Source organism: Cornus florida, unplaced genomic scaffold, assembly GCF_030987335.1.
Source record: "Cornus florida cultivar Cherokee Brave unplaced genomic scaffold, ASM3098733v1 CherokeeBrave_3.0.0_Hap2_Chr04, whole genome shotgun sequence".
NCBI classification, from domain to species: Eukaryota; Viridiplantae; Streptophyta; class Magnoliopsida; order Cornales; family Cornaceae; genus Cornus; species Cornus florida.
Window position 1 is genome coordinate 75,353,783 of NW_026775574.1, and position 144,179 is coordinate 75,497,961.

Genomic DNA, 144,179 nt, shown 5'->3' on the forward strand with positions numbered 1-144,179 from the left:
GTTTTCAGAGAACAACCCAAACCTTTTTATAACTAGTTTTCAGAAAATTTAACCAAACGAAAAATTGTTCTTAGAGTTATTAACTAAGTAGGTCTATTTCTTTCAAATTTTGTTATGATGGAATGTCTTCAAAGATCAAGGCTTTAAAAAAGAAGCAAAAATTTGAGGAGTCGGATTATACATTTTTTGTGGAGTAGAGTCTAAGTCGAATAAAATGAAGTGGATTAGTTGGCGTAAAATGTGTGATTCCAAGGCAAATGGTGGATTTGAATTGAAGGATCTTAAAGTTGGCAAATGGTGGAGGATTGGGATGGAAGGATCTTGAAGTTTTCAACTTGGCGCTCTTATCTAAATTGGTTCCCCATTTTTTGTAAATTATTTAAATTAAAATATTTCAAAAATGATTCTTTTCTAATTTCCTCACGTAACTCGAAGGCTTCTTGGGTGTGGAAAAGCATTTTATCTACAAAGGAGTGATCCTTGCATCAAGAGGGAATGTCACCAAAGTGTGTCGGCCATGAGAGAGATGACAAACTGAGGTTTTGGGTTGATCGAGCAGCAACAATATTGTGGTTATTTCCTTATCACTCATATTTTACTGCTATCTTTATCTCTACTCATTTTCTAACTTGTTTTGATTTATTTTTTCTAGGAGGGCATAATAAATGCACTTGATGAAGGAATCTTTGAAATTAGTTCACGGGACATTGTAGGAATTGTACACCATAGTAGATATAAATCAATGTTTACACATATTATACATATATAAAGAGAGTGATATTTTTGGGGTGAGATTAGTGAAAGAAACATACACTACTAATCTTGAGTTCAATATGATCGCTCGCGAATGTCCTTCTAAAGTTTTGAGTTCAATATGATCGCTCGCGAATGTCCTTCTAAAGTCCCGTTTTTTATTAGTCACAATTTTTAAAATTACACATTCATTTATTAGATATTTATTGCCTTTAAGAAATTAAAAATATAAAATTTTAAGATATAATTACCCTTTAACCTTTAACCTGTTCTTATCTCTCTCATTTTATTCTCATCTCTTCAGTTTTATCCTTTGTATCAATAACATTCTAGATTGCCAAAAAAAAAAAATACTATAATATATTATTTTCTTTCTTTTTGGATTGTCAAAACAAACAATATTATGGGAATGGATTATTTTATTTCCTTTTTAAAATTATATTTTAACTATATATAATATATATATATATATATATATATATATACATATATATATGCTATATATGGATTCAAGTTCAATTCCTATAATCACAATTCATATAGTTTTTTTTTTCTCTCCTCATTAATTGATGTACATGCATATATATAATATGTAATATGTGTGTGTGTATATATATATATATATATGGAAATAAAAAACTTATGGCGTATATGAAGGTAGTTATTTATATATACGAGTATATATATATATATATATATCACTTGCTATCAATATATAGCACGTATATATATGTATATATATATAGTTCAAATATAATTTAAAAAAGGAAATAAAATAATCCATTCTCATAATGTTAGGGCAAATCCAAAAAGAAATAAAATAATATGAATTGTGATTATAGGAATTGAACGTAAATCCATATATAGCATATATATATATATAGTTAAAATATAATAAAAAAGAGGAAATAAAATAATCCATTCCCATAATATTATTTGTTTTGGCAATCCAGAAAGAAAATAATATATTCCCGTGTATATATATATATGTATATATGTTTTTGGTAATATAAGGATAAAACTGAGGAGACGAGAATAAAATAAGAGATATAAGAAAAGATTAAGGGTTATTTTGTCATAAAAATTTATATTTTTAATTTCTATAAAAGCATGAGACATCTCATAATGAACATGTAATCTTAGAAATTGTGACCAATAAGAAGTCATGAATTAGCACTTCTCTTTGCCCAAACAATAACTATTATGAAATATAAGGATGTAGTACTCCAAAGTCCCAAACTAGCTTACACTAGCAAACACCGCTACTCTTTTTTGAGAAATAAATTTATGAGATATTCCAAGAACAACTTTAGTCGCCTCTTCTGTATATTCCTAGTTCTCTCTGAATTAATAAGCCACCATATTTAACATTAACACATACTAATAAAATAATTTATTGCAAGAGGTTATCTACTACAAAATCCACAAATTTGCAATCTAATAACAAATCAGGAATCATTTATCTAGAACTCACCATAATCCTTAATAAATGCAATAACAAATCACGGGTGTAGAACTAGAATAATTTAGACTAAAGCTTAATTTAAGCTAAAGGCCGGAGAATCCCACTCCTTGTATAGACACATCTATCCATTATAAATGGTTATGATCAAATTTAATCAACAGTTTATATCTATTATTTAGAACTCTCTCAAAATATATTGTGTATTTACATTTTTTTTTATGCCTATCCGCACTATTCTAGAATATTTTACATTGCCCTACAATTTTATCAAACTATAAAAACTTAAGAATAAATGCACTTTACACCGTTACATTTTGTTAATAATTTTAATTTTTTTTTTTTTGGAATAATGATTTTTTTCTCGGAAGTTAAAACTTAAAAATAATTTTACTTTATTACCACAATATACAGTGTATCAAATTTGAATTCGACCAAAAGACCATGATATAAAAAATCTTTATTGTCAAAAACCATATTGTGGGGGAACACAAAACACAACTGAATTGACTTTCCCCAAAAAAAATCAACTATACAAACTAAAACTTGGAAAACACGAATTGAAACAAAGTGCATACTATTATATAGGGCTAAAATCATAAAACTCTCCTTTTATTTATAAAAATAACATATAACCCCTTCAATTATTAAAAAAGTCTAACAGTTAAGTTATTGTAAAATGACAATAATACCGATATCATGTTTAAGAAATCATGACTCACAATTCGGAACGTAGTATGATTTGTTGATTTTAAATGAAAACTATGCCTCTACATTCACACACCTGTTAGCAGCCTATTGGCTAAGACTTCAACATTTTTTTTTTTTTTTTTTTTGACCTTTTTCAACTTGACTTTCTCTCTCTACCCCTTTTCAATTCCATTCTAGCAACAGACTACACAGACACATATATTGAGCGATACAGACAGAAACAGACAGAAATAGTTTTAGAGAGAGAAAGTGAGTGAATCAATAAACCACCTGTGAAAAGCCGGCTCATGTATGAAAGGATGGCAGTGGTTGAGTAAGCCGTTGTTTATCGGAAATATATACTCCTTCCGTACTAATTTAGTTATCTATCTTTTTTTTTTTTTTTTTGGTTCCAAAATACTTTCCCCTTATCAAATTTAAATAATATATTTTACATTTTTTTATAAAATTGAAGATGCAAGAAATTCGTTCCCTCTTTCTCTTTCTAGAATTCTTACACTTCAACCAAAAAGATCTTTCATATTTTCCATTCCTTCCCTTATTTATAGATATTTACAAGATATTTACAAGATATTTACAAATATTGACTTGTTGCTGGATCTGGGCCTGTTCCTCCATCAGTCCTGGTCACCTTTGATGGGCTTACTCGCGTTCGGCCCATATGGCAGTGTCTTTATATGGGCTGACCTAGCTGTACGGACCGGATGTAGTGCTTGCAAGTCAGATCCGGCCCATGTCGTCCTGGGCCTCCTCAACTGCCCCCATAATTGCCCCTTATTTAATAAGGGGTAATTATTGATGACGTCTCATCATGACGTTGACGGCTCGAGAAAACCACGTGGGGGAACGGACGGTCAGATCCAGAATCAATGTTCCGGGGCTCGAGGGATTTCTCGCATTCCCGACGCTTCGGCCCTCGGGCCCCCCTCGCCTTTATAAGGCTCTAGAATACCACTTCACGTCCTTTTACCGTCTCCATCATCAGTCAAATCTCTCTCCTTCTAGAACAGTGCTAAGCTTTTCCTGGTGAAATCCTTCAAGAGTCATTCTTCCAGCGATCTTGCAGTCCTCTGAGGTTAGTTTTGTTCCTTTTTACTTTCGGCAGGCTTCCATTTACCCCCTTTTAGATCCTTCAAACACTTCCACCATGGTTGTAGATCTGGATGTTCTTCGTATGAGACTTAGACTTCCTGACAACATCGAAGTTAGGGTTTGCCCTCAGGACGTTAACATTATGACCGGCGCCGGCCTCCTGCCCGGCGAAGTCTTATTCACGAACCTTCAATTGAATGTTGTTAGGTTCCCTCTGCACCCTTTCTTTAGTTATGTCTTCAATAGATTGGGGATATCCCCCCTGCAGGTCAACCCCAACTTCTTTAGAATCATATCCGTTATGCTCTTGTTGATGCGTGACAGAAATCTGGACCTTGACCTTATAGACCTTCTTCTGTGCTATAAGGTCAGCAAGATCCGTACTAACGAACCCTTCTACCACCTCTACCCGTTCGAGAAGATGTCCATATGTACGGACACAATAAAATCTGAAAAGGGTTGGAGGGATAACATCGTGGGCATTAGTGGGGCTTGGTCTTCGCCGGCTGCAGAGGGTTACCCAATCCCGAGCGCCTTTGGTGTCTGTTCTGTCTCCTCCTATAAGAAATTCAAATCTCATAAACATGATTGCCCCTGCGAAACATGCGTTCCCCGTTTTTGTACTTTCTTATGCCGTTCCTTAGGAATACCTTGTGATGACTTGAGCCACAGTGTTTGCAGGGATAGGAGTAACTACTTGAAGAAATACGTTCTGAACGATATTCCTTCCTGCTCAGATCTCCTCACTTCAGACAACCTCTTAGCGCTCTCATCACTCGACTACAACATGAGCAGGCTTCAGATTCCTACTTTTGGCAGGAAGAAAAATACTCCCCCAGCCACTCCTGCTGCTGGGGCGACCTCCTCTCCAGCGTCGGCCTCTTCCTCAGCCACCATCTCTGACACTGTCCCGAGCACAGTGGCTATTAACTCTGTTGCCAGCACCCCTGCTGCCAACCAGAGCGCGTCTCCCCAAACTACCACAGCTCCTGCTGCTGCGGGGGGCGTTCGGGACAAAGAACGAGGCAAAAGGCCTCATCCTGACAGTGAAGTCGATCCTGAGGAGGAGCCTCTCATAAGAAGGACCCGGGTCTCCGGGCCGGGCGCTCTCTTGCACCGTGCGATCAGAGCTCCTGCTCCCTCTGGGCCTACTGCGGCTGGTGGCTCCGCTTCTGCTTCAGGCCCCCTTTCTATCCCCACCTTACCGCCATGGGCCCCTCGGTACACCCGAACGGATGGGACGTTCGTGAAACCGAACGAGACCATGCTGAAGGATGGCCAGACCGCCATGGCGTACTATAGGAGCATGTGGACTCCGAAAGACCTTGAGGCGGCAAAGGGCCTATCCCAGAAGGATGTGTTCAGCCGCTTTCCCCAATCTGCTATGGAGGTGACTTTTATTTTCCAACTCATGAATTCTTTCATATTATTTGGTCTTGCCTTCGCCCGACCTGACTATTGGCTTAACCGTTTTTAATGTGCACCTATGCAGACATTGTTCGGAATGATGGCCATGCAGAAGCAGGTGGAGATGGGGAACGCCAGGGCTCGTAAGTTTTCTGATAGCCTGGAGGTGGCTAATAAAGAAAACGACCTCCTCGCCATGAAGAATACCGAGGTACTGGCTCGGCTTGACAAAATTGAACAAGAGAGAGATGTCCTAAAGAAGGAGAATGACTCCCTTCAGGATGAGAAGGACGCCCTCCAGCTTGAAAAGAGCGTCTGGCAGACTGAGCGTGAATCAATTAGAGAAGAAAAGGCAGAACTCCAGCGCCTTCTGGCTGATGAACAGTCTGCTAGGATGGCTTTTGAGAAAAGAGCTCTGGACGAGCGCACCGCTCTGATCGATGCGATCAGCAGAGTGAGCGGTGGGATGCTGGCTCTTCACGCTCGGTTCTCACGGGTCGGTGCTCTTAGGTATGCTCAAGGATTCCGGGAAGGTTTCGCCGACCGAGTTCCGGATGAGGAACAGACCAGTTCCACTCCAGATGAGGTCGACAAGGATCTAGGGATCGAACCTCTGGGGGTCTATGTCGACCCAGAACCTACCGAAGCGGAGCGCATATTCGATGAGTGCCAGGACATTGCTTCCTCAAGGATCATCACAGCTCCTCCTACCGCTCTGCCTCTGACCGCTCCTCAATCGTCAACCGTGGTACCTTCCATAGCCACTGCTGATGCTGAGCCCCAGCCGAACGATTCAGTCATTCATCTTGATTCCCCACCTCGTAAAGGTGAGACGGCTGATGGGGCCGAGGAGGCGGGTCGGCACGACCAGGATGCTGCTGGTACTGAGGCGTCTAGCTAGGGCTCCTTTGGACTCTTCCATTCCATATCTTTTTGTAATGATGGACATCTCACTTTTGTAAACTCAATGCTTAATATCAATGAAATGACAGAACTCTTTTTCCCTTTGTGTTGTGCTCTGTTCAACTTATTTTCAATACATATATATCTTTTCTCTCTTTTCTTTTATATTAGCTTTGCCGTGTGTTTGTTTATGGCAAGTGCCTGGCGCTCGGCTAGAATGCCACTTGCCACTTGGCTTTAAATTTTCAGCAAGTGTCTGGCGTTCGGCTTATAGTGCCAGCTGCCACTTATCTTGCTCAAGTGCCTGGCGCTCGGCTAGAATGCCACTTGCCACTTGGCTTTAAATTTTTTGCAAGTGTCTGGCGTTCGGCTTATAGTGCCAGCTGCCACTTATCTTGCTCAAGTGCCTGGCGCTCGGCTAGAATGCCACTTACCACTTGGCTTTAAATTTTTAGCAAGTGTCTGGCGTTCGGCTTATAGTGCCAGCTGCCACTTATCTTGCTCAAGTGCCTGGCGCTCGGCTAGAATGCCACTTGCCACTTGGCTTTAAATTTTTAGCAAGTGTCTGGCGTTCGGCTTATAGTGCCAGCTGCCACTTATCTTGCTTAAGTGCCTGGCGCTCGGCTAGAATGCCACTTGCCACTTGGCTTTAAATTTTTAGCAAGTGTCTGGCGTTCGGCTTATAGTGCCAGCTGCCACTTATCTTGCTTAAGTGCCTGGCGCTCGGCTAGAATGCCACTTGCCACTTGGCTTTAAATTTTTAGCAAGTGTCTGGCGTTCGGCTTATAGTGCCCGCTGCCACTTATATTGCTTAAGTGCCTGGCGCTCGGCTAGAATGCCACTTGCCACTTGGCTTTAAATTTTTAGCAAGTGTCTGGCGTTCGGCTTATAGTGTCCGCTGCCACTTATCTTGCTTAAGTGCCTGGCGCTCGGCTAGAATGCCACTTGCCACTTGGCTTTAAATTTTTAGCAAGTGTCTGGCGTTCGGCTTATAGTGCCAGCTGCCACTTATCTTGCTTAAGTGCCTGGCGCTCGGCTAGAATGCCACTTGCCACTTGGCTTTAAATTTTTAGCAAGTGTCTGGCGTTCGGCTTATAGTGCCAGCTGCCACTTATCTTGCTTAAGTGCCTGGCGCTCGGCTAGAATGCCACTTGCCACTTGGCTTTAAATTTTTAGCAAGTGTCTGGCGTTCGGCTTATAGTGCCCGCTGCCACTTATCTTGCTTAAGTGCCTGGCGCTCGGCTAGAATGCCACTTGCCACTTGGCTTTAAATTTTTAGCAAGTGTCTGGCGTTCGGCTTATAGTGCCCGCTGCCACTTATCTTGCTTAAGTGCCTGGCGCTCGGCTGGAATGCCACTTGCCACTTGGCTTTAAATTTTTTAGTAGGCCGTTGGAAAAGAAAGTTATTTTTTGTAAATTTCAGTAACTTGCTCATTCATACGTATTTGATTGACAACAAACAACATCCAATTAAAGCCGAAACCTAGCTTTTATTGGTAGTACCTCTTCAGAGACGTGGCGTTCCAGGGCTTGCTGACCAACCTCCCCGCCATGGTTTCCAACGTATATGCCCCCTTGCCTATGACTTCTGCAATTCTGTATGGGCCTTCCCAGGGTGGCATCATTTTTTTGACCATCCCCACCTTTCTTTTCAGAACCAGATCGCCAAGGGCAAAATCCCTATGTTTTACTCTCTTGTTGTGACTATTCGCCAATACTTGCTGATACGATGCTAACCTTATAGCCGCTGCGTCCCTCCTTTCGTCTATCATATCGAGGTTCAATCTTAACATCTTGTCGTTCTGATCTCGACTCCATGCTAAGCTTCTAATAGTGGGGACCAAATGTTCAACCGGTATAACTGCCTCGGTACCATACGCCATTGCAAACGGGCTCTCCCCAGTCGGCCGCCTTGGGGTGGTTCTGTAAGCCCATAGAACGTTCGGGAGTTCATCCAACCACTTCCCTTTATGATCTTCCAGCTTCTTCTTAATGCAGGCGAAAATGGTTCTGTTTGTGATTTCTGCTTGTCCGTTGGCCTGAGGATGACTTACTGCAGCCAACTTCTGGTTGATTCCATACTCCTCCAGCAGCTTTCTTACTTGCCTGCTGTCGAGGTTTGTGCCATTGTCCATGACTATTGATCTGGGAACACCGAAACGGCAGATAATATTGTTCCAAATGAATCGTCTCACATGAGTCTGAGTCACGCTAGGATATGGTTCTGCTTCCACCCATTTAGTGAAGTAATCCGTGGCCAGTAACACATACTTGTTCTGAGCTCTTGCAGTTGGCAGAGGACCGACCACATCCATCCCCCATTGCGCGAAAGGCCATGGCGAGGCCATTACGTGCAATTCCTCAGGTGGTTGGTGGATCAATGGTCCATATCGTTGGCATTTATCGCACCTTCGAGAGAATTCCTCCGCATCTCTTGACATGTTTGGCCAGAAATACCCTTGTGTCATTGCTTTATGCGCTAACGATCGCCCCCCAGAATGATTGCCACACACACCCTCATGAATAGCTCGCAATACCTGCTGCGCCTCCGCGGGGGTGACACACTTCAAGTATGGGCCAGAGTAGGACCTTCTGTACAGCTGGTTACGCACGATGGCGTACTTTGCAGCATTCTTTTTGAGTCTCCTAGCTTCATCCCTCTGCATAGGCAAAACGCCATCTCGAATATAGGTAATGATAGGGTCAATCCAGCTCGGCTCGTACGGTATGACGTTGACTTGCCAAGGGTCAGAGTCCAACGGTTCTTCGAAAATAGATGGCTGGGTCAATATTCCTACTGGAATCACCCTCGCCAATGTTTCACCGCAACTCGAAGCACTACATGCTAACCGGTCTGCATCTGCATTCTGTTCCCTCGGCAGCTGTATGAATTCAATCTTTGCAAAGTCCTTGGCTTTATGCAGAACGGCAGAACGATATGCCCCCATCGTGTCATCCTTGGTCGCGTACTCACCATTTACCTGCCGAACAATCAGCTGCGAGTCACTATACACAGTCAAACTTTTGACCTGTAGCTCTCTGGCCAACTTTAATCCATTTAGCAACGCCTCGTATTCCGCTTCATTATTGGTGGCTCGGAACTCAAGTCTGAGTACTTGGCTCAAGGAAGTACCCTCTGGGGTTTGCAGTTTGATCCCAATTCCAGCCCCCATCTGGTTAGAGGAGCCATCCACAAAAAGTTTCCAAGAGCCGCATCTAAGGTCTTCCTCCGTATCTTCGGCATCACATTCTAGCAGGAAATCGGCCACCGCTTGCCCTTTAACAGCTGTTCTCGGCTCATACGTTATGTCAAATGAACTCAACTCTATGGCCCACTTTGTCATTCTGCCCGAGAGCTCTGGCTTGTGCATAAGCGTTCTGATTGGGAAAGTTGTTAGAACAGCTATGGGGTGGGATTCGAAATAATGCCTCAACTTTCTTTTTGCATTTACAAGTGCAAGTACCACCCGTTCGGCCTTTGAGTATCTTTTTTCTGCGTCTGTCAGTGTTTTGCTTACATAAAATACCGGGTATTGCACCCCTTCCTTGCAACGAATCAGAACGGCACTCGTCGCGACACCAGATACTCCAAGATATAGAAATAACTTTTCTTCCGGATCTAGGGCTGACAGGACTGGTGGATTCTGCATATATTCCTTCAAATGAGTCAATGCTTGTCGTTGCTCATCCCCCCAGACCTGCCTTCCATGGCTCCGAATCGTGTCAAAGAACGGTTTGCAGTGATCTGACAATTTTGAAATAAATCGACTTAATGCAGCTATTCGTCCTGTGAGGGCTTGCACCTCTCTGATCGTCTTTGGCTCGGCATTCTTAATCAAAGCCTCTGCTTGAGCGGGGCTAACTTCGATGCCTCTGCGGTTGACCACGTGTCCCAGAAACTGTCCGGAACTCACACCGAACGAGCACTTGGTTGGATTGAGCCTCATCCCATATCGCTTCAGTACATCAAATACATCTTGCAGATGCTTCAGATGATCATCCTTCTTCCTACTCTTTACCACCATATCATCAATATAGGCTTCCACAATCTTACCCATTTGATTCTTAAAAATTTTGCTAACAAGTCTTTGATAAGTTGCTCCCGCATTCTTTAGTCCGAAAGGCATAACTTTGTAGCAGTATGTTCCTCGCTCGGTGACAAAAGAAGTTTTTTCTTCATCTGCGGGGTCCATAGGGATCTGATTATAACCTGAATAAGCGTCCAGAAAGGTTAAACGCTCATACCCGGTGGTGGCATCCACCATTTGATCAATCTTAGGCAGCGGGAAACTGTCCTTCGGACAGGCTTTGTTCAAATTGGTGAAATCAATGCATACTCGCCATTTCCCATTCTTCTTCTGCACGACAACGACGTTGGACAACCAATCAGGGTAGTGCACTTCTCTGATAAATCCCGCATCAAGCAGCCTATCGACCTCTTCCGCTATGATTTGATTACGTTCTGGAGCAAATCTTCGCTGCTTCTGTTTCACCGGTTTGAAATTGGGATTGACATTCAGGGAATGACAGGATACGGAGGGACTAATTCCAGGCATGTCTAGGTGACTCCATGCAAATACGTCGGCATTGTGGGACAAGAAATCCACTAGCTCTTGCTGCTCTTCTCTGGTCAGTCTTATACCTACTCTGGTAGTTCGTTCTGGCCTGGACTGATCGATCTGCACATCTAGAAGGGGCTCCTCGGTCAAGTCGACTGACTCCTCCACCCTGTTCTGCTCGGGCGGAGGTTCCTGTAATTGCTATCTGGGGCTTGCCGAACGGACGGGCGCCTTCCCTTTCCCAGCATGCTTTAGTGTGACGGAATAACACTCTTTGGCTGCAACCTGATCCCCCCGAATGTCTATCACTTTATCTCCATCGGGTCCGAGGCACCTCATGACCTGATGCAGAGTTGAGGGTATACCTTGGACTCTGTGAATCCATCCTCTTCCCATCAGGAGATTATACGAGGGGTGAATTTCTACAACCACAAAAGTTTCCATAAGAGCTCGTTCTGCAGCTTGAACTTCCACTTCCACCATCCCGACGGGCTCCACCCTCTTTCCATCGAACCCTAACAAGGGATTTCCGGTAGGCTTGAGCCTCTCTGGTTGAATCTCGAGCCTATCAAATGTGTCCCTCGGCATGACATTCGCACTGCTCCCAGGATTGATCAGAACTCTGCGCACCAAGCAGTCTGCCACTGTTAAACTGACTACCAACGGGTCTTCATGGGGCAGTTGAACACGCTGCAGGTCTGTCCAGTCGAATTTTATCTGCATCGACGGGCTCTGCTGGTGTAGAGTATTCACACTGCTGACCCTTTTCTTCATCTGCGCTTGCCGCAGGCGCGCCCGGAGTAGCTCATCTGACTCTTCACTAGGCTCGGGTCGACCATGGATAGCATTGATTATACGAACTGGTTGTGAATTGTGGGAGCTTTGTTTATGACTCCTTTTTATTTGTTCCACCGGTCGATTCTGCTCTATCGTCGAACCTTGAACATAACTCGCGAACTCCCCTCTAGCTATCAACATCTCCACTTGCCTCCTCAGGTTCCTGCATTCGTTAGTCTGATGACCGAAGTCAGAATGGAAAGCACAATGTTTAGTTTGATCCCTCTGTTCGAGGGGTTGCCTAATTGGCAGTGGTGGATGAAACTTATCTTTGTTCTCCTGATACAGCCTCGCCAGAGTGACCTTCAGCGGAGTAATCAGCTCTTCCTCCTTGGACCTTTTTTCTGCCTTCCAAGAGGTCTGACGTTGCGGCTGAGCCTGCTTCTGCCTGATCTTTGCCTTGGACTTTTCCTCGGTCGACACGAGCGACGCTGTCCGAGCATTAGCTGCCTCCTCTTCTTCTAGGCGCACAAAGCCATCGGCTCTTTCATTGAGTTCATCCATAGTAGTTGGCGTGTTCACTACCAGACTGGTGTGAAACGGAGTTCCACGTGTCATGGCTAACTTGAAGGCTTGAACTGCTGTAGAAGGGTGGCATTCGATCACCATACTCTTAGTGAGATTAAACCTGGTAAGAAAAGCCTGGAGACGTTCATCCTTGTGCTGCCTCATCGTGAATAGGCTCGAGATGTCTTTCGGCGGGCGCTTGTTCCCATGGTATTGGCTTATGAACCGATCACACAGGTTTCTGAAGCTACCAATGGAGCTCCTAGGCAAGTTTTTGAACCAGCTGAGCGCCGGTCCGGCTAGGCTTGTAGGGAAACATTTGCACATTAAAGAGTCGTTTTCCGTATTCAGGGCCATTTTCAACTGGATATGATACACATGATCGATCGGATCGGTCGTTCCGTCGAACAGAATAAAGACTGGCATAGCAAACTTCCTTGGATGCGGGGCATTCAAGATCTCGTCGGTGAATGGTGAATCAACCGTCCGAGCTGCGGATCGGAGAGCTTCATTCTCTCTCTGGAGTCCAGCGGTAGCTCTGTGAGTTACGGTTCTGCCCTCCGAACCGCGATGAGTGATAGTAACCATGGAGGGCCGGTAAGACGGATCGAACGACCGTTCCTCTATGAACTCTCTTTGCCAAGGCGACGCTACTCGACGGCGATCAACCTCTATCACTTCCTCTCGGTCGAACCTTTCCCGATGCGGATCAACGTGAGTCGATCCTTCGTGATCTTCAACTCGACGAACATTTGGCGGCAAATTGTCCATCATCCTTTCATCACAGTGGTGAGCTGACTGATTGTTCTCGTCCTGTTCGCCTTGACGCGCGATATTAGATTGAACACCTCCTTCACCGACCGGAAGTGGATGCGAAACCGCAGGTATTTGCCGATGTTGCATTCCAGCTTTCAATTCTGCATTCTCTTTTTTGAGAGCTTCAATCAAGTTCATCAACTCGTCAAGCTTTGTTTGCTGGACAGCCTCCATCGGATTGGAGCTTTCACCTATCATTATTCCTGAACGGAGTAAAGGCATTAATCTCAAGTTCGCGAGTAGATCCGAGCTTCGTGAGTGGGAATTTTTTAGATCTGGCTTCGAATTCTCCGAATTATGCTCACTGTTTACGAGATCTGAATTGTCTGAACTCTAAATCCGTCAGATCCTGCCACAATCGAACAACTCGTTGTTGCGTAGATCTGAAGCCACTCCTGCCAAAGCTTCAAGAATTGTAATTCCTCCAGAATAGGTCACAATCGCTCAGATCTGGATCCAAATCCCAAAGATCGAGTCTCGATCAACCGAATTGGTTTGAATCCACTCGATATTCCTCATTGATCAACCAAACTTCCATGCGGTTCCCACAGACGGCGCCAATTGAAGATGCAAGAAATTCGTTCCCTCTTTCTCTCTCTAGAATTCTTACACTTCAACCAAAAAGATCTTTCATATTTTCCATTCCTTCCCTTATTTATAGATATTTACAAGATATTTACAAATATTGACTGGTTGCTGGATCTGGGCCTGTTCCTCCATCAGTCCTGGTCACCTTTGATGGGCTTACTCGCGTTCGGCCCATATGGCAGTGTCTTTATATGGGCTGACCCAGCTGTACGGATCGGATGTAGTGCTTGCAAGTCAGATCCGGCCCATGTCGTCCTGGGCCTCCTCAAAAATACTCTTAAAATTAATTATATATATATTTAAACTTGAAATGATAACTTTATAATTTTTAAAAATAATAATGCAATAATTAAACGGCCCTTAAAAAGTTCTACTCCCTAAGAGCCAAAAGGGACATCCAATACAGGACAGAGACAGTACCAGAACTTTTTAGCCGGACTAAAATGAAGGTCACAGGAGTTAGGTCTCTTGAAGAAGCTTTCTGTCGGGTGTATCAAGGCTCACCGAATGCGCATACATTAAAGTGCAGCTCATTGGATGATGACTGAAATGGGTAAGCCTCGCCGAACTGGGTTTCACCAGTCTTCTTGCTAACGGAGCTTTCAGTTTTGGTCGCCGATGGAGTACGTTGAGGTGGGTCTTGCAGTAACTTGGAGCTCGCCGTTAGGGTTTAGCTCGCTGGATGCTCAGTTCATATCGCCGGGCATTCATGGAGTTTGCATGGACCGATGGACGTCTACAACTTTATGTCTACTCACCAGAGATAGTGCATGCATTTGGGAATCCATTCGTTTCAGTCGTTGTTCGGAAGCTCATCGGATATTGGTCGCTGCAGTTGGGTTGAGGTCACTTGAGACATCGCCGGACTGAACTGGGTTTCGCCAAGGAGGGCTTGAGGTGTCGCCGAACTGAAGCAATCTGTTGGGTCTTTGTTTTATCGCCAGACTGATCTTCGAAATTTGGGCTTCCTCGAAGTGGGTCTTTTATCATCGCCAGACTGATCTCTAAAATTTGGTTGAAGCTGTTTGTTTGGAGCTCACATTGGTCACCGCTAAAGCACGCTGGAAAACATGGAGTTTAAAGGCAGGGCATTTTAATCCTTAGGTGATTAAAAGGGCAGTTTGGTCAGATTCAAGTGAAATATTACTCATGATTTAATTCCGTTAGTTTTAGACGGAAAATTAACCGGTGATGTGACTTTTTAAAACATCAAGGCTACTATGATAATTTTTTTTAGTTCAGAGAGTTAGTTGATAGTTTTTATAAACAACATGATATTTTAATTTTAGCCCTAATATATATTGAATGAATCTCAATTAATATAACATGGATTAAAGTTTTTTTTGTTCTTCCATTAAAGTTCATTGCATTTATAAGTGTGTTTTTTCGCCTATGTTAAAAATAAAAATAAAAATTTTATCACATGGTATTAATATTTTTTAATAATATCTAAGTCCCTACATTCATTGATCTTCTTGCCTTATTGGTTCCTCAGCAATCATTAATGGTGCACCCTCTAAGGTCAATCACATGCAAATGCAAGTGATTGCCCATTTTGTGACGGATCAAAGCTCGTCCATATTTATCTTAGGTCTTGAAGCTCATGGTAACTAAATCACTCGGAGGAACCCATCAAATGAAATGAAAGAGAATTGTTGAAGGCCATGGATTGTCATGTGGACTCTGCAATAAGGTTTACAAAATATATATATACAAGTAGTATATATAAAATCCTGATGTTCTATTAAGTGGAGAAAAGATTGGTACCCAAAGGTACCGACTATATAGTACCCTAGCCACGCCTATGAATAATTGTTATTTCCATGTTCAACCTTATTGTACAATAAACATTTAAAATGCAAAATCTCCATTATGGTCACCTTTAATTTTTCCTTTTTGACTCCTACCATAGCAAGCGAAATGCAGAAATCTCAGAGATAGTGAGAGCAAACTATTGCCACTTCGAAGGCTAATTTTTCAATAATCTCCACATTTTAGAAGGCACAATGAGGTATTGATGAGATATTATCAATTCCAAAAATGAAGAAAAAAAATAATACAAAAAAAAAAAACTCAAAAACAAAACAAAAAATATAGGCAGTGGTTCAATTGGAAACGGATGATGAGAACACACAAAAGAATTATAAATTTTTATTGATAGGAAAAAAGAAAAAGCCATTGTAAAACAAACAGTGACACTCCACTCCGTCAAATCCCAAAAATACCGATTTACAACATAGAACACAGATGCCCATCCCGTAAATAAAAAAACAACTTCATATTGTAATCATATCATAAATTTCATAACACCACTCAGTGGTTCAATCCAGTAAACCTCGATGTATCAAAAATCAACTCAAAAACCAAAGAGATCACACTTTTCCCCCGAGCACATTCTGTGCCCTCTCTCTATTGATTAAATTGAAGAGTTTCCCAATTAAGCCACTAGTACTATGATCACAATGAGAAGCACTATGCCAAATATCACCAAGAGCAAGCAGGTCTGCATTGAAGATGAAAAGATGATAAAGATATGAGATATATCAAAGAGAATTATAAAAGATGAAGATGCAAATGATAATATCATTTCAATTGATAGATTTAGCTCCACCAATACAGACCATGTAAAAGGCACGTTTGAAGCCCACTGCATTACAAAGCTAATTCTAAGGAGTGTCTAAATGGCAGCTCAACCCAATAAACCGGTGATACTAAGACAATGAAGTCAACAACACACTTCGGTAATCTATGTATTTTTTTCAACAAATAAGTCCATCACAGGACAATTTATGGCATCAAAGCAATGCCCATAGTGAATAATACTTCATAATCCTTACCATAATTCCCATAAAAACCAAAAGTTGAATACTTGGATAAATTATTAGAAAAGATGCCAAGGGATATATGTAGTTCACTTGAGTCACTCACAAAATTAGACAATGGCAACAGTAAGCCCATGAATGTGTAAATCATAATGGTAAGGGAACTTATTACAACCCTTTGACCTTCAAATACCTGAATCTTGATAGATGATTAATTGCCTTCAAGCTCATTAAAGGACTGTAGATTAATATAATTTCAACAAGAATTTCACTTTAAGACCATTGAAGCGGGTCCTAAAAAGCAGTGCCTGCAACTACTTGTACCTTGCACCTTACAATATATATATATATATAATATATCCATCTATACAAACATATTTATTTCAAATCAAGAATTTGAACTTGTCATAAATTACCAAGGATGAGTTTGATCTTTGGGTCTTTGCTGCTTTCACAAGATGGGTTTTTCCCTGTGCTGTCGCCGCATGGGCGCCCTCAATATTGGAACCAATATCATCTGAGACATAACTTTTATTGGCTTTAGCAATCTGAACCAGAAGAAAATAAAAACAAAGTACAAAAAGTATCAAGTTCTCATAGAAAAATGCCTGGCTTACCAATAATAGTTCCTTGCTCGTGGACCAGCACAGCGAGGTCTTTGAATATCTCGTTCACCTCACCAATTTGCTGCTGGATTTCATGTATTCCCTGCTCTCTTTCATCAATAATTGCCTCATTAAAGGCGATCTCATTATCCAACAGCAAAACCTCCTGTCTACAGCACAAATCACCAGGAGACTAAGGGGACTACATTTCACAAGACATGACTAACATCTAACATCTGAGTTCCTTAAGAAAAAGCTTTTGATTGAAGTATAGAAATACTATTTGATATGATATTGTTTCTATTATTGAACTAACTGCTAATTCCTCAAGTAACAAATTTCTCCTCCAGACCCTAAAACGAGCCTCGTGCACTGGGTTTGCCCTTCTCCTCAAGAATTGGGAGGATTTGAAAGGAAAGACAAGAGAGTGTTGCTTGTTTTGTCCCGGGAAACAAGTTAGTTCCTGTTTTCCTAAATTAACGCTATTATTTCTTCCTCTCTCTTCTCTCCTATCTGATACTATCTTTTCATTTATTTTGCCCTTATGTTCGCCCAAATGTAATGCACAGCAGGGATAAATGGTAAATTAGACTACAGATAACTTCTAAAAATCATGGTTTAAACAGGGCTTAAAAAAGTAGGATTGACAAAGAATGTAATTTCAGCAAAACAAGGATATAAGTGAAATTGTTGAAAAACAAGGTTAGAAGATACTAAAAGGCAAACATTTTCATTACCAAGACTCAATTATTCACCCAGAGGGAGACTGGAGACGATGTTACTTTCACCACTAAACAAGATGGTTGAGTGGAGGTCAGTTTTAGCATATGGATGGTCGATATGTAACTCAAAAATCGAGATATATTTAATAAAATTTTATATATAATTTTTTTGATAAGTAATATTTAATAAAATTCTATCAGACCAGCAAAACTTTATGAGACAAAATGTTAGACAACTAAGAAACAACATATCCATAAGATGAGGACAGTGGAGTCGAGATGAATGTGTGCTAAGACGAGAGGATAAAATTAGAAATGCATACATACATACATGAGATGGTGAAAGAACAATACTGAAATAAAAAGAGATAAAATCCACCAAGGAAAACCCCCAACACAACCTAAACACACAAATGAGTAGAAGAGAAAAAAGAGAGAGAAATTCAACAATGAGTTACTCGCATTATTTTACTTCATAGAATGACATTGAGATAAGTTCTAAGAACACAACTGAGTAAGAAAGAGCAATAAATAATGAATTTACTAGACAAATCATAACAATATGAGTAACACTCACCTTCTAGATTCCACAAGAAGAACACGTTGTTCTGCAGTCTTATCTGAACTTATGTCAACCTCACTGGCTGTAGAGCTGCTAAAATAAAAACAAGCCCATAAGTAACACTGGAAAATGAAAGACTAACTAAGGTAAGAACAATGCACATAAGACCACTATGGCATAAACTAATCAATCCTAGGAATTTTGCAGCAGATTTCTGGAAAGAAAAAAGAAAAAAAATTCACCTTTGATGATCATAGTCAATGAACTTCTCATAGCCATTATTATGCACACAAGCCAATAGACATTTTAACCTCTCTAACTGTAAATCCTCCAACAACTATTACCTGGAAGGAAGAACAGATTGGGGAACAAAAGGTGTATATGCTGTCTCCCTTTCAGCTGCAAGTCGTTGGGCCTTCTGAAACTCTTTCAAGACTGCTTGGAAGTCTTTTGCAAGTTTAGCATCTGTAATCTTCTTGTTGGCCTGCAGTAAAAAGGAAACACTTTCAACATAGACCACACACACACACTCACAGAGAGAGAGAGAATTCTAAAATGAGACCATGACTGATGACAATACCAGTGGATGTATTAAGCAGTTGAAAGAACTGGATTCACAAAAATTTAGAAAGTAAAATTTTGGAAGTAACTCAAGTTATCTCGGAGACAAAAGACTTTCTTAATAACTGTTTAAAATAAGTAGGGGTTTCTATAAACGAAGACATGAAAACATGAGAGAGAGTAAAAGAGAGAGGGATAGAGTTTCCCCAGTACCAAATGAACAGTGACTTTAAAAAGCGAACTTACACTAACTTCAGCACGATGATCTGTTTCACTAGCTTGTTTCAGTTTAGCTGAAGTATCCTTCACCAATTGCCCAATATGTAGCCTTGTCTTATGCCTGCCAGTTAAGCAAATTCAGTAGGACAATCATAATGATGAAAGTCCAGCATGCAACAAATATCTCATGGGACATGTGAAAGCCAAAAAGGTCATTCAGTATATAAGCATATATATATATATACATATATATTTCTTATTTCAACTTATACGAAGAATCATTCTTCACTAAGGTTTATGATAATTTCAGAACCTCAGCTGAGAAGCAAATCCAGGAAACTATAAAGTGAATTAACATATGTAAAATTAGCCAGATAATTGACTTAATTAGAATTTTGCAAGGATAGAATCAGATTTGCAGAAGTTTCACACATTTGCCAAACAGCTGAAATTTCTCATTCATTCTTAGAGCGGCAATAGCAGTAAGTTTCCATTTCAGGGGGAGAAGGAAAAAAAGGAAAAAAAAAAAACACTAAAAAATCCCACATGGAACACAGGAGTTGGTTGATGATATCTGAAAAATGATATCTTTATCTATTTCTCAAATCATTTGTTCCTCTCATGAATGTTACCATCATAACACATACTAAATCTTCGTTCTTGAAAAATCTTTTGCCACAAAGAAAGAGGATTAAGCTTCGAAAAAAAATGTGAAGGAGCTGAGCTCATTCACAGAAGTGCACGAAGTGCTTCAGCTAGTCGATGCAAGTAGACATTCAGACATGATACAAAATACAAATTTCCAGATCATTAAGAGCAGCTGAATGGTTGTCAGAGGCAATAGCAGAGTCAAACATAAGCCAAAAGGGCCGTGCTCTACCCTGAACCCAACAGCAACCCCTCACCCCCTGCCCAAAGAAAACATAGCCTAATTTTTCTTCTCAACCTTAATCCAGCTTTCCCATCACTCCACCCTTGCGCAGAGGCGGTCCTTCCTCCTCCCAACTTGGGTCGTGCACATTAAAATTGTCTAACCAAGTAAATTTTTTCTGTCACAAAAATACACAAATCTTCTGGATTTTATTTCATCAAATGATAATCAAGCTAGCCACCTAGGGGTTAATTGGGTTCGTGTTTAAACATTAGGTAAACAACCAACTAAAAAATTAGCCCCTATAGTAGAAACCATTCTTCAACTTAATAGTGGAACTCTTGATTTATAAATAAAAAAAAGAAAAGAAAAAGAAAGGAAGTAAAAAGAAAAGAATGGGTGCAGCCTCATTCGTTCAAACACAGTAAGGAAGGTTTTCCTTTCTTGACTAGTGAAAACTAAGTTATGACTTCATATATATATATTTTTTTGATAAGTAAAAACTAAGTCATGCTTGCCCATGTGTGAGGCATTTGATACGGGTGGCTGTAAAATCTTGTCAGTTTACTTAAGTGAACCTAGGAACACATTTATCATGCCCATTAAAGTATATAAATCATTTTCATCATAGTGCACATCCTCTACATGTTATCATATCTTCCTTCCTTAAGAACTCTTCATAATGATTCTTGGCCAAACCTAAAATGAATTTAGTCAAGTGGATTCTTGGTCAAACCTAAAATGAATTTAGTTAAGTGGGTATAAATAAAAAAATTTATCAAAACAGATTTGAGTCCAAATAACTGAGGATGAGTTCATGATTACATAGTGCCATATAATCAACGAATTCATTACCGAGCAAGCCGATTCAATTCCCTATCGAAACTGCTCTGTTCAATTCTATCACAAAATCCAATCTTTGAACCATCCTCATAAACCTGATGTTAACATACTATTCATTAAACCCTCGTTCAAACCCATTATCTATTCAACAAGATCAAAACCCACCAAAAAAAGACAACAATTCAATCAAATTAGACCTAAATTACACAATCCAACCAGGAAAAAACACACATATCTATGTAGATATACAAATGAGATGAAGGCACTCACAGTTTCTCTCGAAGTTCAGGCGTATCCTTGGGTGTTCCAAGGGTATTGACGAGCCTCTGGAACGTCGAGACCGCTGTGTTGATCTGAAATATACCGGAAGCGACGGCTTGAGTTGGGTCTTGTTTGCCATTGACAATGCCTCGTCTTGAAGCCAAAGGACGACCCGCTTCAAGATCCTGAAAGCTCATATCTCTCAACCCTAACACTTATCGAATAATATATATATCAATGGGAGTATAATTGTAGAGAGAGAAAAATTGTAGAAACCCTCGATGGCTGGACTTGAAGTTGGAGGGTGGAAGGTGGGAATGTTCGGTTAGGCAAGACGGAGCTGAAAAGCGGGCGATGATCGAGGAGGGTTGGGGGAATTGATGGAGGAGAGAGAGGGTGTGTGTTTTTTAGAGAGAGAAAATCAAATTGAGGAGAGAGAAAAGATCGAACTCCAAAGGGGAAGTCTTCAATCATTTGACACACATGGAATTGGAAAAAGCTGCCAGCATGTTGAGTGGTTTAGATTTGCGACACGTGTACAATAAATGTGGTTGGAATTATGAAAGAAGATGCAAATGGTACGGAGTACTTTTTTTTGTGATTCGAATTTTCACTTCTTTTAATTTGAAGTAATGATGAAAATATTTGAAATAATTGTGGTAAAATTTAATTTGAAATAATGATGAAAATATTTGAAATAATTGTGGTAAAATTTAATTTGAACTAATGATGAAAATAATTTGAAGTAAAAGTTTGAAAGCAAAAGTGCAATTGGTATAAATTTGAAATAAATTGCGATCAATTTTAAATTAACACTTCAAAATGACATATTTCTAAAACATTGCAAAAAGGGTAAAAAAAAAATTGGTGTATTCTAGAGGGTTTTGAATAATCTCATAATTCCATCAATTAATTGTAATTATTATTGTTATTACAATATTCGGATATGGAGCCAAGAAATTGTGTTAGACAACACTAATGAATTTTAATAATTTTAATAGGGATTATAGTATAATTTTACAAATATATAAATCAAAATAAATAAAATAATAGAACATATTACTAATAAATCAATTGCCCCTGACTCGCAGATACATTCGTCCCTAATTATCTTACTGCAATAACACTATAAAAAATATGGAACGCTAAAATAAGGACTTACTCTATTAAATTATTGAAATAAGTCTTTTACTATTAAATATTCATCAGTAGCTTCCAAAAAATTAAATAATATCCCAGATAAGGTATGCTTATTTTTTATATTTCTTGAGTAATCAATTAAAAGTTAAAACATCGTGACACTGTACAAATTTCTTTATAAGAGAATTTTCTTAATATAACGATCATTCTAATATAAAAAATGGTAAATATTTTTCTAAAATACCTTAGTCAGGTTCTAATTATAAAAAAAAAAATTATTTTTTATTTTAAAAAACTCTCATGCGGTGAGTGTGGACTAGGGATGCACACGATTCAGTTTGGATCGGGTTGAGAGTTTTTTTTTAACCAAACCATTTATAACGGTTCCACTATTTTTGAAACCAGACCGAACCATAATGCTAATGGAACCAAATCAAACCAAACTATAAAAAACCGATTTGATTCGTTTGGCTTGTTGGTTTCAGTTGATTTTCTTTTTATTTTATTTTAATTTAGAGGGGACATAATTTAAAAAAAAAAATAAAAAATCAACTAACATTGATATAACAAGCAAAAAGAAAAATTTTAAGAAAAAAAAAGGAAAGAAAATTGAGATATATTTGAAAAGGGAAATTTGACTTTTTTTAAAAAAGAAATTTAAGGAATTTAAAGAACAAAAAAAAAAAAAAGGGAGACACGTGAGACATGAGAACTTTACTTGATTTAAGTTTAAGATATGATATACATATATATATATATATATATATATATATATATAACAAGGTAACGGTTTGGTCCGGGCTGATCTGGTCGAGTCCAATAGGACCCTAAACCAAGATCGGACCGAAAAATAACGGTTCCATAATTTTGGACCCAGAATCAGACCAAACCGTTATACAACTAATCCAAATCGTCCAATTCAGTTCGATCTGGTCCAATTTTTCGATCGGACCGAAAAATAACGGTTCCATAATTTTGGACCCAGAATCAGACCAAACCATTATACAACTAACCCAAATCGTCCAATTCAGTTCGATCTAGTCCAATTTTTCGATTTACTGAATTTTCAAAACAGTAATTTTAGAGGAGTACGTTAATTTAATCACTAAGATTTCATAAATTGGTATACCAAAGCAAAACACCAAAAATTCCTTTCGTTTAGGAAAAAAAAAAGGTCCAACACTAAACCTGACTAAGTTTTTAATACATTTTAATATATATGAATCACGTTTAAATAATAACACGAGTTCGTATAATGTGATCTTTTAGTGATTACATTGAGAGATAACATAAATTTCCAATTCAACAATCAAAGTGTTTGTACATATATATACACACGTTATGCATATGTATATATGTATACGTATTGGGGGGGGGGGGGGGGGGTTATATAGTATGTATGGTATAAAATCTATATTTGGCCCCTTTAAGAAAAAAAAATTTTATTTCTTTAATTAGCATTTAACAAAAGATAATTTATGCATAATTTAAAGGAAAGTGATTTAGTTGACGACTATAGAATCCCTATAAAAATTGACTCATATAAAAAATTAATGTAAATATCTTAAAATTTCAACTCAAAAACAATTTTTTTTTTTTTTTTTTTTTTTTTTTTTTCATAATTTGACTATTTTTAAATCCTTGCAACTATTATTTCCATAACCTTATTATCCTAAAATTTCATCTCATGATTCTTTCCGATCACTTTTATTTATTATTTTTTATTCGAATGCTTTTATAAGAATTCTATAAGAAATTAATTTTTACAAAATCTAGAACAAAAATTTCATTTGAAGTTTTGAATATAAAAAAAAAACTTAATTTTATTAATTTGTTTGTGTTTTTTTTATAATAATTTTTATGATATATTGTGTAATGATTATTAATTTGTGCAAGTATTGCATGAATTTCTTATTTTTTTTATAAATTAAAATATAATTGTTTAATTAATTTTTTTTTTTATTTTATAATTTTGTTGTAAATCTTATTTGTGTTTGGTCAGAAAGTTTGATAGAAAGTTTGTTTAACTAACTATTTTTTTTTTTAATTTAAATAAATTTGCAAAAGTTTAGATAAATATATTTTACATATAAATATATACATATACATAATTGAGCACTCGTTGAAGTTAAGATGACCAGGTCATATGCCAGGGTTGAAACAGTACTGAAAAATGGTGTTGTATGTTGTTTTAACTACTATGGCTCTTAGAGAATATTGGTTTTGGTTTATCAGTCATTTATGTTTGTAACATAAGAAAGAATAAAGATATATAATATGATTTATAAATTTATAAAATATTTAGAGATATTTTAATCTTTTAATGTAATTATTAAAGTTAAAGAGTTGTTTTGATAAAGATTAAGAATATTTAAGTTATTTTACATTGTGTCAGAACTGTGCAAGTAATAGTTGGAGGTGAGTGAAAAACAGAGTAAAAATTTGTAATATGACTAATAGTTATTTTTTAAAGATGTTTGAAAGTGATATTTGACGAAACTCAGTGGGGCTATTAGTGAATTTAACCCTTAAAACAAATATAAGTCAAGACAATTATAATAGGCTTTTGTTAATTTACAAAATCAGAAGTTGAAATCGATTGCAAGGAAAAAAAAAAAAGAAAAAAAAATTCTTAAATCTTTTCCAAATAGCACAACTTTCATTTAATAACAATTAATAATTAATGTCATAACAAACAAATAACATCTAATAATTTTCTTTAGGATAGAAGAGTCAATAAAATTATGCGAAAGAGCTAAAGTAAATAAGTTAAGCATTGAAAACAACATTTAAAGAGCTTTGAGTTTTTTTAACAGATAAAATATTTTTTTATTTTTATTTTATCCGTGTCAAGTCCAAGTCCATCAGGACATGTAAATAACTTGCCAAAAAACCATATATTGCATGCACATTATTTGAACAAGTGTATAAATGAATCCACATTCAACCATATCCAACACTAAGTTCTCAAAATTCGTCCCATGTCAAACCAAGTCAACGAGAGACTCATGTAAAATCAAATTCAGTTCAAATTCAACAACTCCTTATCCAAAATTATAATATGCACATTCTTTCAAGTTTCAATTAAGCATTTCATGCAAGGTGTAAAAATATATGATTCACAAAAGTAGCCTTGTGTTGGTCTCTCTCTGTCTCTCTATATATGTATATATTCCGTCACTCTTGAAACTCCAACTTTAAATTATGTTAATCCCTTGATAGCAAATAGGTCTGTAAGCCTTGGGCAAATTTAGTGTCTCCTGTATATAGCACAAGCAGGTCTGGCCAATGTGATAATGAATTCTAAATTAGAAATGGCCTTGAAATTCTCCTCACAAAGGATCACAGCATGTGGTGGAATCATGGAAGAAGGAAGCAAAGAAGAACCAATTGCATCCCTAATGCATAAGTTCCTGTGAATCCAAAATTCTTTGCCAGACTGATTTATCTTTATCCAGTGATTTAAAGTAAACCTCCACCATGTCACTAGGCTCAAGACCAGCTTTCTTCCGCAACTTCTGGATCCTATTAACAACCTCACGAGCAACACCGGCCTCAAACAATGAGTCGTCAGGACCAAAATCCAAGAACACCAAGACATCACCATCTCTTGCCCCATCAATTTCCTCTTTTGTCATTTTATCAGGACGTTTGAAACTTCGAATAATCTTAATATCAGATAGCTTCAGACAGTGTGTAGCAATAGTAACTTCGCCAGCTTTCTCGAAAGCTAAAATATCTTCTTGTGACATTGCCTTGACTTCCTTGGCAATAACTCCCATTGATTTTCCAATCCGTTTACCTAACACACTGAAATCAGGATCTGCACTTAAAGAGGAATACTTCAAAACATCATTGCATGGGACAATGGATTTTACATTGAGTTCCTCTAGCACATACTCTTTTAGTTTTCCAGTTATATCATCGAGAAACTCGGTATCCGGATGAACTACAACCATCTCCCCAAGTGGAGTTTTAAGAGGCTTTTTATGACACTCGCGGATATTGCGGGCAACATCAATAATTGTCATCATTCTATTAACACTTTGTTCAATACGTTCCCCGCCCTTTCCTTCTTCTTGAGGAAATCTGCAATAGTGGATGCTTTCCTCTAATCCATTGCAAACTTTTCACAAATTTTGGTACAGAACTTCAGTAAAGAATGGAGTAAATGGAGCCATTGCTTTGCAAGAAGTTAGAAGCACCTGGAATAAAGTTGAAAGTGCCGTCCTGCAATCTTCTTCTCCTGTCCGGCCTTTAAGTCTCTTACGGTTCAACCGCACATATATACTCGTAAGGTTATCAAGAAATTTCAGGAGATAAGGAACCACCGTATACAATCGATATGCATCCATTTCTTGGCAGACAAAATGAACCAGACTCTGAGTGGCCGAGTTGATCCACTGATCAAGCACATTAGATGACTTTTGAAGAGTGAACTGTTTAATAGGAACAAATGGTGCAAATCCCTCGATCTCAAGTCTTTTTGCATTCTGAACAAGGAACCTGTATGCATTGTACCACGGCAAAAAAACATCTTTGACAACACCATAAACTCCATCCTTTTTGAAACGAAAAGCCTCTGCACGAACAACTGGTGAATTAATAAGGTACAGTCGTAACGCATCAGCCCCGTATTCATTAATGACTTCCATACATGGAGGATAGTTCTTCAATCTTCTACTCATCTTTTTACCATCCTCAGCAAGGATAAGCCCATTGCAAATGAGATTCCTAAATGCTGGTTTCCCAAATAATGCAGTAGACAAGACCATGAGAGTATACAACCATCCACGAGTTTGATCCAGCCCCTCTGCCACAAAATGGCCAGGGAAATTGTTCTCAAAAAGTTCAACATTCTCAAACGGATAATGGATATAAGCGTAAGAAGTAGAAGTCTGATACCGCTAGGCCACTGACTTGTTGGTGATTCTTTTATTTTTTCACATCCTTGTTCAATGACAATGAGTTATTTCATTGTCTTTGTGATTAATTGCACTTACAAGACAAATAAATACAAGATACCATTGCTTGACACTATGTTTAGGCCATCTGCACTAGTCTCTTCAGATTTTGGCTTTCTAAAAATACCACATCAGCTTTTCCAAGAGCCACGTCAGCAGTTTTCGCTCTCTAAAAATATGCACTCCATCAAGCTCTCCGAATTTTCGCTCTCCAAACAAAATAATAAAAAAAAATTAAAATTAATTTTTACTTTTTTTAATTTTTTAATTTATTTTTTATTTTTAACTTTTCATAAACGGCTATATTCGTAATGACTATATTTTTAATGGCTATATTTGTAACGACTATAGTTTTCGTCTTATATAATGAAACTCATTTGCTCATTTAAAAATCATCACTATATCCATCTCTCTCCATTAGAGCAAAATATCATCATCCATCTTTTTTAATTTCGAAATTCGAATGGCTTTGTCATCACAAGTTTTTCCTTTGGCAGACTAAAATTCTTCATCTTAATTATTTTTTTTACAAAAGTTACAAAAAAAATAAAAAAATAAAAATAAAAATAATATATATATATTTTAAAATTATAGCTGTTAAGGCACTATTTGTGCCTGCCAAACAGTGCCTTAACAGCCAAATACATTGTTTGTGGTACACATTTAAAGAAAAAAAAAAAAAAAAAAAAATTTAAGGGAAAAAAAAAAAAAAAAGCTTTTTTAATTTATTTTTGGCCAAAATTATTATTTTTTTTTCAATAAACAGTGCCTAAACAATATATTTTTTCTTTAATGAATTTTATTTTAATATTTTTTTTTCTAAAAAGAGCTCAAAATAACCTATTTTTAGGGGTTTTTTTTTTATTTAAAAAAAGGCACTGTTTAGCCACTGTTCCAGCATAGCATAAGACAAAACAGGCAGCCCAAAACGGCGCCGTTTTGCAGGAAATAAAAAAAAAAAAAGGGCAGCGATCGCGGGCTGGCTCGTTGAATACTACGAACTGGCCCATGAGAAAAAACAGGGCCCACCATTTTAGCTAGGGCGCTGTGCACCCAACAGCCCTTGGCTCGCAGAAATTGGGCTTCCGCGAGCCCGCTGCAAATGGCCTTAGGCTTTGAAAAGGTTTGCCAAAATCTTGGGCGATGATAAACATCATTTACTGCTTGTCTCAAATAGAGAATTGACATTAATGAAAGACATCGAGGTTGTTTTTCCAATGGTAAGTTGTACATTTTTTGTTGTGTGTGATATATATATTTTAGAAAATTGTTTTTCCAATGGTAAGTTGTACATTTTTTGTTGTGTGTGATATATATATTTTAGAAAATTGTAAGCCTTGTTTCGAAGATAAAGAAGACAGAGACACATTTCTTTTAGCTTGAACAAGTTTGATAAATTCTCCAGATGAGTCAACATTTGAATAAGCTTGGCATCTTTTGGAAATCCAATATAAAAGAAAAGGCATAAATTATTATCTAAATTAGAGATATATGACTTCAGACAAGATCACTAAGATTTTGTGATCTGACAACGAACTTCAACGAACTTCTTTCATTTCAAGAGCTCGGATTGAATTGGTATATCAATATTAATTTGATCTGAACTCTCTTATTGAATTGTTCATTCAACAAACATTTTCAATATTAGGGTAGCATTGTAATTTAAAATTTTTATAACAGTCTTGCTTCTCTTCCTTCGAGTCTTCTTGTAATACCCCTAATTTTAAAAGGATATAATTAGAAGTTAATTATTTTATTTTATTATATTTTGGTTGCTTACGTGGTTATGTGTTTATATGGTTTCATGTGTATATTTAATTGAATTAATTGTTTAATTGATTTATTTGTTTAATTGTTTATTTGCATGATTTATTTGTTTAACTTAATTTATTTGTTTTAATTGAATTATATGTTTATATGGTATTTGTTTCGTTTGTTTGACATTGTATGTTAAAATTGAATTAATTGTTAAATTAAATGTATTATTTTTAAATGGAGTTGGGCTTGGATAGGATCAACGGACTATTTAGATAGTGGGAATGGGTACAGTTTTTACCCATGAATGGATATACATGTATATATGAGTATACATGCTCTCCTATCCGCATACGAATTTGTATCATAGACAAAAGAAACATAAAGATGAGTGTTGTCAGAAAGTGTTACAGAGCAGTGCAAGACCTGTCTAGCTGCCCCAACAAGATTAACCTTTAACTTTTCTGGATTCCATAAAATCCAGATCCTACCCAAGGCTGAGAAATCATAATTGTTCATGCATGACCACCTAGGAGCAATAAACCTTAGAATGCTCCCTATGTTACCCCGTGAAACCTTTGTTTCCAAAATAGAAATCATATCTGGCTTACAAGAGGAAATGAGGTCCTTCACTGCAAGCCACCTAGAGAGACTGTTCAAGCCTCTCACATTCCATGATGTGAAGCTAGTCATTGAGAGGGGCCTTTAACTTACCTCTCAAATGCCCTAACCCCTTGTAGGGGAAGACATTCAAGTGTACACCCTTCTTGATCTTTGTAACGGTTTTCTTGCCCTGTGAAGAAGCCGCGCTAGATTGACTGTGTGAAGAAGTGGATAGTGGAACTGACTGCTCAAGGCCAGCTAGATCATTTGTTGAACCTTCAATGTGGCTTGCTTCATCTGGTAAACCTTCATTTTGGACTGCCTGAGATGTAGAACATGGGTTTGACAAGTTGCCACAGCTCACTTTGGTTGGGAGTGATCTGGCCAATTGTTTAGCTTGTAATAATGAACATCTTGCTGCAGGTGGTGGGTCATGAGCTGTTGGTATGGTGTGGGCAAGGGCATGTAATTGTAATTGTAGGTCATTGGGCATAGTATTCGGAGTTGATGTTGGTGGAAGTAATGTGGTTTGAGATGTGGTTGCTGTGATGATGGGAGTTGTTTCACCACCAAGGTTAGGAACCCTGGGGATGGGGCACTGTCTTGAGTGTATCCCTTTACTTCTAGTAACCACATTCCAATGCTTGGAGGAATTAGTTGTTGTCAAGGGGGCGGGGTAAATGGTTGTAGTGTGCCTAACCTTCTTACGTGCGATACAAAATTTGGGAATCCCCTGGTATTCCACCAGTATGTCAACCAAACTACCATCCCCTTTTTTCAATGGAAATGTGTGAGTCAGAGGTGCATTCAAGTCAATCTCAACACATATTCTTGCATACTTTAATTTCTCTCTTCCATCAGTTGCCATGTCTGCCCTTAAAGGTCTGCCCACAGAATTAGCTACGTGGCTTAGCCCTTTTGCAGTCCAAAACTGCACTGGAATATTAAAAAATTTGACCCAAACTTGCACAAATTGACTTTTACCCAGGTCTTGTGCAATAAGAGGTTGCTATTTTTGCAACTGAAGTGTTTTCCCAGCCATGTGATACGGCCCCAACGCCAGAACCATGCAAGCTGCAGCCTCATTGTCAAACTTGAAGTAGTAAATGCCCCCTCCATCAGCATAAACATGCTGAAGTCCTTTTTGGCCCTCCAAAGCTTCATTGCTGTCTTTTGTACCAAACTGAATGGTGGCTTTTTAAAAGTCTTCCTGCAAGTAAGCCCACCCATGATGAGCTTCCCTCAGCCTCAACCTCAGGTGGTGGTTCAACCACAAATCCGGTGTCAGTCTTAGTGGGCTCAAAGAACTCAAAAATCATTCGTTGAGAAGAGGGTAAAGGAGGTGCTTGCTGCACAACATCAGCCCATGATCTACTGGACTGTGGTATGGGTTGATGTTCATTGGGCAATGGGATAGTTTCTTGCTGGTGGCAAGATGATTGTCCAGCAGGTAGAAGTTGCACTTCACTAGTCAAAGAAGGCCCACTTAGGACACTATGTTTAGCAGGGATAGGTACAGAGAGTGAGGGTGTTTTATCCTGACAAACAGTGACAAGAGAGGGGGCTACACGTTCTCCCAACTGACGTGACTTATGGGGTGAGGAATTTGAAATTTGAATTTGCAGCCATTGATCGGATCTCTGGCCATCCGCCCCACCTGAGCAAGCAATGACTTCCCTGAAAAAACTCATCAGCTCTGTGTGATTAGCTTCAGCTCTCTCCATGAGCTGGTGAAGCTTACTTAACGGCACCTCATGTGGCCCAGCGTCCCCTTGGGGTCCTGAAGTCTCCTTCACCAAATTCAGCTTGTCCTCTGCAGCTTTTAGCTGGTTCTTCAGTCTTGAGACCTCATTGATCAAGTCGAGTTTAGAAGCATCCATGATTGTGGCTTCAATTCCCTTCGGTAAATAGCAAACTTCCAAGATCTCCTTACATGAAGGGTTAAGAATCCTATCATTTTGTAAAGCCCTTTTGATTCTGTCCATTGTAGCAGCGGTGACTGTGGGTGATCTTGGATGGTAGTCCGGCGAGTCGTGGGTTTCATGTTGCTTGGTAAGTGCTACAGTTGTAGAGGAGCTAGGTAAGCACTGCTTGTTATGATTGAATGGCGGTTTGGTGGATGGATGTAAGGGTGGTTTAGATGGTACTTGGGTTGTTGTTGACTTCTATGAGGGGTGGGATGGAGGGCTACTGGGTAAAGGATGGAATGGTGGCTTGAGATGGTTAGGGGAGTGATTCCGGCGAGTCATGGGTTTTATGGCTGAGATATTTTTGGTTGGTGATATTAGAAGTAAATTGTAAATAAAATTGTCGGTTATAAATAAGCAGAAGAGAAATTATAATGTGACACCTTGAAATTTATTATTACTAGTATTTGAATAAAAATTACAAATTGCAACTCATCCCACAAAAAAAAAAAGAAAAAAAAAAAGAAAAAGAAAAAGAAAAAGAAAGCAGAAAAATAAATAGATAAATAAAAAGCTTCTATATACATAACGCAATTTAATATTTTTATAAGCAAGCAACACAACCATTTCGTTCACTAGCACTGCGGATTTTAAATTAAATTGATTTAGTAATATTTAAAATCAATTAATCTGAATTGTTTTAAAAAATTCAAACCTAACCGATCGGATCACACTATTTATACCATATTAATTATGGAAGAATCCAATTGGTACCTTTTATGAAACAAAGCCCAAAATAATTCGAATTGGCTGATGTGCTGACGGATATGAAATTGGGACGTTAGGGTTGAGTTATGAGATTTTTTTTATAAGGTGTAGTGTTGTATTTGAATTGATTATTATTATTATTATCATTATTTTTATTATAATTATTATAATCCATTATGATAATTAAATTCATCCACAGACATCAACAAATAGTTAGGACTTGTGGCATGCGTTGTTATAATATTGTTTTTCTGATATTGTTATTCAAATTTGAATCCAAATCATATTTGGATTGACTAATATTGGTTTGGAATAGTTTATAATTAAATTTTTTGGCCTAAACCCATATCACTAAATTGGTGCTAAAGCAAAATTTTAAATTTCTCAAAACAAAACGATTGTTTTGGTATTGACCAATCGTTTTAATATTGACCAAAAACATAACATCTAAAACACATCCATGCCAAACGGCCCTTAAATTGTGACTCACCTTGTTCAACATCAAATTATATATGATGATGCCATCCAAATTTACTTTCCATGCTCAGATTTTTCATTTCTTCAATTATTCCTCTAAATTATATCACATGGAAAAGTAGTAAAGAAAAGAATTTGGAATTACTTTATTAGATTTTGGAATATTTAAAATAAAAAAAAAAATAAAAAAAACCTTTTTTTTTTTACTTTTCTGTAACAACATGTTACATGCCACAGGTCCAATTGGGTTAAGAAGACCCAACGAGACAACTGCAAATTTCATCCCTCCAAAATTTCTTCACAAACTGCCAATTCCTTAAACAACAATGGATTTCTTTTTGCTTGTTTTGGGTCGCAATATGGAGACAACAAAAATACACATCCTTTATGAGAGACCAAAGTTGATGAACACTGAATTATGTTGAAACAGATACAGAAGGGGGAAGAATTCCTTGCAAATACAAAACAGAGTCTCACTCACTACATTAGCAATGACCTTGCATATCAAGCATCTCACTCGGACCTTTCAGTCTCTCTAATCCTTCTCTGACCAAGAAACGAATCCTCTGCTTGCCAGTGCAGTTCCGGGTAGTCTCCATCTCTTGTCTAATCTGCTGTTTCAATTCAACTGTGAAATCCATCACAATCAATGCAACACCGTTGAGCTTTCAACCATTATGCACTACGGAAGCATAAAAATTTGTTTGAAGATAATGCACACCAGACTTTCAAACTAGAGCTCAAATACGTTTAAGAAAAACTGAAATATCAATAACAATAATTACAAGTTTGGAACACGGGTACCAGGTCGAGAAGTGTAAACGAGTTATAAAATTGTCAATTCGACGAGGAAAATGTTTGAAAACAACTCATAAAATTTAATCTTAAGTAGGTGGCAAATTTGATAAAAGACTATATTAAGAAATGACTATGAAAATGTAAAAGAATGATATCAAATTATCATGAAAAACTGAGGTCCTCGTTAAAATAAAATATAGAAACATTACTTACCAAAGAAGAAAAAATTAGAAACACAGACAACCTGTTTATAAAAAGGTCAGAAACATTGTCCTTTGAAAATATAATTACAATTCATAAGCATTTCTGAATATAATCTCTCAAAAGAGTTACCAGCAAGGCAAGTTTTTACTATTCAAGGCAAGTTACTTCTCTGTTAATGCATGTGATGTGACTCTGTCAGATAATCTAGAGTTTGTAAACCAAAATTAATTTGTTTGAAAAGTCTTTGCAAATTTGTTCCTTATTTGAGCAGCAGTTTTTGAAATTTCTACCCTTGAAAACTTCATGGAAATAAGAGACAAAATAATTTTTTTTTTTTTTTTTAAAAAAAAGAAAAAGAAAAGGAAAGAAGGCATTTGAGACTTGAGAGTTGTCAGTGCAACATATGATGTTATAATTAAATTCCAACCACAAGGGATTTTCAAGTCTTTAGTTATAAATTTGCCTAGGTTTTGAACAAAGATCAAGTCATCAAACAAGTATACAAACAAACAAACAGAAAAAAACAAAGGGAATTAGTGAACATAAGATTAGAAGAAAGTACAAATTTTGGAAAAACAACCAGTAAGTTTCCCTTATGTTAAAAGCTTCCATATATTCTTCTTATTTCCAAACCACAAACTATTAGTTATGTACACGATTTTCCTAAGTTACAAAATCTTACCTCTTGCATGACCAGGGGCTCTTCGAGCAGTCCTTAAAGCTTGCCTGTACAGCTTCAATACTCGAGCACGGAGGATAAATTCCTGCAAATCCAAGGGGAGAACAATAACTGAATCCCTTCCACAGTTGCATACTTTGAAATCGGAGTCTATCTTACGAGCAAAGCTGATCCAAATAGTGACTAACTTTACTAGAAAGCAAATTGATTTTAACATTTCAAAGTTATGTTCAAAATTCAGAATAAGATCTCAATCAAACTTATTAATTTCTTAGGATTAGTTTAGTAAACGCATACACTTCTAATTAGAGTTCGCCCCACTGGTGTGAGTCAGTGACCTCAGTCAATACATTCATAAATGCACTTCTAATTAGAGTTTGCCCCACTGGTGCGACCATGTCACTGCGTGACATTCTGTTACCTATTCTTCTCAATGTACCATGCCAACAAAATACGAGATGAGTATGCGCATAGATTTTTCTTCTCAAACACACACCATGGTATGGGGTTGCCTTCTTTTGCACATCCCATTTAACTTAAATTCTAATTGGTTATATTCTAACAAAATAATAATATGTAAATGTTATTTAACGTGAAAAAATGTTTCTACATACCCATTCAAGTCAATTCCCTGTATTCCAGGATTTGAGAACGCGTTGATAATTAAAAACAGATCTGATCCCATACTCATACCTCAATGTATGTGACATAGTTTACATATCCAAAAATTATTCAACATTCCGTGACAAAGGACATTATCCAATTTTGGTCCTGCCACAACAAGGTCTTCGGGAGAGGGACTCAAGACAGACCTAAGATTTGGTATATCACAAAGTGGCTGCTCTAAGACTCGAACTTGTACTAATGACCCTGATATTCAGGGGCGTGCCTCTGAACATTTCCACCACAATTAAGTGACTAGCAATTATTAACCATATTCTTGTTAGAGGAGAAGAATGGAAAAAGAAAAAAGAAAAAAGAAAAAGAAAAAAGAAAAAGAAAAAGGAGGATTGAGGGGGCATAGACTCCTAGTGCCATAAATCATTTAACTTATTGTATTTTCAAAAGAGTCAGCTAAAAGACTACATAATAAAATTCAGCAAAAATTATTCATGATTCATAAATGCAAATTTTGAAATAGTCTAGCCTTGGAAAATATATGAGACATAAAAATTAAATAAAATGTCAGACTATGTGCGCTAAAATATCCATCAGCATATTTTGGAGATAATTTGTTTCCAGTAAAAGCTCCATGCACTACAGTTGCTTTTCATCAAACAAACATTTAAGGTTTTAAAATGCAAATTAACAGCCTATGATACATGAACATAGGTGATGGGCCACCAGTCTCACAGGCTAAACCTACTCCTATAAGTACTCTTCCCTTGTGAAGAGACACCATTATTAGCTGTAATAGCAGAACAGCCAGAAGTACTCGAACAATTCTACCTTACTTTTGACAACAAAATGACAGAAATACTCCTCCATAAAGTAACTTAATCGCTTTGATTTGGAACTACGTGAACCTCAAAGGTACTAGACGCTAACGAAGAACATGCTATACCCATAAACAAGCAAATTGCATTTTGATGTTATGCACAAAATTCCTTCGAATGGATTCATTCTCATTAATGTCATCTACTTCGTTAGAATCATTACCTCCATTCATGGACGCGAATGCAATCACAAACAATCATAAATAAGAACGGCCATTTTACGCTGTGCCTTGTAACATGTCGATGTAAAGCAATTTCCTCAAGCTACTCAGCCAATGTATGAAATGCAACTAGCAATACTCAACATGAAACCACTACTTATATGCGCACACAAACACACACACCCACACACACACACATATCAAACAATTAAACCTATTTATCAAACAACCATCTGACCGAATATTGAATTGACAAAAAAAGCTTGCATGAGGATGTAAGTTAGGGTTAACTCATAGGAACACAAGGATTTTGCAATCCAAAAATTATGATATACAAAAATAGCAGTTACAGATTCTTCCCAAAAAAATTATGTGTGTGATTTTATTTTCAGTTCAATCCTTCAATCAAATCAATCGTAGTGACATTACTCCTTAAAAACCCTAAAACTTGGATTTTTGGATTCAACAAATGTATGAAACAAATACAAATTGTTTAAAGGGAAAAAGTTTAGGTATACCTTGGGGACAATGAGAAAATCGAGTGTTCTTTCTTCCTTATTCTCTAGCGTGGACGTTTTCAACAACGAAATCGAAATCTGGTCGTTATCAGCAAGAAGCAATTCGTTGTGGGTGCAGATTTCATTATTTCAAGTTTCTACTTTCACCCGAGAATTAACCCACCCGGAATCCAGCTACCCAACTGCCTTTCACAGCCCAACCCACCCAAAATGCACTCTCTTTTTATTTTGGGTTGGGGTCAAACGGGCTAGGAGTTCGGCCCATTTACCAGACCATATGTCCCCAAGTCAAGGAGTGGGGGTTTATCAGGTCTAATAATTATTTTTCACTAATCAGTTATCATTTTCCATTGGAATATGATGTATAGAGTATTTTCATTTATACCCATTATATTTAGATCCGATTTTCCCCATCTCGATCGATCACGTTCTGATAGGGCGTTTTGCATAATATCAGATGATTCTGATACTACGTGTAATAAATCGAATGCTTTACGATCATATCCAAAAGCTTAAACTATTAGGTGAGTCTAACACTCAACCCATTTATATCCCTTACATTTTCCATACAAATCTTACCACTTAGAACTAGAATGTTTAATTCATTTTAAATTGAAAGGAGTTTCAAATTTTGTTTAATTAACATCCTTTGGAAACAATGTTCTGACAATTGAGTAAAAAAGATTGTAATTTCATAACTATCAAAGTAGTCTTCATATTTTTATCTTTTATATTTTTTCCTATTTTATATTATATTTGGAAGGATCGAATCAGTATTTTGGATTTGGAATTAAAGAAAATTAAGTTCAAAATTTAAGTTGAATTTTCTCCGATCTCACTTTCAAGATGCGATTCAGTGTTCCAAACACAACGATATTCTTGAGAGACCTTTGGCCTTCTTCAATTGTGTAGATTAAGGATTAAAAAAAATGTAAATTAAGAAATCTACTTGATATGCATGATTCATTGTTATGGGTGGCAAAATTTGACATGATTTGTCAACACGACTTGAACTTGACATGAGTTAAGCGGGTGTTCGTTTATAAATGGGTTGATACGATTAATCTATTTAGTTAATCGTGTCATGTTTAGATTGAGGGGTTCAAACTGTGTAACTCGTTTATACACGTTTAACTATACATATCATAAATAAGTATTTATTTGAGTTCCAAAATTACTATTTAAACCTGTGTCTTATAATTTACTTTTTTGTAGACTAAAGATTATTTAGTAATTTAATTAGATTGAAACTTATATTTTTTTTAGTATTTATTGTTTGATTGAGGATTATTAATAATTTAAATAATATAATGTTTTGTTTTTGTAAATTAGTCATTAAATAAAATATACGTGTAACTCATTGAATAAATAGGTCGAATTAGTATTGAGAATTTTTGATACGATTTGTGTTCCGGTCAAACCATTTAACATAATATTCTTCTTCGTTTGATACAACACGACTACGGCACATGCGCACAAATTCTCACCCCTGTCGTTGTTACATCAATTTTGTTTATTTATTATTTATTTATCCTTTGGTGCGAATGATAGAGATACAAAGAGACATGGGTCACATACTTTGGTTCATCACGATTTAGGGGGACACACTCCTTTCTGTTTCCTCTGTGCCCCTGGGAGTAGTGGTTCCCAAGCACGTCCCTGTCTTATTGTCTCCTCTTCATTCATTTCGTTTTTTAATATATAGTATAAATTAAGCACCGAGCGGATGAACACTCGCAAGTTATATGTACACCACTTGACGCTCGAACCACATAGCTGTCCAGTGTCCACACCCCAAACCTTGTTAAGTTGCTTGGTGGGGACATCAGGGATATGTATATATATATATATATATCGAAATAAAATATCCCGAGCACTTAATATGCAGTACTTTCTGTCAATAAAAATTCTATATTTTTTCTAAATCTAAATAATAATAATTTATAATTGACAGGAGACATTATATTATGAATAATGATTCAGGATTTAAAAGTCCTATAACTTTTATTTATTTATGTGAGTTTAAAGCTATTCGAAAAAGGAAGATGGGTTTAGCAGAGCACAGAATTCTCAAGGGCGTCATGCAACAAATCATGCCCAGGCCCTAGTATATTTTGCTTCACTAGATTAGTCCGGCCTAGTTCAATCCTCGTCAAAATTATTAAGGAAAGAAAGTTAAATATTGGAAATATAAAAAAAATTTCAAGACCACTGTTCATTTTTTTCTTCTTTATTTTTGGAAAGAACAATAATAACTAATTGTTTTGTGAAACTTGATTAATAGAGAAGCTTTCTCATTAAACCAAGAGTAATAATACTAAAAACGATTGACGCAATGAATAGACAAAAGGATTAATAATTAACTCTCTCTCTCTCATTTTAATCAATGGGTACAATATTCAAATAGACATTTATATCATCATTTTTCTTGAACTAACTAAAATTTTCACTTAAATTGGATTATTCAAGAGCATCCCGACAACCGTAAAAGAAAAAATATTAAAACAATGTTGGGTCCTTCCGAACCGAGCGCTTGGCGAGACACCAGAGCAAGAAACAGATCTAGTTTTGCACTATTCAACTCAAGCAGATGTGGAAGTAGCCAAGCAGGGACCATAAGCGTTTGTTAAGGATCAGTGCTATGCTCCCACATTCAAACCCCCACACATACAAGAGAGGAGAGAACATTTTAGCTTGCAATTCTTTCCAGACCAATTATATAATGAAGACACACCGCATTGCTCAATCAGAACTTCCACCAGAACCGGGAAACTCTGTAACAAAGAAATCACCTTTCCATAAACTAAGGGCCTGTTTCTTTTTTATGGAAATGAGAGGAGAAAAAAAAAAAACAAGAAAAGAAAACAGGAATGATATCAATAGAAATGTTGTGTTGTTTTGTCTTGAAAAAATAGGAAGGAATACGAATGGGTAACAAGCTCTCCTCCCTTTGGGAAGGTCGAGTGTTCAACTTCGGTGGAGACAAAAACACACTAGCGTAGTGCATGTTCCCTTGAACTTTTGTCAAGGGAAAAAATTAAAGAAAAAAATGAAGGAGAAGAAGAAGGGAGAAGTGGATGGATTTGGACGGATAAAGAGGGATTCACAACCCCCCACGTGGTAATTTTCTTATCTTTCTACAAGTGGAAGCACGATGCAAAGTTAATACTATATTTTTCTTCATTAATCAACCAAACAAATTGAGAAGTTAACACTTCCATTTCTTTTCTTTCATAACTAACGTTATTCTCGTGATTGTTTTATGAACTCCATGTCACAAAGCCCTTAAATATAGTCAGTCCTACTGGTGTTATCCCTGAGTCAACTTCATCAGCCACATATTGTCGACAATTAAAAATAGGTTGAACTATTAGTCACTCAAAGCTATTTAGCCTAGCCAATATTCTAGTTACAGAAACATTTCACAAGCTACCCAGCCTGTCCTGTTCGTGTCAGAATACTGAAAGATATATTGTTAATTTGTTATTAAGCGACTAATGCTACACTTTTGTTTACAAGAGATTCCATATGTTAGTGCATTGGCATACCCAGTGGTAAACGTGCACCTATCAATCCACTGGACTGCAGCAAAAAACTTCATCTCTTTAAATTTAAACACCCTGTTCATAACTAGATAACAACTGCGCGAACCCATTTGCAAAGAAAGGAGCATATTCTATGAATCAATATCTAACCAAGCACCTAGACATTCCAAGAAAGGGACGGCCACTGATCAAACTCTCACCAATTCGAATCAATATATTAAAATTTAAAACTTTCAGAATAAAAGTGGGTTTTGTCTTTCTTGACCAAGTGTCTGTCCAACAGTTCGTCTATTGCTGTGTAATAAACGCCGGTGGCGGAGGGCTATGTTGGAGCGGAGGTGGTTCAGAGAGATTGGGAGGTTTCGACATTAATGGACGTTGGGGATCATCTTCTCTTTGCGGGCAGTTGGGCGAGCAATGCAACAATGTAAATAAAATTTGCGGGTTATAAATATTAAATAACCAGGAGAGAAATTATACTGTGACACCTTCAAATTTATAATTACTAGTATTTCAATAAAAAATTACAAATTGCAAATTATCCCCCCCAAAAAGAGTAGAGTAGAAAATTCAATAAATAAAAAGCTTGTACATACGTGAACTCAATTTAATATTTTTAGAAGCAAACAAGACGACCATTTTGTTCACTAGCAATGAGGATTTTAAAATTGAAACCTATCCGATCCGATCACACTATTTATACCATATTAATTATGGACTAATCCAATTGGGTACCTTTTATGAAACAAAAGTCAAAATAATTCCATCATAGAATTGGATGATGTGCTAACGGATATGAAATTGGGAGTTATGAGATTTGTTTTAGAAAAATGATTTATGCACCAATTTGTTTTAGTAAATTGTCAAAACTTACTTATTTTAATTGGTCCATTTATGTAACAAATAAGGGAGTGGAACCCTCCACTTATTTATATTATGCATAACTAATCAATCAGAAAGTTTTGAATAGGTATTCACTACAACAAATTGGTGCAAATATAGCTCTCTTTTTTTTATTATTTTTAATAAGGTGTAGTGAGGTATTTGAATTTATTTTATTATTATTATTATTATTATTATTATTATTATTATTATAATCCGTTATCATATAAGGTGTAGTGAGGTATTTGAATTTATTTCATTATTATTATAATTATTATTATTATAATCCGTTATCATAATTAAATTCATCCACATACACTGACAGACATCAGCATAGCGTCTAAACAAATCAATAAAATTTAATTTCAATTGTTGAAAATGGAATTTCAATTTTACTCTTGAATTAAAGTCATTTTTTTTGTGCTGTGTGACATGAATGGTTTGTTGAGAGCTTTTGAGTAGCTTCAAGGTCCTAAAAAATCAGAGAAAAATTAACACTTAATTCTATAAAGCCTTTTGTATTTTAAATCCTTCTTTTAAATTGTCATTTGTTAAATATCAAATGATATATGATGATGCCATCCAAATTTACCTTCCATGCTAAGATTTTTAATTTCTTCAATTATTCCACTAAATTATACCACATGGAAAAAGTAGTAAAGAAAAGAATTTGGAATTACTTTATCAGATTTTAGAATAATTTTTTTTTTTTTTTTTTTTTTTTTTTTTTAAAAAACTTTTTTTTTGTTCCTTTTCGGTAACAACATGCCACAGGTTCAATTGGGTAAAAAGACCCAAAAACAACTGCAAAATGGATTTCATCCTTCCAAAATTTCTTCACAAACTGCCAATTCCTTAAACAACAATGGATTTCTTTTGCTTGTTTTGGGTCGCAATATGGAGACAACAAAAATCCATATCCTTTATGAGGGACCAAAGTTGATGAACACTGAATTATGTTGAAACAGATACAGAGGAGGGAAGAATTCATTGCAAATACAAAATAGAGTCTCACTCACTACATTAGCAATGACCTTGCATATCAAGCATCTCACTCAGACCTTTCAGTCTCTAATCCTTCACTAACCAACAAACGAATCCTCTGCTTGTCGTTGCTGTTCCGGTTAGTCTCCATCTCTTGTCTAATCTGCTGTTTCAATTCAACTGTGAAATCCATCACAATCAATGCAACACCGTTAAATATGTTTACAAAAAAATTGAAATACCAATAACAAAAATGACAAGTTCGGAACATGGACACCAAGTTGAGAAGTGTAAACTGAGATATAAAATTGTCAATTCGATGAGGAAAATGTTTGAAAACAACTTCTAAAATTTAATCATAAGTAGGTGTCAAATTTGGTAAAAGACTACATCAAGAAATGACTATGAAAATGTAAAATTAATTTGTCTGAAAAGTCTTTGCAAATTTGTTCCTTATTTGTCTATCAAAAGGAAAATGGTCCTTTTCTGAAACATCTACACACCAACATGAGCAGCACTGTTTTAAATTTTTACCTTTGAAAACTTCATGGAAATAAGAGACAAAATAATTTATTTTTTATTATTATTATTTTTTTTTTAAAAAAAGAAAAGGAAAAGAAGACAATTGAGAGTTGTCAGTGCAACAGATGATGTTAAATTTAAATTCCAATTACAATGGATTTCCAAGTCTATAGTTATAAATTTGCCTAGGTTTTGAACAAAAAGATTAAGTCATCCAAACAAGTATACAAACAAACAGAAAAGGCAAAGGGAGTTGGTGAACATAAGATTGGAAGAAAGTACAAATTTTGGCAAAACAACCTGTAAAAGCTGCCCTATATTCTGCTTGTTTCCAAACCACAAAGTATTGGTTATGTACATGATTTTCATAAGTTAGAAAACCTTACCTCTTGCATGACCAGGGGCTCTTCGAGCAGTCCTTAGAGCTTGCCTGTACAGCTTCAATACTCGAGCACGGAGGATAAATTCCTGCAAATCCAAGGGGAGAACCATAACTGATTCCCTTCCACAATTGCATACTTCGAAATCAGAGTCTATCTTAGGAGCAAAGCTGGTCCAAATAATGACTAAATTTACTAGAAAGCAAATTGAGATTAACATTTTGAAGTTATGTTCAAAATTCAGAATAAGATCTCAATCAAACTTATTAATTTCTTAGGATTAGTTCAGTCGAGGCATAAACTTCTAATTAGAGTTTGCCCCACTGGTGTGACCTCAGTCGACGCATTCTCAAATGCACTTCTAATTAGAGTTTGCCCCACTGGTGCGACCATGTCACTATGTGACATACTGCATTACCTATTCCTCTCAACGTAACATGCCAACAAAATATGAGATGATTATGGGTATAGTTTTTTCTTCTGATACACAAACCATGATATGGGGTTGCCTTCTTTAGCACATCTTATTTAACTTAAATTCTAATTGGTTATATTCTTGAAAAATATTAACATTGTACATTATGTTGTTATTTAATGTTAAAAAATGTTTCTACATACTCATTCAAGTCAAGCCCCCGTATTCCAAAATTTAGGGAAGCGTTGATGATTAAAAACAGATCTGGTCCCATACACATACATCAGTGTCTGTCACACAGCTCACATCCAAAAATTAATCAACATTCCATGAAAAAAGACATTATCCAATTTTGGTCCCGCTACAGCAAGGTCTTTGGGAGTGCTCAAGACAAACCTAACATTTGATATGTCACAAAGTGGTTGCTCTAAGACTCAAACTCGTACCAATGACATTGATATTCAAGGGTTAAACTGCCAAAATAGGAAACGGCCCTCTCAACATTTCCATCACATTCAGTGATTCGCAATAATTGCATTTGCAGAAGAGTCAGCTAAAAGACTATACTAAAAACTCAGCAGAAATTATTCATGATTCTGACATAAACATAAATGTTCAATTAGTCTAGCCCTGGAAAATATATGAAGCATAAAAATTAAATAAAATGTCTGACTATGTGCACTAAAGTATCCCATCAGCATATTTTGGTGATAATTTGTTTCCATTAAAAGCTCCATGAACTACAGTGGCTTTTCATCAGTCAAACACATAAGGTTTTAAAAATACAAATTAACAGCCTCTGATATATGAACATAGGTGATGGGCCACCAGTCCTACTCCTACTCCCACGAGTCCTCTTTCCTAGTGAAGAGACACCACCATTCAGCTGAAATAGCAGGATAGCCAGAAGTGCTCAAGCAATTCTACCTTACTTTTGACAACAAAATGACAGAAATGTTCCTCCAAAAAGTAACTTAATTGCTTGATTGTAACTACATGAACCTCGAAGGTACTAGACGCTAACGAAGAACATGCTATGCCCATAAACAAGAGAATTTCATTTTGATGCTATGCACAAAATTCCTTAGAATGGATTCATTCTGATGAATGTCATCCCCTTCATGAGAATCATTACCTTCATTCATGGACACAAAAAATATCCATTTTTGGAATGGACACGTATTTTTGGACATCCCAAAATAGAAAGATGGATAACAATTTTAGGACGGAGGGAGTAAATGTTATTTAATGTGAAAAAATGTTTCTACATACCCATTCAAGTCAAGCCCCCGTATTCTAAGATTTGGCAACGTTTTGCTAATTAAAAACAGATCTGATCCCATACTCATACTGATGAGTACTGAAAAATACATATTTAAACCCCTTAAGCTTAGGCATTCTAGTACCTTTATCTATTTTACTTTGCCGTTTTAGATTGATTTCGAATTATTTCCATTTTCAGGCACTTATCCCGAAAATAAGTTAACTCAGCCAAATAAGAGCTTAATTGAAGCAATTCTGAGATTAAACAAAGAAAGGAGCAAAGTGGAAGAAGAAAGAAGCAAAATGAAGCAAAGCAGCAAGTTCGATCGATCCAAGTCCAAGGTTCGATTGATCGAACAATGATCGATCTCAACACTTCAAGATAAATCCAAGCCTTGACCCAAAAGCACTTAAGTCCAAAAGTTCGATCGATCTAACATTATTCTTCGATCGATCGAACACCTTTGTCCTTATCCAAATGATTGATCTTATCCATAGTTGTCCACCCACTAACCACCTTTTGTCCTTTTCCCAAAAATATCTTCCAAAATATCTCGAATTTGTCTTTTCCCAAAAAGCTCAGCCAGTTGGATCGATCCAGCCTTAGTTTGATCGATCTCAGCCAATTCGATCGATCCAAGTCCAAGGTTCGATCGATCGAACTTCCTCCAAGTGCAAAAAGTTAAAATTCCAGCTCATTGAAAGTTGTCCTTTATCCAATCATTGGAGAATATTGTGTGCACGACCCTAGCTCATTTGGGGTAACCTACCTATATAAGGATAATGATTGCTTTTTAGTAAGGATATAGATAGATGGATAGATGGAGAGGGGAGCCAACATTTATATTCATATCATCTCTTGGAGAGGAAGCTTAGAGGAGGAAGAGGCTAGAGACACCATTGGAGATCTTCATCAACAAGGAGCAAACCTCTTCCATGGAATTAGCCCTTGAGGGTTCGAGCATCATCACCATGAGTGGCTAGACATCCTCTTGGGGCTAGAGTTAGCCCCAAGCATGCTTTCTATATCTTAATCTTGTGTATTATTGAGGAATTAGTGTTGTAATTGATGTTTTGACACTTTGATATATATAGATCTTGTTTATTCAATGATTTATGTAGTTTAATGCTTCCAATTGGTTATTTCATTCTATCTATATGTCTATGTATGCTAGAATAGATGTTCATGTGCTTATCTCTAGATTTTGTGTTATTAATGCATGTCTATGTGTATTGATGCTATAGATTTAGAGATTGTCAAAACATTGTGCTTAAAAGAATGCTCTTGTGATTTTCTAGATGGTCCATGCTTACTTCTTGATGGATTATGCCTCTCCCTTAGCTTAGTTAGTTTAATTTCATGCCACTAGTTTAATTGTAGTGTAGTGATAGTATAATTGTTAGATGAGAGGACAATCCATGCTAGTTGTTTGATGTTCCATACTTTTGAATGCAAGTAACATATGTCTCTAACCTTGTGGTGTATTTGGCTTGTGAACTTAATGAAATGATTAATGACTTGCTAGATATGTTGTGCTTCTCACATGCCATTTAGACAATATATACTTAATTGCTAGATGTATTGTGCTTTTTACATGTTAATTAGATAATGTATGCTTAAATTGGTCACCCCTGCTAATTGAATCAACCAAGCACATACACACAAATATTATAACACACTTTACCCTCATTAGTCACTAGTTGGAAGTGTAGAAAAGCATTGCTTGGTGGTGACTTCTAAACCCCAAGATCTCTCTCTCTCTCTTGCTTACGCTTGTTACATTCAATCACTTAGTTTAATTTAGTTGCTCTTTAGTTTACTTAACCAACCAACCATTTGTTGATCACTCGACCTACTGACCCTAGTTGCATTTTCACATTCAAGTACGACTCCAATCCCTTGGGACGATCCCTTCTCACTCATACTACATAGTATAGGTGTTAAGCGGTTTATAAATTTAACTATGATGCCCACTTGACACTAATTTCCAAACTTAAGGTGTTGCGCATTATTTTGTGCACACCAAGGGGAGAGCATCACCAGTTTTTGGCGCCGTTGCTGGGGATTAGGCAACGTTGTATTTGTGGAATCAATTAGAAATTAGTACTCTTTTGATCGTGTTTTTACTTGTTTCATTTTTCTTTTGGTTACTTATTGTGTTTGTTCATATTTGACAAGGAGCATTGAGCAAGAAGGCAAACAAATGAACATCCAAGTAAAGAAGCTAAGCAAAGAAAGGAAAAATGCTAAAAACTTAAAAATTGCTAAGCTTTAAATTTGGAGTTGAAGTGCTAAAGGACCTTTGTGAGACTTTCTTTACTCAATCCCTTAGTTAAATCGTCGGCCCGCGTGGAGGCAAGTTTTTAAATTCTTAGATAGATCGTGAGCTCGCGTGGAGGCAATTTACTTTTCTTTGCATGTTGTTCAAGCAGAAGTTTGTTGATGGTTGATTTGTTGCAAAGGGGGAGTGCTTGCTTGTTTTGTGGTGATTTGTGTGTCATTTGTAGTCTTGTGTAAACCTCGCCATACCATTCATACTAGGTATTCATATGGAAAATCTAGAGGGTAATCTTGGCTACTTAGACCCACGTTTTATGCAAAACGCACCACTTAATCAACATGGCCCCGGAGTCCAGGCTCCAATTCCTCCAATGGTCCTTCGTGATCATTATAGTCTTCATGCATACCATACACCTACTTGCATTGTGCTGCCTAATTTTGAGGCTAATCAATATGAAATCAAGCCCGAGACCATTCAAATGTGTCCACTCTTTTATGGCTTAGATGAAGAGGAACCATATAGGCATCTTAATGAATTTCTTGAACTATGTTCCACCGTAAGGTACATGAATGTTCCGGAGGAAGTTCTTAAACTACTCCTCTTCCCTTTCACACTTAAAAACAAAGCAAAGCATTGGTTCAATACTTTAAGGGTAAATTCAATCACATCTTGGGCACAAATGCAAAATGAGTTTTTAAAAAAATTTTACCCCGTAAGTTTGACCAATGTAATGTGTGTTTCAATTAGAGAATTTTCTCAAAGGGAAGGAGAGTTGTTGCATAAGGCTTGGGAGAGATTGAATGACTTGCTAAGAAAGTGTCCACATCATGGCATTCCAAAATGGCAAGTGGTCCAATATTTCTATGAAAGCCTATCCGATATGCAAAAGGACATTGCTGATACCTCATGTGGAGGCTCATATTTTGGGAAACATGAAGACGATATTTGGCACCTCTTTGAGAAAATGAGTGAGAATTCTTTGCACAAACATTACATTTCTCGGTTCGATCATCATTCTAAGGAGGAAAGTGAAAAAGTTTGCCAAATTGAAATTTCAAGGGAAATTGTAGCCGAAATTAAAACTCTTTCTCAAAAACTTGATCAATTCTTGTTAAGTCAAAGACCGGCTACCAATTCATCCCCTCTTCATCATTTTTCTCAATCTTGTGAGCCTTGCATGACATGTTCAAGTGTTCTACATACTACTTCCAATTGTCCCCATGGACATGTGTTTAATGAACATTTTGAACAAGTCAATGCTACATTTGCTCGACCTTATTCAAGTGCATATGTTCCAAAGTGGAATGAGAGTCCCAGTCCTTACCCAACCAAAATTTTTTAAAGCAAACACGTTCCACCTCATAAGAAGAATGGAGAGTCCCAAGGAATTGTTTCTTCTTCTCATCACCAAAGAATGAACCACTTTTCACATCCTCAAATGTATGACTCCCAAGTTGACACTCATTATCCTCATGCATTCTCTAGCAATTCAACATTTGAAGATAAGGTTTTGGTAGCTTTGGATAGTTTAGAAATGAATACCAACTTGTTGCATTCCCATTCTCAATCAATTTCAAAGCTTGAATCCTAAATCGGGACCATAGCTAATGTATTGAATGCAAGAGAGGTTAGGAAATTACCTAGTTAACCCGAGAGGAATCCAAAGACCCAATTTTGTGTGGAAGCAAACCTTACATCGGGGTGTTCTTCCCAAGCTCAAGCGCAAGCCATCACCACTTTGAGAAGTGGCAAGCAAGTGGATAATAGGGTTGAACTACCGAAGGAAGATAATGAATCGGTGCAACCTAAAGTTGTCACCCATCCAATTCCCAATCTCACTCCTACTTCCTTGAATGAAACTGTTCCTAACCGAAATTCTCAATCTTCTCCATCATCCTTTCAAATTACAAAGTCTTGTGAGCCAAAAGCTCCATTCCCTTATGCTTTAAAAGAAACTTCACCTTTAGAGAGGCAAGAAGGGAAAACACATGACATGATGGAAGTTTTTAAGCAAGTCAACATCAATCTTCCTCTTTTGGATGCCATTAAGCAAATCCCACCTTATGCAAATTCTTGAAAGATCTTTGCACACAAAAGAGGAAGAGCATGGGTCCAAGCCCTAAAAAAGTGTTCCTCACGGAGCAAGTGAGCTCCATTCTTCAACAAAACACTCCACTTAAGTTCAAAGATCTCAGTGCTCCGACTATTTCTTGTGTAATTGGAACACATGAAATTCGTAGAGCTCTTCTTGACTTAGGTACAAGTGTCAACTTGATTCCTTACTCCGTATATGTCCAATTAGGATTGAATGATTTGAAGCCAACCTCGGTGGTATTTCAAATGGCCGATAGATCCGTCAAAACACCTAGAGGCATGGTAGAGGACATCCTTGTAAAAGTGGATAAATTCTACTTTCCGATTGATTTTGTAATTCTTGATACCGAGCCGGTTGCCAATCCTTCCACCCACATCCCAATCATTTTGGGAAGACCATTCCTTGCCACTGCAAACGCAACAATTAATTGTAGATCCGGGATCATGGATCTTTCTTTTGACAATATGATGGTCAAACTCAATGTTTTCCATGCAAGTCGACATCCCACAGATGAAGAAGAGTGTTGTCTTGTTGATGTGTTAGACGAGGTTGTTGCGGAGTCAATTCCAACAATGATTGTGAAGCAACCAATTGAGGATAGTCTTTCATCTCTTTTATCCGATGATCCTCTTGCTTCTTGTCTTCTTGAAATGTATGGAAATTGTGGATTTGATGATGAAAAATCAATGAATGAAGTAAGCAATCTCATGGAATCGGTTGCAAGCTTAGATTGTCCATCTTGGAGAACTCCTATAGAACCCCTTCCTCCACTCTCTAGCACTCCACCGGTCTCATCTTTAATCTCTCCACCAACTCTTGAGCTTAAAACTCTACCTGTCAATCTCAAGTATGCATTTTTAGGTCCAAAAGAGACTCTTCCGGTTATCATTTCTTCAAGTCTTGAAAAAGATCAAGAAGAGGCACTCTTAAGTGTGCTTAAAGAAAATAAGGAAGCCATAGGATGGAATGTGGCGGATCTTATGGGAATTGACCCCTCTATTTGTATGCATCGCATACTTATGGAAGATGAGACAAAACCCTTTAGGGATACCCAAAGGAGACTTAATCCAAACATGAAGGAGGTAGTCAAGAAGGAAGTAGTCAAACTCTTAGATGCCGGAATCATTTATTCAATCTCTGATAGCAAGTGGGTGAGTCCAACTCAAGTAGTTCCCTAAAAATCGGGGATTACGGTGGTTGAGAATGCAAAAGATGAGGAAATCTCTAAGCGTACCGCCAATTCATGGCGTGTATACATTGATTACCGTAAATTGAATGCCGCCACTAGAAAGGATCACTTTCCTTTGCCATTCATTGATCAAATTCTAGAAAGATTGGCCGGGCAATAATATTATTGCTTCCTTGATGGCTATTCGAGGTACAATCAAGTAGCCCTTGACCCATTAGACCAAGAGAAAACCACCTTTACATGTCCATTCGGCACATTTGCTTATAGACGGATGCCTTTTGGTTTGTGCAATGCACCTGCCACATTCCAAAGGTGTATGATGTAAATTTTCTCGGACATGGTGGAGGAGTATCTAGAGGTCTTCATGGATGATTTTTCTGTTTTTGGGTCCTCATTTGATGCATGCCTTAAAAATCTAGTTTTGGTGCTTAAAAGATGTCGAGAGACAAATCTTGTTCTTAGTTGGGAAAAGAGCCATTTCATGGTTCAAGAAGGCATTGTTTTAGGTCATGTCATCTCTGAGAGGGGGATTGAGGTAGATAAGGTGAAAGTTGAGCTCATTTCTGAATTACCTCCACCTTCAACGGTGAGAGAAGTTCGCTCCTTTCTAGGTCATGCCGGCTTCTATCGCCGTTTCATCAAGGACTTTAGCAAAATTGCTCGACTGCTGTGCAATCTTCTGGCCAAGGAAACCCCTTTTGCCTTTGATTGAACATGCCTAGATGCCTTTCATAAATTGCGTGCTTTATTGTCATCTGCTCCTATCATGCAACCTCCCAATTGGTCATTGCCATTCGAAATCATGTGTGATGCTTCTGATTATGCCATGGGGGCAGTTTTGGGGCAAAGAGTGGGTAAGCTTCCTTGTGCCATATACTATGCAAGTAAAACTTTCTCGGGAGCTCAATTGAATTACTCCACTACCGAGAAAGAGTTACTTGCCGTGGTATATGCCCTTGATAAATTTCGATCCTACCTCTTAGGGTCAAAAGTTGTTTATTCTGATCATGCTACTTTGAGGCATCTTTTGACAAAAAGAGAAACAAAACTTAGGTTAACTAGATGGATTCTGCTTCTTCAGGAATTTGACTTTGAAATCAAGGACAAGAAAGGCACCGAGAATGTGGTTGCCGATCATCTTTCTAGGTTATCAATAGAGCCTTTCCCTAGTCTACCAATTTGTGACTCATTTCCGGATGAACAACTCTTTCAAATTTCCAATGGGAAAATGCCTTGGTTTGCCGACATTGTGAATTATTTGGCAGTAGGCAAGCTACCAACTTCTTGGTCGAAGAATGAGAAAAATCGTTTCTTTGCCAACATTCGTAATTACTATTGGGAAGACCCTGTCTTATACCGATATTGTCCGGATCAAATTGTGAGGAAATGCATTCCGGAGAGTGAAATTCCGAGTGTCCTAGTGTTTTGTCATACTCTTGCATGTGGTGGGCATTTTAGTGCAAAGAAGACCGCCTTGAAGGTTCTTCAAAGCGGGCTCTTTTGGCCCACTATTCATAGAGATGCCTACAATTTTTGTAAATCGTGTGAGAGATGTCAAAAAATAGAGACAATGTCTAGAAGAGATATGATGCCATTGACCAATATACTTCTTGTTGAAATCTTTGATATATGGGGCATTGATTTAATGGGTCTATTTCCTATGTCCTATGGCTTTCAATACATTCTTCTTGCCGTTGATTATGTTTCCAAATGGGTGGAAGCATGTGCTACCAAAACAAATGACCACTCCGTGGTCATTCAATTCATCAAATCCAATATCTTTGCTCGTTTTGGTATGCCAAGGGCTATAATAAGTGATGGGGGAAAATATTTTTGCAATCAATTCTTGAGGCACTTATTTCTTAAATACTCCGTCACTCATAAGGTAGCCACTCCCTACCATCCTCAAACAAGTGGACAAGTTGAAGTGTCTAACCGGGAAATTAAGCATATTCTTGAGAAAACGGTTAACACTACCCGAAAGGATTGGTCAAGGAAGTTAAATGATGCTTTGTGGGCTTATCGGACGGCATATAAGACCCCCATTGGCATGTCTCCTTATAGGCTTGTATATGGAAAGCCTTGTCATCTCCCGGTTGAGTTAGAACACAAAGCCTTTTGGGCGGTTAAAAAGCTCAATTTTGACCTTGATAAAGCCGGAGAGAATAGGCTTCTTCAATTGAGTGAGTTAGAAGAATTGAGACACAATGCCTATGACAATGCCAAACTCTACAAAGAGAGAACCAAAACCTTTCATGACAAGCATATTGTGAAAAAGACTTTGGAACCCAGTCAAAAAGCTTGGCTTTTCAACTCTAGACTTAAACTCTTTCCGGGGAAATTGAGAACTAAATGGGAAGATCCTTATGAAATCATCTCTGTTGCACCTCATGGGGTAATTGAAATCAAAATTTTGGAAAAGGGAAACATTTTTAAGGTTAATGGGCAGAGGTTGAAACCTTACATCGAGGGTCAAGTCTTTCAAAAGACATTTTGAAGCTGCACATTTAGTTGACCCGGTGTATGAGCACATAGAACATTGCATTGACAAGGAACCAAAGACTCCTTTTGAGCTTAATCCAACGAGTTCTTCAAAGAACCGTTTGTTGGGAAAAGTTCAAAGTACTCATCACCCCAACAAGGAGGGGATGCATCACAAGATCTTTGATCCGGGCTAAAAGAGCCCAATGTCTTGCTAAAGACGTTAAAGACTAGCAAAAGCATTCACAGGGTGTCAAAACCCTATTCCTCCTCCATTTCTATCTTTCATTTCATTTCTTGCGAAGTCTAGATACTTGTTTTTGGTTCATATGCATTTTAAGGAACTTTGGTGAGGATTGCATAATCTTTTATGTCATAATTGAGCATTTGGCAAAGTTCGATCGATCTCACATTGGAGTTCGATCGATCGAATTGTGGATTGCACTCAACATTTAGAAAAATTTTGAGCCTGCATCCAAATCACCTCTCTATCCCATCGTTCGAACCAACTCCAAGATCGATCAGATATCTTCAATCGATCCAACTTCCAGGTTCGATCGATCTCAGGACTCAACACTTAGAAAAATTTTGAGCCTGCATCCACCTGCATCCAAAATTAGCTCTCTGTCCCATCGTTCGAACCAACTCCAAGATCGATCAGATATCTTCGATCGATCCAACTTCCAGGTTCGATCGATCTCAGGACTCAACACTTAGAAAAATTTTGAGCCTGCATCCACCTGCATCCAAAATCAGCTCTCGGTCCCATCGTTCGAACTCATTTCATAATCGATCTAAAAAATCTTCGATCGATCCAACTTTAAGGTCAGATCGATCTCAAGTTCCAGCACTTAGCCATTTTCTAAACCAAAAAACCTGCATACTCTTGCCTCTGCTGGATCGATCGAATTATTGTTTCGATCAATCTCGGCTTTGCATTTCATTATTCTGACTTTTATTTGACTTTATTTTGAGAGAGAGAAAGTTCGATCGGTCCAACACTACCTTTCGATCGATCGAACTAATGAGCAATAGTCTTTAAACAGAATTAATGATACTATTTCATTCTCTCTCTTCTTGGATCTTCCTCCTTTTCACAGTCCATCCCTCCTCTCTTCGATTCAAGGTAAGATCCAAGACCCTAGAGCTGTCTTCACACCTTGCTTTGTTAAGAATATGCTTTTAGTGTCTGATTTGTTCAAATTTTCATGAAGATTAGTGGCCATGGATGAAGCTTTAAGTCTTTCGTGTACATATGTCTATATCCATCTTTATGCCATGTCCATTGTCACGAGTTTTTCTGATTTTTGGGAGTGTGGACCATTCCAGGTGATTGGAATTGATGTTTGTTGTGTACCTGGGCCCTCGAACATGTTCATGTGGGTCCCTTGCTTCCACAGTCACAGATCTGTAACTCCTTGTTTTTCACAGAACACAGTTCGATCGATCGAACTTGTGTTTTCGATCGATCAAATCTAGGAGATCGATCTCACTTCTTTTCTAATCGATCGAATTTCACATACACACTTCATTCATCTGGTATTCACTTCATGCTATCATATCTATGCCCAATGCCTGTGATATTCCACATTGGAAGCAATTCATACTTATATTGCTTAGCATGCTTCACATCCCATCACTTGCATAGATTCATGTCATCTCTATTTTGTCTATCTTATTTGACATACATGTTTCTATTGTGCTTTTAATTATTTATTACTAGCACTCACTCCCATTACAAGATTTCCTTTTGTAGATCATGACTAAGAATGACAACTCTTCCACTTCAGCCACACCAGAGGCTCATGATCAGACATGTCGCTTAGAAGAGCACCTTCAGAGTTTGGAGGATATGCTGGTTGCCCTTAGAGCCGACCTTGCTACCCTTTGTTTAAATATGATGGCTGCCATTAGAGCTGACGTTGCTCGCTTCCATACAGAGATCTTGACTGCCATTGATGACTTAGCCAGGGAGATCCGTGGAGCTCCCTTTGCCTGAGACTTCCCGTCTCTTTATCTTTTTATGCTCTCTATATATGTTGTGTGTCTGCTACACTTATGATACTATTATTTTTGCAGCCGGGTCTGTCGGCTTTGACATTGGATGTATTGCACTTTATTTTTGTTTTTATCTATGATGGATGTCGTATGCTTTTATTGATACATCTGTCCTTTTAACTCCATTGGGTGCATCACAGTGACTTCAGTGAGAGAGTGCTACCCAATTTCCAGGACCACCCTTATACCTCTCTCATTTCATTATCTGTTTATCCCATTTACACTTGCATGACCACTGTGCACTGATTATCCCATTTTGTTATCTGATAAGTTTATCCAAGTGCCAATTTTCAGGACCACAGTTTATCCCAAGTTTTTTTTTTTTTTGGGGGGGGGGGGGGGGGGGGCCTATGCCACCCACTTCGGATACTTCAGTCCCGATCATTCTTGCTTAGTTGCACTGGTATACTCTTTCCTTTGTTCTCTTTGCACATTGAGGACATTGTGCAATTTAAGTTTGGGGGAAATGTTGCTCTACAGTGTTAGTTTTAAATTTAAATTTTTAGCATGACTTGTGTATTTGAGGGATATTTCTATGATTGGCCTATATCTAGCTATGATTTTGATCTTTTGAGGACTATATTGCTTAAAATTTAAAAATTGCTTGACTTGAGAGGCCAATACTCCTTGTATGCCTTGTGGAAGCCATTTAGGAGTAAATTTTTCGAAAGATTGATATCTTGCTTGCATTTGTGGTCCTCATCATCTTGATTTTGTGATTGTTTTGAGATTCACTCTAGTCTTCTACACTAGCACCGTCGCACACTAGCATTCATTTATGGGGTACATGCTTTGTTGATTATTGAATTGGTTATATCCCAATTGGGCTAGTAGTGCATTGAAAGCTTTCATTCTTAATAAAGGTGAATAACAACCCCTTTTCACTAAGTAACCGGGATTCTAGCCTCATTAAGCACTGAACTTCTCGCGCCGAAAGGTGGAGGGCCCAAACTCTAGGTTAATAATTGAACTTCCTTACAAAAAAAAAAAAGAAAAAAAAGAAGAGCAAAAGCAAAAGCAAAAGCAATAAAAAGTGAGGACTTCTCCCAAATGGTAAGAAGTGGGAAATGATTAGATGGTTGTTGTCTTGATTTGTAACCTAGTTGATTTGAGCTTGTAAGTCCGTAGGGGCGTTTGAACACCTAGTGCCCTAAAGTCGTCTGGTTTGGGAGTCATTGACCTAACGCTCGACCTCATGAATCGCTAGAAAGCTTAAGAGATCAACACATTGCACTATGCTTCCATCTTTAATCCTTTAAAAAAAAAAATAAATAATATCGAGTGAAAAGAATAAGTGCACCTAGAACAATAAAACTTTAATAAAAGGTCCACTTTTTGTCTTGATGATTGGTATTAGATTTGTATGCTAGTTTGAGGGTAAGGATGTGATTAATTCTTTAGTTGGCTAAGATAGCAACACATTGATGCCGGTCCACTCAAAAGAATTCTAGAGTTGTTTTGATTTGCATGATCATTTTCTTGATGTGTGGAGGACCATATTTGCTTGCTTGATGTTGAGATTTTGGGAGATTGCTTGGAAAGGGTTGAAAAATTGCATACTTAAGGTAGTTTTCTCCCGATACTTGTTTGCAATATTGGTACCTCTTTTGAAAGAATGAGCTTAATGTTTGTGGGTATCATTTCTGGAAACCCTCACGAGACTTCACTCGTCCACTAGGGGTAACCTAGGGGTTTAAAAGGCTTGTTGCATATGCTAAATACAATTGTGTTCCCTACGAAAGTGGCATTATCCATTTATTGTTTTCTAGTTTATAGTTGTATAGTTGTTCATTTCATTCCTTTACTTTCTAGTTCATTGCTAGGGACTAGCAATATTTAAGTTTAGGGGTGTGATGAGCACTGAAAAGTGCGTATTTAAACTCCTTAAGCTTAGGCATTCTACTACCTTTATCTATCTTACTTTGCCGTTTTAGATTGATTTCGTATTATTTCCATTTTCAGGCACTTATCCCGAAAATAAGCTAACTCAGCCAAATAAGAGCTTAATTGAAGCAATTCTGAGATTTAACAAAGAAAGGAGCAAAGTGGAGGAAGAAAGAAGCAAAATGAAGCAAAGCAGCAAGTTCGATCGATCCAAGTCCAAGGTTCGATCGATCGAACAATGATCGATCTCAGTACTTCAAGATAGATCCAAGCCTTGACCCAAAAGCACTTAAGTCTAAAAGTTCGATCGATCCAACATCATTCTATCGATCGAACACCTTTGTCCTTATCCAAATGATTGATCTTATCCATAGCTGTCCACCCACTAACCACCTTTTGTCCTTTTCCCAAAAATATCTCCCAAAATATCTCGGATTTGTCTTTTCCCAAAAAGCTCAGCCAGTTGGATCGATCCAGCCTCAGTTTGATCGATCTCAGCCAGTTCGATCAATCCAAGTCCAAGGTTTGATCGATCGAACTTTCTCCAAGTGCAAAAAGTTAAAATTCCAGCTCATTGAAAGTTGTCCTTTATCCAATCATTGGAGAATATTGTGTGCACGACCCTAGCTCATTTGGGGAGTGATTTTAACCCACCTATATAAGGATAAGGATTGCTTTTTAGTAAGGATATAGATAGATGGATAGATGGAGAGGGGAGCCAACATTTATATTCATATCATCTCTTGGAGAGGAAGCTTAGAGGAGGAAGAGGCTAGAGACACCATTGGAGATCTTCGTCAACAAGGAGCAAACCTCTTCCATGGAATTAGCCCTTGAGGGTTAGAGCATCATCACCATGAGGGGCTAGACATCCTCTTGGGGCTAGAGTTAGCCCCAAGCATGCTTTCTATATCTTAATCTTGTGTATTATTGAGGAATTAGTGTTGTAATTGATGTTTTGACACTTTGATATATATAGATCTTGTTTATTCAATGATTTATGTAGTTTAATGCTTCCAATTGGTTATTTCATTCTATCTATATGTCTATGTATGCTAGAATAGATGTTCATGTGCTTATCTCTAGATTTTGTGTTATTAATGCATATCTATGTGTATTGATGCTATAGATTTAGAGATTGTAAAAACATTGTGCTTAAAAGAATGCTCTTGTGATTTTCTAGATGGTCCATGCTTACTTCTTGATGGATTATGCCTCTCCCTTAGCTTAGTTAGTTTAATTTCATGCCACTAGTTTAATTGTAGTGTAGTGTTAGCATAATTGTTAGATGAGAGGACAATCCATGCTAGTTGTTTGATGTTCCATACTTTTGAATACAAGTAGCATATGTCTTTAACCTTGTGGTGTATTTGGCTTGTGAACTTAATGAAAGGATTAATGACTTGCTAGATATGTTGTGCTTCTCACATGCCATTTAGACAATATATACTTAATTGCTATATGTATTGTGCTTTTCACATGTTGATTAGACAATGTATGCTTAAATTGGTCACCCCTGCTAATTGAATCAACCAAGCACATACACACAAATATTGCAACACACTTTACCCTCATTAGTCACTAGTTGGAAGTGTAGAAAAGCATTGCTTGGTGATGACCTCTAAACCCCAAGATCTCTCTCTCTTTTGCTTACTCTTGTTACATTCAATCACTTAGTTTAATTTAGTTGCTCTCTAGTTTACTTAACCAACCAACCATTTGCTGATCACTCGACCTAGAAACCCTAGTTGCATTTTCACATTCAAGTACGACTCCAATCCCTTGGGACGACCCCTTCTCACTCATACTACAGAGTATAGGTGTTAAGTGGTTTATAAATTTAACTATGATGCCCACTTGACACTAATTTCCAAACTCAAGGTGTTGTGCATTATTTTGTGCACACCAAGGGGAGAGCATCACCACATACCTCAGTGTATGTCACATAGATTGGACATCCAAAAATTATTCAACACTCTGTGACAAAGGACATTATCCAATTTTGGTCCTACCACAACAAGGTCTTTAGGAGGGGGGACTCAAGACAATCCTAAGATTTGGTATTTCACAAAGTGGCTGCTCTAAGACTCGAACTTGTACCAATGAGTTAAACTGCCGAAATAGGCAATGTACCTCTCAACATTTCCATCACAATTAAGTGATTCGCAATTATTAACCATATTATTGTTGAGGAGAAGAATGGAAAAAGAAAAAGGCGGATTGAGGGGGCATAGACTCCTAGTGCCTAAATCATTTAACTTATTGTATTTTCAAAAGAGTCAGCTAAAAGACTATATAATAAAATTCGGCAAAAATTATTCATGATTCGGACCTGACATAAACGCAACTTTTTAAATAGTCCAGCCTTGAAAAATATATGAGACATAAAAATTAAATAAAATGTCTTGACTATATGCGCAGAAATATCCATCAGCATACTGGTGATAATTTGTTTCCAGTAAAGCTCCATGAACTACAGTTGCTTTTCATCAATCAAACATTTAAAGTTTTAAAATGCAAATTAACAGCCTCTGATACATGAACATAGGTGATGGACCACCAGTCCTACAGGCTAAACCTACTCCATTAAGTCCTCTTCCCTTGTGAAGAGAAACCATCATTAGCTGTAATAGCAGAATAGCCAAAAGTACTCGAGCAATTCTACCTTACTTTTTGACAACAAAATGACAGAAATGCTCGTCCATAAAATAACTTAATCGCTTTGATTTGGAACTACATGAACCTCAAAGGTACTAGACGCTAACGAAGAACATGCGATACCCATTAACAAGCGAATTGCATTTTGATGCTATGCACAAAAGTCCTTAGAATGGATTCATTCTTATGAATGTCATCTGCTTCATTAGAATCATTACCTCCATTCATGGACACAAATGCAACCACAAACAATCAAAAATAAGAACAGCCATTTTACGCTGTGCCTCATAACTTGTCAATGCAAAGCAATTTCCCCAAGTTACTCAACCAGTGTATGAAATGCAACTAGCAATACTCAACATGAAACCACTACTAATACACGCACGCAAATAGAAAATTGATGCATTTGTAATTATTTTGCTTAATCCAATCAAAATAGAAAATTAACTTTTAAAATTGATCAATTTGTTATTTAAAGCTCTTAATACTACTTATATGTAGTTTTCCCTAAAATCAACCACGTCAGCAAATGGGTTTTGCACTACTTCTCTTGGGTTACCCAACCTCCAAGGCCCAACTTGATAAGCCCAAAGGAGTCATCATTTGTCTCTCTGCCCACTTATGGGCCAGTCAAATCTGCATCTCCGGCTCAACACGTGGCCTACTACAAATAAGGATTTGTGATTAAGGTCCATCAATTACACCGATGAGATCTACTATGTCGAAAGACCTTGAAAATTTACCATGCCAGCCTTCACACAGTTCAACGGTACTAGAGATCCTTCCCAACACCTCGATCACTACTCCCAGAAGATGGCCATGGATAACCACAATGATGCACTCATGTGCAAAGCATTCCCAACCAGCCTGACAGGAGCAGCACTAGAGTGGTTCAAAAATAGACCACACAAATCGATCTCGAACTATAAAACTCTGTGCACTATATTCTTGGCACAATACTGTGACAATAAGAAACAGAAGAAGACTATCGCTAGCTTGTTCACTATCAGGTAAAAGAAGGGAGAACCTTTATAGGATTTCCTATCCATATATAATATGGAAGCTTCAGAGATACTGGACTGTCATACCTCAATAGCTGTGGAAGCATAAGGTCCTCTGATTCGATCTCCTTTTTGGTTGGTTGGATCCAAAGGCTACACGAGCTTGATCTTGAATCACCGTGGAATTTGGATGAAAAATGACACGTCTTTGGATGTGCTTGTTGTTGATCACTGTGGAATTTGATGAAGAATGGCACGGTTTGATGTGCTTGGTGTTCTTCGCCTTCAGGTTTGGACGTTGGGGATGGGATGAGAGTTTCTGTATTTATCTTCGGAATTCTGGATTTCTAAATTTTGAATTTGTCTAGATTTTTGAGTCTCTGGATTTTTGAGTCTCTGAATTCTAAATTCTGAATTCTCCCCTTTCCCCTTCCTCCAGGCCTCTATTTATAGGCTTCTTGGATTAATAGGATGATGACACGTGTCCTCTCCTGATAAGGATAAATTTATAACTGGGCCAGGCCGGTTATATTATAATAATTATCCTTAAAAATAATTATTCTAAATATATTTTATTAGGAATAATTATCTTTTCACGTAATCATTTAAGCTGGGCTAATTAAATAATTTAAGTGGACCAAGCTTGGGCCAGTTAAATAACTTAATTAAACATTAAACCTATATTTGATGGGTTAATTTGTCAAAACCAAAGCCCACTAAAATTTTTATGTCTACAATAACAAAAGCAGTTTTCAAATAACTACAGATCATGCCTTTATCATAAGAGTAAGCATTGTGCCAATCCCCATGTGCACGCCCTTGCGCGCGGCGCGCGCATGGGGGTTAGCCCTGGTGCCCCTTGGTCGCGGCGATGCTCATTTTTGTTTTTGGTCATTCTCTCCTGTCCGGACTCCAAATCAAGTGATTCTTGAGTCTATTTTCGTTAATTTTTTATTGTCTATCTAATGGTGTGCTCGGTTGCACCCATAACTTTCTTAAAATTATCATTTTACCCCTAGGGTTAAACTTATCCGTTTTTAAAACGTCGCTTTCGCATTTTATTTTCCTTTAAGTTCCATGACTTCATGAGAAGTCATGTTTGTGTCTTAGGGATGACGTACATCCCTTGAAACTTTATTTTCATGTGAAATGACCATTTTGCCCTTAGAGGCATACTTGATTTATTTTCACGTTTTTGCTTCCGTATTTGTTTTCTTTTGTTTCCGTGACTTCATAGAAAGTTACCATGGCATCTTAAAGATACCGAATATCTCCATAGACTTTGTTTTTGTTTTTTCTTCCGCATTCCGGATCCGTTATCGGGTCAACTTTTGGGTCACATTGACATATCCGGGTTTTTGAAAATTTGGAAAGCCACAGATCGGCTTTTTTTTTGCTTGATCAGTTTTTTGATCAAGTTTGATTGGGCGTTTGGCTCTTGGGGCCTTTGCCTATTTTTGCGATCGGCTTTTGGGGCCTTCGCCTACTTTTGCGATCAGCTCTTGTGGCCATTCGATTTTTTTGGGCTTAATCAGTTTTTTTATCAAGTCTGATTGGGCGCTCGGCTCTTGGGGCCTTCACTTATTTTTGCGATCGGCTCTTGTGGCCTTCGCCTACTTTTGTGGCCGTTTGGTTTTTTTTTTTTTTTTTTTTTTTTTTTTTTTTTTTTTTTTTTGGGACTTGATCAGTTTTTTGATAAGTCTGATTAGGCGTTTGGCTCCTAGGACCTTCGCCTATTTTTGTGATCGACTCTTATGTCCGTTCAGCTTTTTTGAACTTAATCAGTTTTTTTATCAAGTCTAATTGGGCATTTGGCTTTTGGGGCCTTCGCTTATTTTTGCGATCGGCTCTTGTGGCCATTCGGCTTTTTTGGACTTGATCAATTTTTTGATCAAGTCTGATTGGACGTTCGGCTCTTGGGGTCTTCGCCTATTTTTGCGATTGGCTCTTGTGGCCGTTCGGCTTTTTTGGACTTGATCAGTTTTTTTATCAAGTCTGATTGAGCGTTTGACTATTGGGGCCTTCACTTATTTTTGCGATTGGCTCTTGTGGCCATTCTGCTTTTTTGGACTTGATCAATTTTTTGATCAAGTCTGATTGGACATTCGGCTCTTGGGGCCTTTGCCTATTTTTGCGATTGGCTCTTGCGGCCGTTCGACTATTTCAGACTTGATTAGTTTTTTTATTAAGTCTGATTGGACGTTCGGCTCTTGGGGCTTTCGCCTATGTTTATACATATATATATATTAATGGGACTTATGAAGGTCCAATCATAATCGAAGTGTCTCGATGTGGGAACAGTCTCTGGTGGTCAAAACGGGTATCTCCCTTAATAATAGGTCTATAATGGGCTTCCATTATTAAGGCGGTTAACCCGTTGACGTTGAAGTCCAATGGTTACGTTTTAACTACAAAGGAAATAATTCATTTTTAGTCAATGTGGGATCCTGGGTTCTAAAAATAGGGACACAACTTTTATTTGAAAAAGAAAAAGATGTGGGGAGTGTGTGGAGAACTTTGACAATGGGGCATTTCGATGTCGTAAATGGGTTCCCGTTATCAAGGGGTCCCACCACTGATCTGTAAGTAAATCAAATAATCTTATAAGAAAAGCATAGAAGTATATTTTTCAAACGATGTGGGACATCGTTATTTGTGGATAAAATAGTCTTGTCTTTCTACAATAAGACAAAAAGGTGTGAAGTTGAGACCCCTGAGAGTGGGTCCTATTGTGGGTCACCTACTATCTATGGTCCACTCCAATGTTTACATTTTGTGTTATTTTTTCTTAAATAACAATTAAGAGTTTATTCGATGTGGGACTTCCGAAAAAGACAAAAAATAACTTTATTTATTCACAAAAATAAAGTACTAGAAAAAATTATGCAATTACTTTATTGAAAGTACCTTTTCAAATTCATCGCATTCCATAGTTTGACCATTTCAGTGCCATCCAGGCGTTGGAGTCTGTAAGCTCCTTTTCCAATCACATCTGAGATTCAGCATGACCCTTCCCAATTGGGTTCCAATTTGTCAACATACTTTTCTAATTTCAAAAGCACCAGGTCTCCTGGATTGAAACCTCTACATCTGACTCTTTTGTTGTAGTTGTTTGCTATATTTTGTTGATACGCAGCTAGCCGAATAACAACTGCTTCTCTTTTCTCCTCCAAGAGATCCAGATTATGCTTTAGAAATTGATTATTTGATCTCTATTCCCAAGCTAGGCTTCGGATGGTAGGTGCTATTATTTCAGTGGGAATTACTGCTTTAGTTCGGTAGGCTAAAGAGAAAGGAGTTTCACTCGTAGGGCATCTCGGAGTAGTTCTGTATGCCCATAGAACATTTGGCAATTTATCCAGCCATTTTTCTTTTTTATCCTCGAGCTTCTTTTTGATGTAGACAAATATTGTTCTGTTGGTTATCTTTGCTTGTCCATTGCCCTGTAGGTGGTACACTGCTGACATTTTTTGGCTGATTTTGTATTTGTCAAAGAAACGTTGAGTGTATTGATTATTCAAATTTGAACCATTATCCATAATGATGGATTTTGGTATTCCGAATCTGCATATAAGATTGTTCTAAATGAATTTTCTTACCTGAATGTTAGTTACACTTGCGTATGCTTTCGCCTCGACCCATTTAGTTAAATAGTCAGTGGCTAGTAGGACGTACCTTTTCTGTGATGCAGCTGGCGGTAAAGGTCCTACCATATCTATTCCCCATTGAGTGAATGGCCAAGGGCTACTTATTGTGTGCATCTCTTCTGGGGGCTGATGGACGAGGGGGGCATACTTTTGACACTTGTCGCATCTTTTAGAACACTCTTCGGCTTCTCTTGCCATGTAGGGCCAGTAGTAACCTTGAGTCAAAGCTTTGTGAGCTAGTGATCTACCCCCAAAGTGATTTTCGCATTCTCCTTTATATAGTTGCTTCAAAACTTCCCTGGATTTTGTGGGGGTTAGGCATTTGAGGTAGGGCCCTAAGTGAGATCGCTTGAAGAGCTGCTGTCTCACAACTGAGTACCTGGTAACCTTTATTCTTCGCTATTGAACTGCTTCTTTGGAATTAGGAAGTTCCCTTCTTTCGAGGTATGCTAGAATAGGATCTATCTAGCTTGGTTCCCATGGAATGACTAGCACTTGTATCCCTCTTGTGATACTCGGTGTGTCTAAAATATCAATTGGGATGACTCTGATCAATGGTTCGTCTACTATGGATGCCGCGCAAGCCAAGCGGTCGGCGATCGGGTTTTTTTCCCTTGGGATTTGCCGAAATTCAATTGTGTAGAAATACTTTGCTAGTTTTTCAATTTCTTCTCGGTATGCACACCTTCTTTCTTCTTTGGGGATATATTCTCTTTTCACCTGTTTGGTGATGAGTTGTGAGTCACTATGAGCTCGAAGATGTTTTATTTGAAGCTCTTTGGCCCATAGTTGTTAAAGGCTCAAGGCGCACAAAAGCGCAAATGCCTCCTGGAGCCTGAGGCGCAAGGCGCAAGCCGAGGCGCGCGCCCGACTGAAGCAAGGCACACGTTGGAAAAAAAAAAAAACAAAACCCACCCAATAAAGTATTAAAGATGCAAATCATGCAATAGTATATAGAAAGATGTAAAAGTCAACTAAATGAATTACTTAAGTTAAATATTCAACATAAAGATGCCAAAACCAAGTAAATCAAGTACTTGAGTTCAAAACAGTGAATAATCAAACATATTAACATAAAGATGCAAAAGTCAACTAAGGAGAAGTATAAGATAAAACTAAAACAAACATAAACATCATTCTTCCTAAGAAGACAACACCAATGAATCTAAATATCATCCTCGTCATCAATAAGCATAACATCATTTTGATCGTCACTAAATGATTCATAATTCTCAGGATCCTCTTCTATCTCATCTGAATCATCCTCATCCTCATCCACAAGTCGAACTGAAGAACTTCCTGCTCCATTTGTTGGTAACTGTGAACTAGAACTAGATTTTGATCTAGTAGACCGTTGCGGCCTGCTTGCCTCTCCAATACCAGCAAAATTAGCAACATCACCCCATGTCAAGGAATCATCTTCATAGACTAGATCATGTTCTGCATCAGAATCATCCATCCTCCCCGTCAACCACTCGTTGCTCTCATCAATGTCATCGAGTAAAATGGCATCAAGAGTGTCACGCATATTATATTGACGCCTCAATGCTCTATTATATTTGATGAACACTAAATCATTCAACGTTGTTTGAGCGAGCCTATTTCTTTTCTTGTTATGAAGCTGCAATAAATTCAACTTTAACTAGTAAGTATAAAAAATTAAAATTTTAATTTTCAACAATTAAATTACAAACCTAGTTAGTAAATAGTATATACTTACATGCTCAAACACGCTCCAATTTCGTTCACAACCAGAAGAGCTGCAAGTAAGGCTTAAAACCTTTATAGCAAACTTTTGAAGAAGTTTTGTTGACTTGCCATAAGCTTCCCACCAATTAGCTATTAAAAAAAATTAATAATGATGTTTAGCAACTTTAGCTTCATCTTTCTATCGACTCTATTGTCAAAATAATTTTAACACTTAGCTATACTAACTTAATATACTTTACCACTTTACCTGGTCCTCGTGTACTTCTCTGTCTAATAGCAAATGGATTACCAAAGAGGCCCTCAGCTTTAGAATATAAGGACAGCTCCTCAGTAATTTTGTCTTGGTCTTTGACATCCGGGACTAACCTTGCAATGCATGCATACAAACCCTTTGCAATCTCTTCATCTTCTTCAATTTTCGAATTTGAATAAAAGTATTCTGGGTTCAAATAATAACCTGCTGCATGCAAAGGGCGATGAAGTTGAACATTCCACCTCTTATCAATTATTTCAAAAATATCTAAGTATTTATCTTCTACTCCCCCAAATGATTTTGCAATGGCTTCTTTAGCCCTATCCATAGCCGCATAAATGTATCCCATGGGAGGCTTTCTCTCGCCATCAACTAATCTCAAAACCGGAATAAGAGGACCGGAAACCTTAAGGCTAAAGACAATGTTGTTCCAAAAGGAAGGCATCAAAACATAAGAAGCAACTCTTTTACCGGCTTCCTCTTTCGCCCATTTACTACGATTCCATTCTTCTGAAGTAAACATCTTTCTCAAGTTATTCTTTTGCTTGTGAATACTTGATAATGTGATGAAACAAGCAAATCGAGTCTTAGCAGGCTTAAGCAACTCCTTTTTGTGAGTAAAGTTCCTCATAATGTTCAACAACTTTGGTCACATATAAATATAACTATTCAACTCCACTGCCCTCTGCATTGTTCTAGAGATGGACGGTATTTTCCCAATGTCTTCCAACATCAAGTCTAAGCAATGAGCAGCACATGGGGTCCAATACAAATGTGGGTGTTCTTTCTCTAACGTCTTCCCTATTTGAAACCAAACGGAAAAAAGAAAAAATGATATAAAGAGAATGAGTAAATCAAAATTGATTCAATTATATATTTGTAAAGAATGTAAACTCTAAAAGTTATAAACATTGAACATTCTTACCGGCATACTTATTGCTTGACTCACTATCTGTGACGACTTGGACGACATTTGCTACTCCAATGCAGTTCACAAATTTATTAAGTAAGTCAAACATCTTGTCACCATCCTTTGAAAAAGAAGAAGTATCTATCGACTCAATAAACATGGTTCCCCTTGGACTATTTACTAGGAAATTAAGCAATGTTCTCCCTCTCTTGTCTGTCCACCCATCTGTCATTATTGAGCATCCAAATTTTGACCACTCCTCCCTATGGTCATTCATCAAAGCATTGGTATTATCCAATTCCTTCCTAAGCAAAGGAACTCTCACCTCATGATAACTAGGTGGTTTCATGCCAGGACCATATTGTCCAATTGCTTCAACAACCTCGGCAAAGCTATCATACTTAACAGCATTGAATGCAATTCCTGCATCATACATCCACCTTGCAAAAGCAGCACACGCTCTTCCTCTCAACTCTTTCTTGCATGCATCATTAATGGCTGTTTGTTTTCCCCCCTCCTTTCTTTTTTGTACCACAATTTCCGGTCTGGGAGTGAAATATAAATCAATCGGTCCCTTTTGCTTTTGCATCTTTGAGGAATTGACACTAGCACTGCCTGCACTAGCTACCCTTTTTCCCCGATTGCTAACTTCCATGACATCATTCTCATCCTCTCCATCAATGAAATTAATCTCATCACTAGGTAACAAATTCATTTGTTCTTTTTCTTCCTTTTTCTTACTCATGTACTCTTTGATTTCTTCTCTAACACTAGATGGGCATCTTGTGCATGCACTCACATTTCTATATCCTCCAGCTAAGTGTTGCTTAGCCCGATAAATACCTCCTTTTGTAACTTTTGCACAGAAGTTACAAGTGACGGCATTTGTATCTTTCGGATTCTCCAAATGTGAGTAATTCCATGCCGGATCCTTTCTTGAACCTTCACTAGGCATCTTTTAAAGTTCAAACTACAATCAAGTTCAATAGAAATTATGTAAGCTGCAAATCAATCTAATTTTCTATAACTATAAGCACCATGATTCATTCTATAACTATAACAACTAAACATACTTTCAATAATAGAACCTAATTATATTATATGAAAATAATATAACAGTAAACAGTTGCTATTTACAATTTGCGATTGTCTTTTATAATTTAGACTTTAGAGTACACTTCACTAATTATTTCATTTTAACATGTTAGAATGATTCAATGGAACAAATACAGGCATACAATTTGGCTGCAATTGTGATTAAGCAAAGTAACTGCAGAATGCCAGAATGTGTTGGCTCAAATTGGGAAATAGATCCGTCACAGACTCACAGTCACTCTCTACGTGGAGAGAGCTGATAGATCGGTTTGGAGCTAATTTTTATGGATTCAGTATTTCAGTGTTAAGTAACTTAAGTTTGATGTTAATAAATTTGACTTCAATTTGGTGTTAGTTGTTAACTGGACAACTTCTTCTCTCTATCAGTCTATCTCTCTGTATTTGGTATTTTGGTGTTATGTAAATTCTGTATATTAGAAGCTTTGTATTCCTCTGCAAATTTTACAAGAAAATCAATTAAATACCTTCTGATTTCAATAAATTTTTTTTTTTTGGGTAACCCGTAACCAAGAAAAAGAATTACATTCTATCTGTCACATACAGGCTACAACAATCCAAAAAAAAATAAAAAATAAAATAGCAAGTTTAGCAACTGTTATTTTAAGATTAAAATAGCAACATAATAAATTTGTCACAGTCCAGAGTCTCCACTCTCCTCTCCCCGGCCCCTTCATCAATTCCATCCATATATAACAATTTCTTTTCATAAAAAAAAAAAAAAAAAAAAAAAAAACATGTGATCTTAATTGGTCATCAATTCCTAAATAAAAGAAAACTTAATATATGAATTAATCTATAAAAATGAGGAGAGCATCAAAAAGTAAAAAGTTTCTTTGAATAGAGTCCAGACTCAAGAAAAAAAATAAAATAAAAAAATAGAGAAAAAAAAGAAGAATAATAAAAAATAAAAATAAAAACTGCCAAACTCGACTCGACAGTCGGCCGAGAGAAGAAAAGAAGAAAAGAAAAAAAAAAAAACTGAGACAGATCATAGATCCGAGAAGAGAAGGAGAGAAGAAGAAGAGAAGGAAGACGAGAGAAGAAGAAGAGAAGAAGAAGAGAGAGAAGGAGAAGTTGGAGAACGTACCGGCAGAGTCGCCGACGGCGTAGATCCGGCAGATCCGACACAGATGACAGATCCGAGAGGAGTGAGGATCGAGACCGAGAGTAACTGTTGTCCAAGTCGTCGCCTCTGTGACCTCTGTCTCCGACTCTTCTTTGTTTTGGTGTTTGTTCTCCTTTTGTTTTTTGTTTTTTTAATGTGGTAACAATGTGTTACAAAAGTAATAAAATAGAAACAATAAAATAATAAAACAAATCAATAAAGTCAATAAACAAACAAAAGTTACAAAAGAAAACAGTTAAAATATTACAACTTCCATCAGGCGCGCCTTTATATCGCCTTTAGCCTTGCGCTTGTAGAGAAAAGGCGCTCGCCTTCTGCAACCCATGCGCCTTAAGGTTCTAGAGGCGCTGAGATGGCGCCTGGAGGCGCCTTGCGCCTCAGGCGCGCGCCTCCGGCGCCTTTGACAACTATGCTTTGGCCAATGTGAGCCCTACCAATAGTGCCTCATATTCTGCTTCATTGTTTGTGGTTGAGAATTCTAGTCGGATTGATTGTTAGAGTTTGGTCCCCTCGGGGTTCTTATTTCCAACCCTGCCCCAGCTCCGTTCTGACTCGAGGAGCCATCGATATATAACTCCCAGTAGGGGCTTTTTGTGATTTGATATTCTCCTCCTGGATCAATATCCAAGAGAAAATCTGCAACCACTTGCCCCTTCTTTGCTGTGTGTGGTTCGTACCAAATGTCGAAGGAGCTTAACTCAATTTCCCATTTGGTAATCCGGTGGCCAGAAATATCTAGCTTACTGAGAATTGTTCTGATCGGATGTGTTGTGGGGACTGTTATTCGATGAGCCTCGAAGTAATGCCGAAGCTTCCTTTTTGCTTGGACCAGAGCGAGGATGACTTTTTTTGCCATCGAGTACCTGCTTTCTGCATCAGTCATGGTCTTACTAAAATAGAAGATCGGATGTTGTTTCTTTCCCACTTCTCTCACTAGATTCAAATTGGTCACTGATTAGAATACTGCTAGATAGAGATACAACTGTAATGACCCGGTTATTTTCATTCCTTTTCTTTTTCTAAAAAGATTTTACGGATATTTTTTTCCCGTTGGTTTTTCTTTTCTGAATTCAGTTTCTTGTCACTTGGTGTTGTCTTGAGTGCTTGGGAATGGTTTCTGAGACTCCTTCCTTTGGATTGACAACTTCCTTGTAAGGATCGCGTCATTTTCACATTTTCTTTTTACGACACTATTCACTATTTGTCTTTTTTCCGGTTGTCATTTTTTTGGCATAACCTCACTTTTCATGTTCGGAGTTGATTTTTGACTTCACGAGTTTTCATTCCAGTTGATTTCCTCGAAACGCGTAACTTTACTTTTGGAGAAAAGCTCGCCGGTTGTTTCTTTTTCCCATAGGGGCGTGGATGAAAGAATTCTTCAAAAACATTTTTGTTTCTTAAGGTGTTTTTTATAAATATCTTTTGAAGATATTTATTTAAGGGGTTTTGCAGTTATCCCTTTTAATAGGGGCCATTGTGCAATTAATGAAAGTTATTACAAAATACCTCGTCTTAAGCTTGGATCCTCGTACGAGATTCATTTTCACTTTTCATCAAGTCACGTACTCTTAGAATTGTCTTTTGGTCATTTTTCCCAGTTTTAGGGTTTCTGACCCAGGTTGCCGCCGGACTTATTCGGGGCATATCTTTCTTCTCGGGGCTCGGTTTTCAACGCTGTTTCTTCCGTTGTTCATTTTTTCTCACTTCGGTCCTTTTTCATTCATGGTGTTTCCAAAGCTCGAGTACTGTAACAACGGATTGGGCACTGTAACGTAAATCAACCTAGAAATCCTACTATAAATCCATTCTTCACTGTTAAGGGTTCTAAGGCTTGTTATTAAGTCCCATCAACACACAAGCATGAAATTTCAAAATATAACATGTAAAAATTCATAAAGAAAACAGATTAAATCCATGAATTTATCAATTTATATAACAAGAATAACTATGAACAAAAATTCATAAAACCTATGTTCTAGATCAATTAATTATAGATTCCAAATTTAATTGTTCTTTAAACATCTCTAAAATTATTCTAGAGACATATAGATCACAGATTAAAGAAGAAGTGTAGAACAAGAACTTGCCTTTAGGGATTTAATAAAATTCCTAGCCTCCTTCTTCTTTTTCTCTTCCTTCTTTCTCTCTCTAAACTCTCTACCTTTTTCCTCCAAAATATACTACATGATTTATTTTCTAGCTCATTTTTACTAACCTATAGTTATATATTTATAAGTTAAATAATAATCCTACTCCTTTTCTCAAACCAAGTCAACTTAATAAAGAGAATAATAAAAATAAAATATTAAAAAGGTAACTAAAAAATGTTACGTATATAATCTATGTATATCCTTATTATATAAATATATAAAATACATACATTAGATTATTTATAAATACGAATGTTACCATAACATTAATTAATAAATTAATTTCCTTATATATATATATATATATATATAGATATAGATATACAACTATCCATGGGTAATTATCCGTACCCATCCAATCCCTTATCCAAGTAGGCCATGGGACCTAATTGGTTGGCCCATTACTACTAACTATAACCATAAAATAAAATAAAACAAAAGAAATATTTAATCTACAATTAATTAAAAAAAATAAACAACACATCAGCTAAAATTAACTAATTCAAATAACATTCAAGCACATACTTTCAACTTATCAGTTAAGTCAAACAAAACATTTAAGCAAATAAAATATTTAATTAACTAATTCAATTAAACACGTAATCAAATAACCAAATAATCAAATAAATAAATAAAATTGCAATTAAAACACTTAAAATAATACCGAGACTGTCCTTTTAAAATAGGGGTATTACACACCACCTCCTTAACCGAGCAGATACTCTTCCATGCCCAAGAAGAAGCAGGATTACACAAAGAATCTAGAAATGAGCCTATTTTAAAATACCTGGCCTTAAAAACTGAGAAGAGGAGAGAGTCATCCACTTGATGGAATCTCCAAGCTAATTTGGTGAGTAAACCAGAGTTAAACCATTCCAAAATTTTAAAATTCAAACCTCCTTTGGATTTCAGCTTGCATAGAGAATCCTAACTGAATCAACTGATCCACTTAAATTTAGAACTTTCCTCCTTTCAACACCACAAAAAATTCATGATTTTTTTTCCTCAAATGATCACAAATGGTAGTAGAAATTTTAAAACAGGCAATAGAAAAAGTAGGGACTGAGGCAAAAACTGATTTTATCAAAGCCTCCCTACCCGCTTTCGAGAGCAACTCACCTTTTACAATTTTAACTTTCGAACTCACTCTCTTCTTCAAGAAGTTGAAAGCAGAAACTTTTGACCTACCCAAAATCGTTGGAAGGCCCAAATACTTGTTCCCCTAGCCATTATTATTAACTTTCAAAGTTGTTTTCTTGGCTCTTGGGCCCACAATGTCATTTTGATCAACTTCTTAAAATGATCCATTTTCAAAGTTGTCTTTTTCCCCAATGTCATTTGGGCATTTGCGTCAATTGATCCACACATTTGATCAACTTCTTCAAACGTGTCATAACTTTCAAAGTTGTCTTCTTGGGCCCACAATGTCATTTTAATCAACTTCTTAAAATGACCCATTTTATCATCTTAAAAAGTTGTCTTTTTAGGTCCACAATGTCATTTGGGCATTTGCGTCATTTGATCCACACACATTTAATCAACTTCTTCAAAAGCGTCGTAATCTCAAATAAACATTAACATCCCCAACACATCATTTTGTGTAAAATATATACAATACATAAATTTTTTATTTTTTATTTTATTTCTAAAAGTATGTTTAAGATACATTTTTATTTTAGAAATATGTAAAATTATTATGTATATTGCACAAGCCACATCGGCATATTTTATCTCCTCACTATTTTTCATTCCATTATCGAATTAATTTTATGTTAAGTAGGTTTGTAAAAATTATACGAGTCTTGGGTTGACACGTGTATTATTTGTTTTTGACAGATATATTTTTACGTAAAAGGTGTACAATAATAGCTGGAGCTAAAAAATAATAATTAATTCAAATTTTTTTTATGTAAATCTTCTAAACATCAAATTTACCCAAAAAAAAAAAAAAAAAAAATGAAATGGCTCCTTAACTTTAAAAGTTGTCTAACACACTAAACATACTAACATTGCCAAAAATAATAATAATAATAATTTAAAAATTGTCTTCTTGGGCCCACAATGTCATTTGATCAACTTGTTAAGATGACGCATTTGGGGGTATTTGAGTCATTTGATCCAAATGCATTTGATCAACTTCTTGAAACATTTCAATACATTCCATTAAAACGGAAAAAGGGTATTTAAGTCATTTGATCCAAGGTATTGTTTCAACTTTAATAAGAATCTACTTTAATATTCCATGCTAATTTTGAACTTTTTAGTGAATAGTGATGTTTTCTGCAGATTAATCATCAGCATATGATTCTTTTGGGGATGTTGAAGAAATTGTGCAACTATGGAGACATTGAAGAAATTTATGAGAAGATTATTTTGAAATCTGAATTTTCTGATAACTTTTTTGCCACTATGTAATGAACTATCCTTTTTTTATTTTATTTTATTTTTTTTATTTTTATTTTTATTTTTTTTAATTAAAACTCTTTTGGAAGCCAAATTAGAACGATATAATTTGACTTGTCTGGTTTTGGTATGTTATTTTTTATGAAATTGTTGTTATAGAATGTTTTTAATATTGAATTAACTATTTATTTTCCATTTTTTAATGAATTTGTTCAATAATTATATAATTTTAGTTGATAAAAAAAATAAATGTAGGAGAAATTTTGGTCTTAAACGGTGCGGGGCGGGTATCCGCGGGGGTAAAAATGTTAAACGGGGGCGGGGATGGGGTAGAGAGTTCCCCCATTTTTGCTGTTTTGGGCAGGGATGGGGCGGAGTTTCTAAACGGTTGCGGGGCTGGGGGGGTGTACACCCGCCCAAACCCCCCCCCCCCCCCCCCGGTTGCCATCCCTATATCCTCTCTACCAAATGAAGAAAGTTTTGTTTCTTCCTTCCTATCTTCCTTCTGCCCCTCTTCTTTCCTTCCTACTAAACGGAACTTTTGATTCGATGTTCTCTTCATGTGATCAGTAGTGCATTACACATGATTTATTTGAGCATTTAAATAAATAAAAAAAAAGGTATATAACAATTTTGATCCATTTACGATGTGTTTGAATCCATTTGACATATATTTTCACGAACATTAACAAACATTCCTCAGGACAAAAGCAAATAAAAATGGTTAAAAATTAGAAGCAAGTTCATTGAAAAACATTTATTTGGAAAACGAAAAAAGAAAGAGAAGAACCATTCATAGAATCAAGCCAAATACAAATAGGACCACAATGTTGGAAATAATTTACTTACGTAAGTATTTGATTGTTCTAGTTTATAGCAAGTTGTTATAAGTTAGTTTTATTTAACCTATTCTTAAGGTTGTAACCCAGTAGTGGAGCACGTTAGTAGAACATGGCTTCATGGTCCTATTTTTCATGTAATAGTTATTGTGTCTTTTATGTTAGCTGGTTGTATTGCCTATATAAAGGCTATTCCCTAGATGAATAAAATATCTCAAGTTTTACTTCTTTGCTTTCTACATATATTAACAGTGGTATCAAAGCGAGGTTAAGAGTGTAGGAAAAGTAAAGTTGAGAGTGCCAAACAAAGAAAAAAAGAGTGTTCGTGAGATAGAATAGCAGCAGCTTCATTTTTTCTATTTCATCAAAGTTTTGCAATTCCACGTTTTACTGGTCACTATGACCATTGGAGCATGCTAATGGAGAACTTCTTAAGATCTAAGGAGTATTGGCAAGTCGTTTCAAATGGAATAATAGGACCAGCAACAGACACGGCAATGACAGAAACGCAGAAAACGGAGATAGAAGGGCAGCGGTTGAAGGATCTCAAGGCCAAGAACTACTTGTTTCAAGCTATTGATCAGTCAGTCTTGGAAACAATTCTTTGTAAAGAAACTTCCAAGCAAATTTGGGATTCCATGAAGAAGAAGTACCTGGGATCAGTAAGGGCGAAGAGGTAGCAGCTTCAAGCACTTCATACGGAGTTCGAAATGCTTCAGATGAAATTGGGAGAGTCGGTCATAGACTATTTTTCTCAAATGATGGCAATCGTCAACAAGATGCGTATCCATGGAGACAAGATAGAGGACGTAACTGTAATTGAAAAAATTCTTCGATCATTGACGTCAAAATTTAACTATGTGGTTTGTTCAATTAAAGAATCAAAGGAACTTGATGATCTTTCAATTGATGAGCTGCAAGGTTCGTTGTTGGTTCATGAACAAAAATTTAAACAGCAAGAAAAGGAGGAGCAAGCATTGCAGGTTACAACTAGCAACAAATTTTCGGCCCCCAACTCAGCAGGCCGAAGAAGAGGAGGAGCCAGAGGAAACAAGGATCAAAGAAGCCAACAACAATTCCAACACCAAAAGTCTGAAGATAACCAATTTCATGGTTCTCAATGGAGAGGAAGAGGACGAGGAAACAACCAAGGATGAGGCAGCCACCAAGGACGAGGTAGTCACCATTCAACCAATTTCAGACCAATGTCAGCAAACAAGTCCAATGTTGAATGTTATAGATGCTATCGGTATGACCATTATAAATCTGAATGTCGAACAAATTTAAATAGAGAACATGGTGAAAAGTTTGTAGAAGAGGAAGAAGAAGTATCCTTGTTAATGGTTTGTCATGCAAAGGAGGAAACCAATACTGGCTGTAGCAATCATATGTGTGGAAACAATTCTACATTCTCTGATTTGGATGAATCCTTCCGTGATGATGTGAAGTTTGGAGATAATTCGAAAGTCTCTGTTATGGGTAAAGGAAAGGTAGCTATCCAAATCAAGGGAAATTCCATCCATACTATCTCTAATGTCCTTTTTGTGCCAGATTTAAAGACCAATTTGCTTAGTGTGGGACAGCTGCAAGAAAAGGGATACCAGATTTCTATCAAAGATGGAGTATGTCGAATTCAAGATGCAAAATTGGGCTTTAATAGCTCAAGTCAATATGATGACAAATTAGATGTCTCCACTTTATCTCCATAACACCACTCATTCATGCTTCTCAACAAAATTGAAGAATGCAGCATGGCTATGGCATTTTCGCTATGGTCATTTAAACTTTGTTGGGTTGAAGATTACTGGTCTTCCTCAAATTATAGCTCCCTCTTAAGTTTGTGAAGAATGCGTTGTTAGCAAACAACACTGTAATCAATTTTCACAAGGAAAATCATGGAAAGCAAAGAAGCCATTGGAGCTGATTCATTCTAATCTTTGCGGGCCGATAAATCCATCTTCTAATGGAGGCAAGAGATACATAATTACCTTCATTGATGATTATAGTCAGAAAATTTGGGTATATTTTTTGCAGGAGAAATCTGAAGCTTTTGCAGCCTTTAAAATTTATAAAGCGCTGGTTGAGAAAGAGGTTGGAAGTCCAATTAAAGTTCTTCACACAAATCGTGGTGGAGAATACAACTCGCATGAATTTGCAAATTTTTATGAGTTCCGTGGAATCAAAAGGCAACTTACAATAGCGTACATGCCCCAGTAAAATGGAGTTTCTGAGAGGAAAAATCACACTATTATGAATATGGTGCAAAGCCTTTTAATGAGGAGCAACGTTCCGAAAAATTTCTGGCCTAAAGTAGTTAATTGGAGTATTCATATTTTGAACAGAAGTCCCACTTTGGCTGTTCAAAATATGACTCCAGAGGAAACTTGGAGTGGACGAAGACCATCTGTAGATAATTTCAGAATTTTTGGGTATATTGCTTATGCCCATATTCCAAATGAGAAGAGGAAGAAGCTAGATGACAAAGGAGAAAAATGCATTTTTCTTGGTGTTAGTGACCAATCAAAAGCTTATAAGCTTTACAATCCTAGCACCAAGAAAATTGTAATCAGTCGCGATGTTGTTTTTGATGAAGATCAAACCTGGCTATGGAACGAGAACGGTGTTGGACAACATATTTTAGCAGATTTTGACAGTGATGAGAAAATGTAACAACCTGTGAAGAATGTGCTGCAACCAACCACCACTCAAAATGTTCCAGTAGATCCTCAAAGCCCTCCAACAGTAGCAACAAATGATGGTCAATTCGGAGAACAATCAAATACACCAACTAGCATACGTCCTGAATGTAACAGAAAAAGGCCAACATGGATGGAGGATTATGAGGTACTTGAAATTAATCAAAATGATGATCCCATCACTCATTTTGCTCTATTTTCAGATTGTGATCCAGTAAGTTTTGAAGATGCCATCAAAGAATCAAAGTGAAGGAAGGCTATGGATGCTGAAATTGTCACCATTGAAAATAATAACACTTGGGAGTTGACGGAGCTTCCAAAAGGGCACAAGACAATTCGTGTCAAGTGGGTGTACAAGACAAAATTAAAGGAGAACGGTGAAGTTGACAAGTACAAGGCACATTTAGTAGCTAAAGGATATAAAAAAGAGTTTGGTGTGGATTTTAGAGAAGTTTTTGCTCCTGTTGCACGACTTGATACAATCAGATTTGTGATTGCATTGGCGGCTCAAAACTCATGGCCCATCTTTCAATTGGACGTGAAATCATCATTCTTACATGGTGAAATTTAAGAAGAGGTATTTATTGATCAACCTCTTGGTTATGTGAAACTTGGAAGTGAATATAAGGTCTATAAATTAAAAAGGGCACTATATGGATTAAAACAGGCTCCAAGAGCTTGGTATAGTCGTATAGATCCTTATTTTTCTAAGGAGGGATTTCAAAAATGTCCATATGAGCATACACTTTTTACAAAGATTGGAGATGGAGGAAAACTGCTCATTGTGTGCTTATATGTTGATGATCTTATCTTCACTAGAAATGATAATGCCGCGTTTGAAAATTTTAAGCAGTCCATGATGGTTGAATTTGATATGTCTGATCTTGGAATGATGCAGTATTTTCTTGGTATTGAAGTGAAGCAATCTGTTGTTGGAATTTTTATTTCTCAAAAGAAATATGTACAAGAAATTTTAGATAGGTTTCAGATGAAGAATTGCAATTCTGTGAGCACACCAACTCAGTTTGGTCTGAAGCTAACTAAAGATCCTGAAGGAAGAAAGGTAGACAGCACTCTTTACAAGCAAATTGTGGGAAGCTTGATGTATTTGACTGCAACAAGACCTGATATAATGCATGCTGTAAGTTTTATTAGTAGGTACATGGAATGCCCAAAAGAGATGCATCTTCTAGCTACAAAGAGGATTTTTCGTTACTTGCAAGGTACTGCTGATTTTAGGCTATTCTACAAGAAGGGAGAAAAGTCAGATTTGTTTGGCTTCACTGACAGTGATTATGTTGGAGATCAAGATGATAGAAAAAGCACTTCAGGGTATGCTTTTGTGCTAGGTTCAGGAGTTGTCTCATGGTTTTTAAAGAAATAACCAGTTGTTACTTTATCAACAACCGAAGCTGAATTCGTAGCTGCAACTTCATGTGCATGTCAAGCTATTTCGCTAAGGAAGATTCTTGAAGAACTTCAGTTCAAGCAACAAGGAGCCACTTTAATTTATTGTGATAACAGTTCAGCAATTAAACTTTCCAAAAATCCTGTTTTGCACGGAAGAAGCAAGCATATAGATGTAAAGTATCACTTCTTAAGGGATCTTACAAAAGATGAAGTGATTAATCTTATCTTTTGCAGAAGTGAAGACCAAATTGCTGACATATTCACCAAACCTCTCAAAATGCCTTTGTTTAAAAAGCTAAGGGAGTTGCTCGGGGTCTGCATTTTTGAAGGTTCAGATTGAAGTTCACAGTTGATATTCTTTAAACTGAATGCTGAAAAGTTTCAGTTTAAGGGAGGGAATGTTGGAAATAATTTACTTACGTAAGTATTTGATTGTCCTAGTTTATAGCAAGTTGTTATGGGTTAGTTTTATTTTACCTATTCTTAAGGTTGTAACCCAGTAGTGGAGCATGTTAGTAGAACATGGCTTCATGGTCCTATTTTTCATGTAATAGTTGTTGTGTCTTTTATGTTAGCTGGTTGTATTGCCTATATAAAGGCTATTCTCTAGATGAATAAAATATCTCAAGTTTTGCTTCTTTGCTTTCTACATATATTAACACACAAAACATGCTTTCAAAATTAAGCTTCAATGTAATCTGAAAATCCGTGAAGAAAGAAATTATTGAACAAAGCAAAATATGTTCAAAACAGACAAAAAGTAGCCAAAGATAATCAACTAAAAGCAAACAAATTAACCGTGAAATTTTAGAAGCCAGCAACAGAATGTTTTTACCAGCTCTGAAGACAAATCGTGTATGTAGTAGAATTGGAAAATGCATAAACAGTAGATATATACTACATTATGTTAGAGTATGGCTCTCTAAGTGCTCTAAGAATCAATTAATCTCATATTCTATTTAGAGTATGGATCAAAAGTAAAACTGATTACTAAGATCAAACCCAATAAGACCTATGACAATATTCTATTTAGATTAACTTGAACAAATAAACAAATCTAATTTATTCTATACAGCTATATACATATGATATACATATATGCAAATGTATACACTATAATTATCAAAGATATCCATATATATATATATATAGATATATAACAATACATATGTGGATCATTACCTATGAGACATAGAATAATAGAGATTGAGTGACTTGCTCGAATGATCAGATAGCGACAATTACAGGTCAAGAAACGAAGCCATGGCTTAAAACGGCGTCGTGCTTATAGGTATTGGGGATGTATATGTATTAAAAAAAAACATATACCACAAGATAAGTTTCGTCCAATATGATCTTTTTGTAAACAAAACCGCGTCGTGCTATAGGTATTGAGGACATAATTTTGAGATCAGTGACAAATATAAATTTTGTAGTAGAAAGTTAATCTTTTTACTACAAGAACTCTATTATATTGTAGCAACAATTTTGTAGCAAATTGTATATTTTCTTGTATTGTTTTATATGTCACATTTTAAAATTAATATTGTGTTATCAATGTCATTATCACGTTCTATTCTAATTCTTTACTAGTTTGTAAATATTTTTCAAGTCCTCTTTTAGCCCTTATGATTTTTTATATGGGATATTTAGAGCTCGTTTGATATGGGATATTTAGAATGCTGAAAGCGCTTTTAGTAGTAGAGTTGTTAAAAACTGTTGCGCAGTTATGCGTTTGGCGACATATTATATAAAACACCTTTTATACTTAAAGCATTTAAAATTTGTTTGGTAATAATGTTGCTTAAAACGACATATTATGATGTTGACTGCCTGCTAAAGTAATCGAATTTTGCCTTTCATAGGCTGCTTCAATTTCACTTCTATTGCTCTAAATTCATGCGCCACTCCCTCTAAGCTTCCACTTTCCCTCTCACGCCATCATTATTGCACTCACTCTACTCTTTGTCTCAAAGTTCATGTTGTGAGATATAAATTTCGTAATTGGCTAATTTCGTTGTCAAAACAAGTCCGATCGAGTTGTAATTTTTCAATTAAAAAATTCAAGATTGAAGATCGGATGCGAATTTAAAGAAGTTCAAGTGTTCATGGTTTACTACACTCCGGGATGATGAGTGTAATGCTTTAGAAAGATATAGGAGTAAGTGAGAACACTTAGGAAGTCTAAGAAGTTTAAAGTGTTTAGGAAATTTACATTCTGTCCATTTGGTACTGGTAGGAAATTTACATTCTGTCCATTTGGTACTAGTAGCCAAATCTAGTACTGGTAGCCAAATAGCAGTTTCACTTCTGTCCATTGGGAACCGATAGCCACTTTAAGAGCTAGTAGCCAAAGTACGTCGAATTCTTCTCTGCCATTCCTGAACCGGTAGCTAAATCCGGTACCGGTTCAAGGCTTCAAAATTGTTTTGGTAACTTTAGTTTCCTATTCTATTTTGAATCCTTTTTGGTCCAGACTTCCTTCTATAACCTATGCACGAATTTTAATTATTTTACAAGTGTGTTTAGGTCTTCCAAATTTCTATATAATACCTCTTTCATTCATTATTGAGGTATGATTTTGAGGAACATCAATTCAATATTTTGAGAAAGCCTTTAGAGAGATATTATTTAGAAAATCAAATCTAATTATTCTGAATTTATTTTTGAGAGCACACACATATATTAATGAGTGATTTAGTGGTGTTGTTCTCTATCTCATCAAAATTGGAGCTTAATTGAAGATTCAGATATTCCGAAAAAAGTAGGATTTAATTCTTCTACATCGAGTTCAGATCTTAAAGAAAATGGGTAAAAGTGTTCACACTTTAAAATAGCCAAAGCAATCAAGGAGTGTTGTTTGATCTACCAGCGATCCTTTTACAGAGATCAAGAATAAGCCTGAGGTCAAGTGTTGTTGGACGGGACGTCGCAAAGTCAGATAATTGTCAACGATAGGGTATGAGCTTGAGTCAAAATTCAATGTACTTTGTTTCAAACATAGTGAATCGGTTTACTTTGGACTGCATAGTCCACGAGGTTTTTTTCACACAAATAGTTGATCTATTTTATCAACTAGGGTTTCCTCGCTAAAAATCCTGGTGCAATCTCTTTAACTCTACTTGCTTTACTTTTCAATATTTATATTTGTGATTGTGGATGGTTAATTAATCAAATAATTTAATCAATCATAAATTAGGCAAGTTGACCTAATAATTAGATCTAGGTCATTAAATGAGTTAATCACAATTAAAATCAACTAAAAGCTTCCGTATCTCGCGTTTAAACTCTATTTCACACATGTATCCCAAGTCACCGGAGCGAGCCCAAGTGTTAGAGAATGTGGTTGTTCTCTTTGGGGTAACGGCCTTTTTCTTTGCCATCACCATACATTTCCCACTCTACATTAAGCTCGTTTACTGGAGCATCTTTGCTCTCTCTCTGCTCGCAATCTTCCTCTGTAATAGTTCTTAACCATGTTCTCAGGTGGATTAGTGACCATTATAGCATAGTTGTGTGTCTATTAAAATAAGCCTAGACGTTGTTTCATGAATAACTATTGTTCATTTCCATGAATGACAATGTAACTTATTGATTTAAACAAAATTATTAGTAAACCAAAAGGCATCTCTCCAATATGAAACTTATATTGGCAATACATATTCTATGCATCTCTCAAATATAAAATTTAACCTCATACCTGATTAATCGTTAAAGCACAAAGTACATTTAGATTTCAGAGAATAGCTTTAGAATTCTTTATGATCCTGTAAAACATTAGAGTACTTTAACCCGTCTGAGAGTTGTCCTTCAAAATGGCTGAATAAGGGTTTTAAAACCCTTATATATAATAACAAAGGGGGACAACTTCTCTACAAATAAACATACCTAAATCTTTCCTTTCTATCATAAAATTTAGTTATTAATGATTATAACTAAATCATGTATCGCAAATATTATGCTTAGTTATTTTGCATCATATGTGTTGTTAGTGTTCTTAGGCCCACAACGAAGAAGATCAAATGTATTATTTATGTGATTAAAACCCAAAACAGTGTGGCTTGGGCGGTCATATTCGAACGAGTGCGAGTTGTGTGGTTAATATCCGAATGGATGTAATATGGGCCGAGCTTGTTCAACCCAATGGATATAACCTATGATGCTTCGGGCCAAACTAGTATGTCTGGTTAAAGTTTGGGCTGGCCCAAAATCCTATAAGTATCCACTCATGGAGATACAATAAAATCATTCTTCAGATTACAGAATTCTTTTATCCTTCTCTCATCAAATAACTTGAACTCAAGTCCATTCCTAGCCATCTGGTCGGATCAAGACCAAAACTCATATTAGTAATAGTAGAATTACATTTCCGTGTGAGTTAAATTCGCGAGAATATTACATAGTGTTTTGGTTCACTACTTCAATTGGTTTGAAGTGTTGGTATTGGTGGATGTAAAAATCATTATATCATATGAGACGAACATTGTTGAGATCGTTCAATACCTGATAAACGTATTTTTAATTGTTTTATTAGTCTAATTTGTATATTATATACTCTGTATATAGTTAAATAATCTAGTAGATTATTTCATTTTTGCTCCATCATATTATATCTCAATATTATATTAGTAGTATACTACTTGTTAGTCTTAAATAGTAAAATACGAATCATACATATTTCTAACAATATATTTCTAACATCGATTCCATTGACGATAATGATGATCGGGTCATGTTACTTGTAATTTTTATTATATAATTTTTAATAGATTATGGTAGAAGTGATTACCCCAAATCATATATTTACAAAGTTGTGAAGTTGGAAACTTTTTTTTTTTTTTAATTTTGTCAGGCCTAATTTCCCATGGTGTTGCTTGCATTATCCATTCGTCGCGTTTTTTTTTGGACAACCGAGCCAAAAGGCCCAAAACAAAAGCAACCCAACCACCAAAACTAACCCCCAGCATCTACTAGAGCAATGCACAGAATTGAAGATGGAATCGACAATAATAGTTGATCCACCTGGAACGGAGGTAAGGAGAGCTTAGCCAAAGCATGAGCAACCTTATTGCTGGATCAACGAACATGAGACAAAGATGCCGATGGAAATCGCAGAATATCAAAATAGAGAGAAGCAATTTCAGACGGCGACATAGCTTCATTCAGCACTGTAGTACACCTAATTTTAAAAGGATAGTCTCGGTATTTTCTTTTATGGTTTTTGTGCATTTTTAAATTCTTTACTTGATTTATTTGTCTATTTGTTTAATTGTTAATTATTTAAAGTGATTTCTTTGTGTAATTAAATTATATTCCTTTCATTAATTGGTTAAATTCCTTTATCTGTTTAACTGGCATTATTTGTGTAATTGTAATTTATTTGTTTTATGTGGATTACTTTAATTATTATTAATTATTAATCATTGAATTATAATTTGATCATTATATAAGGTGTATTATAAATCCTAGGGTTTTATATAGTTTCAAGGGTTGCTGACTTAGTGGTATTTTTGTTTTATTTTTCTTTTCCTTCTCTTAATGTAATTAGGGTTAGAGTTGTATACGCCCATAAATATAACCGTATATGTCTGTCTAGGGTTGGACAACCTTATTCACGTACATAGCAATTTGAAAGGAAAACAGAGGGATGATTCAGAAGAAAATAGAGAGGGACTTGAGAGATAAGCAGGGAGGCTCAAGGAGGAAGGAAGGGATTGCTTCTAGATTGAAACAAGAGTAACGAAGGTGTTAAACGGCAGTCTAGGAATCTGTCAAAAAACTCAGAGCCGGTGGTTTAAGGTTTCAAAACTGAAACCGAAGGCAAGTTCATATTCTAACTCCTTCCCTTAAATCTGTGTTCTGTGCATACCTATATAGTCTCCAGGACTTAATCATAATTTAAAACGGTTAGTGTATTCATGTTAATTCAGTCTGTAAACAATTTTATTGAGTTGATTAATTGAATTTGACTTAATGAACAAATTTTTTTAGTTGTGTTTTAATTCTTGTTAACGATGCGTACTAGTTGTCAATGAGTTTTTGGATAGTTTGGGACTTAGATTGAACCCTAGGAATATTAATTAAAACCATACAGAGGCTCTGAACTTCACCGGAAGCGAAGAAGAAGAATAGTTTTGAAGTTTCAGCTCTCAGAGGGAGAGAGCTGGCTCTCTAAAGGAAGAAGCCAGATCCCATATGAAGAGAGCTGGCTCCCACATGGAGGGAGCCGGGTCCCAACACCTTAGAGGTGGCTCCCACATGTGGGGAGCCAGCTCCCAAGAGAGTAGAGCAGGCTCAAAATAATTGTTCCAGTCATATAAAAATATCTAGAAGTATTATTATATTAATATATTAAGGAAGGGAACAACATGAAGTAAAATAAAAAACCTGCATGTTGAGTATCGAATACTGATTTAATTGCTTCCTGAAAATTTTAGCAGTTGTTCTTGACATGATTTAATATTGTTTAATCATGTTTCAGTAGTGTTATAAGTGTAGTTGAATATCTAAAAATAATTATACTTAGATCAGATGAATTGATGTTTTAATTTAAGGTAAATTGCATCAATTATTGGATTGTTTGGAGAGTTTAAATGCTTAGCATTATTCTAGCAATTTAAAGGACTGGAACATGATTTGTAAATCTTGTATTGGATGCATATTATGGTCATATATATATTAGAATTTATTTATGCTTATTTTGGAGTATGGTTGATGATTAAATTTATCATTTACTGCATCAATCATTTGATTTGTGAATTGTATGCACCGGTATGGCACGGTGGCATATTAGGGACGGATTAGTTCAAAACACTAAGTCCTACCTATTCTGAAATAAGATGGATTAACTACAAAAGTTAAGTCCTACTTATAACTATATGTCAGGTTAATAAACATTTGAATGACATACCTTGAACGGATTTTTATATATATATCTTTATGGTACTGTGATTTGAGCTTGAGTCTCAGGATCATGATTAGGGTGCATCTAGGATGGATAATTAGACCTATTGGTGTTCCTTGGTTGGTCTAGGTATACATGACCACGTTACATGCGATTTGCATGTTACCTTCTACTCAGGCTAAGACAGAATTGTGGGCTAATGAGCGTTCTATAGTGTGTATTTATACATATATGGACTACTTTAGTTATTGTTGAGCTATTTAGGATGTATCTGCGTATCGGGTTTCTATATGGATTATAGCAGGATAGAACTTGCGCGTGGGCCTGACCCACTTTTATTTTCAGGTGTTCGTCAGTTCCAGGCTAAGAGCTTGATCGTGTCGAGCAGATACAGACACTCACTCCTCCGACTCGTGTCGAGCAGATATAGACACTCACTCTAAAATTAATATGTGTTCTGGATATCATTAACTTCGGGTTTCTCACTTGATACGGTTCTTATGAGTTTCGTGTCATGACTTTTGGATTGACGAACGCACCAGCGGTCTTCATAGATTTAATGAATAGAGTCATAAGGGCTTACTTAGATTAATTTGTCATCGTCTTCATTGATGATATTTTGATTTATTCTAGGCCTGAGGACGATCATGCTAGACATCTTCGCATAGTTGTGAACACCAGTTATATGCTAAGTTCGAGAAGTGTGAATTTTAGCAAGGGGAGGTGAAGTTTCTGGGTCACGTAGTGTCAGAACAGGGAATAGCGGTTGATCCAGCCAAGGTTTCAGCAGTGGTAGAGTTGGGATAACCTACTTCACCTGCCGAGATTCGGAGTTTCCTCGGTTTGGCAGGATATTAAAGGAGGTTCATTCAAGGGTTCTCGAAGATAGCGGGACCACTCACTCACTTAACTAAAAAGGGTATACAGTTCGTGTGGGATGAACACTGTCAGAAAGCTTTTGATGAGCTCAAAAGGAAGTTGACTTCTGCACCGATTCTGTCTACCCCACAGAGCGGGATAGAGTATCTTGTCTACACAGATGCTTCTTTGCAAGGTCTTGGGAATGTTTTGATATTGGAGAAGCAACCGATTTCATATGGATCTCGGAAGCTTAAGCCTCACGAGCTTAATTTTCTAACGCATGATTTGGAGTTGGCAGCTATGGTCTTTGCCTTACGCATTTGGAGGCATTATCTGTTGGGCGAATCTTTCAGATTATTTAGTGATGACAAGAGTCTACAGTATTTGTTCACTCAGCGAGAGCTGAATATGAGACAGCGCAGATGGTTAGAGTTTGTGAAAGACTATCATTTCTCTATACAGAACCATCCAGGGAAAGCGAATGTGGTGGCAGATGCACTCAGTCATCGACCCTATGCGAGTCTTTCTGCTTTATTCACCACTGAGTGAAATGCTTTAAAGAACGTGGATGAGTTGTCTGATGCTTTTATGGCTTGCACGGTAGTTACACCTTCTATCATTCGCAAGGTGCTGAAGGCATAACTCGCGGATCAGCAGTGCATTGACAAAGTTACAAAGATAGTTTCTAGAGAAGTTCCATTTTACTATGTTAGGACTGATGGAGGTTTGAGGTACCAGGGCCTTTTAGTAGTACCTTCTGCTGATGATTTGAGGAAGGATGTGATGACAGAGACTCATCATTCTGAGTTTTTTGTTCATCCTTTTTGTGGAGGGATTGTCTAATTCTTTCAAGGATCACAATTCCATTTGAGTCATCGTTGATAGATTGACTAAATCAGCTCATTTATTGCCTGTTTGCACTGATATCACATCGGAACAGTTGGCGAGACTTTACATTACAGAGATTATGAAGTTGCATGGCATTCCGTTGTCTATTATATAGGATAGGGATTTGAGCTTTGTGTCAGGATTTTGGAAGAGTTTTCAACAGGCTTTGGGAACAGAATTTCAACTTAATACTGCTTATCATCCTCAGACTAATGGACAGATTGAGAGGGTTAATCAGATCGTGGAGGATATGCTTCGTTCGTGTGTCCTTGATTCAAGGGTCACTGGGAGAATCATTTGCCACTTGTGGAGTTAGCATATAATAATAGTTTCCAAAAGACTATTGGAATGGCATTGTTTGAGGCATTGTACGTCCGACCATGTCGATCTCCTGTTTGTTGGATGGAGGTAGGTGAGAGTAGACTTCTGGATCCTGAGTTCATTAAGGATACCTCCGAAACAATTGCTCTTATTAGGGATCGCATGCGCATAGCTCAAAGTAGGCAAAAGAGTTATGCAGATCGTCATACTCATGCATTGGAATTTCAGGTTGGGGATCAGGTCCTACTCAAAGTATCTCCTATGAAAGGAGTAATGCGCTTTGGGAAGAAAGGGAAGTTGTCACCACGGTTTGTCGATCCATTCATGATTACGGATTGAGTTGGAGCTGTAACTTATCGATTGGAACCTTCGGATACTTTGGATAGTGTGCACAATGTGTTCTATATTTCCATGTTGCGGAAATTTCTGCGAGATGAGGATCGATATCAGCATATCGATGTTGGGGAGATTGAGTTGCAGTTGGATGCAACATATTTGGAGCCACCGTGTCGTATTGTCGACCGTCGGGATCAAATTCTTCGTAATAAGGTTATCCCTTTAGTGCGTGTTCAGTGGAATCACCACAATGAGGCTGAGTCTACTTGGGAATGGAAGGATGTCATTCGCTCGCAATATCCTAATATATTGGAAGAAGGTAAGAGTGAATTCTGAGGATGGAATTCCTTTTGTTAGGGGGGAAGAATGTAATACCCCTAATTTTAAAATGATAGTCTCAGTATTTTCTTTTATGATTTTTGCGCATTTTTAAATTCTTTACTTGATTTATTTGTCTATTTGTTTAATTGTTAATTATTTAAAGTGATTTCTTTGTGTAATTAAATTATATTCCTTTCATTAATTGGTTAAATTCCTTTATTTGTTTAACTGGCATTATTTGTATAATTGTAATTTATTTGTTTTATGTGGATTAGTTTAATTATTATTAATTATTAATCATTGAATTATAATTTTATCATTATATAAGGTGTATTATAAATTCTAGGGTTTTATATAGTTTCACGGATTACCGACTTAGTGGTATTTTTATTATATTTTTCTTTTCCTTCTCTTAATGTAATTAGGGTTAGAGTTGTATATGCCTATAAATATAGCTGTATATGTCTGTCTAGGGTTGGACAACCCTATTCACGTACATAGCAATTTGAAAGGAAAACAGAGGGAAGACTGAGAGGAAAATAGAGAGGGACTTGAGAGATAAGTAGGGAGGCTCAAGGAGGAAGGAAATGATTGCTTCTGGATTGAACCAAGAGCAATAAAAGTGTTGAACGACAGTCTAGAAATCTGTCGAAAAACTCAGAGACGGTGGTTTAAGGTTTCAAAGCTGAAACCAAAGGCAAGTTCATATTCTAACTCCTTCCCTTAAATCTATGTTCTGTGCATGCCTATATAGTCTCTGGGACTTAATCATAATTTAAAACGGTTAGTGTATGCATGTTAATTCAGTTTGTAAACAATTTTATTGAGTTGATTAATTGAATTTGATTTAATGAATAAATTGTTTCAGTTGTGTTATAATTCTTGTTAACGATGCGTACTGGTTGTCAACGAGTTTTTGGAGAGTTTCGGACTTAGATTGAACCCTAGGAATATTAATTAAAACCATACAAAGGCTCTAAACTTCGCCGGAGGCAAAGAAGAAGAACAATTTTGAAGTTTTGGCTCTCAAAAGGAGAGAGCTGGCTCTCTAAAGGAGGGAGCCAGCTCCCACATGAAGAGAGCTAGCTCCCACATGGAGGGAGCTAGCTCCCAATACCTTAGAACCGGCTCCCACATGTGGGGAGCCGGCTCCCAAGAGAGCAGAGCAGGCTCTCAATGTATGGGAGCTTGCTCTCGGCCAGGAAATTGCAGAAACCGATTTTTAGAATTTTATTTGGCTGTCTAGGGTATTTTTAAGTTGTTTAAACTACGATTAATTGTCTAAATAATTGTTCCAGTCATATAAAAATGTCTGGAAGCATTATTACACTAATATATTAAGGAAGGGAACAACATGAAGTTAAATAGATTGAAAACCTGTATGTTAAGTATCGAATACTGATTTAATTGCTTCCTGAAAATTTTAGCAATTCTTCTTGACATGATTTAATATTGTTTAATCATGTTTCAGCAGTGTTATAAGTGTTGTTGAATATCCGAAAATAATTAGACTTAGACTTGATGAATTGATGTTTTAATTTAAGGTAAATTGTATCAATTATTGGATTGTTTGGAAAGTTTAAATGCTTAGCCTTATTCTAGCAATTTAAAGGCCTGAAACATGATTTGTAAATCTTGTATTGGATGCATATTATGGTCATATATATATTAGAATTTATTTATGCTTATTTTGGAGTATGGTTGATGATTAAATTTATCATTTACTGCATCAATCATTTGATTTGTGAATTGTATGCACCGGTATGGGACGGTGGCATACTAGGGACGGATTAGTTCAAAACACTAAGTCCTACCTATTCTGATATAAAATGGATTAACTATAAAAGTTAAGTCCTACTTATAACTATTTGTCAGGTCAATAAACATTTGAATGACATACCTTGAACGGATTATATATATATATCTTTATGGTACCATGATATGAGCTTGAGTCTCAGGATCATGGTTAGAGTGCGTATATCGCCTAGGATGGATAACTAGACCTAATGATGTTCCCTAGTAGGTCTAGTTATACATAACCACGTTACATGCGATTTGCATGTTACCTTCTACTCAGGCTGAGACAGAACTATGGGCTAGTGAGCGTCCTATAGTGTGTATATATAGACTACTTTAGTTATTATTGAAATATCTAGGATGTATCTGCGTATCAGGTTTCTGTATGGATTGTAGTAGGATAGAACATGCGCGTGGGCCTGACCCACTTTTATTTTTCAGGTGTTAGTCAGCTCCAGGCTTAGAGCTTGATCGTACCGAGCAGATACAGATACTCACTCCTCCGACTACGTAGGATTTTCTTTATGTTTAGTTTTGGATTTTGTCAGTTGTTTTTTTTTTTTAGTTTGAGATTTTATTAAAGGTCCACTGGATGGATTCCCGAGTTGTACACATTGGAGGTTTTGGAATGTTTGGATTACTTTAATTTATAACTTTGGAGGATTTATTTATTTAAAATTCTTTTCAGCCTTTATTAATTATTTCTTAATTCTTTTTGTAATCTGTGTTCATTTAAATATTAATTGTATGATATCCCTCCTGTCTGTGCTCGGAGTTGATCACCCGTGGCTCTAGAAACGAAGGGTATCATAAGCACCCCTCAACAACAGTCATAGCATCAGATTCAAACCAAATACAATTAAAACCCAAAGCTGAAACCCAAAACACCGCACGTTGACAAACATGAGACTCAGCAGCCAGAGCTGAAGACGCAGGAAACTACCGGAAAACAATAGCCTAAAGAACAATGCCGCGAAAATCACAAAAAACTACCCCACCCCCTCCCGTGGACGAACCCTTTCAAAATGAAACATTGAAGAACCCACCAAAGGCATGGTTAAAACCGGACTGAAAGCAGAACATTGAGACCTAGCTTCCTGAAATTCCCAAAAACTCGCTACTACTCGTACAACCATTTCTTGCCCCCAAAGCACCCCTTCAAACACTAAGTGGTTCCTTGCCTTCCAAACACTCCAAGCACAAAAGGAAATTAAACCAAGAACCCCAATAAAATAAGACAAAGTTGCAGCCGCCTGAACCAAAAAAGACCAACCTTCTCAAAAAGAAGAAACATGAGAATCGAACAAATCAAAACAGCTTCCAAACCTGCAAAGAATGAGGGCATAGGAATAAAAGATACATAACAGTCTCCTCCTGACCACCACAACGAGGACACAATGATGATGCACTACATCTCCTCGCCCTCAAGGAAACCGCAGTAGGCAACGCTTAATGACAGCACCGCCAAAGGAAATGTTGCTCCTTGATAAGGTAGGACAACACCATATATATAGAATTCCACGAACCATTTCACGCATCAACTCTAAAAAAATTAGACATTGAAAGAGCAAACTGATATGTTGAACAAATGGAAAACAAACCCAATTTGTTAGGGCCCCATATTTGAACATCCAGTTTATCCCAACGACTAATATGCATTTTCAAAATTTCTCTAACCACAAGAGGAGAAAACAAACTATTCAAGACATCCACCTTCCAAACACGGGTATTAAAATCAATCAAATCCGCTACCCAAAAATATGGAACACCAACTGTGGGAGGTGGAATCTTTTGGTGAAGCACAAGGATCCAATGATCATCCCAAAAACGTGTAGAAAGACCATTACCAATCAAAGACCTCAAACCACAACGTAATAAAGCTTGAGAAGACCAAATGCTTCGCCAACCCCATGAAGGATTATAGCCCAACTGAGCATCCACAAAAGATGTAGAAGGAAAATACTTAGCCTTAAACAATTGAAGCAACAATCCCTTCTGCTGAACCTGAAAATGCCAACCATGTTTCGCTAAAAGAGCTAAGTTAAACGCCTCTAAGTCCCGAAACCAAGGCCACCACGATTCTTACCTTGGCATAACAAGTCCCAATGAACCAGTGGATAGCTTGGTTTTTATCCTTATTACACAACCAAAAGGCTCAAATATGCTTCATCAAATTCATCACCTCAATGGCAAGGGAAATTGTTCTCAAAAAGTTCAGTATTCTTAAACGGATAATAGATATAAGCGTAAGGCATGGACCCGCTCTCAAACCAACAATCAAACACATCATCTACACGTCGAAGCACGCCAAAATTAAGACCACGAAGGAATAGTGATGTGATCAATGTGGTGACGATACAAGTCAGTCACTTTAACACCAGAAAGCGTTTCAAGTTTATCAATTGAATCCACAACTATTGTTTCCTCACCATCCTTGCTAATCCATAGTGGAAGAGGAGTTCCCCAAAATCTACTTCGACTAACCGCCCAGTCTCTTGCATTTTCTAGCCAATTGTGAATGCATTTTTCCTTCACAAATTCAGGGACCTAGTACGTTTGTTTGTTGTTTTCTGGCAGTTGATCTTTCAACTTCTCCACTGCAACAAACCAACTAGGAACTGCCCTATAAATAAGAGGAGTATCCAATCTCGGACAAAAAGGATAAGGATGAGTAAAGCTTCTAGACTTGACGAGCCTGCCATTATCCTTCACCGCTTGAATAATATCTCTATCTGCTTCCTTGATATAGTGCCTACTGAAGTCAGTGATTTTTTCAGTAAAGAGGCCATCATCATCAACTACTACGATAAGGTTCTCTCCCTTACTAATTATTTGATTTTCAAGACAAACTCGGTAATTATCTTCACTAAATGCAGGAGCACAGTGAACAACACCAGTCCTACTGTCAGATGTTACTTAGTCGTCTGCAACAACTCTAAATGTCACATCACGAAACTCCATGGAGAAATCAAACAATGGTACATACTTTTTTCCAACAAGTGAAGCTCCCGGGAATTTGTCCAACACCTCATAAGTATCCCCCTAATTCTTAGTTTTCCCACTAGAGGGTCCCTTGGTCTTTGAATTTTTGGAATCCACAACAAACCCATTGGGTACGCCTTTTTTTTGTTTCTCAATCGGAAACAGTCGAGACTCAGCAACCACATAGATTTTTCCATTGAACTTGTTGCGAACCTGATTGTTATGTTAATTTAACATAAAATACTCAATCAACATATAAAATAATAGCACAATCATGAAAAAAAAAATTAACTAAATATCGATTATTTAGACATTTAGGATGTTTAGGACCAAATAATTGCAACTGTTTAGACTAATTTTGTAAATTCAAATATGTTAAATGAAACCAAGTATAATGAATAAATTTTTTTTTGCTTCACAGTTTATTTAATGAATAAGTGAAACTCACGAATTTATGGTTATCAACCCTTCTTACATGATAAGAACCAAATATTCTAACTCGTCAAAGAAAATAGAAAATTGAAAGAACATTGACCTAACAGATACCTTGCAGCTTTAAGATCTGATCCTTCGAAGACACAACTGCAGTACTCAAAATGTTATTTTTAAAAGCACAGCTGAAGCCAAGATCCAAGTCAGATTCCAAGATGGAACCTTTGGATGCCTTCAAAACATCTATTTCATACAACTAAACAAAATGGCCATCTTTAATTTTGTTTACCCTTTTTGGCGATTAACAAAATGATTGTCATCTAATAACTAGAGAAGAATTACTAAGCAGCTCTCCAATTAACTAATCCAATATAATGAAGTTAGACTACACTAATTCAAAGTTCAAACTAGCAATGTAGACAATTTATTGTCTACACAAACATATGCATTATTGATAGCACAAAAAGTTGATTCACCAATTTCAGACTTTTCAAGAAAGACTGACCTTTACATAGACAAAATTTGCATTGAGGCAGAGGGCAAGATTACTAGGGAGTGTCCACGGTGTCGTTGTCCACGCTTCACAAGCTGCACCATCTGGAGCATCAACTATTGGGAAAGCTACCATGATGTCAGGATCAGGTACTTCCTTATAGTTCGAATTGGCTTCAAAATTAGACAATGGAGTCTTGCAACCGGTGCTGTATGGCATAACCTGCAAAAAGCAACAACAGCTCACGAACATTTAACACCAATTCATCCCACTATACAATCAATAAATAAATAAAACATATAATTCAAGTTTAAATTATCATCTAGTTTCTCAGAATATCCAGTACCCAGTTCAGAATGAACCACAATTAACAAATGGGAAACACCATTCTAAATTGCTTTCATCATTATCTTTTCTTCTATCCTAAAACCAGAGAATGAAAAAGGGAAAGAGGAATATACACATACATATATTTATGTAAGTTCAATGTAAAAAACAAACCTTGAAACCTCTATAGACGAGTCCTTTTTCAAAAAGCTGAGAAAATACCCACCAAACACTCTCCATAAACTTCAAGTCCATCGTCTTGTAATCATTCTTGAAATCGATCCACCGACCGGTCCTGCATACAATCTTCTCCCACTCCTTCACGTACCGCGTCACAATACTCTGACACTCCTCATTGTATTTATCAATCCCCATCTTCAGCACATCCTCTCTGCTCTTAATTCCCAACTTGGTATTGATCTCGAACTCGATGGGCAAGCCATGGTAGTCCCACCCGAATCGCCGAGTCACGTGGTGGCCCGTCATGGTCTGGTACCGGGTCACTATGTCCTTGATCGTGCCGGCGAGAATGTGGCCGTAGTGAGGTAGACCGGTGGCGAATGGTGGGCCGTCGTAGAAAATATACTCTGGGAGGTCCTTTGTTCGGTCCAGCTGGGTCTTGAAGGCATTGTTTTCGGTCCACCATTAGAGGATTCCCTCATCTTGCTTCGGGAATGAGAAGTCCTTGCCTTCGCATACATCGTCCATGGCCGCCACTTATAGAGTCTAGAAAGAGAACGTATGAAACGTATCTAGAGAGAGAGGAAGGTGAAGAGGGTGGATTGGTGTATGGGAGAGCATCAGTGTATCAGTCTATAAAAAAACCCTTGATCGTCCTGCGTTGCTTGGAATCAATTATTTAGAAAAGGAATATGAATTGGAATTGGAATTGAATTGGAATTAAAACTAAAACTAAATTCAACTTAGATGTCACATTTGAATGATAAAAAAATGGATAAAGTGAAACCACCCTTAATATTTTAAATTTGAATAAATAATATTTTTATTTTTTATTTTGGATATATAACTTTATTTTTAAGTTTGAAAAAATGAGTTAACAGGGGCGGCTTATGTTGTGTCTTTTGTCACAAATTGTAAAAACAAAACATCAAAGAGAACAAAAATTGCAATTAGTGGTGGTGAGTCTTCCAGAGGTGAAGCGATTTCTATTTTTATTTCTTTAGTACTTACTTGTTATTATTATAATTAGTGGTATTGATAAATTTTAAATTTAGAAATTAGAAATACTTTATTTCTTTAGTACTTACTTGTTATTATTATAATTAGTGGTATTGATAAATTTTAAATTTAGAAATTAGAAATACTGATAGTAGTTTTATATTAAAAGGAAAGTACATAAGTGGATTTGAAATGTGACCATTAGATTTTATATAATAGTCATTATAGAAAGTATAGAAGAATTTTCTTGCTCCACGCGGTGCAAGAGATCATTATTACTCTTTATATATATATATACACTTGCCACATTTAATTAATTTTTTCACTTAATTTTTATTAAGTTATAGAGATATATTTTAATCTTTTCAGCAATCGGGTCTTTGTTTGCACCAAAATTGAATATTAAGGAAGTTTTAGAATATATAGAGAGTTATATACTCTATATACATACCATAAGGTGTTTTTTTATTTTTATTTTTATTTTTATTTTTTTTGTTGCAACCTTATATTATATATATATAAAGAGGGACAATTTAGTTATTTCACATTTTATTAATTTTTTTACCTATTTTTTATTCATTTATAGAAGGATAATTTAGTCTTTTCAGCATTCAGGTCCTTGTTTGCTCCAAAATTGAATGTTAGAGACTTATTATACTGTATAGGGGTTATACACTCTATATGTATATCATAGGGGTGTTTTTCGCTCGTAACCCTAAAAAAATTTCCTATTTGAAAAATCAAACCAAATAAATGCTATGTTTTCATAATAGGCCTTTGAATGTGTTCGGCTGAATGGTAGTGAAGCCTTATAATTGGATTTGGTGGAAAACAACCAAAATAATTGAACAAAAATTTTCTTAAATTTCACCAATTTCAATTCCAAACAGTCGAATACACTATTTTAAAATTTTAAAAATCTTTCAACTTCGTAATATATAAACATATTTAAACTTAAAATAACGACTTAGTAATTTTAATATTAATTACATATACTCTAAAATAAGTTATACTATCAAAATTAGACAATTAAGGGACAGAGATATCTGTGATAAAAGAGTTTATGTATTTCTATGTACTGATTAATGTAATGGATATTTATTTCAAAATTTTGAGGTGATGTCTAAAATGCTCTTAGTGTGTTTTATTTATTTATTTTTATTTTTATTTTATGTTACAACTATTGTTCATTTCCATGAATGACAGTGTGACTTGTTGATTTAATCAAAATCATTAGTCCACCAAAATGCATCTCTCAAATATGAAACTTAATATTGGTTATGAACTGCTTAGTTATTTTGATGATGTGGGGTTCTTTACTGCAAGAAGTCTTCTTGGCCCACAGTAAAGAAGATCAAATATGTTTGTAAACACTAAAATTTGAATGGATTTTGGATTTGACAAATTGATCTATCAAATATGGGTCTAATGTTTAATTAAGTTATTTAATTGGCACAAATTTGGTCCACTTAAATTATTCAATTAGCCCAGCTCAGATGATTAAATGAAAAGATAATTATTCCTAATAAAATATATTTAGAATAATTATTTTTAGGAATAATTATCGTAACATAATTGGCTTCGCCAGTTATGATTTTATCCTTATCAGGAGAGGACACATGTCATCATTTTATTAATCCAAGAAGCCTATAAATAGAGGCCTGGGAAAGGAGGAAAGGGTCTAGAAATTAAGAAACTCGGAAATCCAAAGGGTCAGAAATCCAGAGGGAGAGAATTCTAAAATTCCAAAGAGAAATACAGAAACTTTGTCAATACTCATCCCCAACATCCAAACCTGAATGAGAAAAACAACAAGTACATCAAATCGTGCCCTTTTTCATCAACATTCCACGATAATTAACAATAAGTACATCCAAAGCCGTGCCGTTTTTCATCAAATTTAACAAATTCTCTTTGAAGGTGAAGAATAACAAGTACATCTAAAGTCGTATCGTTCTTCACCCAAATTTAACAAATTTTCTCCTCTCTGACGACGAAGAACAACAAGTACATCCAAAGCCATGACGTTCTTCCTCAAATCCAACAAAGAACAACAAGCACATCAAAATCGTGTTGTTCTTTTTCCGTGATTCAGTAAGTTTGACGAATCACCACACAACACTGTCTTAGATTAATCTTCATCAACCTTCGATCAGAAATCATCGGCGATTTTCTTCAACTAAAAATACTTGAAAAAGATTGTTAACAACCTGATTCAAGATCAAGCTCCAAAAGCCCTTAAATCCAACCAACAAAGGAGATCGAATCAAAGGATATTTTCTTTATTTTTGTAAAGAATATCTCTAAAGATTGTACTCAATTTTCATAAATTAATAAAATTATATTTGCTCCTTATTTTGTTCTTTATTTGCAGACTGTGAAATTTGTGTGTACAAATTTTTGGCACGCCCGGTGGGACATCTTCTTCCTTTTATCTCTTTTTCCTACATCAAATCTTCAACAAATTCTCATCGTTAGAATTTATGAATTTCGACAAGATTCAGAAGAAAAGCAAGAATACCCCCAAGGACATTGCAGTCGTGATGGATAACATCATTACCACCACAAAAGGTGGCAGGAAGGTTACAACTTGGTCAAGTGGTACAAACATCTCTGCAAGTTCAATGATGTGGAGCATAGTCAAAGCATCTGTTCTTGCCAAAAGATAGCATGATGCAATGAGAATTGATTCTGCCAAATCTGTCAAAGTAACAACTCAAACTCATACCGCCTTCACCTCTTTGAAGGCAAAGAGGAAGGTTCCTACAACCTCAAAGGTTGCTCCAGTCACAAGTTCAAGTTCAAAACTGGTCTAACCAAGGCCAAAGATTTCTTCTGACTCCATCACTATGCCAGTCATGATAACGAGTACTACCTCGTACGAAGAGCAATTAACGAGTATGGCCAAACAATTAAAAGATTACAACACACTCTTAAGGAGTAAGATCTGAAAATTGTTTCGCTGACAGAAAAGTTAAAATTGTGTGACGACAATGTTGAGTCAAGCAAAGGCCAAATTCCTCATTCTAATTCCATGCCAGAGACAAGTCCAATTGATGATTAAAATGACATAACCGCTAATCCAACAATTGAAGTTGCCTTTGTCACTTCACTTTTTGTTCAATAACTTCAAGACATGATAGTGAATTGCATAACAAAAAAATATAGTGGCGTTCCTCAAAGTGCTCGCATGTACTCAAAGCCTTACACAAAAAGAATTGACATCTTAAAAATGCCGGTTAGGTATCAACCTCCAAAGCTTCAACAGTTTAACTGAAAAGGCAATCCCAAACAACATGTCGCACACTTTATAAAAACTTACGGCAATGCTGGTATAGATAGAGTACTCCTTGTCAAGCAATTCGTTCATTCCCTCAAAAGGAATGCATTTGATTGGTACACAGACCTTAAAGCTGGAAGTATTGATAGTTGGGAGCAGATGGAACGAGAATTTCTCAACCGTTTCTACAACACTTGTGTACTATATGTATGTTGGAGCTTAAAAAACACAAAACAGATGAAGGGTGAACCCATAGTTAACTACTTGGATACTATGAGGCGGGCCTTGGAAAGTTTTAACATTAACCATTGGCGAGCTCTAAGTCTTGACTGTAAGGATCATTTGTTTAAAATTTTTGCAGCTGAAGCATGTATGCAAGGCATGCACTGTGAGCTTCTTTACATCCTACAAGGGATTAAGCCTCGCACATTTGAAGAGCTTGTTACTCGAGCCCACGACATGGAGTTTAGCATGGAAAATCATGGTGTTAGGGAAGATGTTTTTGATATACCCGACAACCTCCAAGAAGATGAGGGAAGTGACTCCGAAGAAGAAGATAATATACTTCCTAACTCGGATGATGAAATAGCTTTATCTTTCCTTATAAGCATCATCTCAAAATACTTGCATCAAGAAACACACCATGCTACAACAATGATTTCAACTGAAAGTGGTAAATCACAAGGGGCATTAAGTCAAGGAAACCGAAGAAAATCCTCAAAGTGACGACGAGATAGTTCGTGCCCTTCAGCATAGGTTTGGATTGCCATTTGATTCTTGCAAAGTTGAAGAATAATTAAAGTTGAAGTGCTCCCAGATACAAGCCTAAACTGTCGATGACACTCCTTGACACGAGTATAAACTGTCCACCTAAACAAAAAATCAAGCACTCCTTGATACGAGTTTAAACTGTCTACTTGGAAAAAAAAATCAAGAACTCCTTGACACGAGTATAAAATGTCTACCTAAAAAAAAATTAGGAACTCCTTGATAAGAGTTTAAACTGTCTACTTGGAAAAAAAATCAAGAACTCCTTGATACGAGTTTAAACTGTCTACCTGGAAAAAAAAATCAAGAACTCCTTAACAGGAGTATAAACTGCCTACCTGAAAAAAAATAAAGTTTTCCTTGATACAAGTTTAAACTATCTACCTGGAAAAAAAAATCAAGAACTCCTTGATATGAGTTTAAACTGTCTACCTGGAAAAAAAAATCAAGAACCCTTTTATACGATTATAAACTGTTTGGGAATAAAAAAAACTCCTTGACATGAGTATAAACTTTTTCGGAAAAAAAATTGAACTACGTGATGACTTGATCCCTGTTCAGGGTACGTAGGTATCTTGGAGGCCTGTTCAAAGTTCAAGTCCACCAAAAAAAAAAAAAAAAAAAAAAAAAAACAACTCCTTAGAGTTTCAAAATGGCAAAGTGTGCTAGTCACGAGATATCAAAAGGATTAGTCGCAATTAATCAACTTGGCTTACTGTCAAGATATTGTTGTCGCTCGTCACAAATTTTTAACTTGGCTTGCTATCAAGATGTTGTCACTCTTTATGCGATATCAAAAGTGCTCGTCGCACCTATCAACTTGGCACGCCACTAAAGTGTGCAAAGAAAATTTTGGTCTGTCGCTAAATTATAGCTGCAAGGAAGAAATTTGGTCTACCGCCAAAGTGTAGTTGCAAAGAAGAATTTTGGTCTATCACCATAATTGTGGCTACAAAAGAAATTTTGATCAGGCAAAGTGTAGTTGCGAAGAAATAAATTGGTTCATCGCCAGATTGTAATTGTCAAGAAAAATTATGCTCGCCGTCGAGGTATTGTTAAAAGAGAAATTTTGCTTTCCGCCGAGGTGTCATTGAAGAAAAAAATTCTGCTTGGCGCCGAGGTATGGCTGAAAGGGAAATTTAGTTTTCCGTTAAGGTGTTATTGAAGAAAAAAATTATGCTCGTTGCCGAGGTATTGCTAAAATGAAGAAGCAGTTTTGCATGTCCAATGAAGTGGATAATTTAATATCAAGTCCAATGGATTCTTCATTAATTTGATCAAAATCGAAATTAGTGAAGTCGCAAATACTTTGCATGTCCAATGAAGTGGATAATTCAATATCTAGTCCAATGGATTCTTCATTAATCTAATTAAGACCAAAGTTGGTGAGTTCGCATGTAGCCTTGTGTGTCTAATAAGATGAACAATGTTCATTGTCAGGATCAAGCATTTAAATGTGTGTCCAAAGAGATAAACAATGTTCATTGTCAAGATTAGGCAATTGAATGGCATTGCGACCGAGAAGTGAGTCAGATACACCAAATGTGGTTCCTTGGCCTCTTCGACCACTTTTGTTCTCTAAGATAGTCATCTTTTGCTTTATAAAACACTTAAATACCACCATGATGGAATAACAAATAAAATTTGAAGCTCGATCGATGTTGTTTGAGAGAAGGACTCAATCTTATGCTTTGCAGAATGTTAAAAAAAAATAATAATAAAAAATAAAATAAAATAAAATAAAATTAGAAAAGACAAAGCAGAAGAAGACGAATTAAAAAAAAAAAACAAAGCAGAAGAAGAAAAAGCAGAAAAAGACGAAGCAGAAAAGGACAAGGGGAGGGGGGGGAATATCGAAAGTCTTTAGAGGCTGTAATCTAACAAGTATTCAGAGGCTGCAAACTAATAAGTCTTCAGAGGCTATTAGAATTGATGGCAAACCCTATAACATTTGTGGTATATATAGGCAACAAAATACTTCCTATTTGTATTAGGATTTGTATAATTCAATTCAAATTGGAAAGGGAAGTCTTACAATACAAAGTTAGATAGAAAAGCGAAAAAGAAAAAAAAAATTTTACAATTCAAAGACCAAGTTAGATACTTCAATTCCCACTTGAAATAAGAGACAAGTCCGGTTAAACGTGGGACTCGAAATGGGGGCAATTTGTAAATACTAAAAGTTTAATAGACTTTGGTTTTGACAAATTGACCCATCAAATATGGGTTTAATGTTTAATTAAGTTATTTAATTGGCCTAAGTATGGTCCACTTAAATTATTTAATTAGCCCAGCCCAGATGATTAAATGAAACGATAATTTTTCTTAATAAAATATATTTGGAATGATTATTTTTAAGGATAATTATCATAATATAAGCAGTTCGGCCCAGTTATGATTTTATCCTTATTAACAGAGGATACATGTTATCATCTTATTAATTTAAGAAGCCTATAAATAGAGGCCTGGGAAAGGAAGAAGGGGCTCTAGAAATTAAGAGACTCAGAAATTCAGAGGGCCAGAAATCCAAAGGGAAAGAAATTGAGAATTCTAGAAATATAGAATTCCAAAGAGAAAAATAAAAGCTCTGCCAATACTCATCCCTCACATCCAAACCTGAAGGCGAAAAGCAATAAGCACATCAAATTGTGCTATTCTTCATCAACATTACACAGTGATTAGCAACAAGCACATTCAAAGCCGTGCCGTTCTTCATCAAATTTAATAAATTCTGGCTAAAGGCGAAGAATAACAAGCACATCTAAAGTCGTACTGTTATTCACTGAAATTCAACAAATTCTCTTTTCTCTGAAGACGAAGAATAACAAATGCATCCAAAGCCGTGTCGTTCTTCCTCAAATTCAACAAACAACAACAAGCACATCGTGCCACTCTTTCTTTGTGATTTAACAAGTTTGAAGAATCACCACATAACACTGTCCGAGATTAAGCTTCGTCAGTCCTCGATCAGAAATCATCGGCGAACTTCTTCAACTACAAATACTTGAAGAAGATTATTAACAACCCGATTCAAGATGAAACTCCAAAAGCCCTTGAATCCAACCAACAAAGGAGATTGAATTAGAGGATATTTTCTTTATTTTGTAAAGAATATCTCAGAGGATTATACTCAATTTTCATAAATTAATAAAATTCTATTTGTTCCCTATTTTGTTCTTTATTTGCAGACTACGAAATTTGTGTGTATAGTATTATTTATGTTATTAAACCTAAATCAGGGCAGTTGGGGTGGTTATATTAAAAAAAGTGCGGGTGGTTAAAATCCAAATAGATGTAATATGGGGTGGTGAGCTTGTTCGACCTAATAGATATAATCCATGACTTCGGGCCAAATTAGTGTTTAGTTTCTATTTTGTATGCTTCATTTCCAATAAATTCTTTTTTCCTTTTCTAATCAAACTTGAACTCAAGTCCATTATTAGTAGTAGAATTACAATTTTGTGTGAGTCAAGCTAGAGAGAGTGTTGAAGCCCACACAAACGAAACAGTTTTGTTGTTCTTTTATGAAATATGGATTTATTAAAAAAAGAAAAATAAAAAAAATGAAGCCATAGAGAGTATTATCGTTGGATTGGTTGGTTTGAAGTGTTGTTATCAGTGTATATAAAGATTGTTGTATCTCATGAGACGAATGCCGTTGAGACCGTTCAACACCAGATGTGCGCGTAAATTATCTTAAGAACATAAAATTAAATTCTAACATTTCGATCTTTATAATTGTTTTATTAGTCTAATTTACATATTAGATATAAAATTAAATAATCTAGTAAAATACCAAGCATATAAATTCTTAGGGGTGGACAAATAAATCATGAATTCGCAAATCCGATCCATGTGGATTGGATCAGATTACTACACCCACGGATCAGTGGCGAATTAAAAAAAATCGAATCCGTAACTCACGGATCGGATCAAGGATTAGGCTATTAAAAATCCAATCCGATCCGTGAGATATATATAGATTTTTTTTAATTCGCAAATCCGATCCGTGTGGATGGGATCAGATTACTACACCCACGGATCAGTGGCGAATAAAAAAAAATCGAATCCGTAACTCACGGATCGGATCAAGGATTAGGCTATTAAAAATCCAATCCGATCCGTGAGATATATATATATATATCTCACGGATCGGATTGGATTTTTAATAGCCTAATCCTTGATCCGATCCGTGAGTGTATATATATATATATATATATATATATATTCAAATATTATATTAGTTAATTTATTTCATTAATGATAATTTAATAGATTTTAATGATGTATTAATTAATAATTATTTAAATATATAAATTAAATTTTTATTATTGGGTTATGGTTAAAAGACAAATAAATAATAATAATAATAATAATAATAATAATGGATAATTTAAATAAAATCCAATCCGATCCGTTATTACACGGATCCGATCAGTGGGATAACGGATTGGTGGTAGATTAAGATTTGCATAATCCGTTGAGAGTGGATCAGATTAGGATTAATGGCTAATATTCCGATCTGTGGTCACCCCTATAAATTTTAATAATATATTTTTTCAATAGATTATGGTGAAAGTGACTACACTAAATCCTATATTTACAAAGTTGTGAAGTTAGAAATATTTATTTATTTTTTCTTTTTTAAGTACACATTGTGAAGTTGGAAACTATTTGCTTTTAATAAAGCATTTCCTCATATCACAACTCGCAAGGACTATGCTTTAGTAGTATCTTTTTTTCTCCTTTCAGAACCTAACAAAAGTGGTGGATTTGTAAGAACATTGTCGGAATGTTTTGCTAGAAAAATAAATAAATAAACCCTGACCTCCTGACTCAACACGGTGATTTGGGTTAGGAGATTTTTGAAGAAGTCTTCTTGGCCCACAATCAACAAAATCAATGTGTCTTTGATCAACTTCATTGAAGGAATCATATAATCCATAAAGTAAATAAAAGTTATTTTCTAGGGCTCACATTGTCATTTTATCTTCTTTTTAAAATGATGTATTTGGGGGCATTTGTGTCAGTTGATCTAAACACCAAAGCCCAATCAGCATTGTAGGTGTAAATAATTCATTTAACTAAAAAGCCAAAAGAATAAATACAACTCACTCAAAATAAAAGAACAATTAACAAGAATAATTCAGAGAAAAGCTTGTAATGCTCGATGATCTTTATTGGAGGTTTATACCTCTATTTATATACAAAAAAAAGGTGGAATTATGGTATGATTCATTATACTTGTCCACCAATTCATTCAATATATAATTCTTTATCCCAAATTACTTCATTCTTCAACTCTTTCCATGTAGAACTTTCTTACTATACAAAACTTCCTCTTATGCAGAGTTTCCTTACACGAAGGATCCCTTATGAGAAAGGATTTGTTTAATCCCAATCGTGCCTGGATTAGAATTGAGAACGGGCTGGATGAGTTTTTAATAGGCTAAGAGGTTAACATTAACCATCTTAGGCCGATAGTGACTTTATATAGGCTTGTTCACTGTTGAGCTTTGATGGGCTAGAGGAAATTTATTGAGATAATACCTTGCTTTAATGACATGGAGGCTTCTTATTGGAGGGGGATTTTTCCCTTCACACTTTGCCTCCAATTCCCTCCTAAATTGAACCACGGCTCCTAATTAGAAGGGAATTAAATTTGCACGGTTGCCAATTTTTGCAAGAGATGGTTCGAGGCATGACCATTGACATTCTGACTAAAGAGTTTTCTCAAGGTTTGCTCCTGTCCTCACTGAGTTCATTGCTTCATCGTGATACCAGGTTAGTTCTTCATTTTTCTCGTTGATTTTTCATTATTAGCACTTCGTCCACCCACGACCACACAGAAATTATGGATTCTGAATCGACACCTTCATCATCTCCTGGTCTCCTTAGAGTACCTCCTTCTAGGGTTTCTAATTCTCTTGAAGTCATGAACGACTCTGTCGTGCGAGTAGATGATTCTTTGCCTCAAACAGAGGTATATACTTCTGGATTGGTTGATATTTTCACAAAAAAGGAAAGAGAAATGATGTTGTCAGTCTGGCGTATCAAGTTTAACATTGATTTTGTAATGGAGGAATTTGAAATCCCCGAAGGGGTAGAGATGGCCGAATACTCAAATAACGCTGATTTCATTTCCAGTGAAGGGGTAGGTGAGAATGAATTACTTTTGTCTATTGGCCATCTTAATGCCTTTCGCTTTCCCTTTCATCCTTTTTATCATTTAGTCTTCAACAAGTAAGGTATTGTTCCCCTTCAAGTAAATCCTAACTTTCTTAGGATAGTCTCGGCCCTTCTTGTTCGCCAAAGGTTAGAAGGGATTGACCTAAATTTTGCTGACTTACTGATCACTTACACTATTTCTAGACATCAAACTGAGCTTGGCCGCTATTATTTCACTTCTTCTCTTCAACAAAGAATATGCAAGGACCTTCCCACTTCTGAGAAGAGATGGAAGGAGAGAATAATTATTGTCAGGGGGAATTGGTTTGTGCCTCAATCAAGCACATTTCCTATTCCTCGCAAATTTGGGATTTTAGGTATAGAAAATTTATCTTCGTTCCATCCAGAATGCTCTGGTTGCTTCCCGTGTCAAGTTTTACTTTTTCATCATATTTACGAATTTCTTAGTATTTTTTCAGCTACATTCCCTTCTTCTGTGGTTAGAGAAAGGCTTGTTTTCATCGAAGAACAAGTTTGGAACAATCTTCTTTTTGTAGAGGAAAATTTTTCTTTATCCAATCTTAAGGAGCTTGTGTACAGTGCTTCAGCAGCCGATCTTATGGATTTATCTCTCCCTTCATTTGATAGCTTTTCTTTAACTGATGAGGAAAAGAAGAGGGCTAAAGCTCTCAAGAAAAAAATAATAGAGAGCAAACCTCTTATGGTTATACGCTTTACTGAGCAAGAGAAGGAGGTTGATGAACTTCCTTTGAAGAAAAAGCCTAAATTGAACCCTTTTTTAGCAACTAAAAATAAGGGTGTCACTCTCTCAAGGAACAAAGGGAAGAAAGCTGATGAAGCCGAACCAGAAGAGGAGGTTAGGGCTTTTGTGTTGGCTGAGTCAGGAGAACCTTGGAGGCCTACTTAGGGCTGATAAATCAGTCCTTCATTCTGAAAATTCTATAGTTACAGACCCTTTTGCAATGTTGGCCATCGCCAGTGGGATATGGTTGCCTAAAGATGAAGAAATAATGGGAAACATGGGGTTGGAATAACTTCTTCCTTCTGCCCCTGTTCATGTTGTAGAGGTTTGTCCCCTTTCTTTTCTTGTCTTCCTTTTATTTGTCACTAAATTTTCCTTACTTCTGGATTAACTTTGTAGAATTTATACCACACCATAGCTTTATGTGTAATTGCTGAGGCCCAATCCATTTCTATCAAAACAATTGGAAAAGGATCTTGCATTTGCTGAAAAGAAGGCTTCTAACACAGCTATGGATGCTAAAATGGCATATGATGCAAGAGATGTATATAAAAGTTTCCTTGCAGCATCTGAAGCCAAAGTGAAGGAATTGGAACCGAGAACCTACGCTGGAGGGATGCAATTAACACCTATATAACTGCTGGGAAACAGATGCAGGAGCGTTACTCTTCTTTGGTACGCCTATCTATCACAAAGGCTTTTCGGTTTAGTTTTGGTCAAGGCATAGGCGATAAGCAGAAGGAACTAGATGTTTTTGATAAGGACATGGAGGTGACCTTCCTTTATGCTGGGGGCCAAAGAAGTTGAAGTTTTATTTGCTGAGATGGTGAAAAGTCATTAAAGGGATCTCCCAGCTCTAAGTTGCTCAGTTGCCCCAGCTACAGCCTCTAGTTCAAATGTGGTTGACACATTCGCCTCAGCTCTTTTTGATCCTAAAAGGAAATAAATTATCTTCTATAATATTTATCTGAACCAATGGTTCTTTTGAACAATATTTTTTAAATTATTTGCTTTAGCTTGCTTATTCTCTATACTCTTTAAAGAATTTCTATACCTCTTTTCTAAAGTTGAATGCTTACTTTTGGTAATCTTCTATGCCTTAGAAAAATATGTTCTCCTTAAGGCCTTCAGACTTATCGTGGTCCGAAGATATAAAGAATGATGGGTAGCAAGAAGAGAGTTCCCGTGGTAATTAGGTCACCTACCGGAGATTGCTATATCACGTAATGATCTCTCTGTTGTCTATTAGCTTATGACATAAGTATATCAATGCTAACCTTCTCTTGTATTTTTTTGATGTGGGACATTTTTATCTAATGGGGCCAGTTATGTTAAACCAATATTAGGGTTCTGAGAGGAAGATGTCCAATTAAGAATGCTTGCCCTTATTAATGTTAGAACTTATATGGAGAATTGATTCCTTCTTGATATCCAAAGCTTAAAATTCCTTAGCAACGGAATATTCGTGTAGAGGAAGTTATTGATAACTTCGGATTCTTAAGGTCCTTGACCTCTTAAGGTTCCTCGACAATGGGATATGCTCTAGAGGAATTTATTGATGTCTTCAGACTCTTGGGGTCTAAAACATGTACTCTATTGATTTCTTAGGACTCTTTGTGATCCAAAGATATATTAAAAGATAGGCTCAAGAAAGAGGTTCCCCTGATATGTAGGTCTTTGATTAAGTAATTTCGCTTGAAGATCTATTTATCAGGGGGCACCTTCCTTGGCGATCAACAGCTATGGGATGCAATCATATATATCACTCTCTTTTCTGGTTTGTTCTCAATATAAGACAAACTTTTAATAGGCTTAGCGCTGTTAGGCCAAGCATTGGGGCCTTTGAGTAGGACATCTGATGGTTCTTATCGACTATCAATAATAATCAACCCTTTGCAATAGCACAAATCATTGTAAAATAGGGCTATTGGTCGGGTAAGTCGAACCACTAGGATTGCTAGCTTATGGCAACCAAGGTTTTTAAATTCACTTTTAATTTGATGAAAGAGGTATAAAGTTTTGGTTGGTTTGTCACTGAGAAACTAGGAATTAGAGATTGCATAAAACAATACTTGCAAGGAATTGAAGAGATAGAAATAATGTAGAGGGGACTAGGGAAGTGAATCCACTACCTACCCTATTAACATGCTAGTTGAGATTAACTTGGGGAAACAACATAAATATGTGACCATGAAATGTTACAACACAAAATTGCTACATTCCTTCAAGAAATTCATGAAATCAATGGCAAGAATAACCTATCAAAGTTACGTATGCTTGAAGTACCTAAACTAATGTGTAGCCTTAGACATGCTTGCTAAGTTAGAGATTATCAAGCCTTCAATCACATGATAGGAGCACATGAAGTCAAGAGTCAAGAATAGTCCATCAAAGGAGAGTCTTAAGCTATGGAATATCAAGATTCTCATATAATATGCTAAGAAACCCAATTCACAATCTCATTTCTATTGTCACTATGAAAATGTAAGCCATACAATCATGAGAAAATATGATCTAAGACAAGATAATACATTCATGCTAATCATTTATAAGAATTTAGGTTCATTACATCAAGTGTAACCTCTAGATTATGAAGTAATCACATATATACATCATTTTCCCCAAAATAAACCAAGACTAGAACATGTTTACTAGAGAGGGCTTCATCACCTCCCTAGATAGGGAGTTAGTTGTTAATGGATGCAAGAGAGGAAGGAGAAGAAGTGATCTTCAACTCCATTTTCGCACCTTGAGCTTAAGAACACACAAACCCCTCACCTTACAATATTTCTCTCTCTAGAAGCTTGTTAAAATGTGTGTTATCTGTTCGTTATGATACAAGCCCCTTCTTATGAGCCAAAAATCCCACTAAACTCAATTAATCTTGTGCATCATGATCCCTAGAAGAGTGCAGAGCCATTCATTTAGTCAAGGGACATCATTGGGGGAAACAAAGCAGACCACGCCTAGCTGTCTGCAGATTGGCAGGTGCCAACAGAGCAGGGCGGGCGCCCATGGATGCACGAAGGCTTTGGCCATTTTGGCGGGTGCCCGCAGCTTGTCCTCAGCTCTACGCACCTTTGGTAAAAAGGCCACAACTCTCTGCTTCAAACTCCAAAATGACAAATCGTTTGATAATTTGGAAAGCTAACTTAAAGATATAAGTGTGTCATGTTTTAATGGAAGTCTAATTTGTTGTGTCATCCTGTATGGGGCCAAATTTGTGTGAAATAGTGTGGCCAAGTTTTACATTTATAAAGGCCACTACTACCACTAACTAAAAATATAGCAAGGGTGAGTAGGGATCGTCCCAAGGGATTGGTGGGTCGTATTAGGTTGTGGAATCGAGATTAGAGTTAGTAGGTCGAGTGCTCAAAAGATTGGTTGGTGGTTGAATTACACTAAGATGCAATTTAGACTAAAGTAAACAATTAAATGCAATAGAGGTAGAATAAGAGAGAGAGATCTTGGGGTTTAGAGATCGCCACTAAACATAACTTTTCTACACCTTTAATGAATGATTAATGAGGGGGAAAACATATATTGCAACAATGGTGTGTGTTTAGTTGTTTCAATAAGCATGGATGACTAATTAAGTATATATTATCTAGACAATACAATAAATAACACAATTTATGAAACTAAGCCATTAATTCCTCTTTAAGCTCACAATCCAAACACACCACAAAATTAGAGAAATATGCCACTTACATTCATAAGTATGGAATATCAAACAACAAGTATGGATTGTCCTCCCATTTAACATCTAAACTACAACTACACTACAATTAATCTAATAACGTGAAATTAAACTAATTAAACTAAGGGAGAGGCACAATCCATCAAGAAATGAGTATGAACCATCAAATAAACTATAAGAGCACTCTATTAAGCATTATGTCTTGACAATCTCTAAATCTATAGCATCAATACACATAGATATGCATCAAGAACACAAAATCTAGAGACAAACACATGAACATCTATTATAGCATACATAGACATATAGATATAATGAAATGAACAATTAGAAGCATTAAACCACATAAATCATTGAATAAACAAAGATCTATGTATATAAATATGTCAAAACATGTATCACAATACAAATCCCCTCAAAAATACATAAATCAAGATGTAGAAAGCATGCTTAGGGCTAACTCTAGCCCAAGAGGATGTCTAGCCACTCATGGATGGTGTCCTCCAACCCTCAAGGGCTAACTCTATGGTAAAAATTGCTCATCTCCTTGGTTGATGAAAGAATTCCAAACTCGTGTCTCTAGGCTCCCTTCTTCTTTTCTTCCTCACTAAGAATATGGAAAATTGTATCAAGAGTCAAGTGCGTCCTCCTTTATAAAGGTGGCTCATATTCCTTATATAGGTAGGTCAAATGGCACCCCCAAATATCTAGGCTCGTGTTCCAAGATTCCTTCCCAATGATTGGATATGAGACAACTTTTAATGAGCTAGAAATTGCATTTTCTCAAATTTGGAGAAGTTCGATCGATCGAACTTGTGGTGAGATCAATCGAACATGGCTGAGATCTATCGAACTTAAGTTGGATCGATCCTCTATGGCGACGCCTTTTTGGATAAAGACAAATCTGAGATATTCCGGAGATAGTTTTGGGAAAGAGACAAAAGTGGTAGGTGGGGTGGTGCAACTAGATAAGATGGAATCTTTTCGATCGATCGGAAGAAAGTTGGATCGATCGAACTTTGTGGGATCTTTGGATAAGAATAGAATAGCTCAGATCCATTTTAAAGTGCTGAGATCGATGAACTTTCGATCGATTGAACTTGCTGAATCTGCACCACTTGCTTCCTTTTTGCTCCCACTTTGCTCCTTTCTTTGATTCATCTTAAGATTGCTTCAATTATGCTTTTATTTAGCTGAGTTAGCTTATTTTGGGGATAACTACCTGAAAAGGGCAATAACATGAAATTAGTCTAAAGCGGGAAAATAAGATAGATAAAGGTCCTAGAATGTTCAAGCTTAAGGGGTTTAAGTGCGCACTTTTCAGCGCTTATCACACACCCAAACTTAAATATTGCTAGTCCCTAGTAATAAACTAGAAAGTAAAGGAATGTAGTGAACAACTATACAACTATGAACTAGAAAGCAATAAATAGATAACACCACTTTAGTAGGGAACATGATTGCATTTAGCATATGTAACAAACCTTTTAAACCCCTAGGTTACCCCTAATGGACGAGTGAAGTCTTGTGATGGTTTCTAGAAATGATACCCACAAACATTAAGCTCATTCTCACTAAAGAGGCACCAATATTGCAAACAAGCATTGGGAGAAAACTACCTCAAGTATGCAATTTTTCAACCACTTCTAAGTAATCTCCCAAAATTTCAACATCAAATAAGCAAGTATGGTCCTCCACACATCAAAAAATGATCATGCAAATCAAAACAACACTAGAATCCTTTTTAAGTGGACCGGCATCAAGTGTGTTGCAATCTAAGCCAACTAAAGAAATAACCACATCCTTACCCTCAAACTAGCATACAAATTTAGTTCCGATCATCAAAACAAATAGTGAACCTTTTATTAAAGCTTTATTATTCTAGGTGCATTTATTTTTTTCACAAGATTTTTTTATTATTTTTAGGATCAAAGATGGTAGCATGGTGCAATGTAGTGATCTATTAAGCTTTCTAGCGATTCATAAAGTCGAGCGTTAGGTCAATAACTCCCAAACTAGACGGCTTTAGGGTACTAGGTGTTCAAACACCGCTACGAACTTACAAGCTCAAATCAACTAGGTTACAAATCAAAACAACTGCTATCTAATCATTTCCCACTTCTCACCTTTTGGGAGATGTCCTCACATTTTTATTGCTTTTGTAACTCTTTTTTTTTTTTTTTTTTTTAGAACATTCAATTATTAACCTAGAGTTTGGGCCCTCCACCTTTCGGCGGGAGAAATCAATTATTCGAAAAATTTACTCCTAAATGACATCCACAAGGCATTTAAGGAGTATTAGACTCTCAAGTCAAGCACTTTTTAAATTTTAAGCAATATAGTCCTTAAAAGATTAAGATCATAGCTAGTTATGGACCAATCATAGAAAATTCTGCAAATACATAAGTCATGCTCAAAATTTTGAATTAAAAGCAAATACTGTTACTGCAATTAATACCATTACCCCCCCAAACTTAAATGGCACAATGTGCAAAGAGAACAAAGGAAAGAGTATACCAGTGTAGCTAAACAAAGAATAGCTGGGACGCAAGTATCCAAAGTGGGTGGCATAGCCCCCCCAAACTTAGGATTAACTGTGGTCCTCAAAAGAAGGCACTAGGATAAAAGTTCATTAGACAACAAAGGGGATAATAATAGTGTACAGTAGACATGCAAGTGCAAATGAGATAAGAAATGAAGTAAGGAGAGAGGAAAAAGGTTGGTCTTGAAAAATTCGGGCAGCACTCTCTCACTGAAGTTACTAGAATGCACCTGATGTAGTCAATCATAAACAGATATATCAATACAAGGTATGACATCCAAAATATAGCAAAATATAGCATGTATAGCAAAAGATAAGAATAATGATAAAAATAATGTACATCAGAATGTCTGGGCCAACAAGTTGGCTACAAAAATGGAGTCACAGTAATAATGTATCACAGATATAAAATGACAGGAGTAAAGAGATAAAGAGATCAGGAAGAGGAGGTAGGACGGGTAGGGTGTGCTCCGCGGATGTCTCTGGATAGATCTCGCAATGCGGTGATGACATCCGTACAGAGGGAAGCAATATCAGCCCGGATGGAAACCATGCCATCCTTCAGAGTTTGCAGGCGCTCTCGGAAGCTGGGTATATGATCTAGAGCCTCAGGTGCTGGTGGATCGGGAGAATGATGATCCTGAGCTTGCTCCTCAGCATGAATGGGCGACCCAACCGAAGAGTGATGCTACAGATCCTCTGCGGGAGGCTGTTCTAAATCAATGTCAATGTCAATGTCAATGTGTATGGCATCCGGATCGACTGCTGCTGCTGCTGCCATCTCCTCATCCTCAGCCTCCTTAGCTGCTATCACTGCATCCACCTGTAGACTCTTGATAAGAGCCTTGTAGCTCTTATCCCAGTCCTTCTTCTTAAACGAGCAGGCCCCAGTCTCAGGACGCTCCTGTGGCTGGAAGGGATAGTGCTGGTCTCTCAGAATCTGTGTGATGAGATGGCCAAATGGTAGGAACTTAGGCCATTTAGGCTTGGCCTTGCTGATGTAATCAGCATACAACTTCATCATAACGCTCTAGATGAGCGCAGGAATGGATAGCCAGTGCCTTGTATAAAAGGCATATAAAGCTGTGAGATAGTCGCCGCGCCTCTATATCTTGTAGCCGGCCATGAAAACATTTCGGTATAGCACCGAATCAAAGAACCATAGGTTGTCTGGCAGGTAAGTCCGAGTGGCGAAAGTCTCGCCATCTGCATAGTGACCTGTGAGTGCAACGATCATGTCTGCATATGAGGGCCTCCATAGAGTAAGATAGGTATCCTGGAGATCGGGAGGGCAGACGTGCGGACAACAGCATGATCTGGAAAGAGTGTCCACAGTAATATTGATGGGGTAGCCGTCAATGGTAGTCCGCAGCTCCGCCAAGTTACTCAAGGAAGGTCGGAGGTTCTGGAAGAACATCCGGACCAACCTCTGGTACACTAGGTATGTATTAGGGGCTAAGATAGCTGAAATGCCCCTCCGGTCTATATGGTAGGTTGCTCTGGTAAGGACAGACCAAGAGAAGAAGTCGATATTGAAGATTGACTCGTGCGCCACCTGAAGGCGTGAGTATCTCAGCGATGACCGGTTTAAGCCCTAAGTTGGCTGAGCTGGTGGTGGTGATGGAGATGGTATGTGTGCAGTCTCAGCATTAGCCTGTGAAGAAGAAGATGCCTCATGTGACAGCCCTGGTTTTTAGGCTAGTGCATCAGTGATGAACCAAAAGGATGATCCGATAATGGATCCGAAATACGAAAATGAAAATGGAAAACAAGACTCTAAGAAGTCAAAGTGACCTTCCATGAGGTTGTGGAACTCAATGAGAACTGATGCGGAAGCAAAAGGTTAAAAATATGACAAATAAGCCCCTAGGGGCAAAATGGTCTTTTTACATGGAAATGACGTCTCTAGAATGTATATCATTCCCAAAACACATCCGTGACTTCCCATGAATTCACGGAACTCAAAAGAAAGTAGCAGAAGCGAATTACAAGAAAACCGGACAAAATTAGCCTCAAGGGCAAAATGGTAATTTTTGAAAATATGGATTCTGGTGCCACCGAGCACATCGCTGGAAAGACAACGAAAAAATAATTAAAATGGACACAAGAATTGCATGATTCGGAGTCCAGACGGAAGAGAAAAGTCAAAACAAAGTTTTGACATCGCCGAGGCCGTAAATAGTAACATGGGAAAAATGCTGAAGTTCGTGTGCCGTTTTGAGGTACTAAACGATGTTTTCTGGAAAAATACGAAGAAGAAACCCCCCTTAAAATAATTTTTCCAAGTTGACCATGTCAAAAGAAAATTTTATTTTTGACGTTAAATTCCCAAAATGCCCTTACAACAGACTTTTTCAAATAGTGTAGGTGCACACAGGAAATCAGAATTAATGCGGGGTTTTTAGGTCTGAGATGACATTTTCTGGAAAAATGTTGTGAAGAAACCCCCCCTAAAATCACGTTTTCTATGTGACCATGTTAAGACTGGAATTTATTTTTTAAGAGAAATTCTCAAAATGCCCCTAGATCAGTTTAGGCCAAAGGGTTAAAACAAAATGCTACCAAAACAGAGAGTGAAAACGGGCTAGTAGATGAATTTTTCTGGAAAAACACAAAGAAGAATCCCAAAATCAAAATTTCTACCCAGAAGCATGGGAGAAAATGAAAAAAACTCGCTGCTAAATGGCCAAAATGCCCTCCCAAGAAATCTGATCAAGAGAGCTAAAAAGCTGCTAAAAATGAAAACTGGAAGCTGAAACTTCACGAGGGATTTCCGGTGCCAAGACGACATTTTATGGAAAAACACGAAAAAAAAACCCCCCCCTAAAATCACGTTTTCTAGGTGACAATATGAAGACTAGAATTTATTTCCTGAAGAAAAACCCCAAAGTACCCCTAAACCAGATTATGCAGTAAAATGTCAAAATGAATCCCTAGGAGGCTCAATTCACAAATGAAAGGGTTTTTCCCTGAAACGATCTTGTATGCAGACATAACTTACCTAATTGGACGTGCTACAATGGTCCACAGCTTAAAAATACCACCGATGCAAAATTTGACCCCCCAACGGCCAAAAGGGTGAAAATGCACATGAAATGGAAAATTTGAAATTTAAAATTGACAAATGATTTGAAATTACCGTTTGGCCCTTGGCCACACTTCTTATGAATGCTTAAAGGCTCATTTTCAAAATTGAGACCTAGTGGATGTGTCAGAACACACTTTGCACTACCCGATTTGAAAATGAACCCTTAAAGGCTCGGTTTATACTATTTTAGTCCAAAAATGCAATATGTGAACTAAAATACAAAAATGAAAACTAAATGGTGTTTGCCTCTTGGCCACACCTCACATATGGCAAATGAATGCTAAAGGATGAATTTCACACAAAATGCACACACCGGTGCGAGAATGACATATCAAAACCCTAGTTTTCATACTTTTAAAGGCAAAATTCAACATTCATGAATATTCATGGATTTCAAATAAAGTTTGGCCCTTGGCCACAAATTATATACATAGAATGAATATCAAAAAGTGTGCTTAAGCACATAATACAAGTTTGTAATCAAATATACACATTTGACAAAATGGCTACAAATGGCATTTCAAGTCAACCTTCACAAGAATGGAAATTTTCAAGTCCACAAATCATCCAAGCATAATGAGAATCTCAACATTGATTTTTGTACCTGAAAAATGTCTCCACTACGTGGGTGAGTAACATAAAGCTACTCGTAAGAGATGAGCATGCTTCGACCTAGCATTTTACAATTTTACTACCTTAAGGTGAAACATGTTGAAAGGGCTCATGCCACCTAACGTCTGTATCAAGATGAGACCCAGGGAGTATCCTAAGCCATCTTAGATCATTTTTAGCATAAATTACATCATCCATGCAATTTAAACAATATGAAAGCACGTTATACAAAGCAACAAGATATAGGTTCTTAAAGGTATCAACTTGCAATCTAGAATACAGAAACAACTAAAGTGATCATACCACTTAACGTCTATGTTCCAAATAAGTCTAAGGAATCATCCTAGGCTATGTTGAACAACCAAAACACAAATTACAATTTCAATGCAATCTAACCAAGATTGGAACTTCTAATACAACGCGTAAAGCATGATTTCTGTAAGTTAACATCTTGGAACTTAAAATGGGAAATCAACAAAGAAACAACAAGTTACCACATCATCTAGTTATCAACTTGAAATGAAAAGCGAAATCAAATAAGGTGGATACTCGGACATCAGTAGGATCAGGCCGACACCTTGGTTACTAGCCCATGGTAAACCTCCCTATGTGCACACTAGACTGTAGATGGACAATCTCCCGTACTAGAACCATGTCCTAGCCATAGTCAAACAATGACATCCCCAAGTTTCCAAAATCAACAAGTTGTGCAACAACGTATATATATATCAGCATGTATATACAAGATAATCAACTATCTACCATGCACAACCAAATTTGGAATCGCATACGATGAATGCTCTAAGTCCACAACTACTATGGTATGACAAATGTCGAATCTTCAGTGTGCGATTCGTTACACGCTATGGCAATATCATTCAAAATTGAAAATAGATACTCATGAATTTAATGCAAATCCATAAATCATGATTTAAACATACAAGCAACGTCAAATACATGATTAAATCTTTAACACAAAAGAAACGAAAATTAATTAAACAAACTAATTAATTTTCCTAGGTTTCAGTTCTCAACCAAATATTCCATAATTAACAGATGCTATATAATATAACTTGATCATTACACATCTCAATTCAAAAACTAATTTAGGCCATTGGAATAATAAAAATGGAATTTAATTAAATCTAAATAATCAATTCCCTAAATTCCAAAACAACGTCAAATGGTCCCAATTTAATATATGCTAGTATACAAGTCCTAGTCAGTACAAATATCAAGTTAAAAACTTAATTAGGCCAATGGAGCCATTAAATAGATTTTAATTAATTCTTTTAATTAAAATCTCTAAATTTTTAAACTCGTCTGAATGCTTTCAAATTCACATATGTTAGGGAACATGTTAAGGCCTATTGTAATATCACATTACGAGCTTACTTCATGCAAGTTACATCTATGTAAATTAAACTTTCACCAAAGATAAATATTAAATAAAAGTTACAATTCTCATTCAAATAATCCCAATTTAATATATGTGAACAACCATACCAAAGCTTAATTTTCTAGCATGCCACAATTTAATTCTAAGTTATACTTCACCATGAGAATTAAATCTTCACTATACAAATTAATTAAATTAAATTCTAGAACTTAAACCAAAGCATGCATACAAGTTATATAAACTTCTAAAATCATCAATACTACAATAATATAAACCTAAGACACCCCCTATCTCGATTTGAGATGAAAATCCCAAAAGCCACCAAAGTGAAACGATTCCGAATCTGATAATACTTCGGGATTTTGTCAGGGACAACGCCATGAACATTAAACTCCAAAGAGAACCTACCAAAATCCCAACTTGACCTCAAACCCGAACTCAAAATTTGGCCAAAAATAGGTTCTAATAAGGGTGAAAGATGCATGTTGTCAAGACAAGTACAAAACGCGAAGGCACTATAACTTTTTAACAAAGGGAAAAAGGTTTACATGAGAGAAGAAGGGTGGAAGCCACCTTGGGCAGCCATGGATGGCTCTTGTCGTGCTTGAAGAGAGGAGGAGATTGCTGTTTAATTTTATAACCTCCTATTTATAGAAAATCTCAAAAAGTGCCCCGAACGGGCCCCGCCGGGTCCGGAAAAGTAAAATTTGAGCAAACGCGCTTAAACAGCAAAACTCTATGAATGAAAAAGATTTAAAATGAGAAAATATGAATAACAGAAGAAACGGCGTCAAAAACTGAGTCCTGTGCAAAGAGATATGCCCCGAACAAGTTTGGCGGCAAAACTCTGAAACTACCGAAAAATGACGAGAAGGAAATTCTTAGAGGTCACGACTCGACGAAATGTGAAAATGAATCCTGTACAAGGATCCAAGCTCCAGACGAGGTATTTTGTAATAACTTTCGTTAATTGCACAATGGCCCCTATAAATAGGGTTAACTGCGAAACTGCCTCAGAATGAAAATATTTTCCAAAAGATATTTTCTTAGATACCCCTGAAATAAAATATCTTCAAAAAATATTTATGAAAAACACCCCAAGAAAAAAAAAAGATTCTAAAGAATTGTGCAAAAGTAAAAGATTCTAAAGAAAAAAATATTTTTGCAAAAGTAAAGATACGTATTTCGAGGAAACCACTTAGAATGAAGGCACGTAAAGTCAAAAACCAACTCTGAGTATGAGAAGTGAGGTTATGCCAACAATGTGACAAACGGGAAAAAGACAGAATGGGAAAAAGGACGAAACAGGGAAAAGAACAAAAGTGAATAGTGTCGAAAAACGAAAAATGCGAAAATGACTCGGTCCTCAAAGGAAGTTGTCAATTTGAACAAAAGAGTCTCAGAAACCATTTCCGAGCACGCGGGATGACACTATAAGATGAGAAACTGAACTCAAAAAAGAAAATTAAATGGAAAAAATTTATCCGTAAAATTTCAAAACAAAGGAAAGGAAGGTAAATGACCGGGTCGTTACACCTCAGCAGAAGACTGTAGGCTACTGTCAGATAAGGGAGATTGAGGTGTATCTGCCTCTGGCTCTGGCTCTGGCTCTGGAATAGAGTCCTGGACGTAAGATGGACTTGCCTGGTCGTCTGATCTCCGCCTGGCTCCGCGGTGATAATGTCCTCGAGCAACAGTCTTGACTCAAGCCATGGAGTGTAAAATAAAAGGGAAACTTGCAAAAAGGAAGTCAGTGCCGGTATAAAGAATTAAAGCACAGTTGATAGAATCATGTATGTCAAATAAGATAGGCAGAACAGATAAGGAACATGAATCTATATAAGTGACGAAGAATAAGTGATATGATGTGAAGTATGTTAGATAGTTTAAGTATGGAATGCACCCAATGTGGAAAACACAGGCATTGGGCATGTATGAGATATCATGGAACACAAGAGATGATGCATGAAGTGTGTGATATAAATTTGTGAAGTTTGATCAATCACAAAAATGTGAGATCAATCTTTCTTTGATCGATCTGAAATTAGTGAGATCGATCTCACTTAGATCGATCTGAGAAAAATTCGATCGATCGAACTGTAATGCAGAACTTGAAAAGTCACAGATCTGTAACGTGGATGGCACGGGGGCCTCACAAACAAGTTTATGGGCCCTTCTACACAACAACCCAATAATTTTGGTCACTTTCCTTGGCCCGTGACCCCCAAAATCAAAGATTCAAAACAAAAAATATAAAATGATATATATACATATATACAAAGCTTCAAAGCTTCAACAATGGCAACAATGAACATCACAACAGCCTAGATCTAACATGGTAAGGATAGATTCATGCATATAAGGCTTGAAAACAAAAGAGGATCTTGGATCTTACCCAAACTGAGAGATGAGAAAAGAGGGAGATGAAGTCTGAGATCCGAGGCGAGGGAGAGAGATTTGCGATAAGGGAGAGATGCCAGAGGGTTCGCCGGAGGTAGTGAAATGAGTTGCAGCAGCGAGGGACAAGGCAGAGGGTGTTTGATGGATCTATGAGATCGATCTAACAACCCTAGATTTTGTTTTGTTAAAAAAATTCCCTTGCCAATTTGATCGATCAAACTGAAATCTTAGATCGATCGAACTGGAATCGATCTCTCCTCACTAAAGACAAAATTGAAAATGCTTTTTTTTTTTTTTTTAAGCTTTTTAAATTTTTGAAAAATAAAACTAAATAGAATAAAATAAAAATAAATTATGTAACATAAAAGAAAAGAATTATTTATATATATATTTTTGAATTTTTGAAATATAAAATAAAATAAAAGAAAAGAAAATATTTTTGGGAGTTTTGAAAAAAAATAATAAACAAAAGTAAGAAATAAAAGTACTCTTTTTTTTTTTTTTTTTTTAGAAAATAAAAATTTAAAATATTTTTGTAACTTTAATGAAATTGAAATTCAAAGTCAATGTCAAAGTTAAAAGAACATAGATCGACCAAACCAAGATCGATCTCAGATAAGCTTCCATCGATCGAATATGCAAAAACTTGCAGAGATGTTCGAACGATGAGACCGAGAGGCTTTTGGATGCAGGTTCAAAATTTTCTAAGTGTTGAGACTGCAGATCGATCCAAGATGAAGTTGGATCGATCGAAGAACTAAAGATCGATCTAGGAACAAGTTCGAACGGTGGGACAGAGAGCTGAAATATGCAGGTTTTCTTCGAATGATTGGATAGAGAGGTGATTGGATACAGGTATGGAGTTCGATCGATCGAACCTCCTTGGAGATCGATCGAACTTGGACAAAATGCTCATTTTTAACATGAAAGTTTACGCAATCCTAATCACAGTTCCTAGCAATGTATATGAACCTAAAGCCAATATCTAGACTTTGCAAGAAATGAAATTTAAAATAGAAATGAGGGAGGAATAGGGTTATGATACCCTACGAAATTTACTAGTCTTTAACATCTCTAGCAAGACGTTGGTATCTTTTAGCTCGGATCAAACATCTTGTAGTGTATCCCCTCCTTAATGGGGGTGATGAATGCTTTGAACTCCACCCAACAAATGGTTCTCTAGAGAACTTGTTGGATTAGGCTCAAAGGAAATTTTTGGTCCTTCGTTAAAATGATCTTTGGGCTTCCATGCCCTTTCAAAATAAGATTTTGAAATAATTTTCTTGGAATTCAAGGTTGAAGATAAACTTTTTGAAATCTTGGTTTCACACAAAGACTATATTCCTTCATATTCTTGGTCATGGTATTTCTCTACAACATTCACTTTTTCATGCTTATCAAATGAATTGGGGGTCGGATTGAAGATATTCAATTTCACCTTTATGTGGCTAAATGAGATCTTCATTATCCCTATCCTACAATTAATGTTGGCATTCGCGGTTGCAAAGAAAGGACGACCAAGGATAACGGGAATTTGGCTCTTAGGATTCCGGACCGGTTCCGTGTGAATGACAACGAAATCAATTTGGAAGAAGAAGTTATCAATCTTAATTAAGACATGCTCAATGATACCCCTAGGCTTTTTGATGGATCGGTCGGCAAGTTATAAAACCACCGACGTCGGTTTCAAGTCTCCTAAGCCTAATTTGATATATACCGAGTATGGAAGAAGGTTAACACTTGCTCCTAAGTGTAGAAGAGCCCGATTAACGATATAATCTCCAATGATGTAAGAAGTAGTGGGTGAACCGGGGTCTTTGAACTTTGGAAGAGTGTTATGGTGCAAAATTGAGCTCACTTGCTTGGTCAAGACCACTTTCCTAGGTGCTTGGCTTTTGTTCTTTCTCTTTTGGGTGCAAAGATCTTTTAAAAACTTGGCATAAGCCAGAATTTGTTTGATTGCATCCAAAAGCAGAAGATTCACTTTCACTTGCCTAAACACATCAATGATTTCATTGGTTTTGGCCTTTTGCTTGTCAATTGAAATGGATCCTTTTAAGGCATCTGAAAATGGAGCTTTTGGTTCATAAACCTTTTCAGAAATTTTCTTTGAAGTCTCTTCAACACAAGAAGTTTTGAAATCATTTTGAAAATTTTTCTTTTCAAGATTACTTTTCAAATCACTTTTCAACACATTCTCATTTGAAAGATCATGCATATGCAATGAAGGAGGAATATGATAAGAAACTGATCGGTCTTGTCAATTATACATCAACCTTTGCAATACACAAATCATTGTAAATTAGGGCTATTGGTCAGGTAAGTCGAACCATTGGGACTGCTAGTTTATGGCAATCGAGGTTTTCAAATTACTTTTGGAATGATGAAAAGGGTAAAGAGTTTTATTTGGGTTGTCATTAAAATTAGGAATTGAAAAATGCATAAAACAATAATGCTAGGAAGCAAAGAGATAAAGACAATAAAGAAGGGACTAGGGAAGTGAATCCACTACAAACCCTATATACATGCTAGATAACGACTAAATTGGGGATAAACCATATATATATTGGTCATGAGATATATAGCAACACATGGTACCCATATAATTGTCAAGAAGTTCATTAGATCACAAAGCAAGAATAATCCATCAAAAGTTCATATATTTGAACTACCTAAACTAGGGTATATCATTAAACATACTCACTTAAGCAAGGATTATCAAGCCCCTAATCAAATAATGAAGCACATGAAGCTAGGAATCAAGCATAAACCATCAAAGGGAACACCTAAGCAATGGACTATCAAGGTTCTCTATCAACATGCCATTAAAACCATTCTAAAACCTTATTTTCATTGTCACTATGAAAATGCAAGCAATATGATTAATGTAAGAAACTACTAAGACAAGATAATTAACTTAGAATAATCATTTATAGACATTGGAATCCATTACAACAAGTGAGAGGCTCTAGATCATGGAAAGACCAAAATTATACATTATTATCCTTAAAATAAAAGCTAAGCTAGAACATGCTTACAAGGGAGAGCTTCATCACCTCCCTAGATAGGGATTTAGTTACCCATGGATGCAAGGAATGAAGGAGAAGAAGCAAATCCACCCTCCATTTTCGTGCTCAAACAAGCTAGCACTCCAAAACCCTCAAGAACATTCTCTTTCTCTCTCTAAAACTTACCAAAAGTTGGGATAGATCATAATAATGCTTCAAGGCCCTTATTTAGCTCAAAATCTCCTCTCTCTACCCAATCCCGAGCTCCAACCACTCTAAGGAAGCAGCACCACACATAGTGGGTCAAGGGAACAAGATTCAGTTAGAATTCTGGAACAGGTAACTGTCAACTGCAAATCCGCGGGCGCCCGCGAGGCGTTGGTGGGCGTCCGCGGGCATGCGCGGCTCGAGAGATACTACTGGAATAAACGGCGGGTGCCCGCAGTGGCGCGGCGAATGCCTGCGGGAGCTCGGTGGGGGCTTGCGAACCTGTGGCGGGGCCTCGCGAAACAAGGCAGAAAGATGGGCAATTTAGCGGGTGCCCGCGGGGCCTTGATTCAGCAACACAACTACAAAACTTCTCATGAACCCCTCCTCTGTGCCGATACGTTGACGCGGCTTCCATGATAAGCATTATGCCTCGGATTTCAACCGTATAATAACTTAAGAGGTTCGGTCCAAAAGATGGCTCCCCGGCAACAGTGCACCGATTTTAACAAGACAAAGCCAAAGCCGTTTCTTTAATCATATTTGAGGAAGCCGACCTGAAACGAGACAGAAATACGCAACTGAAGTTAAACTGTACATTATACTCCATTAATGGACTTAACTAATGCAAGAAAGGGAGTTTGAATATGCAATATTCGGCACTTATCACACCCCCAAACTTACATTTTGCTAGTCCCTTAGCAAAACAAAATATAGAACCTAACCAAAATGACGACATATGAAATGCCGACCACATATGTCAATCTTGGAGCAAGAAATTACCTTACATATATAAAGCCTTGATACTCAAAATGGCAGAATAAGTTTCAACTTTTACGCGTTGCTCATTAATACCTATATAAACACTTCAATTGTCATTTCTAAAATGGAATTTAACTCTAACTTAAGTGAAAGTGAACCGGATTCCCAATATGCGGCTTTTACCCTCTTTTTCCAATCCCAAAAACACAAGCTTTCAAATCCTTAAATCTCCTTCTAAATGAGATCCCCAAGGCTTAACTTTATTCACAAAACAACTTTTGTTGCTTAATGACAATTTTATTGATCAACTCAAAAGATCACCTACTATGGTCATGCAATGTCAAAATCCTTTAAGCTTTCTAACCAACCCATGTAGCATGTGTTAGGCCAACAACTCCCAAACCAGATGGCTTTAGGGTGTTAAGTGTAGAGACACTCCTAGGGCTTAATAACTCAAATTGGAAAGGCTACGAACTTCGATGAACCATATTTAATTATTTTTGAATGACCGTGCAATGTCTAAGTCCTTTAAGCTTTCTAACCAACCCATGTAGCAAGTGTTAGGCCAACAACTCCCAAACCAGATAGCTTTAGGGTGTTAAGTGTAGAGACACTCCTAGGGCTTAATAACTCGAGTTGAAAAGGCTACGAACTCAACTGGTCATTTTTTTTTTTTTTTTGTTATTTATTTATTTATATTTATATATGCCAAGGGTATCCATTCATTAGGGTCATCAATTTAAATCAACTGAGTCCTGGTCAAGTGATGAGCACTGAAAAGTGCGCATTTAAACCCGTTAAGCTTAAGCATTCTAGTACCTTTATCTATCTTACTTTGCCGTTTTAGACTTATTACGTGTTATTTATATTTTCAGGCACTAATCCCAAAATTGAGCTAACTCAGCCAAATAAGAGCTTAATTGAAGCAATCCTGAGATAAACCAAATGAGGGAGCAAAGTAGAGAAAGAAAGGAGCAAAAAGGAATCAAGTTGTGCAGCTGAAAAGTTCGATCGATCCAAGTTAAGGTTCGATCGATCGAACATCTATGATTGATCACAGTACTTCTCGATAGATCCAACCTTGGCCTTTGCTGAAATTCCAAGTTCGATCGATCGAACATCACCTTCGATCGATCGAACCCTATTTTGTCCTATTCAAATGATTGATCTTATCCACAGCTGTACGCTTACCAACCACTTTTGTCTTTTTCCCCATAAATATCTTAAAAATATCCCAGCCTTGTCATTATCCGGAGGAGTCAGACCACTTCGATCGATCCAAGATGCAGTTCGATCGATCGAACTTCCTCCAGCGAGAAAAAGTTAAAATCCAGCTCATTTATTCCGTCCTTCATCCAATCATTGGAGAATATGCCTTGCACGACCACAGCTCATCATGGAGTGTATTTGACCTACCTATATAAGGAATATGATACACTTTTTGAGTAAGTCTCTTGTCACACATTGAAAATCATCTTGGAGGCTATTCTTGGAGAGGAAGAAGGGAGGAAGCTAGAGCAACCATTGGAGGAGATCTTCACCAACAAGGAGCAGCCATGGAGTTAGCCCTTGAGGGTTGGATCATCACTACCATGAGTGGCTAGACATCCTCTTGGGGCTAGAGTTAGCCCCAAGCATGCTTTCTATACTATAATCTTGTGTATTATTGAGGGATTAGTGTTGTATGATACATCTTGATATTCATGTATATATAAATCTTGATTATTTCATGGTTTGTATGGTTTAATGCTTCCAATTGACTATTCTATTCTATCCATATGTCTATGTATGCTAGAGTAGGATATTCATGTGCTTATCCCTAGATTTAGTATTTTTGATGCATGTCTATGTGTATTGATGCTATAGATCTAGAGATCATCAAGATGATATGCTTAATGAATGCTATTTTGGTTCATTTGATGGTTTATGCCTATTCTTGATGGTTTGTGCCTCTCCCCTAGTCTAGATAGCTTTATTTTCATGCTAGTAGTGTAGATTTAGTGTAGTGGTAGTGTAATGTTAGATGGGAGGACAATCTACTCTTGATGTTTGATGTTCCATGCTTGTGAGTCCAAATGGCATATTCCTCTAATATTGTGTTGTATGTGGATTGTGAGCTTAATGAAGGATTAATGACTTGTTTTGATCTATTGTGCTATCCCCATGTTGTCTAGACAATATATGCTCTATTGTTTAGATATATTGTGCTCTTCACATGATGTTTAGACAATACTTGCTTGATTTGTCATCCTTGCCAATTGAATCAACCTAATGCACACACACCCTTATCAAATTGCAACACATCCATTACCCTCAATTGATCACTTGTTAGTAGTATAGAAAAGTATTGCTTGGTGGTGATCTCTACACCCCAAGACCTCTCTCTCTCTTGTTTACTTCATATTATTTTATTTAGTTGAATTCAATTTAGCTTAATCGACCAACCAATCAATTGTGTGATCACTCGACCTACTAACCCTAATTACCATAGTTTCACAATTCGATACACCATCAAATCCCTTGGGACGATCCCTACTCGCCCTATCTATATTTTATATAGAGAAAGGTAGTAGTGGCTTTCTATAAATGTAAAACTTGGCCACCTCCTAAATTCTCACACAACTTTCAAGCTTTGTTGGTTGTGGCGACTCCATCAAGGAAACCAACAAGTTTTTGGCGCCGTTGCCGGGGATTAACGGTTTTGTTGGAATTAAACTAGACAATAGTGTTCATTAGATTGCTTCTATTTTTATTTTATTTTTCATTGTATATTCTTTTCTCTTGATTCTCATTATTATTTGTTCAATTAGGTACTTGACTACAAGGAAGGCGAACTTTGGAACTTAAAGCAATCATTGGAGCTTAAAAGCTAAATTTGGAGTTGAAGTGCTAAAGGACCGTTGTGAGCAATTCTTGGAACTCTTGTATTTTAATTGTTTCACTTCTTTGTATGCGTGTGATAGCCCTTGTTGAGGCTCATTTTATTGCTAAATTTTTGTCCAAGCATAGGCCCTTGTGAAGGCCAATTTTTTCTTGCATTTGGGTTTTAATTGTGAATGGAGGAATTGTTTGATCCAAGTTTGGGGGGGAATTACATCCCTTCACCTTATGCTCCTCCATCACATTTTAATCCTTATGAGATTGAGTCCAATTCATTTCATGCATCATCTTATTATGGACTTGATTACTCATTTAATCCTTCTTATGACTATTGCCCTCCACCACCATTTTATGATGAATCAATTCCACCACCTTCTAAGTACTCACCCGGATTTGAAGAAAAAGTGTTAGCTTTACTTGATGTGCATATTTCACACACTTCACTTATTAATTCTCATTCTCAAACTTTAGCCAACTTAGAAGCTCAAGTTGAGCAAATTACACACTCTTTCTCATCAAGAGGAGGAGGAAGAGACAAATGAGAAAATGGCAAGAACTTCAATGTATATAGATGAGGATGATGAGAGTTAGGAGAATGAAACAAGTGAGCTAATGCCTAGCACTCTATCTTGTATAGAGGAGGAAGTGGCAAGTGAGTTAGTGGCTAATCCAATAGAACATAACATGATTAATGAAGACTTTCCTTGTTTTGATTATGATTTTATCTCAGAGATGGCTACTCTAGAGAGTGAGGAGATGTTGACCACACTTGAGGTAGGAGAGAAGGAGGAGGAACTTGTTGAAGAGGGCCTTCCTTCTATTATCTCTAATGACCCTCTTAAGGAGTGTCTTTTGGAAATGTATAAAAATTGTGGTTTTGACTTTAAAAGCTCTAAAAATGAAATAAACTCTCTAATGGACTCCTTAGCTTACTTAGAAGGTGAGGAAATGGTAATTTATGAGGAGGAGAAGAGGGATAAAGAGAGGGTGTTTCTTATTAATCCAAATGAGTCTTTGAAAGACAATGCCTCACCAATTATCAATATGGATGATCATTTGAATGTGTTTCAAGAACACAACAAAGAGGCAAGCCTAACCATGATTGATTTTGTTTTCAAGACCGTGGATGAAAGGAACAATATCATCTCTTTTATTTCTTTTCAAGTCATTCTTTTGGAGGATGATTTTATTGACATAAGTGGGACATTAAATGAGAAAAGTGAAAAGAGGGTCAATAAGGATGTTTCATATCCAGTTTTTGATTCATTTGATTAGTGAGTTGACCTAACGTCTTGCTAGAGACGTTAAACACTAGTATTCGTAGAGTTTCACAACTCTATTCCTCCCTCATTTCTTTTTATTTTTCATTCTTGTGTACATTCTTCCATCTATTTTTCAAATTTTCATTCTTGTTACCATCATTGGGGCTTAGCATAGGATTTTCTGCACTTTCAGTTCAAAATTAGGCATTTGGTGCCAGTTCGATCGATCACAAGAACACCTTCGATCGATCGAATTGTTCTTTGATCGATCCAACTATGGATTCGATCGATCGAACTTCACTTGAATCCCAACACTTAGAATAAATTTTGAGCTTTCATCAATTTTGAAAGTGCATGCTCTCGGGATCTCCAGGATTTTCACTGTTCGATCGATCCAACTACAATTTCGATCGATCAAAGAACATTTTATTTTCAAAAATTCCAAAAAGATTTTTATTTTATTTTCATTTTTACTTTTATTTCCAAGCTTTATTTTTATTTTTATTTCAAATATTTAAAAAAAAAAAAAAAAAATCAAATCCCAAAAACATTTTTCTTTTATTTTATTTTATTTCCTTTTATCTTATTTCCAAAAATCCAAAAATATTTTGTTTAACTTTAATTTTTAATTCTTCTAACTTATCAAAAAAAAAAAAAAAAAAAAAAATCTTTGCATTCCTTATTTTCTTACATTTTTATTTACTTGCCTTTTTATTTTTATTTGTGTACATATTTGTTTTGTCTAAAAAAAAAAAAAAAAAAAAAAAAATGAGACGATTTTTCAAAGAAGCATTCCGTCTTGCTAGAGACGTTAAACTTAGCACCTATTTTGCATATTTCTTACATTTTTCATTTTTCTTTGCATGTTTTCACATATATATTAAAAAAAAAAAAATGAAAAACAAAAAGTAAGAAAATTTTGTATATACTTGCATTGTACATATTCTTTCTATTTTTTTTGCATTGTACATGTTCCTTTTTATTTCTTGCATTGCACATATTGTTTTTCATTTCTTACATTGAACATATTCTTTCATTACATTTTGCCTTATTTAATTTTCTTTTTATATTTTGTTCATGCATTTTATTCTTTGTTTTTCTTGCATTTTGTATATATTTGCTTTCATTAAATGAAAAATATAAAAAGATTCATCATTGTGCCCTTATGTGTAGTCATGCATACTTTATGCTTTAGTTAGGGCTTGATCTTATATCTCTCTTGCATCATGTGTTACATTGCCTTAGAATGCTTGATTTGATTATTCTTATCCCATTTGATATTTGATGTGAGTTTGCTAGCGTGGTTGTTCAAGTAGGTTGTTGATTCCAAGTTTGGGGGAGACGTCTTTCGAATTGAATCATGACCGGGCTTCATGTCTACACCACCACGGTATACTCTTTCCACTTTTTTTTTTCCATTGTTCTCATTGCACATTGAGGACAATGTGCGGTTTAAGTTTGGGCTTAAGATTTGAGCTTTGAATGCATGATTGAGATTTGAGATTGATGTTAGCTATGATTTTGATCTTTTGAGGACTATATTGCTTAAAATTTAAAATTTCTTGACTTGAGAGTCCAATACTTCTTGTATGCCTTTTAAATGCCATTTAGGAGTAAATTTTTCAAAAAAAAAAAAAATTATTAATATCATGCTTGCACTTGTGGTCCACATAATCCTGATTTTGTGATTATTTTGAGATTCATTCTAGGATTCTACACTAGCACCGGCGCACGCTAGCATTCAATTGTGGGGTACATGCTTTGTTGATTATTGAATTGGTTATATCCCAATTGGGCTAGTAGTGCATTGAAAGTTTTCATTCTTGATAAAGGTGGATAACAACCCCTTTTCATTGAGTAGCCGGGATTCTTGCCTCATTAAGCAGTGAACTTCTCGCGCCGAAAGGTGGAGGGCCCTAACTCTAGGTTAATAATTGATTAAAAAAAATAAAAATAAAAAAAAAATAAAAAAATAAAAAAGAAGTTGCAAAAGCAATAAAAGTGAGGACTTCTCCCAAAAGGCGAGAAGTGGGAAATGATTAGATGGTTGTTGTCTTGATTTGTAGCCTAATTGATTTGAGTTTGTAAGTCCGTTGGGGTGTCTTAACACCTAATGCCCTAAAGCCATCTAGTTTGGGAGTCATTGACCTAACGCTCGCTACATGAATCTTCTAGAAAGCTTAAGAGATCAACACATTGCATAATATTTCCATCTTTGATCCTCAATAAAATAAAATAAAAAAAAAAAGAAAAAAGAAGAAGAAAATGAGTGAAAAGAATAAGCGCACCTAAAACAATAAAGCTTTAATAAAAGGTCCACTCTCTTATCTTGATGATCGGTACTAGATTTGTGTGCTAGTTTGAGGGTAAGGATGTGATTACTTCTCTAGTTGGCTAAGATAGCAACATACTTGATGCCGGACCTCTCACATGGATTCTAAACTTGTTTCGATTTTCATGATCAGTTTCTTGATATGTGGAGGACCATACTTGCTTGCTTGATATTGAAATTTTGGGAGATTGCTTAGAAACGATTGAAAAATTGCATACTTGAGGTAGTTTTCTCCCAATGCTTGTTTGCAATATTGGTGCCTCTTTTGAAAGAATGAGCTTAATGTTTGTGGGTACCATTTCTGGAAACCCTCACGAGACTTTACTCGTCCACTAGGGGTAACCTAGGGGTTTAAAAGGCTTGTTGCATATGCTAAATGCAATCGTGTTCCCTACGAAAATAGTGTTATCATTTTACTTGCTTTCCAATTTATACTTGTATAGTTATTTATTTCATTCCTTTATTTCTTAGTTCATTGCTAGGGACTAGCAATATTTAAGTTTGGAGGTGTGATGAGCACTGAAAAGTGTGCATTTAAACCCGTTAAACTTAAGCATTCTAGTACCTTTATCTATCTTACTTTGCCATTTTAGACTTATTACGTGTTATTTATATTTTCAGGCGCTAATCCCAAAATTGAGCTAACTCAGCCAAATAAGAGCTTAATTGAAGCAATCCTGAGATAAACCAAAGGAGGGAGCAAAGTGGAGAAAGAAAGGAGCAAAAAGGAATCAAGTTGTGCAGCTGAAAAGTTCGATCGATCCAACTTAGAGTTCGATCAATCGAACATCTATGATCGATCACAGTACTTCTCGATAGATCCAACCTTGGCCTTTGCTGAAATTCTAAGTTCGATCGATCGAACATCACCTTCGATCGATCGAACCCTATTTTGTCATATTCAAATGATTGATCTTATCCACAGCTGTACGCCTACCAACCACTTTTGTCTTTTTCCCCATAACTATCTTGAAAATATCCCAGCCTTGTCATTATCCGGAGGAGTCAGACCACTTCGATCGATCCAAGATGTAGTTCGATCGATCGAACCCATTTTCGATCGATCCAAGTTAAGGTTCGATCGATCGAACTTCCTCCAGCGAGAAAAAGTTAAAATCCAGCTCATTTATTCCGTCCTTCATCCAATCATTGGAGAATATGCCTTGCACGACCACAGCTCATCATGGGGTGTATTTGACCTACCTATATAAGGAATATGATACACTTTTTGAGTAAGTCTCTTGTCACACATTGAAAATCATCTTGGAGGCTATTCTTGGAGAGGAGGAAGGGAGGAAGCTAGAGCAACCATTGGAGGAGATCTTCACCAACAAGGAGCAGCCATGGAGTTAGCCCTTGAGGGTTGGATCATCACTACCATGAGTGGCTAGACATCCTCTTGGGGCTAGAGTTAGCCCCAAGCATGCTTTCTATACTCTAATCTTGTGTATTATTGAGGGATTAGTGTTGTATGATACATCTTGATATTCATGTATATATAAATCTTGATTATTTCATGGTTTGTATGGTTTAATGCTTCCAATTGACTATTCTATTCTATCCATATGTCTATGTATGCTAGAGTAGGATATTCATGTGCTTATCCCTAGATTTAGTGTTTTTGATGCACGTCTATGTGTATTGATGCTATAGATCTAGAGATCATCAAGATGATATGCTTAATGAATGCTATTTTGGTTCATTTGATGGTTTATGCCTATTCTTGATGGTTTGTGCCTCTCCCCTAGTCTAGATAGCTTTATTTTCATGCTAGTAGTGTAGATTTAGTGTAGTGGTAGTGTAATGTTAGATGGGAGGACAATCTACTCTTGATGTTTGATGTTCCGTGCTTGTGAGTCCAAATGGCATATTCCTCTAATATTGTGTTGTATGTGGATTTTGAGCTTAATGAAGGATTAATGACTAGTTATGATATGATGTATCTTTCACATGTGTTTAGACAATTTATTCCTCTCCCAATAGATATTTTGTACCTCTCACATGATGTTTAGATAATGTATGTTTAACTAAATCATCCTTATGGATTGCTTGGACTATGAGCTTAATGAAAGGTTCAATGACTTGAATTGTTATTTTATTATCTTCACATGATGTTTAGACAATATATTCCTCTACCAATAGATGTATTGTGGCCTCACACATGTTGATTGAGACAATTTGCACTTGTTGAGTCACCCTTACCAATTGAATGTCTTTTACACACATAACATTGTTGCAACACATTCATTTCCCTCATTAGTCACTTGATTATGGTTTGGAATAGTATTGTTTGGTGGTGATCTCTACACCCCAAGACCTTTCCTTCTTACTTACTCTTTATCTTATTGCATAGCTTTATTATAGTTTAGCTCATTTAGTATAATCAACCAACCCAATTCTCTTTTGCAATCATTTGGTACGCTAGAGTCGAAGTTGAAATTCCAACACGTATAATCCCTTGGGACGATCCCTACTCGCCCTATCTATATTTTATATAGAGAAAGGTAGTAGTGGCTTTCTATAAATGTAAAACTTGGCCACCTCCTAAATTCACAACTCTTCAAGCTTGACTTGGTATCGCGACCCTTGTAAAGGACCGGTCATCAAGGTCAATTGGGTTACATACCTCACAATTAGGTTTCTTGTGTGCAAATGTGTAAAGTGAAGCATAAAAGAGTATGAAGTCATGCGAAAATCTAATTGAAGTACTTATATAGACCGATATGAGTTAACATGCTTATTTCAAAAAATTTCTTTATTTTCAAAAATCTCTTGGCTTCTATATGCAAAGTATTAAACACATGTTTCGATTCTAAAAGTTCCAAGTTACACTATCATTGCTTCTAACAACATGATTTTATTAATTAACATGCATAAAAAATGAACAAAAATCATAAGAATGTAAGCACATGCATCCCCAAACTTGAATGTCACATTATCCTCAATGTGAGAAGACAAAGGATAAGAAAAATAAAAATAAAAATAGAGAGTGCCAAGAACAATAGTACCAAGTTGAGGAGGAATGAAATGGTGGTGCAAAAATAGGCCACTTCGGGAATTCCACGAGCATACCCCCAAACTTGAATTCAAAAACCTATCAAGAGCATCTATACAGAGCAAGAGTCATATGAATCCAAAAATGACTAACAATAACTGCAATTTATTTCAAAGCTAATATCTATGTAAAGAAGCAAGATGGAATGTAGTTATAAGTTCAAGAGAAACTGAAAAATAAATGCCAAACGCGGCCCAAAAGAAGTCTAAAATAGTACTAATGGAAAAGGAAAATAAAACTGAAAGCATAAAATCACTCCACCATCGGAGTGGAGGAGGAACCACCGGGTGCGGCAGGCGCACGGTCAATCAATGACTGGAGCATAGCCTGTAAAATCTCTTGATTCTCCTGAGTCTTTGTGACAGCACCCTCTATGGCATCAAAGCGCAAGTCAAATGCATCAAGACGAGCATTCAGGGCGAGATAGTCGGCGCGAGTCATGACATCCGGCGGTGGTGTAAAAAGGGCAGCTGAAGCAGGAGGGGCATCATGTATAGGAAAGTCAGGAGCTAGAGGGGGAACTGGAGCACCCCAATCCAAGTCATCGCCAATGCGGGCATGGCGTAATGTCTGAAGCTGAGTTGTGCTGGACTTCCAGACCCTAAGAGTAAAATCAAAACCGTCTTTTCTTTATCCTCACCCTGGGGTGCTTTGAAGCTGGCATCCTTAAGCAACCTTGTAATAAGGTAAGGGAATGGGAATGCCCAAGTGGTGGTATTGCACGACCGAACTAAGATTAGTTCGTTGTAAATTTTGAGTATTTGATCCTTGACAAGCTGTGGGACGCAAAACCAATACCCCTTTTTAGCTTCATAGAGGGTTTTCAGAAAACCCCCTTACGCTCAGAATGGCCGGGCACGGTAAGACATTCTTAGCGAGGACTGAATCAAGAAACCACAACCGGCATGGCAAAAAGGATTTGTTGGTGTTTGTGGTCTGATTGCCGGTGAATTGATTATGGCAAATCTTCCTTACAATGTCTGCCAAGGTTAACTAATCGGGACCTTCAATATAATGGGGCTGTCCCACATCATCCATCGGTGAAATCAACGGGCAATCCATGGCCAAAGCAAAGTTATCAAGGTTGAACTCATACTCATAACCATCAATGGTGGTTTTGATTTTGTCCCGTTCTGCACATGAATAGAACATGTTGGCATAGAAAAGACGGACCACACGTGGGTAGTAGGAATGAGCACGGGGCTTGAAAAGAGATTGGAGGCCACGTATTTTCATTTCGCAGACGGACCACGCCGTCTCATGATTATGCTTAAAACCATCTTTGATATCGAATTTGGCTTCGGGAACGATTGGCTATTCCACCCAATTTGGGGTTGGAGGCGCATTAGAAGGGCCTGTAGAAGATCTAGCATGCTTGGAGGTCACCCTAGAAGCCATTGGATGGAAGAGAATTGCTTCAGACCTTTTTACGAACACCTTGTGTCCAGTAAGAAAGGGAAGAGATGCAAAATGGTGAGAGAACTAGAAAAATCCCAAAAATTTGAAGTCTTTAATTAACAAAACACAAGTCCCAACAACTACACATCCTCTACACAATCAACCCTGTCCGCCATGGAGCAAAACTTGAAAGAGGAAGAAGAAAAGGAACTTACCAAACGATGAAGAACACAAGACCTTTCTTGCTTGATTGATGGGAGATGGGAATGAGAGTTTGTTGACGGGAGATGAGATGTGAGATGGATGGGATGAGATAGAGATGGCCAAGATTGGGAAGAGAGTGGGAGGTTTTAAGGGTTGGGGCGAGAGTGGAGAGGGAGAAGGAGAATTATAACAACATAAATAGGCTTGAAAGCCCATTTAGAATCTAGTGGAGGGGAAGCGCGGGCACCTGCGAACGCACGGTGGGTGCTCTCGGGATGACGAGGGATACTGGGGAGTTTGGCTGGGCCCAGCGATAAACGGCGGGGGTCCGCGGTAGTTGCAGCGGGGGCCCGCGAACAACGGCGGGGCCCCGCAGAGTCACTTAGCATATTGGCATGTTTCGCGGGCACCCGCGGTGGTGTGGCGGGCACCCACAGGACCTCTTGTGAAGCTACTTTGTGCAGCAAGAATCAGCCGGCAAAGCCCGAACTTGATCACATGGACTCCAACAAGGATGGAAATGCGTTGGAGATCTTGAGAACCGCATAAAATTAAATAGACGAGACAACTTCACAAGTAATGGCCATGAGATTCAAATGCTAAAAGAGCTTTGGACAAGATGGGAGACATGCCCATATGACCATGAATATTTCTAGAAGTTGAACAAAGACCTGAAGATGATGAAGAAAACCAAATGTAACCGCCGGGATGCCCGATGAACAATTCCGGAAGCATGCACATTTTGGTCGAACTTTGTGACCTCCCAGAAATTTCGTGGAACTAGGTACTTGGGAGAAGGAAGCTTGGAGGATGGAAGAATTGCTTCTGATGAAGGCTAAATTTAACGTCGATAGCTAAACGAAGCAAGATCGCACATTAGTCCTCGTAGACTGGGTCTGTTAAGAGGACTTTCTCTACTTTGCGGATAGGGACGATGTCATCAATGTAAGGCTTAAGCCGTTGGCCATTAACCTTAAACAGAGATCCATCAGCCGAATCTTGAAGCTCGACTGTTCCATGAGGAAAGACGAAAGTGACTATATATGGACCATCCCACCGTGACTGGAGTTTATCGGGAAAAAGTTTCAAGCAGGAATTGAAAAGCCAGACTTTTTATCCTGGGGCAAAAGACTTATTGACAATATACTTTTCATGGAATGCTTTGGTCTTTGCCTCATAGATTTTGGCATTTTCATAAGCATCATTGTGAATTTCCTCAAGTTCATTAAGTTGCAATGCACGAGTAGAGCCGGCTTGCTTGAGATCAAAGTTAAGCCTTTTTATGGCCCAATAAGCACGGTGCTCTAGTTTGACTAGAAGATAATAGGCTTTGCCAAAGATAAGTTGATATGGCGACATGCCAATGGGTGTCTTGTAAGCTGTTTGGTAAGCCCAAAGCACATCGTTTAGTCTTAATGACCAATCTTTGCGGTCTGGTCGAACCGTTTTTTCTAGGATATGCTTAATCTCACGATTAGATACTTCCACTTGACCACTCGTTTGAGGATGGTAAGGTGTAGCAACCTTATGAATGACAGAGTACTTAGAAAGGACGGATTTAAGGTAACAATTTCGGAAATGAGATCCATTGTCACTGATGATTGCTCGAGGCATACCAAAACGACTAAAAATATTGGATTGAATGAACTTGATCACAGCTTTATGGTCATTGGTTCTGGTAGCCTCTGCTTCAACCTATTTGGAAACATAATCCACCGTAACAAGGATATACTCTTAGCCATAAGAAGATGGAAATGGTCCCATGAAGTTGATCCCCCACACATCGAAAATTTTAATAATTAGGATGGGAGTGAGGGGCATCATATCTCTCCTAGACATGGATCCGAGCCTTTGACATTGCTTACATGACTTGTAGAAGTTGTAAGCATCCCGAAACAAGGATGGCCAATAAAATCCGCTTTGAAGGACTTTATCAGCCGTTTTTTGGCATTAAAGTGTCCCCCACAAGCAAGAGTGTGGCAGAAATTTAGGACACTCGTGGTTTCATTGTTGGGAACGTATCTCTGAATGATTTGATCTGGGTAATACTTGAACAATTCTGGATCTTCCCAAAAGAAATGATTAACTTAGGAGAAGAACCGGTCTTTCTTTTGTTTTGACCAATTGGAGGGAATTTTGCCTACCGCTAGGTAGTTGACAATATCCGCAAACCAAGGGAGACTGGAATGGGAAATCTGAAAAAGTTGCTCATCAGGAAAGGAATCACAGATTGCAGTAAATTCAGAGGATTTCTCAATGAGTAAGCGAGAGAGATGGTCTGCGACAATATTGTCAGTCCCTTTTTTGTCCCAAATTTCAATGTTAAACTCTTAAAGTAAGAGTATCCATCGAATTAGGTAGGGTTTGGTCTTTTTTTTCACTAGCAAGTGCCTAAGAGCAGCATGATCCGAGAAGACAATGACCTTGGATTCAAGAAGATAGGAACAGAATTTATCTAAGGCATACACCACAGCTAGCAATTATTTTTCAGTGGTGGTGTAATTTAACTGAGCATCAAAGAGAGTCTTGCTCGTATAATAGATGATGTATGGAAGTTTATCCACACGTTGGCCCAAAACCGCACCTAATGCATAATCGGATGCATCACACATGATCCTAAATGGAAGAGACCAATTAGGCAGTTTCATGATTGGGACGGATGAGAGAAGAGTGCAAAGTTTCACGAAAGCTTCCATACAAGCTTCATAAAAAACTGAACGGAACGTCCTTGGCAAGGAGATTACTGGTCGTCGTCCTACCATAAGCTTATTAGTGTGCATTAAGGCGAGGGCCAAGAGTTTTACATTTATAGAAGCAACTACTACCTTTCACTATAAATATAGCTAGGGTGAGTAAGGATCGTCCTAAGGGACTGTAAGGATCGAGCAATGTCGTGGAATCACAATTAGGGCTGGTAGGTCGAGTGATCAAACAATTGGTTGGTTGGTTAATTAAAGAGCAACTAAATTAAACTAAGTAATAACAAAAGAGTGCAATTAAGAGTAAGTAAGAGAGAAAGAGAGAGATCTTGGGGTTTAGAGATCACCACCAAGCAATGCATTTCTATATCATTGACAAGTGATTAATGAGGGTAAATAGTGGGTTGCAATATTGGTGTGTGTGTATTTGGTTGATTCAACAAGCAAGGATGACTAGTTAAGCATGTATTGTCTAAACATCCTGTGAAAAGAACAATATATCTAAGCTATGAAGCATATATTGTCTAAACAACATGTGAAAGGCACAATAAATCAAAACAAGTCATTAATCATTTCATTAAACTCACAATCCAAATACAACACAAGGAAAGAGACATATAATACTTGCATTCAAAAGCTTGGATCATCAAACAACAAGCATAGATTGTCCTCCCATTTAACACTACACTACAACTACACTACTAGCATGAAAATAAACTAGGGGAGAAGCACAATCCATCAAGAGATAAGCATGAACCATCAAGAGAATCACAAAAGCATTCTTTTAAGCACAATGTTTTGACAATATCTAAATCTATAGCATCAATACAAATAGACATGCATCAATAACACAAAATCTAGAGATAAGCACATGCACATCTATTATAGCATACATAGACATATAGATAGAATGAAATGACCAATTGGAAGCATTAAATCACATAAATCATTGAATAAACAAGATCTATATATATCAAAGTGTCAAAACATCAATTACAACACTAATCCCTCAATAATACACAAGATTAAGATATAGAAAGCATGCTTGGGGCTAACTCTAGCCCCAAGAGGATGTCTAGCCACTCATGGTGATAATGCTCCAACCCTCAAGGGCTAATTCCATGGTTGAAATCTGCTCCTTGTTGATGAAGAGTCTCCAATGGTGTCTTTAACCTCTTCCTCCTCTAAGCTTCCTCTCCAAGAGATGATATAAAAATAATGTTGGCTCCCTTTGAAAAAGCAATCCTTATCCTTATCCTTATATAGGTAGGTCAAAATGACACCCAAAATGAGCTGGGGTCGTGCACACACTATTCCCTAATGATTGGATAAAGGACAACTTTCAATGAGATGGAATTTTAACTTTTTCGCACTAGAGGAAGTTCAATCGATCGAACCTTGAACTTGGATCGATCGAAAGTAAGTGAGATCGATCGAACTTAGGCTGGATCGATCCAACTGGTTGAGCTTTTTGGAAAAAGACAAATCTGAGATATTTATAGGAGATATTTATGGGAAAAGGACAAAAGTAATTAGTGGGTGGTACAGCTCTGGATAGGATCAATCATTTGAATAAGGACAAAAGTGTTCGATCGATCGAAGGATGGTGTTAGATCAATCGAACTTTTGGAACTTTATACTTTTGGTTCAAGGCTTGGATCTATCTTGAAGTGTTGAGATCGATCATTGTTCGATCGATTGAACCTTGAACTTAGATCGATCGAACTTTGCTGCTTGCCACCTTTGGCTTCATTTGCTTCCTTCTTTCTCCACTTTGCTCCTTTCTTTGATTAATCCCAGAATTGCTTCAATTAAGCTCTTATTTGGCTGAGTTAGCTTATTTTCGGGATAAGTGCCTGAAAATGAAAATAATACGAAATCAATCTAAAACGGTAAAGTAAGATAGATAAAGGTACTAGAATGCCTAAGCTTGAAGGGTTTAAATACGCATTTTTCAGTGCTCATCAATTACACAAGGGCCGAGAGATTTTGCTAAAATCTTTGATGAAGCGACGATAGAAACCGGCATGTCCAAGGAAGGAACAGATTTGACGGACTGAATTTGGAAGAGGGAGGTTAGAGATTAACTCAACTTTGGCTTTGTCCACCTCAATTCCCCATTTAGAAATAACATGTCCTAGTACGATGCCTTCTTGGACCATGAAATGGCTTTTCTCACAACTTAGAATTAGATTTGTCTCCTTGCATCTTTGGAGTACAAGAGATAAATTGTGGAGACATGAATCGAAGGAGGAGCCAAAGACAGAAAAGTCGTCCATGAAAACTTCCAAGAACTTTTCAACCATATCGGAAAATATGGATATTATGCACCTTTGAAACATTGCCGGTGCATTACATAGCCCAAAAGGCATGCGTCGATAGGCAAAGGTTCCAAAGGGACATGTGAAAGTTGTTTTCTCTTGATCTTGGGGGGCGATTGCCACTTGGTTATAGCCGGAATAACCATTAAGAAAATAATAGTAGCTTTGGGGAGCTAGCCTTTCTAGGATTTGATTAATGAATGGGAGTGAAAAATGATCTTTCCTAGTGGTAGAGTTGAGTTTCCGGTAGTCAATGCACACACGCCACCTGGTGGTGGTTTGTTGTGGCACAAGCTCACCCGTTAAATTTTCAACAACGGTGAGACCGGATTTCTTGAGTGGGGCTTACCCACTTGCTATCAAAGATGGGGTAGCGCATCTAGTAATTTGATCACTTCTTTCATGACCACTTCTTTCATATTAGGATTCAACCGGCACTGGACCTCTCTAGAAGGTCTAGCGTCCTCTTCCATATGGATGCGATGCATACAAATAGAAGGGTCGATTCCTTTCAAATCAGCCATTGCCCACCCAATAGCTTCTTTATGTTCTTGAAGCACCACTAAAAGGTTGGTTTCTTGGTCCTTAAGAAGGTCCGATGCAATGATGACCGGAAGAGTTTGATTTGCACCAAGAAACACATACTTGAGGTGGGCCAGGAGCGGCTTAAGCTCAAGTTATGGTGGAGATTTCAAGGATGGGACCGGAGGAGTAGTAGAGAGTTAAGGAAGTGGTTCTTTTGGCATCTTTCAAGGAGGAAAATCCATGATAGCACCTATGTCAAGCAACAAATTTACTTCTTAGATGGCTTGGTCAATATCAAAGTTCGAGAAGTCAAAATGAGACATGCAAGTTTCCAGAGGGTCTTTGCTTAGAATGAATGTGAGAGATTCTTCAACCACCTCATCGACCACATCAATAAGGAAATAATCATCCTCTTCAGAAGGATGTTGAGTGGCATGGAAAATGTGGAGTTTGACTTGTATATTTCTAAAGGCGATATCACCTACCGAGGATCACGGGAATATGCTTTTTTGGGTCATAGACCAGTTCCGTGTCAAGAACCACAAAGTCTACCGAGAAGTTGAATTTGTCCACTTTGATAATGACATCCTCAAGAATGCCTCGTGGGTGTTTGACCGATCTATCGGCAAGCTGCAAGACCACGGAGGTTGGCTTTAAATCTACCAACCCAAGTTGTAAGTAAACTGAATATGGAATCAAATTTACACTAGCTCCTAAGTTAAGGAGGGCTCTTTCTATCTTGTTGTCGCCAATGACACACGAGATAGTTAGGGCACCTGGATCCTTATACTTTGGAAAGCACTGTGTTCAATGATTGCACTCACATTTTCAGTTAATCTTACCTTCTTTGGCAAATGATTTTTGGAAGTGCGCTTTTGAGTGCACAAATCCTTGAGAAATTTTGCATAAGGAGGGATTTGCTTTATAGCATCCAAGAGAGGTAAGTTGATCTTTACTTGCTTGAAAACTTCCCATGTGTCTTGAATTTTGCAATTCTTATTCCCAAAATGTGTTGACTCTTGAAGACGTTGAGGAAACAGAGCCTAAGGCTCGTAAGACGTCTCCACATTTGGGTTGACAAACTTGGAATTTTCAGCATTAGACTTTGGATTTTCTGGAGTGACCTTTGGATTAGAAGAGAGAAGAGTTGGATTTTTGGGAGGAAGAACTTTGTCTTTGTTACTTCCATCAACCTTGTTGTCCATAACTCGACCACTCTGAAGGGTAGTGATTACTTGGACTTGTTCATGAGTTGGCCCACTCGGAGGAGGGGTTTCGTCAATCACATGAATCCCTCTACGATTCTCAAATGGTTGAGCGGGAAGCTTCCCTTTATCTCTGTGAAGGAGTTGGTTCACTGAAGTGGCTATTTGCCACACTTGATTCTCAAGTTTAGCAATAGACTGAGTGTGGGAATGAACCATTTGGAGAGTGGGCTACAAAGATGACAAGAGTTGCTTGTTGGATTCCATCATTTGCTTATTTAAAGATTCCATCGTTTGTTTATTTGCAGCCATAATCTCATCCATTGGGAACACAGGAGGGTGATTAGAGACATTTAGATTATAAGGGGGACGGTAGCTTGACAAGGCCTGATATGGCCTATTTTGGAATTGAGAGGGGGGCGGATTTTGTTGCCCTTGATTTTGAAACTGCGAGTTTTGTGGGGCTTGTTGCCTCCACGAGAAATTCGGATGATCTCTCCATTCCGGATTGTAAGTATTGGAATATGGATTGTTTCCGGGCCTTGAGAACATTGCATTTGCTTGTTCTTGACTGGGATTAGGAAATTGTTCCAGTGTGGGATAATCTTCCGAGAGATGGAAAGGACTAGTGCATGATGCACACACCGCACTTGCTGAATTTTGAGACAATGAAGGAGAGAGATGTGGTGCCATCAATTGATAAAATTTATGAGCTATGGCATCCACTTGAGAGGATTCTTCTAACATTGTTTTTGGTTGACAAGAGTTAGTGTTCTTAACATTGGTTGAGCTCAGAGTCCTATGAGAATTATGTTGCAGTGAGCTTTCACTCAGATTCTCAAGTAGGTTCCATGCCTCATCTGCACTTTTGGACATGAACATCCCTCCACATGATGAGTCAACCATGAATCTATGAGTATTAGTTAAATTAGCATAGAAAGCTTGCACCAATTGCCATTTTGGAATTAGGTGATGCGGACATTTCCCAAGGAGATCTTGTAGTCTTTCCTAAGTCTCATGGAGTCGTTCCCCCCTCACTTTGTGAAAAGCTAAGAATGGAATGCCTCATTAGGTTGGTTTTGCTCACTGGATAGTACTTTTTTTAAGAATTCTTGTTGCAATTAAGCCTATGAAGTGATGGAGTTTGCAGCAAAGGAGTTCAACCAATATTTTGCCCTTTCTTTTAAGGAGAATGGGAAGAGATGCAAATGGAGAGCATTGTCAGGGAAGTCCCTCAGCTTGATAGTAGAACATATTTCGAGGAATTCATCAAGGTGCTTATAGGGGTCTTCATTTTCAAAGCCATGAAAAGAAGGGAGCATTTGAATTGTACTAGATTTGATTTCATATTGGGCTGCATCGATGTTTGGCATCACTATGCAAGAAGGAGAGGCATAATTTGTAGGGATGAAATGGTCCCTCAGAGTCATAGGGGCATTAGGAACTTCAGCCCTATCATTATGGATCCCCTCATCCCCGTCATTCCCCCCATTGTTGGCCACTGTATTAATCCCAAGGTCAAGTCCTCTTAAATTTTCTGACTCCCTAAGGGTTCTTCTAAGAGTTTTTTCAAGGGAATTTATATCAATTGGCACTTCAAGAGTAGGCAAGGATAGCGATCTATGGCCCAACATCAACAACACAATTCACAACAAACATAATATCCCTTCACCATCACATCCACATACAATGTTCCCGTTCTCCTCAATTATCAAGACAGAAACGTAAATGGCCACTACAAGGACCGATGCTTGCAATTGAAAAGAACAATAAATAGCCTCGACAAGGGCTTCAAAACTTAACTAAATCTATTCTAAACACATGCATGATATTCACAACTTTAAAACTAGAGTTTTGAAAACTTACCTGAAGTCGTCTAGACTTACAAATTTGCTAACTTTCGTCAGCAAGCCTTGAATACCTAGAATCTCACAAACACTTAAAATGTCACAATAATTAAAACCATACAAGAAAATATTCACAAGACACAATATTAACAATCAAACCAAAGGTAATCCTAAAACTTCGGTTGCAAAACTGTTTGCAGTCCCCGGCAACGGCACCAAAAATTGATCGGTCTTGTCAATTATACATCAACCTTTGCAATAGCACAAATCATTGTAAAATAGGGTTATTGGTCGGGTAAGTCGAACCACTGAGATTGCTAGTTTATGGCAATCGAGGTTTTCAATTTACTTTTGGAATGATGAAAAGGGTAAAGAGTTTTGTTTGGGTTGTCACTAAAATTAGGAATTGAAAAATGCATAAAACAATAATGCTAGGAAGCAAA

General features: G+C 36.9%; 3 protein-coding genes, 1 long non-coding RNA gene and 2 pseudogenes across 5 annotated transcripts; 1 reads left to right on the forward strand and 5 right to left on the reverse strand.

Moving 5' to 3' along the window:
• Nucleotides 1-15,758: 15,758 nt before the first annotated feature.
• LOC132303559 (syntaxin-22-like) lies at nt 15,759-21,571 on the reverse strand (annotated as a pseudogene).
• Nucleotides 21,572-33,027: 11,456 nt separating this feature from the next.
• LOC132303560 (uncharacterized) lies at nt 33,028-36,703 on the reverse strand. Of its 2 annotated transcripts, none has more exons than XR_009481279.1 (3): nt 36,572-36,703; nt 34,400-34,481; nt 33,028-33,343 (listed from the first exon to the last, which is right to left on the reverse strand). It is a non-coding gene; the product is annotated as an uncharacterized LOC132303560 (long non-coding RNA). The 2 variants fall into 2 exon arrangements; XR_009481280.1 differs by having other exon boundaries at nt 33,028-33,397.
• A 5,111-nt stretch (nt 36,704-41,814) lies between these two features.
• LOC132303562 (uncharacterized) lies at nt 41,815-93,929 on the reverse strand (annotated as a pseudogene).
• Nucleotides 61,839-66,858, reverse strand: LOC132303561 (uncharacterized). The gene is made up of 4 exons (XM_059800866.1): nt 66,746-66,858; nt 65,815-66,621; nt 65,578-65,696; nt 61,839-65,478 (listed from the first exon to the last, which is right to left on the reverse strand). The coding sequence occupies exons 2-4, from the start codon at nt 66,449-66,451 to the stop codon at nt 65,023-65,025; spliced, it is 1,212 nt and encodes a 403-aa protein (XP_059656849.1). The 5' UTR covers nt 66,452-66,621; nt 66,746-66,858; the 3' UTR covers nt 61,839-65,022.
• Nucleotides 66,470-67,685, reverse strand: LOC132305137 (uncharacterized). The gene is made up of 2 exons (XM_059802817.1): nt 66,746-67,685; nt 66,470-66,621 (listed from the first exon to the last, which is right to left on the reverse strand). Exons 1-2 carry the CDS (start codon nt 67,683-67,685, stop codon nt 66,470-66,472), a joined length of 1,092 nt encoding a protein of 363 aa, XP_059658800.1.
• Nucleotides 75,075-75,521, forward strand: LOC132305138 (uncharacterized). Its single transcript, XM_059802818.1, has one exon. The coding sequence runs from the start codon at nt 75,075-75,077 to the stop codon at nt 75,519-75,521; it is 447 nt and encodes a 148-aa protein (XP_059658801.1).
• Nucleotides 93,930-144,179: the final 50,250 nt, after the last annotated feature.

Excerpts from the sequence above, each read along its gene's own strand:
- LOC132305137 (XM_059802817.1), bottom strand. The coding sequence starts at position 67,685 with ATGCCTAGTGAAGGTTCAAGAAAGGATCCGGCATGGAATTACTCACAT. Across the intron at positions 66,622-66,745 it reads GTCAAGCAATAAGTATGCCG|GGAAGACGTTAGAGAAAGAA; the intron begins GTAAGAATGTTC and ends GGTTTCAAATAG.
- LOC132303561 (XM_059800866.1), bottom strand. The coding sequence starts at position 66,451 with ATGAGGAACTTTACTCACAAAAAGGAGTTGCTTAAGCCTGCTAAGACT. Across the intron at positions 65,697-65,814 it reads GAGAAGTACACGAGGACCAG|CTAATTGGTGGGAAGCTTAT; the intron begins GTAAAGTGGTAA and ends TTTTTTTAATAG. Across the intron at positions 65,479-65,577 it reads ATTGGAGCGTGTTTGAGCAT|CTTCATAACAAGAAAAGAAA; the intron begins GTAAGTATATAC and ends AATTTATTGCAG.
- LOC132305138 (XM_059802818.1), top strand. The coding sequence starts at position 75,075 with ATGCTTCAGATGAAATTGGGAGAGTCGGTCATAGACTATTTTTCTCAA.